We start from the raw sequence: 144,179 nt of genomic DNA on the forward strand, positions 1-144,179 counted from the left end.
CTTTTTAAGACCGTCTACACCGAGTATACAAAACATTAGGAACACCTGCTCAGGTGACCAGGGGAAGCTATGATCCCTTAATGATGTCACTTGTTAAATCCACTTTAATCAGTGTAGATGAAGGGGACTAGACGGGTTAAAGAAGGATTGTTTAAGCCTTGAGACAATTGAGACATGGACTGTGTACATGTGCCATTCAGAGGGGCTGAATGGGCAAGACAAAATATTAATTAAGTGCCTTTGAACGGGGTATGGTAGTAGGTGCCAGGCGCACTGGTTTGCGTCAAGAACGGCAACGCTGCTGGGCTTTTCACTCTCAACAGTTTATCTTGTGTATCAATACTAGTCCACCACCCAAAGGACATCCAGCCAACTGTGGGAAGTATTAGAGTCAACATAGGCCAGCATCCCTGTGGAAGGCTTCCGACACCTTGTAGAGTCCATGCGCCGATGAATTGAGGTTGTTCTGAGCGTAAATGGGGGGGGGGGGGGGGGTGCAACTCAATATTAGGAAGGTGTTCATTCTGCAGAACAAATCACCCAGAAAAAGTTGAATGGTAATGTAAAAGGTACTTACAGAGTGAAGAGAGGAGTTTGGTAGGAGACCTTATACTGGCTGTGTGAAACAGAAGAGTGTGAGTTCTGTGGTTGACACCAACCAGATGTACTGAGGGTCTAAGATGTTGATGCACAGCTGGCTTCCTGTACCCATGATGCCTTTTCCTGACAACCAACACGCCACTGAAGTGCTTATAAACAACATGTGAGCATCTTTTTGGAGAACATGTACTATACTGGAAGAAAATATCCCCATTAAAGTCCTTTAAAATAAATGCAACAACATAATTGGACCGTACCAATAGGCCTGTGGTTTCTCTGCACTTCTGTAGGTCTCACCAGCTACACTAAAACATGTTGTTTCCAGTGGACTGGACTACAGCGCTCTCTACTGGCATCTCAACAACACAACAGCCATCAATGTTTCTCAAAAACAGTCTATTTTGCAACAGACAGGCACTTCCTGGTTTCTGTGGTGGATGCCTGTGTAGTGAACATCATCCTGCTCGCCTGTGTAGTGAAAATCATCCTGCTCGCCTGTGTAGTGAACATCATCCTGCTCGCCTGTGTAGTGAACATCATCCTGCTCGCCTGTGTAGTGAACATCATCCTGTTCACCTGTGTAGTGAACATCATCCTGCTCGCCTGTGTAGTGAACATCATCCTGCTCGCCTGTTTAGTGAACATCATCCTGCTCGCCTGTGTAGTGAACATCATCCTGCTCGCCTGTTTAGTGAACATCATCCTGCTCGCCTGTGTAGTGAACATCATCCTGCTCGCCTGTTTAGTGAACATCATCCTGCTCGCCTGTGTCCACTCTCTTTGCTGCAGTAGGGGTCATGGCCTGAGTTCAAGTTAAACGAAGTGAGGAAGAACAGATATCACTAAGGTTCTGTCTAGCAACAGGGATGCATTGGCTGTTCGGTTGTGGAGGAGGAGACTCAGCCAAGGAGAAAGAGTTAAATATCAGTACTTGTGTGAGATTTTTGGGGGGTCTGAATTACAGCTGTATTGACCCTTTGGGAAGAATTAAACTTGGTTAAGCTTCTCTAGTGTCGGTGAGTTATTTACTCTGAAAAATTAGAACATAACAGTAAAATCAAATCAAATCAAATCAAATTTTATTTGTCACATACACATGGTTAGCAGATGTTAATGCGAGTGTAGCGAAATGCTTGTGCTTCTAGTTCCGACAATGCAGTAATAACAAGTAATCTAACTAACAATTCCAAAACTACTGTCTTGTACACAGTGTAAGGGGATAAAGAATATGTACATAAGGATATATGAATGAGTGATGGTACAGAGCAGCATAGGCAAGATACAGTAGATGGTATCGAGTGCAGTATGTACAAATGAGATGAGTATGTAAACAAAGTGGCATAGTATAAAGTGGCTAGTGATACATGTATTACATAAGGATACCGTCGATGATATAGAGTACAGTATATACGTATGCATATGAGATGAATAATGTAGGGTAAGTAACATTTATATAAGGTAGCATTGTTTAAAGTGGCTAGTGATATATTTACATAATTTCCCATCAATTCCCATTATTAAAGTGGCTGGAGTTGAGTCAGTGTCAGTGTGTTGGCAGCAGCCACTCAGTGTTAGTGGTGGCTGTTTAACAGTCTGATGGCCTTGAGATAGAAGCTGTTTTTCAGTCTCTCGGTCCCAGCTTTGATGCACCTGTACTGACCTCGCCTTCTGGATGATAGCGGGGTGAACAGGCAGTGGCTCGGGTGGTTGATGTCCTTGATGATCTTTATGGCCTTCCTGTGACATCGGGTGGTGTAGGTGTCCTGGAGGGCAGGTAGTTTGCCCCCGGTGATGCGTTGTGCAGACCTCACTACCCTCTGGAGAGCCTTACGGTTGAGGGCGGTGCAGTTGCCATACCAGGCGGTGATACAGCCCGCCAGGATGCTCTCGATTGTGCATCTGTAGAAGTTTGTGAGTGCTTTTGGTGACAAGCCGAATTTCTTCAGCCTCCTGAGGTTGAAGAGGCGCTGCTGCGCCTTCTTCACGATGCTGTCTGTGTGAGTGGACCAATTCAGTTTGTCTGTGATGTGTATGCCGAGGAACTTAAAACTTGCTACCCTCTCCACTACTGTTCCATCGATGTGGATAGGGGGGTGTTCCCTCTGCTGTTTCCTGAAGTCCACAATCATCTCCTTAGTTTTGTTGACGTTGAGTGTGAGGTTATTTTCCTGACACCACACTCCGAGGGCCCTCACCTCCTCCCTGTAGGCCGTCTCGTCGTTGTTGGTAATCAAGCCTACCACTGTTGTGTCGTCCGCAAACTTGATGATTGAGTTGGAGGCGTGCGTGGCCACGCAGTCGTGGGTGAACAGGGAGTACAGGAGAGGGCTCAGAACGCACCCTTGTGGGGCCCCAGTGTTGAGGATCAGCGGGGAGGAGATGTTGTTGCCTACCCTCACCACCTGGGGGCGGCCCATCAGGAAGTCCAGTACCCAGTTGCACAGGGCGGGGTCGAGACCCAGGGTCTCGAGCTTGATGACGAGCTTGGAGGGTACTATGGTGTTGAATGCCGAGCTGTAGTCGATGAACAGCATTCTCACATAGGTATTCCTCTTGTCCAGATGGGTTAGGGCAGTGTGCAGTGTGGTTGAGATTGCAGTATATACTGTATTCTATTCCACTGTATTTTAGTCAGTGCCACTACGACATTGCTCGTCCTAATATTTATTTATTATTTAATTCCATTCGTTTACCTTTAGATTTGTGTATTGTTGTGAATTGTTAGATACTACTGCACTGTTGGAGCTAGGAACACAAGCATTTGGCTACACCTGCAATAACATCTGCTAAATATGTGTATGTGACCAATACAACAACATTTGATTTGAGATGGGTAGATAATCTGGATGGGTATCTCATATTTTACATCTGCAACGTATAAGAGTTTGTTTTGTAATATTTAAAATGCCAGATGGTCATGTTATCCTGTTGATACTTTCAGATTGACATGAGGATGTTAGCTTCTTGCTAGCTGAATACCAGGGCTCTCAGAACCACGTTGTGGAGAGATGAGGATCTACTGTTCCATATGGGGTTAGGGTAGCACGTGGACAGCGTGTAAGTTTTCATATTGTAATTGATGACAGAATGGATTTGAGTTTTTTGTTGATGGACATCTTGTACTCAGACATTTGAAACGCTAGAAAGTCCATTCTAACTGTGAACATTGTGGTCTTTGTATTTTATTGTATTTCTGTTGTTGAAAGCAGAGCCACTACTCTTTCTGCAGTTCATTTTGTACTTATTGTTTTATGCACTTTACTAACAGATTTGTTTCACTTGATGGTGATTTAGACTGAACTTTACTTTATGGTGACTTCACCTTACATTATCCTATTTTAAATGTAAGCTTTGACAAAATGAACAAACCCAAATGAGTTTTGTGTCCTGTGCTGGGTTTACTTTCGCCAGGCTACACTGATGTTGTCATTCGACAGTCATTGAGTCCATCTCCACACAGACCACTGTAGCTCTCAGTCAACTGACTCCAACAGACTCACCTGTCCAGGAGACTGGAGACATTCAGGTCCTTCTACTGTTTAGGAGTATCTGCCTGCATCCTCACTGCTGACTGGGTCTTTGAGTTGGTGTACCAGATGTAGGTGGAGTTGTCAGAGTACAGGTGGTGCTACAGGTCACTTTGAGTTGGTGTACCAGATGTACGTGGAGGTGTCAGAGTACAGGTGGTGCTACAGGTCACTTTGAGTTGGTGTACCAGATGTAGGTGGAGGTGTCAGAGTACAGGTGGTGCTACAGGTCAGTGTCAGATTCCTCTGCCCCTTTTTCACTCACTCCCTACATCACAAGGGACTTGCTGTGGGGTCGTACTCTGGTGACCTGGTTCTCATGCTCAGAGCGGTGTATGTGTCACTGTTAGGATCAGGCAGACTCTCTGTTGGAGAGAGAGACACACAGAGTCATGGGTAACTGCATACGTGGACTGTGTCTGGAAGTGGGCGTTCTGAAACAAGTGGGAGGCTCAACATCAGTGGGTGTATTGAATCCTAACCGCTAATTTGGCAGATTGGTTGCAACCAAAGACTGTTTAAAGTAACTGCTTGCTGCTTCCTTGTAGCATTTTAACTAAGCCTAACCCTTTTCCTAACCTGCTAGGTTAGTTATCCTAACCTGACACGTTAATTATCCTAACCTGCCTAACTCAAATCAAATGGTATTTGTCACATCCGCAGAATACAACACCTTACAGTAAAATGCTTACCAACAATGCAATTCAAGAAAGAGTTAAGAAAAGATTTACTAAATAAACTAATGTAAAAAAAAAAGTAACAAGAAAATTAAATAATAAAAACGAGGCTATATACAAGGGACACCGGTACTGAGTCAATATGTGGGGGTACAGGTTAGTTGAGGTCATTTGTAAAGTGACTATGCATAGATAATAAACAGCGAGTAGCAGCAGTGTAAAAACAGGAGGGCGGGGGGTCAATGTAAATAGTCTGGGTGGCCATTTGATTAATTGCTGTAAAACTTTTTGAGGATCTGGGGACCCATGCCAAATCTTTTCAGTGTCGTGAGGGGGAAAAGGTTTTGTCGTGCCCTCTTCACAATTGTCTTGGTGTGTTTGGACCACGATAGTTTGTTGGTGATGTGGACACCAAGGAACTTGAAATTCTCGACCCGCTCCACTTCAGCACTGTCAATGTTAATGGGGGCCTGTTCAGCCCTTCTTTTCCTATAGTCCCAGATCAGCTCCTTCGTCTTTCTCACATTGAGGGAGAGGTTGTTGTCCTGGCACCACACTGCCAGGTCTCTGACCTCCATATAGGCTGTCTCTTCATTGTCGGTGATCAGGCCTACCACTGTTGTATCGTCAGAAAACTTAATGATGATGTTGGAGTCGTGCTTGGCCACACAGTCGTGGGTGAACAGAGTACAGGAGGGGACTAAGCACGCACCCCTGAGGGGCCCCAGTGTTGAGGATCAGCATGGCAGATGTGTTGTTGCCTACCATTACCACATGGGGGCGGCCCGTCAGGATGTCCAGGATCCAGTTGCTGAGAGAGGTGCCCAGTCCCAGGGTGATTAGCTTAGTGATGAGCTTTGTGGGCACTATGATGATGAACGCTGAGCTATAGTCAATGAACAGCATTCTCACATAGGTGTTCATTTTGTCCAGGTGGAAAAGGGCAGTGTGGAATGCGATTGAGATTGCATTATTTGGGGATCTGTTGGGGCGGTATGTGAATTGGAGTGGGTCTAGGGTTTCTGGCATGATGGTGTTGATGTGAGCCATGACTAGCCTTTCAAAGCACTTCATGGCTACCGGCGTGAGTACTACGGGGCGGTAATCATTTAGGCAGGTTACCTTTCTTGGGCACAGGGACTATGCTTGTCTGTTTGAGACATGTAGGTATTACAGACTCGGTCAGGGAGAGATTGAAAATGTCACTGAAGTCACTTGCCAGTTTGTCCGCACACGCTTTGAGTACACATCTTACTAATCCGTCTGGCCCAGCAGCTTTGTGAATGTTGACCTGTTTAAAGGTCTTGCTCAAATCGGCTACGGAGAGCGTGATCACACGGTCATCCGGAACAACATGTGCTCTCATGCATGCTTCAGTGTTGCTTGCCTCAAAGCGAGCATAAAAGGCATTTAGCTCGTCTGGTACGCTCGCGTCACAGGGCAGTTCGCGGCTGGGTTTCCCTTTGTAGTCAGTAATAGTTTTCATGCCCTGCCACATCCGATGAGCATCAGAGCCGGTGTAGTACGATTCGATCTTAGTCCTGTATTGATGCTTTGCCTGTTTGATGGTTCATCAGAGGGCATAGCGTGATTTCTTATAAGCTTCCGGGTTAGAGTCTCACTCCTTGAAAGCGGCAGCTCCACCCTTTTGTTCAGTGCAGATGTTGCCTGTAATCCATGGCTTCTGGATGCAGTTTTTACATAGAGTCGTGGCCAAAGGTTTTGAGAATGACACAAATATTAATTTCCACAAAGTTTGCTGCTTCAGTGTCTTTAGATATTTTTGTCAGATGTTACTATGGAATACTGAAGTATAATTACAAGCATTTCAAACGTGTCAAAGGTTTTTATTGACAGTTACATGAAGTTGATGCAAAGAGTCAATATTTGTAGTGTTGGCCCTTCTTTTTCAGGACCTCTGCAATCCGCCCTGGCATGCTGTCAATTAACTTCTGGGCCACATCCTGACTGATGGCAGCCCATTCTTGCATAATCAATGCTTGGAGTTTGCCAGAATTTGTGGGGTTTTGTTTGTCCACCAGCCTCTTGACGATTGACCACAAGTTCTCAATGGGATTAAGGTCTGGGGAGTTTCCTGGCCATGGACCCAAAATATCGATGTTTTGTTCCCCGAGACACTTTGCCTTAAGGCAAGGTGCTCCAGGATCATGCTGGAAAAGGCATTGTTCGTCACCAAACTGTTCCCTGGATGGTTGGGAGAAGTTGCTCTCGGAGGATGTGTTGGTACCATTTGTAGCTCCCTTCAGTAACCACGAGCACAACCGTTCCTTGATTTTAACTGGCGGCTTTATTCTGTAGTTTTAGTCAGAATTATCACCTTCCGTGAGAACTATAAAGTAAATGAAAAATACAGTTAAGCACACTCTTACAAGCTTAACTTACAAGTGACTTATTAGCTTGGTATAACTCTGAAGTGCTTACATACATAACAGTTTAACCGGCGTTATAACGGGTTCAGATTAAACACATTAATAAAGGAAAAAATACCTCATTGGCTGCTTATTACAGAAGGGAGGAAATCAAACTTCACCCTTATTATTCCTGCCGTGAATTCACACTTCATCCTAACATACACTCTTCAACCTTTATGAACTACACCCGATGACATGAAAACTTAGCTAACGCAGCGCAGGATTGCCTTCCCTCCAAAGGTGTGTTGCTACAATAAGGATCCCCGTTACAACAGTATTAGCTACGTAGTTCCGCTTGTATTATAATTTCCCCCGCACAGCGGACACGTAAACAATTCAAACAAAAGACAGCGACATCCTGTAAGTCTAACTGTCAGTTACACCATTCTTTACTCATGGCTGTGTTCTTAGGCAAAATTGTGAGTGAGTCCACTCCCTTGGCTGAGAAGCAACCCCACACATGAATGGTGTGACCATTGTCCTCATGCAGTGTGTCATCTCCTTCCCATAAGATAAAGGATTTAATGTGTTTTTGTATTGAATACATGTATCGTGGAAATTACTACCAGGAACTCAGTCAAACTTTAATGAATAATTATTTTATATCAGCAAGCTGGAGAGATTGCAACAAACATAATGCACCAGAGTACACATCGGTCAGGAGCTCTTTCGGGGCAGTCCCGTTAGTTCTCTTATATACTGCTTACACAGACAAGTTATATTTGCATGATTTACATTATTCATCATGAATTCATCATTAACATTTGGTTCCTGCATGTGACTGGCGTCATCTATCTTAACTTATACAACCTCTTCTGGTCATTCTGCCAAAAGGTCTGAGGGTTCATGACCATCTCCCCCCTCACATATCTACCCAGCATCTACAGGAACCAATGATTGTATAAGACAAGATGAACAATTTCTCTTCAGACAACATTTCCCCCACACATGAATACACACCTGGTATTGTTGAAATATTATTCTACATAAGTTATTTAATGGATAATAGGAATTAATTAAATAAGATACAGCTCTGAACAACCCCACCCCACCAGACACACACGGCACTCCTACTCCGAGACGCTTGACACATATGGATCCAGAGCTGCATATTATCCACATTATCTACACGTTACCATAACTGACTTAAACAGTTAGAGAATGGGAGTTGGATGACTCTTCACAAGATGTTTTCTATTAAACTTTTAGGGATCTGGAACCGGTGCCAGAGAGGAGGGAGATGAAAGAAAACATGTTTGAGCTTTCTGGTGTTTTTTCAATGACCCTGAATGAGCAAAGCTCTTTCCACATAGACAGGAGTAAGGTTTCTCTCCTGTGTGTGTGAGCTGGTGTGTAGTCAGGCTGGAATCTTGAGAAAAACTCTTCTCACACTGATCACAGCTATAAGGTTTCTCTCCTGTGTGTATGCGTTGGTGTTTAGTCAGGTGTTCTGACGTCCTGAAACTCTTCCCGCACTGATCACAGCTATAAGGCTTCTCTCCAGTGTGTGTGAGATGGTGTTTGGTCAGGGTGAAATCTCGAGCAAAACTCTTTCCACATTGATCACAGCTATAAGGCTTCTCTCCTGTGTGTATGCGCTGGTGTGTAGTCAGGTGTCCTAAATTCCTGAAGCTCTTCCCACACTGATCACAGTTATAAGGCTTCTCACCTGTGTGTATGCGCTGGTGTAAAGTCAGGTATCCTGAACGATTGAAGCTCTTCCCACACTGATCACAGCTATAAGGCTTCTCTCCTGTGTGTATGCGCTGGTGTGTAATCAGGGCTCCTGAATGATTGAAACTCTTCCCACACTGATCACAGCTATAAGGCTTCTCTCCTGTGTGTATGCGCTGGTGTGCAGTCAGGTTTCCTGAACGATTGAAGCTCTTCCCACACTGATCACAGCTGTAAAGCTTCTCGCCTGTGTGTATGCGCTGGTGTGCAGTTAGGTCTCCTGATTGATTGAAACTCTTCCCACACTGATCACAGCTGTAAGGCTTCTCTCCTGTGTGTAAGCGTTGGTGTATAGTCAGGTGTCCTGATTGATTGAAGCTCTTCCCACACTGATCACAGCTATAAGGCTTTTCTCCTGTGTGTGTGCGTTGGTGTTCGCTCAGGGTTCCTGAATGATTAAAGCTCTTCCCACACTGATCACAGCTATAAGGCTTCTCTCCTGTGTGTATGCGATGGTGTGTAGTCAGGTGTCCTGAATGATTGAAGCTTTTCCCACACTGATCACAGCCATAAGGCCTCTCTCCTGTGTGTATACGCTGGTGTGTAATTAGGGATCCTGAAAGAATGAAGCTCTTCCCACACTGATCACAGCTATAAGGCTTCTCTCCTGTGTGTATGCGCTGGTGTGTAATTAGGGATCCTGAATGATTGAAGCTCTTCCCACACTGATCACAGCTATAAGGCTTCTCTCCTGTGTGTATACGCTGGTGTGTAGTCAGGTGTCCTGAACGATTGAAGCTCTTCCCACACTGAACACAGCCATAAGGCCTCTCTCCTGTGTGTATGCGCTGGTGTGTAGTCAGTTGTCCTGAACGATTGAAGTTCTTCCCACACTGATCACAGCTATAAGGCTTCTGTACTGTGTGTATGTGCTGGTGTGCAGTCAGATCTCCTGACATCCTGAAGCTCTTCCCACAATGATAACAGCTATAAGGCTTCTCTCCTGTGTGTATGCGTTGGTGTGTAGTCAGTGCTCCTGATTGATTGAAGCCCTTCCCACACCAATCACAGCTATAAGGCTTCTCTCCTGTGTGTATGCGTTGGTGTGTAGTCAGGTGTCCTGATTGATTGAAGCTCTTCCCACACTGATCACAGCTATAAGGTCTCTCCCCAGTGTGAATCCGCTGGTGAATTATCAATTCTGTCTGTTTAGCAAAACTCTTCCCACAGTCAGAACAGCAGTGGTGAGGTTTCTTCCCTATACGTCTCTGCTGGTGTTTACTGAGATGTTCTGATCTGGAGAGACTCTTCTCTTTCTTGTCAGCATCATGTTGTTGTTGAGGCTCCCCAGATGATAAGCCCCTCCCACTGAGAGAGCAACGGTTAGGGCTGTCCGCTGTGAAACAAAGATAATGAAAAGCAGGTTAACTGATGGGACTTTGATAAATGCAGAAAATTGCGTGCGACCATGTTATTTTTGATTAGCATATTTGATTCTGAAATTCAGACATGAAATTATGTGAAAACTATTTCTAAGATTCATACTTTCAGTTTCCCTAACTCACTGCTGTCATGACTTTCCCTCCTGGTTGATGATCAGAGTGCCCCCCCGAGAGGAAGGGGGGGTTCTAGGACTTTAACGACCGGTCGTAAACTTTCTCTCTCGTGCGCGGCAGTATCGAGAAGTCAAAAATCCTTTGTGTGTAGAGAGAGAATTTGCCGCCAAAACTCCAACATCCAAAAGTGGATAATGAAACAATATTTCTCCCATAAAGAATGTGGGAAATGGTTGGTGGGGATTCAAACAATAATCATGTCAACAGTTGTGTTGCGTATAACTAAATACAGTTGAAGTCTGAAGTTTACATACACCTTACCCAAACACATTTAAACTCAGTTTTTCACAATTCCTGACATTTAATCCAAGTAAAAATTCCCTGTCTTAGATCAGTTAGGATCACCACTTTATTTTAAGAATGTGAAATGTCAGAATAATAGTAGAGAGAATGATTTATTTCAGCTTTAATTTCTTTCATCACATTGCCAGTGGGTCAGAAGTATACATACACTCAATTCGTATTTGGTAGCATTGCCTTTAAATTGTTTAACATTTTGGGTTTTAACATTTTGGGTAGCCTTCCACAAGCTTCCCACAATAAGTTGGGTGAATTCAGATTTGTAGGCCTCCTTGCTCACACATGCTTTTTCCCGTTCTGCCCACAAATGTTCAATAAGATTGAGGTCAGGGCTTTGTGTTGGCCACTCCAATACCTTGACTTTGTTGTCCTTAAGCCATTTTGCCAATACTTTGGAAGTATGCTTGGGGTCATTTGGAAGACCCATTTCCGACCAAGCTTTAACTTAACTGATGTCTTGCTTCAATATATCCACATAATTTTCCTTTCTCATGATGCCATCAATTTTGTGAAGTGCACCAGTCCCTCCTGCAGCAAAGCACCCCACAACATGATGCTGCCACCCCCGAGCTTCACAGTTGGGATGGTGTTCTTTGGCTTGCAAGCCTCCCCCTTTTTACTCCAAACATAAGATGGTCTTTATGGCCAAACAGTTCTATTTTTGTTTCCTCAGACCAGAGGACATTTCTCCAAAAAGTACAACCTTTGTCCCCAGAGTCTGGATTTTTTTATGCGGTTTTGCAGCAGTGGCTTCTTCCTTGCTGAGCGGTTATGTTGATATAGGACTCGTTTTACTGTGGATATAGATACTTTTGACCCTGTTTCCTCCAGCATCTTCACAAGGTCCTTTGCTGTTGTTCTGAGATTGATTTGCACTTTTCGCTCCAAAGTACGTTCACCTCTAGGAGACAGAATGTGTCTCTTTCCTCAGCGGTATGACGGCTGCATGGTTCCATGGTGTTTATACTTACATACTATTGTTTGTACAGATGAACGTGGTACCTTCAGGCATTTGGAAATTGCTCCCAAGGATGAACCAGACTCGTTGAGGTCTACAATTTTCTTTGAGATCTTGACTGATTTCTTTTTTCCCCCCGATGATGTCAAGCAAAGAGGCACTGAATTTGAAAGTAGACCTTGAAATACATCCACAGGTACACCTCCAATTTACTCAAATGATATCAATTAGCCTATTAGAAGCTTCTAAAGCCATGACATCATTTTCTGGAATTTTCCAAGCTGTTTAAAGGCACAGTCAACTTAGTGTATGTAAACCTGTGGCCCATTGGAATTCAAATCAAATCAAATTTTATTTGTCACATACACATGGTTAGCAGATGTTAATGCGAGTGTAGCGAAATGCTTGTGCTTCTAGTTCCGACAATGCAGTAATAACCAACAAGTAATCTAACTAACAATTCCAAAACTACTGTCTTATACACAAGTGTAGGGGGATAAAGAATATGTACATAAAGATATATGAATGAGTGATGGTACAGAGCGGCATAGGCAAGATACAGTAGATGGTATCGAGTACAGTATATACATATGAGATGAGTATGTAAACAAAGTGGCATAGTTAAAGTGGCTAGTGATACATGTATTACATAAAGATGCAGTAGATGATATAGAGTACAGTATATACGTATACATATGAGATGAATAATGTAGGGTATGTAAACATTATATTAGGTAGCATTGTTTAAAGTGGCTAGTGGTATATTTTACATCATTTCCCATCAATTCCCATTATTAAAGTGGCTGGAGTTGAGTCAGTGTGTTGGCAGCAGCCACTCAATGTTAGTGGTGGCTGTTTAACAGTCTGATGGCCTTGAGATAGAAGCTGTTTTTCAGTCTCTCGGTCCCAGCTTTGATGCACCTGTACTGACCTCGCCTTCTGGATGATAGCGGGGTGAACGGGCAGTGGCTAGGGTGGTTGTTGTCCTTGATGATCTTTATGGCCTTCCTGTAACATCGGGTGGTGTAGGTGTCCTGGAGGGCAGGTAGTTTGCCCCGGTGATGCGTTGTGCAGACCTCACTACCCTCTGGAGAGCCTTACAGTTGTGGGCGGAGCAGTTGCCGTACCAGGCGGTGATACAGCCCGCCAGGATGCTCTCGATTGTGCCTCTGTAGAAGTTTGTGAGTGCTTTTGGTGACAAGCCAAATTTCTTCAGCCTCCTGAGGTTGAAGTGGCGCTGCTGCGCCTTCTTCACGATGCTATCTGTTTGGGTGGACCAATTCAGTTTGTCTGTGATGTGTATGCCGAGGAACTTAATACTTGCTACCCTCTCCACTACTGTTCCATCGATGTGGATAGGGGGGTGTTCCCTCTGCTGTTTCCTGAAGTCCACAATCTTCTCCTTAGTTTTGTTGACGTTGAGTGTGAGGTTATTTTCCTGACACCACACTCCGAGGGCCCTCACCTCCTCCCTGTAGGCTGTCTCGTCATTGTTGGTAATCAAGCCTACCACTGTTGTGTCGTCCGCAAACTTGATGATTGAGTTGGAGGCGTGCGTGGCCACGCAGTCGTGGGTGAACAGGGAGTACAGGAGAGGGCTCAGAACGCACCCTTGTGGGGCCCCAGTGTTGAGGATCAGCGGGGTGGAGATGTTGTTGCCTACCCTCACCACCTGGGGGCGGCCCGTCAGGAAGTCCAGTACCCAGTTGCACAGGGCGGGGTCGAGACCCAGGGTCTCGAGCTTGATGACGAGCTTGGAGGGTACTATGGTGTTAAATGCCGAGCTGTAGTCGATGAACAGCATTCTCACATTCTGAATTGTGATACAGTGAATTATAAGTGAAACAATCTGTCTGTAAACAATTGTTGGAAAAATGACTTAGGACATCTACTTTGTGCATGACACAACAGACTTGCCAAAACAATAGATTGTTAACAAGAAATTTGTGGAGTGGTTGAAAAACGAGTTTTAATGACTCCAACCTAAGTGTATGTAAACTTCCGACTTCAACTGTAACTGTATCTTTGAATGTGTACGCATTCAATGGGTCAGGTTTACATCTAAATGTTGTAAAACTTATGATTAAATATTCAACTATTTGTGAGAAGGTGAAATGCAATTTTAGCCTTCTAAATGAGATAATTGTTCCCATATAAACTTTTGCCAAGTCTGTAACCATGCCCACGTGAGCAGACATTGTGGCAACGTGATGGAACCACCCTCCAATGCGAGTGCATAAAGGACTCCTAACAACAGGTACATTAGACCAGAAAATGTAGAGCGGTGAAACACGTTGAAATGGTGGCAATTTAAAGAGACCAAAACATGCCGGGGTTGCTGCCGGTGTGGAAAGTGGTCGTAGCTGTACCCTGAATAATCAACCATTGAGACCAGTATACGGACAGTGTTGAGCTGGACATCACAAATGGTAAGACTCTACAAGACCAGAAAATTGTAACATAAAGACAACGTCGGAACATTCAGTCTGCAGCTGTTTAAGTACTTTAGTCTAGTAAACTCGACCGAGGACCACCGCTATTGAAGGATCCAGTCTATTGAAGCCGAGAGGGGAAGAACATTTCCCTCCCACCACCGTGTGGTACTCTGATGTATCCATTCTAAAACACATTTCCAGAACAAAGAAGCCTACGACTACAACTAAGGACACTGTGACCTCTGGTGTACAACCAGAGACTTCAATCGAACTACTCCCCATATAGACGGACCGTGTGTTTTCAACAGAGAGACGACCAAGACATACAAGTGTAAATATATACATTGCAATTATTTTCGAATGAGCAGTTATTCATGTGCAAAGTATTCATTCTCATGAGCATAGCTTCCACATGTATATACAGTGCCTTGCGAAAGTATTCGGCCCCCTTGAACTTTGCGACCTTTTGCCACATTTCAGGCTTCAAACATAAAGATATAAAACTGTATTTTTTTGTGAAGAATCAACAACAAGTGGGACACAATCATGAAGTGGAACGACATTTATTGGATATTTCAAACTTTTTTAACAAATCAAAAACTGAAAAAGTGGGCGTGCAAAATTATTCAGCCCCTTTACTTTCAGTGCAGCAAACTCTCTCCAGAAGTTCAGTGAGGATCTCTGAATGATCCAATGTTGACCTAAATGACTAATGATGATAAATACAATCCACCTGTGTGTAATCAAGTCTCCGTATAAATACACCTGCACTGTGATAGTCTCAGAGGTCCGTTAAAAGCGCAGAGAGCATCATGAAGAACAAGGAACACACCAGGCAGGTCCGAGATACTGTTGTGAAGAAGTTTAAAGCTCGATTTGGATACAAAAAGATTTCCCAAGCTTTAAACATCACAAGGAGCACTGTGCAAGCGATAATATTGAAATGGAAGGAGTATCAGACCACTGCAAATCTACCAAGACCTGGCCGTCCCTCTAAACTTTCAGCTCATACAAGGAGAAGACTGATCAGAGATGCAGCCAAGAGGCCCATGATCACTCTGGATGAACTGCAGAGATCTACAGCTGAGGTGGGAGACTCTGTCCATAGGACAACAATCAGTCGTATATTGCACAAATCTGGCCTTTATGGAAGAGTGGCAAGAAGAAAGCCATTTCTCAAAGATATCCATAAAAAGTGTTGTTTAAAGTTTGCCACAAGCCACCTGGGAGACACACCAAACATGTGGAAGAAGGTGCTCTGGTCAGATGAAACCAAAATTTAACTTTTTGGCAACAATGCAAAACGTTATGTTTGGCGTAAAAGCAACACAGCTGAACACACCATCCCCACTGTCAAACATGGTGGTGGCAGCATCATGGTTTGGGCCTGCTTTTCTTCAGCAGGGACAGGGAAGATGGTTAAAATTGATGGGAAGATGGATGGAGCCAAATACAGGACCATTCTGGAAGAAAACCTGATGGAGTCTGCAAAAGACCTGAGACTGGGACGGAGATTTGTCTTCCAACAAGACAATGATCCAAAACATAAAGCAAAATCTACAATGGAATGGTTCAAAAATAAACATATCCAGGTGTTAGAATGGTCAAGTCAAAGTCCAGACCTGAATCCAATCGAGAATCTGTGGAAAGAACTGAAAACTGCTGTTCACAAATGCTCTCCATCCAACCTCACTGAGCTCGAGCTGTTTTGCAAGGAGGAATGGGAAAAAATGTCAGTCTCTCGATGTGCAAAACTGATAGAGGCATACCCCAAGCGACTTACAGCTGTAATCGCAGCAAAAGGTGGCGCTACAAAGTATTAACTTAAGGGGGCTGAATAATTTTGCACGCCCAATTTTTCAGTTTTTGATTTGTTAAAAAAGTTTTAAATATCCAATAAATGTCGTTCCACTTCATGATTGTGTCCCACTTGTTGTTGATTCTTCACAAAAAAATACAGTTTTATATCTTTATGTTTGAAGCCTGAAATGTGGCAAAAGGTCGCAAAGTTCAAGGGGGTCGAATACTTTCGCAAGGCACTGTACCAGCCCACACTCTTGGTCTCTCCCGCTCTCTTTATCTTGCCCCTTCCTTATCTTGCCCCTACCAGCCCCTTCATTGTGTGACAAGCCGTCATATCGGGTTAGTCAACTAGAGACTTTTCCTTGCATGATGTTAGTAATCAATTCAACCTATACTGTGTGAGTATGTATTTCTATGTGGTAGTTAGTAAATAAATTAGCCAATTTGTGTATCACTGAATTCAGAATGAAACTGATGAGGTAAGACTTAATAATTGACTGTGATTGAGGTAAGAGATATTTATATCTATAGAGTTTAGTCGGGAGATAGTAACTCGTTAAATAACTTCTCCCGTGGTGCCCCAAGTTACTACTGAGTTAATTGTTACATTATTAATTTAATCACATAATGATTAAACATAGTTAATTGTTTTGATAAAATAGCAGTCAACACATTAGTCATGTCACAACAGTGAACTCGTGCAAAATAATGACACGTGCGCTGCTCGTGCTAGCACATGCACAGATTAAATATTCCTCTATGAATCTGATGAAGGCCTTTACATGTCCTAATGAATTCTCAAGATTGCTCAGAAAATCAGGTGTTTTTAAAGGCGTATGCTTATCTCGATTATGACCTTAAGCCAATTAAGATATTTACACGACTATTGCCACTCGGGCCAACTGCCATAACTAGTTTAATGTCAAATTATGTGTACATGTAAAACGCTCGTTGTAGGAGCACTAGTTATTTTGTTGCTTTGACAAAGTCCTTTTGAAGACTATTATCAATGTGATTAGTGACCCTCATTTTAAGGTCAAACCTGTTACATGAACTGAACTCTCGTTTTAATATGGTGAAACTATTCCTTTAAAAAAGAATAAAGAAAAAAAATAAACACTGAACATCTAATAGTCAAATCAGAGTAAAAGCAGGTGAGCTGGGTCTACTTTTTTTTGTCAATTTACTGCTGTTTTGTGTTGGAGAACTGAGCAAGTCGACCCTTTAACCCAGACATAGACATGCTACCAATGTTTTAACATTTTTAAAAAATTGTGAAGATTGCATTCTCCCTGTTGCACAAAACAACCTTCCATTCTCCATGTCACACGCATTTTTTGGGATCCTTTAAAGCACTATTTTACCCATGTAATCGTCTGGTTTTGTTGTTTTCAGTAGTCCCGTTACGGTCAACCCTGTTACATGCTGACCAAACCAACCCTGTTACATGCTGACCAAACCAGACACGCGTGTATCTGCGCGCGCCGTCACGTGTGCGTTGATTTTGTTCACCCACACCAGAAGCGATCAGGACACGCAGGTTGAAATATGAAAACAAAATTAACCAATTATATTAATTTGGGGACAGGTCATAAAGCATTAAACATGTTTGGCAATTTAGCTAGCTAGCCTGCTTCTGCTAGCTAACGTGTCCTGGTATACAGTAGGGCAAAAAAGTATTGTCAGCCACCAATTGTGCAAGTTCTCCCACTTAAAAAGATGAGAGAGGACTGTAATTTATCATATGTACACTTCAACTATGACAGACAAAATGAGAAAAATCCACAAAATCACATTTTAGGATTTTTAATGAATTTATTTGCAAATTATGGCCTCATCTTTTTAAGTGGGAGAACTTGCACAATTGGTGGCTGACTAAATACTTTTTTGCCCCACTGTATAAACATTGGGTTGTTATTTACCTGAAATGCAACTGACAATTAATCCACAGATAAAATGGTAAACCGAATTAGTTTCTCGTCATCTATCATCCTTCCTTGAGGCTTCTTTTTCTTCTTTGAACTTTATATGGCGGTTGGCAACCAAGTTTACAGCATTACTACAACCTACCGGAGTGTGGACCTAAATTAATCTTTCAATCACCCACGTGGGATATGCTCCTAAAAACCAACGAGGAGATGGGAAATGCCGAACTTGCAGGCAGTTGAGTGTCACAAATTGAACCAATTTCTATTTGACGATCGCTGACGCCCGCGAGTAGCGTGGGTAAAATGATTGAACCACATTTATGTGCATGTGACGCGAGCAGTGTGGTCAGCATGTTACTTTATTTGGCACATAGGCACTTGGTATAGTAATATTTTAATTCAATGTTTTGAAAATGGGAAAAAAATACATGTACAGTGCATTGCAAAAGTATTCGGTCCCCTTGAACTTTGCGACCTTTTGCCACATTTCAGGCTTCAAACAAGGATATAAAACTGTATTTTTTTGTGAAGAATCAACAACAAGTGGGACACAATCATGAAGTGGAACGACATTTATTGGATATTTCAAACTTTAACAAATCAAAAACTGAAAAATTGGGCGTGCAAAATTATTCAGCCCCCTTAAGTTAATACTTTGTAGCGCCACCTTATGCTGCGATTACAGCTGTAAATCGCTTGGGGTATGTCTCTATCAGTTTTGCACATCGAGAGACTGACATTTTTTCCCATTCCTCCTTGCAAAACAGCTCGAGCTCAGTGAGGTTGGATGGAGAGCATTTGTGAACAGCAGTTTTCAGTTCTTTCCACAGATTCTCGATTGGATTCAGGTCTGGACTTTGACTTGGCCATTCTAACACCTGGATATGTTTATTTTTGAACCATTCCATTGTAGATTTTGCTTTATGTTTTGGATCATTGTCTTGTTGGAAGACAAATCTCCGTCCCAGTCTCAGGTCTTTTGCAGACTCCATCAGGTTCTTCCAGAATGGTCCTGTATTTGGCTCCATCCATCTTCCCATCAATTTTAACCATCTTCCCTCTCCCTGCTGAAGAAAAGCAGGCCCAAACCATGATGCTGCCACCACCATGTTTGACAGTGGGGATGGTGTGTTCAGGGTGATGAGGCTGTGTTGCTTTTACGCCAAACATAACATTTTGCATTGTTGCCAAAAAGTTCAATTTTGGTTTCATCTGACCAGAGCACCTTCTTCCACATGTTCGGTGTGTCTCCCAGGTGGCTTGTGGCAAACTTTAAACAACACTTTTTATGGATATCTTTAAGAAATGGCTTTCTTCTTGCCACTTTTCCATAAAGGCCAGATTTGTGCAATATACGACTGATTGTTGTCCTATGGACAGAGTCTCCCACCTCAGCTGTAGATCTCTGCAGTTCATCCAGAGTGATCATGGGCCTCTTGGCTGCATCTCTGATCAGTCTTCTCCTTGTATGAGCTGAAAGTTTAGAGGGACGGCCAGGTCTTGGTAGATTTGCAGTGGTCTGATACTCCTTCCATTTCAATATTATCGCTTGCACAGTGCTCCTTGTGATGTTTAAAGCTTGGGAAATCTTTTTGTATCCAAATCCGGCTTTAAACTTCTTCACAACAGTATCTCGGACCTGCCTGGTGTGTTCCTTGTTCTTCATGATGCTCTCTGCGCTTTTAACGGACCTCTGAGACTATCACAGTGCAGGTGCATTTATACGGAGACTTGATTACACACAGGTGGATTGTGTTTATCATCATTAGTCATTTAGGTCAACATTGGATCATTCAGAGATCCTCACTGAACTTCTGGAGAGAGTTTGCTGCACTGAAAGTAAAGGGGCTGAATAATTTTGCACGCCCAATGTTTCAGTTTTTGATTTGTTAAAAAAGTTTTAAATATCCAATAAATGTCGTTCCACTTCATGATTGTGTCCCACTTGTTGTTGATTCTTCACAAAAAAATACAGTTTTATATCTTTATGTTTGAAGCCTGAAATGTGGCAAAAGGTCGCAAAGTTCAAGGGGGCCGAATACTTTCGCAAGGCACTGTATTTAGATGTACATGACAGAATGTTAAAATTAGGCAAAAAATATTTTTGGACCAAGGTACACTTAAATATCGGTGAAATGACCGATATTTTCATCAATATATAATTATTCAATTAATGACTAAAGTTCATAAAGATGGCAGAATTCTGATATGACGTCATTGTTTTAGCACTATCCACTGAGTTCTGAAACAATGGTGCGCAACATTGTGTTGATTTATTGGAACAATCTATTTTTTTGTTTTTTCAAATTGCTGACATCTTGAAGCTAAAATTGGGATCATGTTTACTGTGCTAATGACCATACCAACAGTAAAGGACAGCAAAGTAGAATACAGTGAACTCAGCAAAAGGAATAATTTGTGGTAAGTAATGCAGGCAGCCATCTTTATGCACCTCCGCTATCGTTTCAGAAGCAGACTGTAGTCTAATCTACACACCATGGTTCTTACTTAATGAAATCAAATCTCCATCTTCCTTCTCTTCTCCTCTCTCAGTTCCATTCTGCCCCGGTGTTTTCCTGCAGTCAACCAGACCCCGCAGTAAAGCAGTCCCGGGAGACGTTTGACCTGGGGACTCCAGGAGTGTAGAGGGGAACGGAATAGCTTTGTCCTGTTGGACACAAGAAATATTAATCATAGTTAATTATTAAACTAAATATTTGATTAATTTAGTCTACAACTCTGATTGACTTGGGTGTATCCCTAGAATAACTCCTTTTCCTCAAATGTTCAATCGTTCACTACTTCCCACTATTCTAATAGTATTGGGTTGGTGGAGGCATAGGCTAGTTTCCACCATATTTATTATACCAGTCATTACCTTTCAAAACAGAGGAAAAGGTGACTTGTGGCTTATTTGACTGACTATACGTTTCATAATGATTAGGTTGTGATGAGTGTACTGATAAAAGGAGGACACGTGACATGCCAGCAACTTTGAGAAAAAACACTGAATGGCTAGGTCGACACTAGTTACCACAGCCACAAAGTCATAAATCACGCCCTTTTCAAAAATCTTAATCCTGATCTTAACAACATTGCTAACCTTATGCATGACCCTAAACTTAAAATCAAAAAAGAACATTTTTGTTTCCATGAATATCTACGATATACATTTGACTGACTGTTAACTGCCTTCCATTTAAAAAAAAAAGTATTTTCAGTCATTGCCATTACATATTAGAAGGCAATCGCTGGGAATTCATTATTGGGTTTAGTTACAGGAACATGGTGTCTCACCCCACAAAAGGGGAGCTACAGAAAAGTTAGGAGAATGAATGTGGACAGAATAAAAGCTTTGGATGGGTGGGTGATAACCGGAAGAGGCAGATGGGATTGTATTGCAGGGACTTTAGCCCCACAGTACCTATCGCTGTGAGTCCACCATGGCTCCTCCCACCTCCAGTAGTTGATTTACACGTGTTGGAGTAAAGAAAGACATGGAGGGGGTTGATACATGACAGTTCTTTAAAAGGTGACTGGAAACTGTAAATCAGTATTATTTTGCCCATAAATACAGATGGATCAAAAGACCCAAGGACAGGTCAGACTGGACCAGTCTTTGTTGAACAGGAAAGTGAGGTGGCTGTCAGGAGACGTATTACAGACCACCTGGCTGTGTACATGGCAGAGCTGATGGCCGTACCGCAGTGGGCGGAAGAAGTAAAACCAGACAGTGTAGTTATATGTTCTGACTCATGTGCTGCGTTTATGAGGGTACAATCATTTAGCTCACATAGCAGACAAGGAGCACTACATGAGGGAATTCAAATTCATGCCCGAGTGAGATAGATGGGTGTCCACATAAGCTTTGCTCGGGTCCCGGCCCATGTGGGGGTGGAAGGGAATGAGGAAGTAGATGTGGTTGCCCTTAAGAGACAGGTGGTTGAGGTGCCAATGAGCAAGGCAGAGGCTAAGGGAATGATATGGGCAGTGGTGGTGCAGAGATGGCAGGAGGAGTGGAACAGTGACACTAAGGGCAGACTTTCCTTACAAGGCTAAGAGTAGGACACAGCCAGCTGAATAAGTGATTAAATGTGATGGGAAATCATTCAACAGGAAGATGTGATTACTGCCAGGAAACAGAGACAGTAGAGAATGTACTGATACAGTGTGGGCAGTATGATAGGGAAAGAGACTGATCTAGTATGAGGGAGAACGGGGTACAGGAATTGAGTTTGATAAGCATACTGAGTAGAACATCATTAGATACAGTCGCAAATATGTATTTTTTAAGAGAAACGGGGCTGGCAGATGCAGATAGGATTTAGTTCCTTTATCCCTGTCGCTGGCCCACACTACAGTAGGTGGCCTAATGCACCATAACGTTGAATGCCAACAGCCGATAAACCCCACAGAAGAAGATGTATTTTCATCGTAGAGTGAGTATCTGGTCATATAATGGATCATCAAACTTTCAAATCAGTGGAGGTGAACAAGTGTACACTTGTTCAGGAGGAAGGAAAGATAATTAAGTAATAGACACAGATTCCTAAACATGATAAAGTTGTAGGTTACTTTGCCGAAGGAAAACAAATTCCAACAAGTTTTACCGTCGTTTTTGTCCACAGATTATGAATACTAGGCCTAGACATTTTATATAGCACATCTGGCCTATACTGTTAAAAGGAAATCAGACTTACCGGATCCATTGTTGAAACTATGCATTTCTTCGCTTGTCTTAAAAAATACGTGTGTTGGCTACAGTAGTACAGTTACTTTGTTTTAAGTGTTCCGGGAGTCGACATTTCCTTCCGCAGGAAGGGCACTCTGAGTCCTTAACGAAACACAAAACATGGTGACAATTTATCTTGCTTCGGATCTGAAACCAGTAGTAAACAAAAACATCAATGCCAGTTCAACTTAAAACACATATGACATTCCTGCGCCACAATAACATCGTCGCCGAGGATTGCTAACTAACGTTAGTGTTTGATTCAGATCATCCGTTTTGTCATAAAACAGCCTAGCTAGGTAGCGAATTGCTAACTAGACTCGGGAGTTCGTGTGGGACATATGTGCTTCAGGAGTCTGTGGGTTTGATATTATTCCACCATGGACAACAACAACTGGCTACTAGTTCGTTTTCTGACATATGTCCAACTCAGAGCCAGTGTATCCACTGACCACCGCATTTGAAAGAACAACAGGCTGGCTAGTTAGTATTCTGGCTCACACTGGCCATGCAGTAGCAAAATACACAGCTATCTCGATTTAAGAGTTCCTAGTAGAGATATTTAAAGAAAGGAGAATATAGGAACCCCATTCGTTAATGAATGGAGGAACGTATATCGCCTCACCCAGCAGACGGTCGACCAATCTTGTTCACGGTGTCATACTGGGTCACAAGGTTGCTAAACGAATCGTCACTCAATCCCTTCTCATAGTCAGGGTATGTATGAGTCGAGAAACCTGCATATTTTCCTCCACCGTAGATAATGTCACGATTCCAAATCTATACGATATTACAGAGAACAAGGAAATTATCTCACATACAGGAACATATTTGTAAAGACGAAATTGTTCCTCTTTTTCTTCTTCAGTTGACTTTATTGATGTGTCAACCAATATTTTGCATTATCGCCCCCAACTGGACTATTGAATAAATCCATTACACTTTAGGGCCGCCTTGTTTACAGTATGGGTCGCGACCCGGATCTGTTAATGGTGGGTCGCGGCGTGTCAGTGTACATTCATAATTGTTTCATTAATTACTGTTATTGATTTGGCCAAGTGCATCTGTGCTTTCTGCTTAATTAAGCAGCGGTCTCTGCTTAGTTTGGCAGCTGCGCGAGTGAGAGATGCCTGTGTGCTTCCGGGTTTACCGGATCTCTTTTTCTGCAGTTTTCTTGAAGATCACTCCGCGACACACACGACGCAGCGCAGTCGTTCAGGCAGTAGATGAAGCGCTGTCAGCCACTGACTTGTCATTCCCACTCGCCATCAAATGGACTCATGCTAGCCATAGGTTCTGACTGAGCTCAGTTGTCATGAAACGCATATACAGCGATACAAATTTATAACAAGGAGCGCCCACAATATGTTTTGTGTGTGGAAGTGCTTAGCAATGAGACTCGCATAACGAACAAATTATTAAAACGACACGTCCTGACCAAACATCCACAGCATGATGGTAAACCCAGGGAGTTCTTTCAGAACAGGGTAGAATGCTTCAGGAACTCTCATCGTAGTAGATGTGAGTTTCTCTTTCAAACAATCCCCTGGCCTTGTACACGTCTAATAGCTAACATTCGCCAAAACAAGATAGCTACTGATAGTGCAACCCTAAGTAACAGTACAGACGAAGATGAAAATTATTTTTGTTTTGTTGAAAACGAGTCTAGGTTGGAACTGTTGCTGTTAAAATACAATAATAATTGTTATTCTTAACTGGAATTAACTGATTGACGCAAGATGCTTTTTGAGGCAAACACTCAGTTCTGGGTTGTTCATGTGCAATAGGAAGCGGTCTCCTGCCTGACTGAGAAAGCAGTAGATGTTCTGGTCCAGTTTGGCACCACATACCTATGTGAGTCAGGGTTCTCAACTCTGACACTTAAAAAATATGTACAGAAACAGTTTCAAGGCTGAGCTTGGGTTGAGTGAAGGCATGAACGGCTTAGAGTCAGCGTTGGGTGTCGTTCTTGATGGTGTATAAATTGTAATAAGTTACACAAAAACAACCTGTGGGAAGACAGAAGTTAAATGCAATTGCATTTAAACGTACTGTGCCAGTGGGCAGGAAGGTTGGTCATTATGAACGAGGGAATTTGTAAAAAAAAAAAAAAGAAATAAACGCGGGACTTTTATTTTTGACATGAGGTAAGCAGCAGTAAAGTGGTCCCGGGAGACGTTTGACCTGGGGACTCCGGGAGTGTAGAGGGGAACGGAATAGCTTTGTCCTGTTGGACACAAAAATATTAATCATAGTTAATTATTAAACTAAATATTTGATTAATTTAGTCTACAACTCTGATTGATTTGGGTGTATCTACGATATACATTTTTGACTTTGACTGTTAACTGCCTTCCATTTATTTTTTTTAAGTATTTGTCATTGCCATTACATATTAGAAGGCAATCGCTGGGAATTCATTATTGGGTTTAGTTACAGGAACGTGGTGTCTCACTCCACAAAAGGGGAGCTACAGAAAAGTTAGGAGAATGAATGTGGACAGAATAAAAGCTTTGGATGGGTGGGTGATAACCAGAGGAGGCAGATGGGATTGTATTGCAGGGACTTTAGCCCCACAGTACCTATCGCTGTGAGTCCACCACGGCTCCTCCCACCTCCAGTAGTTGATTTACACGTGTTGGAGAGAGTAAAGAAAGACAGGGAGGGGGTTGATCCATGACAGTTCTTTAAAAGGCACCTGGAAACTGTAAATCAGTATTTTTTTGCCCATAAATACAGATGGATCAAAAGACCCAAGGACAGGTCAGACTGGACCAGTCTTTGTTGAACAGGAAAGTGAGGTGGCTGTCAAGAGACGTATTACAGACCACCTGGCTGTGTACATGGCAGAGCTGATGACCGTACTACAGTGGGCGGAAGAAGTAAAACCAGACAGTGTAGTTATATGTTCTGACTCATGTGCTGTGTTTATAAGTCTACAATCATTTAGCTCACATAGCAGACAAGGAGCACTACATGAGGGAATTCAAATTCCTGCCCGGGTGAGACAGATGGGTGTCCACATAAGCTTTGCTCGGGTCCCAGCCCATGTGGGGGTGGAAGGGAATGAGGAAGTAGATGTGCTAGCTAAACAGGCCCATAGGAGACAGGAAGTGGAGGTGCCAATGAGCAAGTCAGAGGCTGAGGGAATGATATGGGCAGTGGTGGTGCAGAGATGGCAGGAGCAGTGGAACAGTGACACTAAGGGCAGGGCATTCATTGTTTACATTTTAGTCATTTAGCAGAAACTCTTATCTAGAGCGACTTACAGGGTTAAGTTGCTCAAAGGCACATTGACAGATTTTTCACCTAGTCGGCTCAGGTTACTGGCCCAACTCTCTAAACCACTAGGCTACCTGCCACCTCTATTCCAGGTACAGAGTAAAGTAGGGGAGGATGGTAGGAATGAACAGAAATGAGGAGGCTTTCCTTACAAGGCTAAGAGTAGGACACAGCCAGCTGAATAAGTGATTAAATGTGATGGGAAATCATTCAACAGGAAGATGTGATTACTGCCAGGAAACAGAGACAGTAGAGAATGTACTGATACAGTGTGGGCAGTATGATAGAGAGAGACTGATCCAGGAGAACGGGGTACAGGAATTGAGTTTGATCAGCATACTGAGTAGAACATCATTAGATACAGTTGCAAATATGTATTTTTTAAGAGAAACGGGGCTGGCAGATGCAGATAGGATTTAGTTCCTTGATCCCTGTCGCTGGCCCACACTACAGTAGGTGGCACCATAACGTTGGATGCCAACAGCCGATAAACCCCACAGAAGAAGATGTATTTTCATCGTAGAGTGAGTATCTGGTCATATAATGGATCATCAAACTTTCAAATCAGTGGAGGTGAACAAGTGTACACTTGTTCAGGAGGAAGGAGAGATAATTAAGTAATAGACACAGATTCCTAAACATGATAAAGTTGTAGGTTACTTTGCCGAAGGGAAACAAATTCCAACAAGTTTTACCGTCGTTTTTGTCCATCCATTAACAGTCCACAGGGATGTGGTGGATCACAGATTATGAATACTAGGCCTAGACATTTTATATAAAACATCTGGCCTATACTGTTAAAAGGAAATCAGACTTACCGGATCCATTGTGGAAACTATGCGTATCTTCGCTTGTCTTAGAAAATAAGTGTGTTGGCTACAGTAGTACAGTTACTTTGTTTTAAGTGTTCCGGGAGTCGACATTTCCTTCCGCAGGAAGGGCACTCTGAGTCCTTAACGAAACACAAAACATGGCGACAATTTATCTTGCTTCGGATTTGAAACCAGTAGTAAACAAAAACATCAATGCCAGTTCAACTTAAAACACATCTGACATTCCTGCGCCACAATAATATTGCCGCCGAGGATGGCTTGCTAGATAACGTTAGTGTTTGATTCAGATCATCCGTTTTGTCATAAAACAGCCTAGCTAGGTAGCGAAATGCTAACTAGACTCGAGAGTTCGGGTCGGACATATGTGCTTCAGGAGTCTGTGGGTTTGATATTATTCCACCATGGGCAAAAACGACTGGCTACTAGTTCGTTTTCTGAGTAAATTATCTCACATACAGGAAAATATTTGTAAAGACGAAATTGTTCCGCTTTTTCTTCTTCAGTGAACTTTATTGGTGTGTGTCAACCAATATTTTGCATTATCGCCCCCAACTGGACTTTGGAATAAATTCATTATACTTTAGGGCCGCCTTGTTTACAGTATGGGTCGCGACGTGTGTACATTCATAATTGTTTAATTAATTACTGTTATTGATTTGGCCAAGTACATCTGTGCTCTCTGTTCAGTGCGCTTTCTGCTTAATTAAGCAGCGGTCTCCGCTCAGTTTGGCAGCTGCACAAGTGAGAGATGCCTGTGTGCTTCCGGGTATACCGGATCTCTTTTTCTGCAGTTTTCTTGAAGATCACTCCGCGTCACACAGGACACAGCGCGGTCGTTTAGGCAGCAGATGATGCGCGGTCGTTCAGCCAGCAGATGAATCGCTGTCGTTCAGGCAGCAGATGAATCGCTGTCGTTCAGGCAGAAGATGATGCGCTGTAAACCACTGACTTGTCATTCCCACTCGCCGTCACTCACCGTTGTCATTAAATGTAGGAAAGATTTGTTTCTCTTTTGGTCCATTCAACAACAGAGCGATACGATCCTTGTTTCAGCAGGATGTTGAATCTATTTATGCCATGCCTTATTGGAATGGATTTATTGATAATATCTGTTGGAAAAAAGTTTGGATGTTGCCACACACACACCTACTTGTTAACAAAATTATGGAAATTTCCTTTAAAATTATTCCTAAATATTATCCTGCCAACCACTATATGAAGAAGTTTAAGGAAAACATCAACTCAAATTTCTCTTTTTGTAATGACCACCCAGAAACAGTGTTGCATCTTTTTTGGCATTGTATTCAAGTGTAATGGAAGTGAAACGGCTAGCTTAGCGGTGCGCGCTAAATAGCGTTTCAATCGGTGACGTCACTTGCTCTGAGACCTTGAAGTAGTAGTTCCCCTTGCTCTGCAAGGGCCGCGGCTTTTGTGGAGTGATGGGTAGGTGGGTGACTGTTGTTGATGTGTGCAAAGGGTCCCTGGTTCGCGCCCGGGTATGGGCGAGGGGACGGCCTAAAGTTATACTGTTACATTGGTGCCGTGACCCGGATCACTGGTTGCTGCGGAAAAGGAGGAAGGTCAAAAGGGGGGTGAGTGTAACGGATGTGAAACGGCTAGCTTAGCGGTGCGCGCTAAATACAGTGCCTTGCGAAAGTATTCGGCCCCCTTGAACTTTGAGACCTTTTGCCACATTTCAGGCTTCAAACATAAAGATATAAAACTGTATTTTTTTGTGAAGAATCAACAACAAGTGGGACACAATCATGAAGTGGAACGACATTTATTGGATATTTCAAACTTTTTTAACAAATCAAAAACTGAAAAATTGGGCGTGCAAAATTATTATTATTATTATCATTTTGCCCACATGGGGCCAACCCCCAGAGGACCCGGGCCACACTAGAAGAGATCCAGGACTCCAACCACAATGGATACATTGCTGGCACACAATGTGAGGAACACGGGGGAGAGGGTGCTCCTTTGTCATTGGCAGTCAGGGCATGTCAATATCAGACAGGAGCTGTGTCCAGTGACGGGATGCTCCACCAGTTTTAGCAGGCTGGACCGGCACATGGACTCACACACAGAGCTCAACAGAGCATAGAGGAGACAGTTAGGAGACGGCTGACGATGGAGCCGCTGGTGACGTTGAGGGCTTCGATCCCTGTCATCCTACTGGCGACCGATTTGGATATTGTGAAGGTTGCGATGCAGGACTTTTTAGATTCACCTCCTTTGGCAGAGGAAGAGGAGGACGTGGACTATTCCTGCAACTGCCAAGTGCCGATCCGCATCTAGGGGAACGTCTCGCTCGTTCAACTTCCGCATCTAGTTCAACATACACTCAAGGGCTCCCCCTGGCTGGGCCATCCAGGGGCGCTATGCTGTCAGTCTTGCAAGGACGTCTCCGTGAGGGTCTTGGCTAGTATTCTAGCAAACCATCATCATGGGTTTGGTTAGCTAGCTAACTTGGCTAGCTAGTGTCATCAGCAAAACTTGTACTTAGCTGAGTCGATCTCTCTCAGGTCTGTGATTTTAAGGGTGCAGACATTCTCTTTTTTCCCACCGAACTCAGCCCGACCTGCATACTCTGGCATCGACTATGACCCAGCATATTGGAACAGCAGCAGTGAGTGCCACCCCCCCTGGCTGAGGTTCCATATTGGTATCTTCCGTTGGCAGCTCTACCCCCACCGAGAACCCAACATGGTACCTCTTGCCCAGCAGCTTAGCACTCACTCTATCTTCAGCTCAGGTCTGGCGATGTGTGTGTGTGTTCTGGAGGGGGCTTTGGCTCCTGATTGATGAAGGACTGAAGTGTCAGATGTGGTGGGTAGCACCCTGGAACTTCATGTGGTTCACTGAGCCAATGCTTGTTCTACTGTTACAGTCACCGCTTGAGTTCCAATATTTTCACCTGTAGTGTACACTCCTTCACTACTTCCCACAAATCTAAAAGCATTGGATTGGTGGAGGCATGGATTAGTGGGAGTTTCCACCATATTTCTTATACCTGTAATTTCATTTGTAATCATTGAAGGGAAGTGAACAAGTGTACACTTTTGGAGGAAGGAGAGATAATTGGGACAGACTGTAGTTGTGCTGTTTTGAGTCAGGTGTAGAGAGACCACTAGTGGATTAATAGATTATAGTTGTGGTGTTTTGAGTCAGGTGTAGAGAGACCACTAGTGGATTAATAGATTGTAGTTGTGGTGTTTTGAGTCAGGTGTAGAGAGACCACTAGTGGATTAATAGATTGTAGTTGTGGTGTTTTGAGTCAGGTGTAGGGAGGCCACTAGTAGATTAATAGACTGTAGTTGTGGTGTTTTGAGTCAGGTGTAGGGAGACTACCAGTGGATTAATAGATTGTAGTTGTGGTGTTTTGAGTCAGGTGTAGGGAGACCACTAGTGGATTAATAGATTGTAGTTGTGGTGTTTTGAGTCAGGTGTAGGGAGACCACTAGTGGATTAATAGATTGTAGTTGTGGTGTTTTGAGTCAGGTATAGGGACAACACTAGTGGATTAAAAGAAGTACTGCAGGATGAAAGCAAACCAACCAGATGAGTGACCCAGTGTGAGTCATGTGTGCAAGCACATGTATGTTTGTGTTTGAGGAACTGTGTGTGTAAGGTTAAAGCTATGATGACTCTCACACCGCTTTTTTCAAGTGTTCTGACTGAAAGTTTTGTGATGACAATTTTATTGATAGAGCTTTCGCCCATAGTTTAGGGATCCCCATTGTTCCTGTGGCTGTGCCCTTCCCCATTCACGCATTAGATAGTCGACCGTTAGGGTCAGGGTTGATTAGGGAGGTCACCGCTCCTCTGGGCTTGGTGACAAAGGGGGGTCACAAGAAGAGAATTAGTCTCTTCCTTATTGACTCTCCTGCGTTTCCCGTGGTGCTAGGCCTACCCTGTTTTTGTTTTGTTTTGTTGTTTTTTTCTCCCCAATTTCGTGGTATCCAATTGTTGTAGTAGCTACTATCTTGTCTCATCGCTACAAATCCCGTACGGGCTCGGGAGAGACGAAGGTTGAAAGTCATGCGTCCTCCGATACACAACCCAACCAGCTGCACTGCTTCTTAACACAGCGCGCATCCAACCCGGAAGCCAGCCGCACCAATGTGCCGGAGGAAACACCGTGTACCTGGCAACCTTGGTTAGCGCGCACTGCGCCCGTCCCGCCACAGGAGTCGCTGGTGCGCGATGAGACAAGGACATCCCTACCGACCAAGCCCTCCCTAACCCGGACGACGCTAGGCCAATTGTGCGTCGCCCCACAGACCTCCCGGTCGCGGCCGGTTACGACAGAGCCTGGGCGCGAACCCAGAGTCTCTGATGGCACAGCTGGCGCTGCAGTACAGCGCCCTTACAGCGCCCTTACAGCGCCCTTCTTCACCCAACTCTATCTCAGGAGCGCTTACAACCTGGTGCGTATCCGGGAGGGAGACGAGTGGACTACGGCTTTCAGTACCACCTCAGGGCACTATGAGTACCTCGCCAAGCCTTTGAAGATGAGATTTTCACGGACCTGCACGGGCTGGATGTAGTGGTGTATATTGATGACATTTTGATATACTCCGCTACACGTGTCGAGCATGTGTCCCTGGGGGGCAGGGTGCTTGGTCGCCTGTTGGAGCCTGACCTGTACGTCAAGGCTGAGAAATGCCTGTTCTTCCAACAGTCCATCTCCTTCCTAGGGTATCGCATTTCCACCTCAGGGGTGGAGATGGAGAGTGACCGCATTTCAGCCGTGCGATATTGGCCGACTCCCACCACGGTAAAGGAGGTGCAGCGGTTCTTAGGGTTTACCAACTACTACTGGAGGTTTATCCGGGGTTTTGGTCAGGTAGCGGCTCCCATTTCCTCACTGCTGAAGGGGGGCCCAGTACGCTTGCAGTGGTCAGCTGAGGCGGACAGGGCTTTTAGTCACCTGAGGGCTCTGTTTACCTCGGCTCCGGTGCTGGCCCATCTGAATCCCTCTTTGGTGTTCATAGTAGAGGTTGACGCGTCCAAGGCTGGGTTAGGAGCCGTGCTCTCTCAGCGCTCGGGTACACCACCGAAGCTCCGCCCCTGTGCCTTCTTCTCGAAGAAGCTTAGCCCGGTGGAACGAAACTATGACGTGGGGGACCGGGAGCTGTTGGCTGTCGTCAAGGCCTTGAAGGCGTGGAGACATTGACTTGAGGGGTCTAGACACCCTTTTCTCATCTGGACTGACCACCGTAATCTGGAGTACATCCGGGCGGTGAGGAGACTGAACGCTCGCCAGACAAGGTGGGCCATGTTTTTCACCCGTTTTGTGTTTACCCTTTCCTACAGACCAGTGTCATGACGTTGGCCTCTTTGGGTATAGCAAGCCCACCCCCTCTCCCTGCCTCCCCCTTTCCTCCTTTAACTAGGTTGCTGTGGTCAGAGAAACGTCATAAATTCCTGAGAATCTCCTCATGGACACATAGTAGAGAGAGAGTAGAATTGGAGCACAAAGAAATTTCTTGGAGCACAAAGAAATTTCTTCCACCTCACAGAACTTGAGGTACGAACAAATTTCATGTTCCGGAGAAAATATAAAAGATCGGTGAAGAATCCAGCTACGAACTGGTCCGTTTGTCACAACTTGGGAAGCTCATGGGAGACAGTGTGGCCACATTACCATAACGCTGTTTATATAATAGCCTCAGATATGAGGTTTACATCTAATTGTTGTATAAGATGAATGAGTGAGTATGATACTGTTTGTATAATTGTGTAATATGATTTTGGACTGTTTAATGAAAAAAAATACAATTCCCTTTTGATTTGAACTAAATCAGAGGACCGCCCCTGAGCCCAGTTAGGGGTAGACATCCTGGGACAGCCCTCTTCAGCCCTTCCGAATAAAACCCCCACTCGGGTTTTCGATCAGCAGACCAAGCTTACCTCAATTACTAGATGGCTAAAGGTTGCAGACCATGTTTTTCTCCATTAGGAGGACAAAGGTTGTAGACCATTGCTGAATCTTTTAACCATACCACGTGGTCAAACTCTTAGACTATCAATACCGACAGAATAAGAACAAGTCTTTGATATTGATTACTAGTCTGCAGCTAGGAATTCGGTATCATTGAACGCGAAGAACGGCAACCGCCGAAACATCCATTCTATAACAAATGAATGAATGTCACTTTGAACTATCCCCTCTAACCAAAACAGAGAGAGAGAGAGGGAGAGAGACGGACAATTCCACAAAAGACACAAACCTTTCACCAGCGATCAAGACGACACACTGAGCGTAAATATATATATTGATTGCAATTGTTCCCGAATGAGTGAGTGTTCATGTGTAAAGGATTAGCATTTCAATTGTTATAATCATTAACTGTAGTGACTTCTTAGTCGACCCCCACTTCCCCTTTTATCTAACAAGCCGCCATGTCGGTTTAGCCACTAGGGCACATTCTCCTATCATTACATTTACCTTGTTTGTTTGTTTATGCATTTCTGTGAATTACTTAGTAATAAATACATTATTTAAGACAATCTATGTATGGATGACTCATAGTGAAGACTGGGTTCGTGCAGATAACCAACAATTTGACGAGACTTACGTAAAGTAAATCATTAATTAATTAGACTAATTAGACTAACTAATTGATCAGATAAAATATCTGAAAAGTTATTTTAGGAAATGATAACTTTGTAATCTGAATATTTTTCCTTGGTGCCCCGACTTCCTAGTTAATTAGCTACGTGATTTAATCAGTAAATCGCGTAATAACTAATTACAGAGAATCAGTCTTCAGTTAATGATAGTTCTGACCTTAGTTCCTTTGTTTTGTCTTTGTTTTAGTTGGTCAGGGTGTGAGTTGGGGTGGGCAGTCTGTTTGTTTTTCTATGTTGGTTTTTGAGTTTGGCCTGGTATGGTTCTCAATCAGAGGCAGATGTCGTTAGTTGTCTCTGATTGAGAATCATACTTCTGAGCTGGAGGCAGCGAAAGCCGAGAGGCGGTGGTATGAGAAGGCAGCACGGCGGCGCGGTTGGAAGCCTGAGAGACAGCCCCAAAAATATATTGGGGGTGCGCACACTGGGAGTGTGGCGAAGTCAGGTAGGAGACCTGCGCAAACTTCCCGTGCTTGTGCTTACCGGAGAGAGAGAGGGACCGGGCAGGCACCGTGTTATGCGGTGGAGCGCACGGTGTCCCCAGTACGCGTGCTTAGCCCGGTGGGCTACATCCCAGCTGGGCTAGAGTGGGCATCGAGCCAGGTGCCATGAAGCCGGCTCTGTGCATCTGGTCTCCAGTGCGTCTCCTCGGGCCGGGGTACATGGCACCAGCCCCGGTTCGCCAGCACAGCCCTGTGCAGTCTATTCCAACTCGCCGCACTGGCCTGGCTACGGGGAGAATTCAACCAGGTAAGGTTGGGCAGGCTCGGTGCTCAAGAGCTCCAGTGCGCCTTCACGGTCCGGTCTATCCGGTGCCACCTCCACGCACCAGCCCTTTGGTGGCAGCCCCCCGTACCAGGCTGTCTCTCCGTCTCCTTCCTACAGGTTCTCCCGCCTGTCCAGCGCTGCCAGAGCCTTCCTTCTCTCCAGCGCTGCCAGAGTCTCCCATCTGTCCTGAGCTGCCAGAGTCTCCCGTCTGTCCTGAGCTGCCAGAGTCTCCCGTCTGTCCTGAGCTGCCAGTCTCCCGTCTGTCCTGAGCTGCCAGAGTCTCCCGTCTGTCCTGAGCTGCCAGAGTCTCCCGCCAGTCCTGAGCTGCCAGAGCTGCCCCCAGTCCTGAGCCGCCAGAACTGCCCGCCAGTCAGGAGCTGCCAGAGCCGTCCGCCAGTCAGGAGCTGCCAGAGCCGCCGGTCGGTCAGGAGCTGCCGGAGCCGCCGGTCAGCCAGGAGCTGCCGGAGCCGCCGGTCAGCCAGGAGCTGCCAGAGCCGCCAGTCAGCCAGGAGCTGCCAGAATCGCCCTTCACTGCCAGAGTCTCCCGTCCGTCCGGTGCTGCCGGAATCTCCCCTCCATCTGGTGCTGCCGGAATCTTCCGTCCATTCGGGACCCGTGGCTGTGGTCCCCAGTCCGAGGTCGGCGGCGAGGGTCGCCGCTCTTAAGAGGCCAGGGAGGGGAATTAAGAGGCGGAGAAAAACTGTGGTGAAGTGGGGTCCACGTCCCGCGCCAGAGCCGCCACCGCGGACAGAGGCCCACCCAGACCCTCCCCTATAGGTTCAGGTTTTGCGGCCGGAGTCCGCACCTTTGGGGGGGGGGGGGGGGGGGGGGGGGTACTGTCATGTTCTGACCTTAGTTCCTTTGTTTTGTCTTTGTTTTAGTTGGTCAGGGCGTGAGTTGGGGTGGGCAGTCTGTTTGTTTTTCTGTTGGTTTTTGAGTTTGGCCTGGTATGGTTCTCAATCAGAGGCAGGTGTCGTTAGTTGTCTCTGATTGAGAATCATACTTAGGTAGCCTTTTTCCACCTGGGTTTCATGGGTGTCTATTTTCTGTTTTGTGTGCATTCACTAGACAGGACTGTTTCGTTTGTTCGTTCTTCCTAGTTATTATTTTGTTTAGTGTTCAGTGTTGATTATATTATATTAAAAATCAAACACTTACCATGCTGCACCTTGGTCCTCACCTTCTTCCACCGATGACAGCCATTACAATAGTAAAGACACGACACCAGGCTCCCAGAACGTGAAGGCAGATGCATTGTCTCGGCTGTATGACACAGAGGAGCGGTCCATGGATACCACTCCAATACTCCCCGCCTCCTGCCTGGTGACGCCAGTGGTGTGATGAGCTGGACACGGACATTGAGCAGGCGTTACGTGCAGAGCGCGCTCCCGTCCAGTGTCCCGCTGGGAATCTGTACGTCCAATCTGCTGTTCGTGACCGGTTGATCTATTGGGGCCGGAAGCTGGGTCCGTGGTTTGTGGGGCCAAAATCCCTGCTGCAGTGTGTGCAAACCTGGTCAAGAACTACAGGAAACGTATGATCTCTGTAATTGCAAACAAAGGTTTCTCTACCAAATATTAAGTTCTGCTTTTCTGATGTATCAAATACTTATGTCATGCAATAAAATGCAAATTAATTTCTTAAAAATCATACAATGTGATTTTCTGGATTTTTGTTTTAGATTCCGTCTCTCACAGTTGAAGTGTTCCTATGATAAAAATTACAGACCTCTACATGCTTTGTAAGTAGGAAAACCTGCAAAATCGGCAGTGTATCAAATACTTGTTCTCCCCACTGTAATTACATTTAGAGTTCCTGGCATCATTCATTTGGCTCCTAACTGTTAGAGAGAGGATAGTGTCTGCAGTGTCACAGTAGTTAGGGAATAGGATGCCTTTCCAGACACAGACTATGTGTAGGTTTAGTGTGGTGTATGGATGGGATGTTTAAATCACTGATTTATAGTACATTTACTATAAGATCTCATGAATAACGTTGGTTATATTGTGTTATTTAAACCTGGAATCTTTAATGCTGAAACTGTCTGTTTGAGATATGACAACAACAAAGTTACTGTAAAAAAATGAACCGTTTTTATCCCCTCTGACCATAATAGAACAGTAGAATATGGACTGAACAGTTTGGCCTGTACTTTAATTTAAATAGATAGTTCAAGTCGAAATCAAAGACATTCGAATTGAGGAATTATATAGCAATTTCCAAAAGCATTAAAAAACAAGAATTACATTAAAAGCCACAATGTCTATAACCTATGATTGGATTGAATCCCTCCCAATGTCTATAACCTATGATTGGATTGAATCCCTCCCAATGTCTATAACCTATGATTGGATTGAATCCCTCCCAATGTCTATAACCTATGATTGGATTGAATCCCTCCCAATGTCTATAACCTGTGATTGGATTGAATCCCTCCCAATGTCTATAACCTATGATTGGATTGAATCCCTCCCAATGTCTATAACCTATGATTGGATTGAATCCCTCCCAATGTCTATAACCTATGATTGGATTGAATCCCTCCCAATGTCTATAACCTATGATTGGATTGAATCCCTCCCAATGTCTATAACCTATGATTGGATTGAATCCCTCCCAATGTCTATAACCTGTGATTGGATTGAATCCCTCCCAATGTCTATAACCTATGATTGGATTGAATCCCTCCCAATGTCTATAACCTATGATTGGATTGAATCCCTCCCAATGTCTATAACCTATGATTGGATTGAATCCCTCCCAATGTCTATAACCTATGATTGGATTGAATCCCTCCCAATGTCTATAACCTATGATTGGATTGAATCCCTCCCAATGTCTATAACCTGTGATTGGATTGAATCCCTCCCAATGTCTATAACCTATGATTGGATTGAATCCCTCCCAATGTCTATAACCTATGATTGGATTGAATCCCTCCCAATGTCTATAACCTATGATTGGATTGAATCCCTCCCAATGTCTTTAACCTGTGATTGGATTGAATCCCTCCCAATGTCTATAACCTATGATTGGATTGAATCCCTCCCAATGTCTATAACCTATGATTGGATTGAATCCCTCCCAATGTCTATAACCTATGATTGGATTGAATCCCTCCCAATGTCTATAACCTATGATTGGATTGAATCCCTCCCAATGTCTATAACCTATGATTGGATTGAATCCCTCCCAATGTCTATAACCTATGATTGGATTGAATCCCTCCCAATGTCTATAACCTATGATTGGATTGAATCCCTCCCAATGTCTATAACCTATGATTGGATTGAATCCCTCCCAATGTCTATAACCTATGATTGGATTGAATCCCTCCCAATGTCTATAACCTATGATTGGATTGAATCCCTCCCAATGTCTATAACCTATGATTGGATTGAATCCCTCCCAATGTCTGTAACCTATGATTGGATTGAATCCCTCCCAATGTCTGTAACCTATGATTGGATTGAATCCCTCCCAATGTCTGTAACCTATGATTGGATTGAATCCCTCCCAATGTCTATAACCTATGATTGGATTGAATCCCTCCCAATGTCTATAACCTATGATTGGATTGAATCCCTCCCAATGTCTATAACCTATGATTGGATTGAATCCCTCCCAATGTCTATAACCTATGATTGGATGGAATCCCTCCCAATGTCTATAACCTATGATTGGATTGAATCCCTCCCAATGTCTATAACCTATGATTGGATTGAATCCCTCCCAATGTCTATAACCTATGATTGGATTGAATCCCTCCCAATGTCTATAACCTATGATTGGATTGAATCCCTCCCAATGTCTGTAACCTATGATTGGATTGAATCCCTCCCAATGTCTATAACCTATGATTGGATTGAATCCCTCCCAATGTCTATAACCTATGATTGGATTGAATCCCTCCCAATGTCTATAACCTATGATTGGATTGAATCCCTCCCAATGTCTATAACCTATGATTGGATGGAATCCCTCCCAATGTCTATAACCTATGATTGGATTGAATCCCTCCCAATGTCTATAACCTATGATTGGATTGAATCCCTCCCAATGTTTATAACCTATGATTGGATTGAATCCCTCCCAATGTCTATAACCTATGATTGGATTGAATCCCTCCCAATGTCTATAACCTATGATTGGATTGAATCCCTCCCAATGTCTATAACCTATGATTGGATTGAATCCCTCCCAATGTCTATAACCTATGATTGGATTGAATCCCTCCCAATGTCTATAACCTATGATTGGATGGAATCCCTCCCAATGTCTATAACCTATGATTGGATTGAATCCCTCCCAATGTCTATAACCTATGATTGGATTGAATCCCTCCCAATGTCTGTAACCTATGATTGGATTGAATCCCTCCCAATGTCTATAACCTATGATTGGATTGAATCCCTCCCAATGTCTATAACCTATGATTGGATTGAATCCCTCCCAATGTCTATAACCTATGATTGGATTGAATCCCTCCCAATGTCTATAACCTATGATTGGATGGAATCCCTCCCAATGTCTATAACCTATGATTGGATTGAATCCCTCCCAATGTCTATAACCTATGATTGGATTGAATCCCTCCCAATGTTTATAACCTATGATTGGATTGAATCCCTCCCAATGTCTATAACCTATGATTGGATTGAATCCCTCCCAATGTCTATAACCTATGATTGGATTGAATCCCTCCCAATGTCTATAACCTATGATTGGATTGAATCCCTCCCAATGTCTATAACCTATGATTGGATTGAATCCCTCCCAATGTCTATAACCTATGATTGGATGGAATCCCTCCCAATGTCTATAACCTATGATTGGATTGAATCCCTCCCAATGTCTATAACCTATGATTGGATTGAATCCCTCCCAATGTCTATAACCTATGATTGGATTGAATCCCTCCCAATGTCTATAACCTATGATTGGATTGAATCCCTCCCAATGTCTATAACCTATGATTGGATTGAATCCCTCCCAATGTCTATAACCTATGATTGGATTGAATCCCTCCCAATGTCTATAACCTATGATTGGATTGAATCCCTCCCAATGTCTATAACCTATGATTGGATTGAATCCCTCCCAATGTCTATAACCTATGATTGGATTGAATCCCTCCCAATGTCTATAACCTATGATTGGATTGAATCCCTCCCAATGTCTATAACCTATGATTGGATTGAATCCCTCCCAATGTCTATAACCTATGATTGGATTGAATCCCTCCCAATGTCTATAACCTATGATTGGATTGAATCCCTCCCAATGTCTATAACCTATGATTGGATTGAATCCCTCCCAATGTCTATAACCTATGATTGGATTGAATCCCTCCCAATGTCTATAACCTATGATTGGATTGAATCCCTCCCAATGTCTATAACCTATGATTGGATTGAATCCCTCCCAATGTCTGTAACCTATGATTGGATTGAATCCCTCCCAATGTCTGTAACCTATGATTGGATTGAATCCCTCCCAATGTCTGTAACCTATGATTGGATTGAATCCCTCCCAATGTCTATAACCTATGATTGGATTGAATCCCTCCCAATGTCTATAACCTATGATTGGATTGAATCCCTCCCAATGTCTATAACCTATGATTGGATTGAATCCCTCCCAATGTATATAACCTATGATTGGATTGAATCCCTCCCAATGTCTATAACCTATGATTGGATTGAATCCCTCCCAATGTCTATAACCTATGATTGGATTGAATCCCTCCCAATGTCTGTAACCTATGATTGGATTGAATCCCTCCCAATGTCTATAACCTATGATTGGATTGAATCCCTCCCAATGTCTATAACCTGAGATTGGATTGAATCCCTCCCAATGTCTATAACCTATGATTGGATTGAATCCCTCCCAATGTCTGTAACCTATGATTGGATTGAATCCCTCCCAATGTCTATAACCTATGATTGGATTGAATCCCTCCCAATGTCTATAACCTATGATTGGATTGAATCCCTCCCAATGTCTGTAACCTATGATTGGATTGAATCCCTCCCAATGTCTATAACCTATGATTGGATTGAATCCCTCCCAATGTCTATAACCTATGATTGGATTGAATCCCTCCCAATGTCTATAACCTATGATTGGATTGAATCCCTCCCAATGTCTGTAACCTATGATTGGATTGAATCCCTCCCAATGTCTATAACCTATGATTGGATTGAATCCCTCCCAATGTCTATAACCTATGATTGGATTGAATCCCTCCCAATGTCTGTAACCTATGATTGGATTGAATCCCTCCCAATGTCTATAACCTATGATTGGATTGAATCCCTCCCAATGTCTATAACCTATGATTGGATTGAATCCCTCCCAATGTCTATAACCTATGATTAGATGGAATCCCTCCCAATGTCTGTAACCTATGATTGGATTGAATCCCTCCCAATGTCTATAACCTATGATTGGATTGAATCGCTCCCAATGTCTGTAACCTATGATTGGATTGAATCCCTCCCAATGTCTATAACCTATGATTGGATTGAATCGCTCCCAATGTCTGTAACCTATGATTGGATTGAATCGCTCCCAATGTCTATAACCTATGATTGGATTGAATCCCTCCCAATGTCTATAACCTATGATTGGATGGAATCCCTCCCAATGTCTATAACCTATGATTGGATTGAATCCCTCCCAATGTCTATAACCTATGATTGGATTGAATCCCTCCCAATGTCTATTGAGCAGCACTGGGGCTGTTGAATTTCACAGTAGTGTACTGGAAATCCTCGTCCTGTTTCTGGGGGTGAGACGGTGGGACGGTGGAGTCCAGAGGCACTTCCTGGTTTCTGTGTTGGATGCTGGCGTAGGTAATGTCATCCTGCTCGTCTGTGATCACTCTCTGTGCTGCAATAGGGGCCATGGTCATGCCTGAGATGTTGTCATACACTGGATTAGAGTCTCTCTGATGGGGAGAGAAGACAGACAACATGAGGGGTGAAAGATATTACCACAGTCATTGAGTCCATCTATACACAGATGATTGCAGTTCTCAGTCAACTGACTCCAAAAACATCACCTGTCCGTTCTCTACTGTGTCTCTTCTGTCTCTTGTGTCAGAGGTGGATTTGGAGGCCTTCTTCCTGTTTTGTGAAATAATTAATCAATTAACAGAGCAATATACATATTTTGATCGATTATACCACAGAATGTGAAAAGGGATAAATTCATCTCACTCACCTGAACCACACGAACCCAAAGAGACAGAGTATGAGAATTAGAATAACCACTATGATTCCTACAACTGCATTCTTCAAAGACTTTGGCTCCCCAAAGAACGTAACAGGAGAACGGAGATTCTCGTAGCCTTCAACACTGCAGGAGTAGCTGCCTGCGTCCCCACTACTGATTTGGTCTAAGTAGAGGTAGTTATCTTGGATGTTTGGGTTGGTGAGAAGTTGTCCGTTCTTGTACCAGATGTATGTGAGGTTGTCAGTTAGAGTACAGGTGGTGATACAGGTCAGTGTCACCTTCCCTTCCTCTGTGCCAGGAGTCTCCTTCACCTGCAGGTCTGAAAAGGGGGAAATGAAGACAAAATAACACAATCATCATTATTTCCACCAATCATATAATGACTTAGACTAGATGATATAATACTGTAAGGACAGTATTACCTGTGACAATCAGAGTTATTCCAGGGAAGCTGTTTCCCCATTTTACCTCCGTTGTTGTAAATCTAAACTTATATTCAGCAGAGTCACTCTCTCTCAGGTCTGTGATTCTCAGGGTGGAGCCCTTGTCTGTAGTTGGATGGTACTTCACACGACCTGCATACTCTGGGTCCTGGATTAGATCTGTAGTAACTCCAGTCTCCCATTTGTTGAACCAGGATACTTCTGTGACGTTATGCCAGCTGGGATGTCTATACGTGCAGGTAATGTCCACTGTTGACCCCTTCAAGGCACAGATACTCCTCTTGGTGTAAGTCACATTCAAACAGCTCTGACCATGAACACCTGAAACAAAATGTATCTGATAATTTCCTCAAACGATAATAAGACGATTTCAAGTGTTTAAGATGTATTGGACTGGTTCATTTAAAATGAATAAAATATAAATGTATATAACTCATGAAACATGAGACCAACACTTACATGTTGCGTTTATATTGTTGTTCAGTATATTTTCTTATCAGCTGATTTAGGACTGAACAATACAACTTTAGTAATAATCTAATAAACTTTAAAACTGTAGCTGAATCCAGACTCACACACTGCAGGAGAGAGGAGATCCTCATGGCCTTTTACAGCACAGGAGTAAATGTCTGAAGAGTAAATGTGGATAGGATATTGTTGGGAAATGCGCTTATCTAGACGATGTCCATTCTTGTACCAGATGTAGGTGGGGTTGGGGTTGTCACTCAGAGTACAGGTGTTGCTACAGGTCAGTGTCACCTCCTGTCCCTTCACTACGTTGGTGGGAGGCACCATCACCTGGCTTTGTTGTCCACACCTTGTTGCTGTATTTGCTGAGTTGAGGGTAAATGAAAACCGTAGATTAGCATAACTCAGTGATGTGTGACAGACAGCTGGGTCATTCCACAAAGACTGCCTTTTGCTTCCCTTTGTGTAGCAATATTGCATTTTAAAAGCCTGTTATAGTAAATGAAGTGCCCTTTAATATAGACAACATGAAGAATTCAATAAATCTGATTGCCCCTCTAAGGTCAATGTCCACGCCCCGCGAAAATCTAATTAGCACAATACAAAAATCCCCATAAACATCCATCTATTTAAGATAGAGATATGTTTTTTTGCATTGGATGAGTCTCAATCCACCGTATCTGCCTATTTCGCAAAAAGGTGACCGAGCTAGAGCGGTGTCTTCTCACCAAATCATCTGAAGCGTCCGAACGGTCTAGGAAGTCCAGAGGTCTCACAAGACTCGTCTGAAGGTCCCCCGTGCCAGTTAAACGTGAATGGAAGTATATATGGACACTGATTAGTGCCAAAAATAAGGAGTTAAATACATGTAAAAATATATATATAATAATCCTGATCTCTCAGATATACAGTACCAGTCAAAGGTTTGGACACACCTACTCATTCAAGGATTTTTCTTAATTTGTACTATTTTCTTGTCACACCCTGACCTTAGAGACTTTTTATTTCTCTATTTGGTTAGGTCAGGTGTGATTTGGGTGGGCATTCTAGTTGTTTTATTTCTTTGTTGGCCGGGTATGGTTCCCAATCAGAGGCAGCTGTCTATCGTTGTCTCTGATTGGGAATCATACTTAGGTATCCTTTTTTCCACTTGTTTTTGCATAGTTGCTGTCGAGCCATGCAGAACTTTACGTTCGGTTTTGTATTTTGTTGTTTTGTCAGCCTTCAGTATTAAAAATCATGAACACTTTCCACGCTGCGCTTAGGTCTCATTCATCTAACGTAACAGAAGATCCCACCACAAACGGACCAAGCAGCATGGTCAGGAGGAGAGGACACGACAGAAACCCAAGAGGCAGCCCCAAAAAATTTGGGGGGGAGAACTTGTTTTTGCATAGCTTTTGTATTTTGTTTTGTCGGCGTTCAGTATTAAAAATCATGAACACTTTCCACGCTGCGCTTTGGTCTCATTCAACTAACGACGGAAGTAACATTTCTACATTGTAGAATAATAGTGAAGACATCAAAACTGTGTGCAATGCTGTCATCAAGGCAAAGGGTGGCTACTTTGAAGAATCTGTTACGGTGCGTGAATGAGGACCCAAAAGCGAATTAATGTAAACAGAGCTTCTTTAATAACCAAACAAAGGTAGGCTCAGATGGACCGGCAGATTCCGACAGGACAGGACAAGGTTGCAGCAAACATGACGATAGTCTGGTTCAGGCATGACTGACACAAACAAACAAGAATCCGACAAGGACAGGAGCAGAAACAGAGAGAGATATTGGGACCTAATCAGAGGGAAAAAAGGGAACAGGTGGGGAACGGGGTGAATGGGTAGTTAGAGGAGACAAGGGACAGCTGGGGGAAAGCGGGGGAGAAAAGGTAACCTAACACGACCAGCAGAGGGAGACAGGGTGAAGGGAAAGGACAGAGACAAGACAACATGACAGTACATGACAGTACCCCCCCACTCACCGAGCGCCTCCTGGCGCACTCGAGGAGGAAACCTGGCGGCAACGGAGGAAATCATCAATCAGCGCACGGTCCAGCACGTCCCGAGAGGGAACCCAACTCCTCTCCTCAGGACCGTACCCCTCCCAGTCAACTAGGTACTGATGACCACGGCCCCGAGGACGCATGTCCAAGATTTTACGGACCCTGTAGATAGGTGCGCCCTCGACAAGGATGGGGGGGGGGGGGGAAGACGAGCGGGGGCGCGAAGAACGGGCTTAACACAGGAGACATGGAAGACCGGGTGGACGCGACGAAGATATCGCGGAAGAAGAAGTCGCACTGCGACAGGATTAATGACCTGAGAGATACGGAATGGACCAATGAACCGCGGGGTCAACTTGCGAGAAGCCGTCTTAAGGGGAAGGTTCTGAGTGGAGAGCCAAACTCTCTGACCGCGACAATATCTAGGGCTCTTAGTTCTACGCTTATTAGCAGCTCTCACAGTCTGCGCCCTATAACGGCAAAGTGCAGACCTGACCCTCTTCCAGGTGCGCTCGCAACGTTGGACAAAAGCCTGAGCGGAGGGGACGCTGGACTCGGCGAACTGAGATGAGAACAACGGAGGCTGGTACCCGAGGCTACTCTGAAAAGGAGATAGCCCGGTCGCAGACGAAGGAAGCGAGTTGTGGGCGTATTCTGCCCAGGGGAGCTGTTCTGACCAAGACGCAGGGTTGCGAAAAGAAAGACTGCGTAAGATGCGACCAATAGTCTGATTGGCCCGTTCTGCTTGACCGTTAGACTGGGGGTGAAAGCCGGAAGAGAGACTGACGGAAGCCCCAATCAAACGGCAAAACTCCCTCCAAAATTGAGACGTGAATTGCGGACCTCTGTCCGAAACGACGTCTGACGGAAGGCCATGAATTCTGAAAACATTCTCGATGATGATTTGTGCCGTCTCTTTAGCAGAAGGAAGCTTAGCAAGGGGAATGAAATGAGCCGCCTTAGAGAACCTATCGACAACCGTAAGAATAACAGTCTTCCCCGCTGACGAAGGCAGTCCGGTGACAAAATCTAAGGCGATGTGAGACCACGGTCGAGAGGGAATAGGAAGCGGCCTGAGACGGCCGGCAGGAGGAGAGTTACCGGACTTAGTCTGCGCGCAGACCGAACAAGCAGCCACGAAACGACGCGTGTCATGCTCCCGGGTGGGCCACCAGAAACGCTGGCGAATGGAAGCAAGCGTACCCCGAACGCCAGGGTGGCCGGCTAACTTGGCAGAGTGAGCCCACTGAAGAACGGCCAGACGAGTAGGAACGGGAACGAAAAGAAGGTTCCTAGGACAAGCGCGCGGCGACGGAGTTTGAGTGAGTGCTTGCTTTACCTGCCTCTCAATTCCCCAGACAGTCAACCCGACAACACGCCCCTCAGGGAGAATCCCCTCGGGGTCAGTGGAGGCTACTGAAGAACTGAAGAGACGAGACAAAGCATCAGGCTTGGTGTTCTTAGAGCCCGGACGATAAGAAATCACGAACTCGAAACGAGCGAAAAACAGCGCCCAACGCGCCTGACGCGCATTAAGTCGTTTGGCAGAACGGATGTACTCAAGGTTCCTATGGTCAGTCCAAACGACAAAAGGAACGGTCGCCCCCTCCAACCACTGTCGCCATTCGCCTAGGGCTAACCGGATGGCGAGCAGTTCGCGGTTACCCACATCATAGTTACGTTCCGACGGCGACAGGCGATGAGAAAAATACGCGCATGGGTGGACCTTGTCGTCAGAGAGGGAGCGCTGAGAAAGGATGGCTCCCACTCCCACCTCTGACGCGTCAACCTCGACAACGAACTGTCTAGAGACGTCAGGTGTAACAAGGATAGGAGCGGATGTAAAACGATTCTTGAGGAGATCAAAAGCTCCCTGGGCGGAAACGGACCACTTAAAGCACGTCTTGACAGAAGTAAGGGCTGTGAGAGGAGCTGCCACCTGACCGAAATTACGGATGAAACGACGATAGAAGTTCGCGAAGCCGAGAAAGCGCTGCAGCTCGACGCGTGACTTAGGGACGGGCCAATCAATGACAGCTTGGACCTTAGCGGGATCCATCTTAATGCCTTCAGCGGAAATAACAGAACCGAGAAATGTGACGGAGGAGGCATGAAAAGTGCACTTCTCAGCCTTCACAAAAAGACAATTCTCTAAAAGGCGCTGGAGGACACGTCGAACGTGCTGAACATGAATCTGGAGTGACGGTGAAAAAATCAGGATATCGTCAAGGTAAACGAAAACAAAGATGTTCAGCATGTCTCTCAGGACATCATTGACTAATGCCTGAAAGACAGCTGGAGCGTTAGCGAGGCCGAAAGGAAGAACCCGGTATTCAAAGTGCCCTAACGGAGTGTTAAACGCCGTCTTCCACTCGTCCCCCTCCCTGATGCGCACGAGATGGTAAGCGTTACGAAGGTCCAACTTAGTGAAAAACCTGGCTCCCTGCAGGATCTCGAAGGCTGAAGACATAAGAGGAAGCGGATAACGATTCTTCACTGTTATGTCATTCAGCCCTCGATAATCTATGCAGGGGCGCAGAGACCCGTCCTTCTTCTTGACAAAAAAAAACCCCGCTCCGGCGGGAGAGGAGGAGGGGACTATGGTACCGGCGTCAAGAGCTACAGACAAATAATCTTCGAGAGCCTTACGTTCGGGAGCCGACAGAGAGTATAGTCTACCCCGGGGGGGGGGTGGTTCCCGGAAGGAGATCAATACTACAATCATACGACCGGTGTGGAGGAAGAGAGGTGGCCCTGGACCGACTGAACACCGTGCGCAGATCGTGATATTCCTCCGGCACCCCTGTCAAATCACCAGGCTCCTCCTGTGAAGAAGAGACAGAGGAAACAGGAGGGATAGCAGACATTAAACATTTCACATGACAAGAGACGTTCCAGGAGAGGATAGAATTACTAGACCAATTAATGGAAGGATTATGACAAACTAGCCAGGGATGGCCCAAAACAACAGGTGTAAAAGGTGAACGAAAAATTAAAAAAGAAATGGTTTCACTATGATTACCAGAAACAGTGAGGGTTAAAGGTAGCGTCTCACGCTGAATCCTGGGGAGAGGACTACCATCCAGGGCGAACAAGGCCGTGGGCTCCTTTAACTGTCTGAGAGGAATGTCATGTTCCCGAGCCCAGGTCTCGTCCATAAAACAGCCCTCCGCCCCAGAGTCTATTAAGGCACTGCAGGAAGCTGACGAACCGGTCCAGCGTAGATGGACCGACAAGGTAGTGCAGGATCTTGAAGGAGAGACAGGAGTAGTAGCGCTCACCAGTAGCCCTCCGCTTACTGACGAGCTCTGGCCTTTTACTGGACATGAAGTGACAAAATGACCAGCGGAACCGCAATAGAGACAGAGGCGGTTGGTGATTCTCCGTTCCCTCTCCTCAGTCGAGATGCGGATACCTCCCAGCTGCATGGGCTCAGCACCCGAGCCGGCAGAGGAAGATGGTAGTGATGCGGAGAGGGAGGCGACGGAGAGCGCGAGCTCCTTTCCACGAGCTCGGTGACGAAGATCAACCCGTCGCTCAATGCGAATAGCGAGTTCAATCAAGGAATCCACGCTGGAAGGAACCTCCCGGGAGAGAATCTCATCCTTTACCTCTGCGCGGAAACCCTCCAGAAGACGAGCGAGCAAGGCCGGCTCGTTCCAGCCACTGGAGACAGCAAGAGTGCGAAACTCAATAGAGTAGTCTGTTATGGATCGATTGCCTTGACATAGGGAAGACAGGGCCCTGGAAGCCTCCTCCCCAAAAACAGATCGATCAAAAACCCGTATCATCTCCTCCTTAAAGTCTTGATACTGGTTAGTACACTCAGCCCTTGCCTCCCAGATTGCCGTGCCCCACTCACGAGCCCGTCCAATAAGGAGAGATATGACGTAGGCGACACGAGCAGTGCTCCTGGAGTAAGTGTTGGGCTGGAGAGAAAACACAATATCACACTGGGTGAGGAACGAGCGGCATTCAGTGGGCTCCCCAGAGTAACACGGCGGGTTATTGATTCTGGGCTCCGGAGATTCGAAAGCCCTGGAAGTGGCCGGTGGATCGAGGCGGAGATGGTGAACCTGTTCTGTGAGGTTGGAGACTTGGGTGGCCAGGGTCTCAACGGCATGTCGAGCAGCAGACAATTCCTGCTTGTGTCTGCCTAGCATCGCTCCCTGGATCTCGACGGCTGAGTGGAGAGGATCCGAAGTCGCTGGGTCCATTCTTGGTCGGATTCTTCTGTTACGGTGCGTGAATGAGGACCCAAAAGCGAATTAATGTAAACAGAGCTTCTTTAATAACCAAACAAAGGTAGGCTCAGATGGACCGGCAGATTCCGACAGGACAGGACAAGGTTGCAGCAAACATGACGATAGTCTGGTTCAGGCATGACTGACACAAACAAACAAGAATCCGACAAGGACAGGAGCAGAAACAGAGAGAGATATTGGGACCTAATCAGAGGGAAAAAAGGGAACAGGTGGGGAACGGGGTGAATGGGTAGTTAGAGGAGACAAGGGACAGCTGGGGGAAAGCGGGGGAGAAAAGGTAACCTAACACGACCAGCAGAGGGAGACAGGGTGAAGGGAAAGGACAGAGACAAGACAACATGACAGTACATGACAGAATCTCAAATATAAACTATATTTGTATTTGTTTAACACTTTTTTTGTTACTTCATGATTCCATATGTGTTTTTTCATAGTTTCGATGTCTTCACTATAATTATACTATGTAGAAAATAGAAATAAAGAAAAACCCTTGAATGAGTAGGTGGATCCAAACTTCTGACTGGTGCTGTAGGTCAGATACTTCAGAACAAACTTCCTTTAGATTTGTTTTTGAAAAAATCTGTTCTATGTAGTGAATCTGTTAATCAATGTGATCGTATGGGCTAACACCTGTAAGTGATTTATTTGATTTTGGGGGGGGGGGGGGGGGGGGTGCTTTAAGGAGTCTTAGAATTCAATATCAAGTAGTAAATTGGTCCTTGGTATGACCTTCTTAAAACAATTACATGTAACTTCGTTGAATATCTAATAGTTAAATCGTCTAAAAGCAGGCGAGCTGGTTCTACTCTTTTTACCCATTTTCTGGTGTTTTGGAAAACTGAGCGGGACGAGAATAACACGTCAACCCTGTTAGCCATAGATAGACAGGCTAGAATAACACGTCAACCCTGTTAGCCATAGATAGACAGGCTAGAATAACACGTCAACCCTGTTACCCATAGATAGACAGGCTAGAATAACACATCAACCCTGATACCCATAGATAGACAGGCTAGAATAACATGTCAACCCTGTTACCCATAGATAGACAGGCTAGAATAACACATCAACCCTGTTACCCATAGATAGACAGGCTAGAATAACACATCAACCCTGTTACCCATAGATAGACAGGCTAGAATAACACATCAACCCTGTTACCCATAGATAGACAGGCTAGATATGTTTTAACAATTCAAACATTTTTGTGAAGCTTGCTTTCGAATGCAACTCCCTTTTGCACACAACAACCTTCCATTCTCCTTATCACAAGGGGATTAACGGCGGATTTAAGATGAAATCGTCAACCCTGTTATGTTCAACTCTGTTATGTTCAACCCTGTATCTTTATTTGGAACTTAAGAGGCACTTACTGTAGTCATTTTTTATTGAATCTCTTGAGATGAGAAAACACATTTTATTAAGTTGAACACGTGCTCTTTGACAGAATGTTAAAATTAGGTGAAATCTGAATAATCTTTTGACCAAGATACACTTCTCAGAAGGCACCGAATTGGTGGAACGACCCGGCTTCTGAAGGGAAATGGGAATGCCTAAAAGACCCCTGAACACACCAGAATATTCATATTCATGTTGTCCTGAACTGTCTCATGGCATTTTGTAATTGTCTGTAGATGTAATAGCAACAAGGATAGCTATCATAAGAAGACTATTACAAATCTAAGAACGTGACCATACAGTACCTGCCATTGACAAGAGAAAGACCACAAACACACTTCCTGGTTTTCTCAAGGCCATTGTTGCATCACCCACCCTGCAGTGTTAGAAACATAAACAACAACTCACTCTATACCTGGTGAATAACTACTCCTTCTAAATGAATTAAGAGGTAAACAATTACTTATTGAACAGAGCTGTCTATAGCACTGTATACCCATAATAATAATTTTATTGCTCAAAATCTGTTTTATTCTTACAATCCTATAGCATTGAGACATGAGTCCCTAGTATTATCATTAACCAGAATAATATGGTTAATCACTAAAAACATACTACCAAACACAATTTTATAAGATATATTCAAGTGTACTTACAGAGCAAAGTGGAATGGTTTTGTAAGACAACTCACTGGCAGTATGAAAACAAGAAGTAAGTGAGTGGTTGACACATGATGTAGTCAGGGCACAAGTTCCTGTAATTTCCTTCCTTTTCATGCAAAAAGACAACTACTTTTGGACGGTTTACAGGCAGAACACATTTCAGAAGTTGCATTACGGCTGACAAAAAAAAACGTGTTGCATGGCGGCATTTGCCCCAGCACATTAGATTCTGTTTAATAAAATAGTTAGACGCAAAGGGGACAAACTGCTGTTTTTTAAACCGATTTGCCTCATGATTTTGTAAACTAACACATAAAGATTGCTGCTGCAGGCTCTTTGTATGTCTTGACCAATCAGATTAATTGAAATCGCAAGTCGCGCAGTTTAGGCACAACCCACAAAGGTCAAGGAGCGCACTCCACTGTCCACTGTTTATTTATTTAGTAAGCATGATAACACATCAGTCCAGACAGACAGAAGTACCCGCTTGAGAGAGAAATTTGCAGAAGAATTTGCAAAATGTATAATGATTATTTATTTACTAAATTATGTTCAAATGTTAAACAATTTACTTTCATATGAATTTTGAATTAAAATGTTGATTAACTGTTGTTTATCAGCCCATTGCTAAGCTAGCTAACACTTCGGCCGCAATAGCTAGCTAATGCTAGTAGGCAACCTCGTCCTGCTTATCAGGTGTTTAGAGATCAACAACTCAACTAACAATGCCTAGTTGTAGATTCAGTAATGCATCAGTTGTGAAGACCCGGACAGTTTTAAAATCATTAATTGGGGAACATGCTAGCCAGCTAAATACATTTCCCCCATTTGTTTCCAGGGACTAAAGTGGGCACCTGATCGCGTTTCACTCCATTGCAGTGGTTTGGCAGGAGAAAACAGTCGTGCCCGTCTTGTTTGCAGGTAAGACATGTTAAAAAATAAATGCCATCTGATGAAATAGTGGCAAATGCAGCCAACTATTTTATTAGATCTAGGCTTGCAAGCCAGCCAAGTTATTTGTGCATTCTCTGTTGATGAGTCTGTTTAGCTACTTTGCTAGCTAGCAGCGTCTGATTGGGTTTGGTGTTACCAGTTAAAATGAAAGATTGTTTTTCTACTCTCATTCTAAACTGACCAAGCCTATGAAAAACTGTTAACAAAACTATTGCACATTTAATAAAGGTAGTTGAGGCTTCAGAAACATGAATCAGCACTGAGATTTGGTCAGTGAGGTTAATTTCTCCCCCCTTGTCTCTGCTTGTTCCACCTTGAAGGACACCTGACCCCGTCATCCTGCAGATGTAAGGGACTTGTTGTGAACCTCCCAGCCACCAGGATGATCCCCATATCCAAGGATGTTATTAAGGACTGTGCAATATCACAATGTTAGGAATGGATTCACCAGTTATTGTTTATCATGCAGATTTGTCTGAACATCGTAATTTATGAAACTCATTCTTAAATACAGACATGAATTTCTGTCCCCGGTAATTGCACTATGTGCACATCTTCAATTTAGATCACAATTATTTGAATGAGGTGTGCGTAAAGGGCTGGACCAGAAACGTGTAACTCCTGTCCTGTGGATAAAAAACATCCTGTGGCGGTCATGACAAAATCATGTAGTGAACAATCTTATGAACGTTGGAGGTTAATCTCCCTGGAGATGTCACTCACGTGGGAATTACTTATTTTGTACAATGGACTGTGTATTAAGGACTCGTGCACAGGTACAGAAACAACTATAAAAGTGTAACATTTATTCCAAATTGCAAGTGATGCCTTCATGTGTTTTGGTTTTGAGAAATCAACAGAAGAAAGGCCTCAATATTACCATGCTGTATTCATTTCATTGAATATATATCCTATTTGATAAGCATTTAAATATACTGAACACAAATATAAACACCTCATGCAACAATTTCAACAACTTTACTGAGTTACAGTTCATATAAGGAAATCAGTCAATTGAAAGACAATTATTTTAGCCCTCATCTATGGATTTTACATGACTGGAATTACAAATGTGCATCTGTTGGTCACATATACACTATATATACACACACAAGCATGTGGACACCCCTTCAAATGAGTGGATGTATCCACATCTGTTGCTGAGAGGTATATACAGTGCATTCAGGAAAGTATTCAGACCCCTTGACATTTCCACATTTTGTTACATCCTTGTTCTAAAATGGATTAAATTGCTTTTTTCCCTCATCAATGTACACATAATATCCCATAATTATAAAGCCTCATGGCTTGGTTTTTGCTCTGACATGCACTGTCAACTGTGGGACCTTATATAGACAGGTGTGTGCCTTTCCAAATCTTGTCCAATCAATTGAATTTACCACAGGTGGACTCCAATCAATGGAAACAGGATGAACCTGAGAAAAATGTTCAGTCTCATAGCAAAGGGTCTGAATACCAATGTAAATAAGTTATTTCTGTTTTTATTTTTTAAATTAATTTTCTACTATTTCTAAAGAACTTTTCACCTTCTGATTATGGGGTATTGTAATTAGATGAAGGATTTGTATTATTTTTTAAATTCCATTTTAGAATAATGCTGTAACATAACAAAATATGGAAAAAGTCAAGAGGTCTGAATACCTTCTGAATGCACTGAAGAATTGAGCACACAGCCATGCAATTTCCATAGACAAATATTGGCAGTAGAATTACATTACTGAAGAAATCAGTGACTTTCAATGTGGTACCATCATAGGATGCCACCTTTCAAACAAGTTAATTTGTCAAATTTCTGTCCTGCTAGAGCTGCCCCAGTCAACTGTAAGTGCTGTTATTGTGAAGTGGAAACATCTAAGAGAATCAATGGCTCTGCCAGGAAGTGGTAGGTCACACAAGCTCACAGAACGGGACCGCTGAGTGCTGAAACAAATAGAGCGTAAAAATTGTCTTTCCTCGGTAGCAACACTCACTACCAAGTTCCAAACTGCCCCTGGAAGCAAAGTCAGCACAGGAAATGTTTGTTGGGAGCTTAATGAAATGGGTTTCCATGGCCGACCATCCGAACACAAGTCTAACATCATTATGCGCAATAATAAGTGTTGGCTGGAGTGGTGTAAAGCTCGCCGCCATTGGACTCTGGGGCAGTGGAAATGTGTTCTCTGGAGTGATGAATCACGCTTCACCATCTGGCAGTCCGACAGCCAACTGTAAAGTTCGGTGGAGGAGGAATAATGGTATGGGGCTGTTTCTCATGGTTCCTGCTAGGCCCCATAGAACACAGACTGCGAGCCAGGCCTAATCACCCAACATCAGTGCCCAACGTCACTATTGCTCGTGGCTAAATAGAAGCAAGTCACCGCAGCAATGTTCCAACATCTAGTGGAAAGCCTTCCCAGAAAAATTATAGGCTGTAATAGCAGCAAAGGGGGGACCAGCTCTATATTAATGGCCATGATTTTGGAATGAGATGTTTGACGAGCAGGTGTCCACATACTTTTGGTCATGTAGTGTATGTTAGTGCTGGGCTGGAACAGAAGTCTGCACATCCAGCATACCTTCAGGAGAAGGATTGGCCTGCTACAGTTGTGATACGTTTGTAGCTTACATTGTGTGTGACTTTTAACTTTGTTGTATACAACATTTGTCTAGTTAGAGAAACAGACGCCTCACAAGTCCTCAAGTGGCAGCTTCATTAAATAGTACCCGCAAAACACCAGTCTCAACGTCAACAGTGAAGAGGCGACTCCGGGATGCTCCTCTGTCCAGTGTCTGTGTTCTTTTGCCCATCTTAATCTTTTCTTTTTATTGGCCAGTCTGAGATATGGCTTTTTCTTTGCAACACTGCCTAGAAGTTTTGCGGGTGCTATTTAATGAAGCTGCCAGTTGAGGATTTATGAGGCGTCTGTTTCTCAAACTAGACACTCTAATGTACTTATCCTCTTGCTCAGTTGTGCACCGGGGCCTCCCACTCCTCTTTCTATTCTGGTTAGAGCCAGTTTGCGCTGTTCTGTGAAGGGAGTAGTACACAGCGTTGTACGAGATCTTCAGTTTCTTGGCAATTTCTCACAGTGGAATATCCTTCATTTCTCAGAACAATAATAGGCTGACGAGTTTCAGAAGAAAGTCTTTGTTTCTGGCCATTTTGAGCCTGTAATTGAACCCACAAATGCTGATGCTCCAGATACTCAACTCGTCTAAAGAAGGCCAGTTTTATTGGTTCATTTATCAGGACAACAGTTTTCAGCTGTGCTAACATAATGGCAAAAGGGTTTTCTAATGATCAATTAGCCTTCTAAAATGATAAACTTGGATTAGATAACACAACGTGCCTTTGGAAGAAAGGTGTGATGGTTGCTGATAACAGGCCTCTGTACGCCTATGTAGATATTCCATAAAAAATCAGTTGTTCCCAGCTACAATAGTAATTTACAACATTAACAATGTCTACACTGTATATCTGATGAATTTTATGTTATTTTAATGGTCAAAAACTGTTCTTTTCCTTCTTTCTTTTGAATGGTAGTGTAAATATACAGTAGCAGTCAAAAGTTGACACACCTACTCATTCAAGGGTTTCTTTGTTTTTACTATTTTCTACATTGTAGAGTAATAGTGAAGACATCAAAACTATGATAAAAGACCAAGACTACATGGAATCATGTAGAAACCCAAAAAAGTGTTAAACAAATCAGAACATATTTTATATTTGAGATTCAAAGTAGCCACCCTTTGCCTTTGACAGCTTAGCACACTTGGCGTTCTCTCAACCAGCTTCATGACGTAGTCACCTGAAATGCATTTCAATTAACAGGTGTGCCTTCTTAAAAGTTAATTTGTGAAGTTTTTGAGCCAATCAGTTGTGTTGTGACAAGGTAGGTGTGGTATACAGAAGATAGCCCTATTTGGTAAAAGACCAAGACCATTTTTTGGCAAGAACAGCTCAAATAAGCAAAGAGAAACGACAGTCCATCATTACTTTAAGACATGTCAATACGGAAAATGTGAAAGAGAGTGACGAGGCCCTGACCAAGAGAAGTGAGACCATCCAATTCGGGTAGAGGACCACCTGAAGCCAACCTCTGAGATTGATTTTATACATCTTTTTGATATTTTCAGTGGTGGAAAAAGTACTAAATGTCACACTTTTCTTGTTTTTTTAAATTACAGATAGCCAGGGTCAAACTCTAATTCTCAGACATAATGTTAACACAAAGCATTTTTGTTTCGTGAGTCCGCCAGATCAGAAGCAGTAGGGATGACCAGGGATGTTCTCTTGATAAGTGTGTGAATTGGACCATTTTCCATCCTGCTAAGCATTCAAAATGTAACGAGTACTTTTGGGTGTCAGGGAAAATGTATGGGGGAAAAAGTACGTAATTTTCTTTAGGAATGTAGGGAAGTAAAAGTTGTCAAAAATATAAATAGTAAAGTACAGATACTCCAAAAAATGACATAATTTGTACTTTAAAGAATTATTTCTTAAGTACATTACACCACTGGATATTTGTACCTGTCTATATGGCCTGTATCATGGTTATTATAGGCTAGTATCATCATTAGGCCTGTACCGGTGTATATGGCCTGTATAGTGGTTATTATAGGCTAGTATCATCATTAGGCCTGTACCGGTGTATATGGCCTGTATAGTGGTTATTATAGGCTAGTATCATCATTAGGCCTGTACCGGTGTATATGGCCTGTATCATGGTTATTATAGGCTAGTATCATCATTAGGCCTGTACCGGTGTATATGGCCTGTATCATGGTTATTATAGGCTAGTATCATCATTAGGCCTGTACCGGTGTATAGGGCCTGTATCATGGTTATTATAGGCTAGTATCATCATTAGGCCTGTACCGGTGTATATGGCCTGTATAGTGGTTATTATAGGCTAGTATCATCATTAGGCCTGTACCGGTGTATAGGGCCTGTATCATGGTTATTATAGGCTAGTATCATCATTAGGCCTGTACCGGTGTATATGGCCTGTATAGTGGTTATTATAGGCTAGTATCATCATTAGGCCTGTACCGGTGTATAGGGCCTGTATCATGGTTATTATAGGCTAGTATCATCATTAGGCCTGTACCGGTGTATATGGCCTGTATAGTGGTTATTATAGGCTAGTATCATCATTAGGCCTGTACCGGTGTATATGGCCTGTATAGTGGTTATTATAGGCTAGTATCATCATTAGGCCTGTACCGGTGTATATGGCCTGTATAGTGGTTATTATAGGCTAATATCATCATTAGGCCTGTACCGGTGTATAGGGCCTGTATCATGGTTAATATAGGCTAGTATCATCATTAGGCCTGTACTGGTGTATAGGGCCTGTATAGTGGGTATTATAGGCTAGCATACCGGGAATGGTGATTCTAACTATATCGTGGGTATTATAGGCTAGCGTACTGGGAATGGTGATTCTAACTATATTGTGGGTATTATAGGCTAGCGTACTGGGAATGGTGATTCTAACTATATTGTGGGTATTATAGGCTAGCGTACTGGGAATGGTGATTCTAACTATATTGTGGGTATTATAGGCTAGCGTACTGGGAATGGTGATTCTAACTATATCGTGGGTATTATAGGCTAGCATACCGGGAATGGTGATTCTAACTATATCGTGGTTATTATAGGCTAGCGTACTGGGAATGGTGATTCTAACTATATTGTGGGTATTATAGGCTAGCGTACTGGGAATGGTGATTCTAACTATATCGTGGGTATTATAGGCTAGCGTACTGGGAATGGTTAGGCTAACTCGGATGCAGTTTCTTACACAGTTGCTGAGAGATGTGTGTAAACCACAGGCCTATTTATCTACTCCTACTCTTCTCAAGCCCATTGTTGCATCTCCCTCCCTACAGCCTTACCAACATAAAGAGAGACAACAAACACACTTTATAACTGATGAAAAACTACACCTGATACTTCAATTAAGCAGGAAAAAGTCTATATTATAACAGATGTGTAGCACTGTAAGACACGTGTTTCTCTGTTGTTGTTTTAAACCTGTTTTATTCTCAGGACCAGGACTATATATAAAAAATCCAGAAAATCACATAATAAAATTATAATTAAAATAAATTTAAAAAATGCCAACAGTTTTATCTGAGTGCACAAATCAGTATGCCTACCTACCAAAGTCCAGCACTACTAGCACCCTTGTGAAAGCCACACAGCATACTATATTAAACCCTATAGTAAACTATATTAAACCCTATAGTAAACTATATTAAACCCTATAGTAAACTATATTAAACCCTATAGTATACTATATTAAACCCTATAGTATACTATATTAAACCCTATAGTATACTATATTAAACCCTATAGTATCCTATATTAAACCCTATAGTAGAGCCTATAGTATACTATATTAAACCCTATAGTATACTATATTAAACCCCATAGTATACTATATTAAACCCTATAGGATCCTATATTAAACCCTATAGTAGAGCCTATAGTATACTATATTAAAACCTATAGTATACTATATTAAACCCCATAGTATACTATATTAAACCCTATAGTATACTATATTAAACCCTATAGTATACTATATTAAACCCTGTATTAAACCCTATAGTATACTATATTAAACCCTATAGTAGACCCTATAGTATACTATATTAAACCCTATAGTATACTATATTAAACCCTATAGTATACTATATTAAACCCTATAGTATACTATATTAAACCCTATAGTATACTATATTAAACCCTATAGTAGAGCCTATAGTATACTATATTAAACCCTATATTATACTATATTAAACCCTATAGTAGAGCCTATAGTATACTATATTAAACCCTAGAGTAGACCCTATAGTATACTATATTAAACCCTATAGTATACTATATTAAGCCCTATCGTATACTATATTAAACCCTATAGTAGACCAATATTTATAAAAATAAATACTAAATAATAAAATAATACTAAATAAATAAAAATACAAAAATGAATTAAATATGAAATCAAATCAAAGTTTATTGGTCACACATATTTTGCATTTTTATTGCGGGTGTGTTGGTGTAGTGAAATGCTTGTTGATAGTCTTCTGCCGATAATAAGGCTTTTAAAGACAATTTTCCTGACGTTTGCAGAGATCACACTTGCGCTAAATGCTGCGGATGTTGGTTTAAATGAACTGTAAAATGAAAGTGCAGGATGCTTGTCCATAATTTGCTTGAATCCCAGGCAGAGTCATCTTATGTTCAGGTCGCCTGGTGTTCAGGCTTGCATCCAAAATGGCACCCTATTCCCTACATAGTGCACTAGAGTGAACAAAGTACCATTTGGGATGCAACAAAGATCGTCTTGTGTTCAGGTCTTATTAGTTCTGGGTTTGTTGACTGTTCTATAGAACACAGAGGAGTCCTCCTCAGCTTCCTGTGAGAGAGGTCTGATGAGAAAGAAGATGCAACATGTCATCATCAATCCTCACGTCTGGGGTCTCATTTAAAGTTTCAAGTTTTGTTAGTCGTATGTACAGGATACTCATGGTGCACAGCATCCAACTAAATGCTTACTGGCAGGTTCCTTCTCAATAATGCAACAAGACATAATAAAAGATAACAATACCAACATAAAGAACATGTCTCAGTAGAATAGAATAAACATTGTAGCTTAAGTATAACACAGGAAGACACTTTATAGTCCGATATTTACATGTGTTCTGGGGAAAGGGGGGGGGGGGGGGGGGCAAGATGTGTGTGTGTGTGTGTGTGTGTGTGTGTGTGTGTGTGTTAAGGTGCGAGGAAACAGTGCAGGTGGTCAGTCCAGTTCAAGTGTTAAGCAGTCTGATGGCTTGTAGATAGAAACTGTCTCTGAGTCGGTTGGTATCTGAACTCGTGTTCTGATACCGTCAGCCCGACGGTAAGGGTGTGAAAAGCTCGTGGCTGGGGTGTGTGGGGTCCTTGATGCTGGGGGACTTCCTCAGGCACCATGTAGTCCATATAGATATTAATACATTTAAACTAAACTGCTTTGAAGTCATTGTAAATCTTAATACATTTAAACCAAACAACTGCTGGTTTGCTTAACATACAAGTGTTGTATGCATGTTTAACTGCCAAGTACAAGGACCATCTAATTTTGAAAATATCTGGGATGTTGTAATGGCTTAACTTGCTCACCGGGGGGGCAGCACTGGGGCGGTTGAATTTTACAACAGCGTATTGGACATCCTCATCCTCTTTCTGGGTTTGAGGCAGTTGGACAGTGGAGTACAGAGGCACTTCCTGGTTATTGGAACCAGAGAAGTGGATGCTGGTGTAGTGAACGTCATCCTGGTTGTCTGTGTCTGCTCTCTGTACTGAAGTAGGGGTCATGGCCATGCCCGATATGTTGTCATTCATGGGACTAGAGTTTCCCTGATGGAGAGAGGACAGACAAGATAAGCAGACCTGGGGACTATTACATTGGTTCTGTTGTGCCAGGCAAGATTAATCAAGCAGTGAAAGAACTCTGAAAATAAAACAAGTACGGTTTGACCTGAACTCACCTGTCTATTGTCTACTGTGTCCCTTGTGTCAGCGATGGGTTTGGAGGCCTTCTTCCTGTTTTACATGAATTAATTAATGGATGGACGGATGAATGAATGAATGAACATGATAAAGTGAAAGGAAAATCTTACAAAGATTCTCACCTGAACCACATGAAGCCAGAGAGACAGAGGATGAGAACCAGAACAACAACTATGATTCTTACAGCTGCAGTCATAAGTGAGGTTTGTTTCACTAAACAAAAATGTGGAGGAAATTAGTACATAGATGTTCTAATACTTAAAACAAGAAAAAATAATATTGCCGTAAGCCAATAAATACTATGCTTAAAATGTTTCTCAATGAGCTTTAGATGTAATGACTATGGGCAAATAATGAGCATAAAATATGTATTTTTATGTAAAGGCAGACTATTGAAGATGAAACTTTACCTGTTATAATAATCAGATCTGTAGAGTTCTTAGATGCCATTTTATTCCAGGCCTCACAGTGGTAATGTCCACTGTCTTCAGACCTGAAGTTGGTGATGTTGTAGATCTGTTCGAATCCATTTATTAAAGTCTCATTTTGAAAGTACCAGGTGTATTTGTCCACAGGTGGGTTGGCATCACTGCTGCAGGTCAGAGTCACTGAACTGCCCTCCACTATTTCACCAGAGGGACTGACTGACACTGAGGTGTTCTTTGGAGGATCTGGTGTTGAGGATGAAAGAAGGGTTTTATTTGTCTTATTTTAGCACGGAAGTTGACTGAGAACACATTATCTTGTATAGCAACGACCTGGGGAGTAGTTACAGGGGAGATATATGAGTCAATTGGAAGCTGGAGATTAGGTGGACATGGTATGAGGGCCAGAATGGGAATTTAGACAGGACGCTGGGGTTAACACCCCTACTCTTACAATAAGTGCCATTAGATCTATAATGACCATTTATCTTCCATCTGACAGACACCACCTTACACAGGGCAATGTCCCCAATCCCTGCCCTGGGGCATTGGGATATACTTTTCAGACCAGAGGGAGAAGTCCCTCCTACTGGCACTCCAACACCACTTCCAACTGCATCTGGTCTCCCATCCAGGGACGACCAGGGTGGTATGCTGCTGGTAAAATGGTAAGAAGAGTGTAACCAGCATCACTCTGCTGCTTCCTTCCTCACAAGCTCGCAAGGAGATTAGATCTCAGATTCTCTGTCTTGCAAACACATGTGACATCTCTCTTAAACTATTAACCATCTCCGTCACCAAAAAGTGAGTGTAGCCGATGTGAAACGGCTAGCTAGTTAGCGGTGATGCGCGCTAGTGGCGTTTCAATCGGTGACGTCACTTGCTCTGAGACCTTGAAGTAGTGGTTCCCCTTGCTCTGCAAGGGCCGCGGCTTTTGTGGAGCGATGGGTAACGATGCATCGAGGGTGAATGTTGACGTGTGCAGAGTGTCCCTGGTTCGCGCCCAGGTCGGGGCGAGGGGACGGACGTAAAGTTTACTGTTACACGAGCATGATGCAGTTTGGGGGTATTTCCAGTTCAGAAAGGAGTTTAAAGAGCACACACAGTACAATTGAAGTTTAAACTGTCATTTTTTACAAATACTTACAAATGACAGTCAGAGTCTCTTCAGGAGAGTAGAGATTATTGTGGCCTTTTACAGCACAGGTGTATCTGCCTGCATCTTCACTGCTGACTGGGTCTAGGATCAGGGAGTTATCTAGAGTCTTTGAGTTGGTGAGATGTTGTCCGTTCTTGTACCAGATGTAGGTGGGTTTGGGGTTCTCATTCAGAGTACAGGTGGTGCTACAGGTCAGTGTCAGATTCCCTTTCTCTGTGGCAGGAGTCACCTTCACCTGCAGACCTGAAATTAGGTGTAGATGCATCACTTTGTCAATACTCTGTGCCATAGACCAAGACTCCACATCTTAAACGGTTTGTGTAATATTACCTGTATTAGTAGTTGTACTAGTAAAAGTAGAAGATATTATATATTACCTGTATTTTTAGTTGTAGTAGTAGAAATTCTACACTGCTCAAAAAAATAAAGGGAACACTAAAATAACACATCCTAGATCTGAATGAATGAAATATTTTTATAAAACACTTTTTTCTTTACATACTTGAATGTGCTGACAACAAAATCACACAACTTATCAATGGAAATCAAATTTATCAACCCATGGAGGTCTGGATTTGGAGTCACACTCAAAATTAAAGTGGAAAACCACACTACAGGCTGATCCAACTTTGATGTAATGTCCTTAAAACAAGTCAAAATGAGGCTCAGTAGTGTGTGTGGACTCCACGTGCCTGTATGACCTCCCTACAACGCCTGGGCATGCTCCTGATGAGGTGGCGGATGGTCTCCTGAGGGATCTCCTCCCAGACCTGGACTAAAGCATGCCTCAACTCCTGGACAGTCTGTGGTGCAATGTGGCGTTGGTGGATGGAGCGAGACATGATGTCCCAGATGTGCTCACTTGGATTCAGGTCTGGGGAACAGGTGGGCCAGTCCATAGCATCAATGCCTTCCTCTTGCAGGAACTGCAGACACACTCCAGCCACATGAGGTCTAGCATTGTCTTGCATTAGGAGGAACCCAGCGCCAACCGCCCCAGCATATGGTCTCACAAGGGGTCTGAGGATCTCATCTGACAAGGGGTCTGAGGATCTCATTGCCTAATGGCAGTCAGGCTACCTCTGGCGAGCACATGGAGGGCTGTGCGCCCCCCCAAAGAAATGCCACCCCACACCATGACTGACCCACCGCCAAACCGGTCATGCTGGAGGATGTTGCAGGCAGCAGAACGTTCTCCACGGAGTCTCCAGACTGTCACGTCTGTCACATGTGCTCAGTGTGAACCTGCTTTCATCTGTGAAGAGCACAGGGCGCCAGTGGCGAATTTGCCAATCTTGGTGTTCTCTGGCAAATGCCAAACGTCCTGCACAGTGTTGGGCTGTAAGCACAACCCCCACCTGTGGACGTCGGCCCCTCATACCACCCTCATGGAGTCTGTTTCTGACCGTTTGAGCAGACACATGCACATTTGTGGCCTGCTGGAGGTCATTTTGCAGGGCTCTGGCAGTGCTCCTCCTGCTCCTCCTTGCACAAAGGCGGAGGTAGCGGTCCTGCTGCTGGGTTGTTGCCCTCCTACGGCCTCCTCCACGTCTCCTGATTTACTGGCCTGTCTCCTGGTACCGCCTCCATGCTCTGGACACTACGCTGACAGACACAGCAAACCTTCTTGCCACAGCTCGCATTGATGTGCCATCCTGGATGAGCTGCACTCCCTGAGCCACTTGTGTGGGTTGTAGACTCTGTCTCATTGTACCACTAGAGTGAAAACACCACCAGCATTCAAAAGTGACCAAAATATCATCCAGGAAGCATAGGAACTGAGAAGTGGTCTGTGGTCACCACCTGCAGAACCACTCCTTTATTGGGGGTGTCTTGCTAATTGCCTATAATTTCCACCTGTTGTCTATTCCATTTGCACAACAGCATGTGAAATGTATTGTCAATCAGTGTTGCTTCCTAAGTGGACAGTTTGATTTCACAGAAGTGTGATTGACTTGGAGTTACATTGTGTTGTTTAAGTGTTCCCTTTATTTTTTTGAGCAGTGTATATTACCTGTGTTAGTAGTTGAAATAATACATTACCTGTGACAGTCAGAGTTGTTCCAGGGAAGCTGTACCCCCATTCTGCATACTGTGTTTTAAATCTGAACTTGTACTCAGCAGAATCTCTCTCTCTCAGGTCTGTTATTTTCAGGGTGCAGTCTTTTTCTTGAATTGCAAGGTATTTTGGGGGGGTCTTAAGGTACTCAGCACGATCTGCGTGCTCTGGGTCCAAGATCAGGACTTTTATCATTTCATCAAGTTTCTCTTGGATATACCAGTTTGCTTTTAAAACGTCATGACTATTTGGGCGTCTATATGTGCAGGGCAGTTCCACTGTTGAGCCCTTCAAAGCACAGATACTCTGATGGGTGTAAGTCACGTTGAAACAGTTCTGACCGAAAACACCTAAAACAATTGGAGGTCCATCAATTGGATACAATAGTTTCATGGTACTGTAAATAAGCACTGACTAAGGTTATCTGTCGTGGTATCCTTGCATTGGGGAATCTTAGATTTAAAAAATGTACTGTAGTTGAATCCACACTCACACACTGCAGGAGAGAGGAGATCCTCAAAGCCTTTTACAGCACAGGAGTAACTGGTTGAATGATAACTGGTAGATGACAATGTGGACTTGGATGACGATGATAGACGTTGTCCGTTCATGTACCAAATGTAGGTGTGGTTATCAGTCAGAGTACAGGTGGTGTTACAGGTTACTGTCACCTTCTGTCCCCACACTGCATTGGTGGGAGACACCATCACTTGGATTTTCTGTCCACGCTGTGTTGCCGTAGTTGCTGAGTTGAGTGTGAATGGAAACCATAGAGAAGTGTCAGAGAGGTGTGAGAGACAACTACTAAAGTGACATGGAGACGCCTAACAGACAATTCCACTGAACACACCAGAATAACATGAAGTAGCATCTTGGATTGTATGTTGATTGAACAATAAAGAAAGAGGGTAAGAAATGAATGAGCCCATACCTGCCACGGACAAGAGAAGGAGCACCAACACACTTCCTGCTGTTCTCAAGGCCATTGTTGCATCACCCTCCCTGCAGTTTTAGAAACATAAAGGACCCACCAGCTGCACTAAAACCTGGTGTTTCCAGTATACTGTACCACAGCACTCTACTGGCAATGTACTGTACCACAGCACTCTACTGGCAATGTACTGTACCACAGCACTCTACTGGCAATGTACTGTACCACAGCACTCTACTAGCAATGTACTGTACCACAGCACTCTACTGGCAATGTCCTGTACCACAGCACTCTACTGGCATCTCAGCACAACAGCCATCAATGTGACTCAAACCATCTCTCATCCTGCAATCTTTGCAACATAACTAACTATAGCTGGTGAATAAATACTCCTTATACATCAAATGAGAGGTGAAAGGAATTCTATAAAATATGTACATTATAGGAACACCTGTAATTACAAAAGTACAATGGTTCATGTTTTGCTTTAGCTTGAGATTTAGAATCAGTGCTAGAGACTTTAAGTGTATGAAGAGATCAACTGTACAGAAGTCAGATGTCTGTGTGTTTAAACTATACTTTCAGTGCCTGTTGATACAATGTTCCAGTCTTACTTCTGCTGGCACCTGATAGCAATAGGAGGAAGAAGGATTGGTAACTAACTGCAAATAACAAGAAGCTGAACTCCGCCTAGCAGAGACATCTTTGTATTAGCAACTATTAATTATGAGCTTATGGTATTAAAGTGAAGGGACATCACCCTGGGCGGTGTGATCCTCAGTAGGGGATACAAAGGGAAAACACCATCTTTTGTACTGAGTGTGTTACTTGCAAATTACTGTAAGTGTATACTCCGTCTTGCAATCCTTAATGAACAAACTAATATCTGATCAAATAGGTTTCCTGTGGTCTCTTGTATAACATAGGGCAAAATTCCCTTACAGAGGTGAACAATTCCTTATTGCAGTGTTTCCCAACCCTGGTCCTCCAGTTCCCACAACATACATTTGAATTGTAACTGGTCAAGCACACCTGATTCAACTTGCCAACTAATCGTCAAGTCCTCAATGAGTTGAGTGAGGTGTTTGTCCAGGGCTATAATTAACATGTGTACTGTTGGGGGTGTTGGAGGACCAGGGTGAGGTGTTTGTCCAGGGCTATAATTAACATGTCTACTGTTGGGGGCGTTGGAGGACCAGGGTGAGGTGTTTGTCCAGGGCTATAATTAACATGTCTACTGTTGGGGGTGTTGGAGGACCAGGGTGAGGTGTTTGTCCAAGGCTATAATTAACATGTCTACTGTTGGGGGTGTTGGAGGACCAGGGTGAGGTGTTTGTCCAGGGCTATAATTAACATGTGTACTGTTGGGGGTGTTGGAGGACCAGGGTGAGGTGTTTGTCCAGGGCTATAATTAACATGTCTACTGTTGGGGGTGTTGGAGGACCAGGGTGAGGTGTTTGTCCAGGGCTATAATTAACATGTCTACTGTTGGGGGTGTTGGAGGACCAGGGTGAGGTGTTTGTCCAGGGCTATAATTAACATGTGTACTGTTGGGGGTGTTGGAGGACCAGGGTGAGGTGTTTGTCCAGGGCTATAATTAACATGTCTACTGTTGGGGGTGTTGGAGGACCAGGGTGAGGTGTTTGTCCAGGGCTTTAATTAACATGTGTACTGTTGGGGGTGTTGGAGGACCAGGGTGAGGAAACACTGACTTATTGAATAGATCTGTCAGTAGCTCTGTTTACACTGTATACATGATTAATTTATAGCTTCAGATGTGTAATATTCTCATAATCCTGACTATAGTACTAATACCTGGGGCCCTATCATTATCAGAAGAGATGGTGTATCACTAAATCTATCAAACACAACACTACAAGATATACAAGTCAAGTGTACTTAGAGTGAAGAGAAGGGGGGGGGGGGGGTCAACTTATTGGCAGTTTATAGAAACAGGAAGTGCGAGTTCTGTGGTTGACATATATTTGAAATAGTCAGGACAAAAGTGGCTGATACAGAACTTCCTCTATAAGTCATTAGCCTGCATGACACAGTCTACTTATTACTATTATAATAAGACATGGAATTTACAGAGTGCTTTTCAAAGACCTAAAGACACATGCAACATGACTAATGATGTCACATGGGCCTACAGATCTGTGCCCCAGTTAACAGAGTAGATGACTATATATTGAACAGAGAGGAGAAAGATGGTCATTATTATTATTATGTAGATTACACCTATGTCAAGTTATGCTATCGTTTGAATAAAGACAACCTATTTAATTACTGATAATGCTAATTACTGAATGCAATTAAGTGGTATCAGGCATTTCATTAATTGGCTCCATTTTAGGACCACTATCGTTTTCACTATATATTTTACCTCTTGGTGATGTCATTCGGAAACATAATGTTAAACTTTTACTGCTATGCGGACGACACACAGCTGTACATGTCGATGAAACATGGTGAAGCCCCAGAATTGCCTGTGAAACACAGGAAGCCTGTGTTTCAGACATAAGGAAGTGGATGGCGGCATATTTTCTATTTTCAAATTCAGACAAAACAGAGATGCTAGTTCTAGGTCCTAAGCAACAAAGATATCTGCTGTTTGACCTGACAATTAATCTGAATGGTTGTACATTAGTTTTAAAACTGAAGGACACCTGAAGGACAACAAAAAGATGGCGCCGATAGAGATGGTCGCCTCGCTTCAGGTCCTTAGAAAACTATGCAGTCATTTTTTAAAATGTATTATTTCTTACATTGTTAGCCCAGAAAATCTCAAGTGTTATTAGATACAGCCGGGAACAAACCACCAAGAACAAGTAGAATGGTAATGTAACAAGTACTTACAGAGTGAAGAGAGGAGTTTGGTAGGAGACCTTATACTGGCTGTGTGAAACAGAAGAGTGTGAGTTCTGTGGTTGACACCAACCAGATGTACTGAGGGGCTTCCTGTCCTCACAAAGCTTCTTCCTGACAACCAACACATCCGTAAATGGCTTATAAACAATATGTGAACATCTTTTTGGAGCACACTTATTAGAAAAGGAGGAATGTTGGAAAATAACCCTATTAAAATTATTTTAAATGTTAACATAATTTGATCATACTAATAAGGCTGTAGTTCTGTGTGTCCAACCAGCTACACTAAAACCTGGTGTTTCCAGTGTACTGTACCACAGGGCTCTCTACTGGCAGCTCAACAAAACAACCATCAATCTGACTGAAAGACAGTCTATTGAGTAGCACTGTGTCACAGCTGTTGAAGGAGGAGGACCAAGGTGCAGCGTGGTAAGCGTACATATTCCCTTTTTATTCAGGATGACGCCGACAAAAACAATAACCAATCCAAATCCAAGCTTAAGGCAATAGTGCCAACAAACAAAGACAACTTCCCACACAGAAAGGAGGGAAATGGCTACCTAAGTATGGTTCCCAATCAGAGACACCGATAGACAGCTGTCCCTGATTGAGAACCATACCCGGCCAAAACATAGAAATACAAAATCATAGATAACAAAACATAGAATGCCCACCCCAAATCACACCCTGACCAAACCAAATAGAGACATTAAAAGGCTCTCTAAGGTCAGGGCGCGACACACTGGGGAGGTTGAATTTCACAGCAGCGTACTGGACATCCTGGTCCTGTTTCTGGGGCTGACGCAGCTGCTTCCTTCAAATATAATTGTTCCCCAACAGACAATACAGGAGTGTGGAGATTATTGTAGCCTTCTACGGTACATGAGACAAAACTGACATATTGGTTTCTCATCTATAAATAACTACTAACTACTAATAATTTGAAATAAAATTGTATTTCTACATATTTTAGGATGATTTTGTTAGCAGTTATTCTTCAATAACACAGACCCCAAAGCAAATCCGTGGGAGAAAGATATATGTATTCAAAGAGAAGAAATCATAGTTGTTATGCTGGGAAGTAGATGGTAGATGTTTATTCTTCCCTGTCCTCAGTGTTTTCTCCACTGAACAAAGAGACAGGATGTAGTTATACCCAAGCCTAGCCTGTGGTTGACCAAATAGAATTCCTTGCAGTAAAATTGGGCCTATGGCCAAATACCAATATCCTGTTTCAGGCCCAATGTATAGACACGATCCGGCTGTTTGGTCACACATATGACTTTCTGGGGTCTGAAAAAAAAAAAAAGAAAAAAAAAAAGCATCCTATGGGCCAGATGCGGTCCAAATGTTGAAGATATTTGCCTGGTTAAAATGTTATTTTACAGGGAACAGTGGGATAAGTGGCTTGTTCAGGGGCAGAATAACAGATTTTAACCTTGTCAGCTCGGGGATTTCATCCAGCAACCTTTTGATTACTGGCCCAATGCTCTAACCACTAGGCTACCTGCCGCTCCAAAAGTTGTGGATGGTTTGTCCTCTGAGAAATCAATGGTAAGTTTCGGTGTTCCTCAAAGTTCAGTTTTAGGACCACTAATGTGTTCACTATATATTCTACCTCTTGGTTATGTCATTCGGAAACACAATGTCAGCTTTCAATGCTTTGCAGACGACACACTGTTGTACGTTTCAATGAAACCGAAGCCCCAAAATTGCCTACCCTGGAGTCTGTGTTTCAGACATAAGGAAGTGGATGGCAGCAAATGTTTTGGTTTTAAATTCAGACAAAACAGAGATGCTAGTTCTAGATCCTAAGAAACAAAGATATCTGCTGTTTGACCTGACAATTCATCTCAATGGTTATACATTAATTTCTAATAAAGCTGAAGGATCACTTTTGACAAAACATTTTCAAGAGCAGTTTTTTCCATCTTGGTAACATCTAAAATATCTGAAACCTTTTCTCCAAAAATGATGCAGAAAAGCTTATCCATGCTTTTGCACATCAAGATTAGACTTCTGCAATGCTCTACTCTCCAGCTACTCGGATAAATAACTAAATAAACTTCAGCTAGGGATAAATACGGCTACTAGAATCTTGACTAGAACCATAAAATGTTGCTCCAGTGCTAGCCTCTCTACACTGGCTTCCTGTTAAGGTTTTACTGCTAACCTACAAAGCATTACATGTACTTGCTCCTACCTATCCCTCTGATATGGTCCTGCCGTATATACCTGCATGTACGCAACAGTCACAACATGCAGATCGCCTTACTTTTCCTAGAATTTCTAACCTGGAGGCAGGGCTTTCTCCTACAGAGAAACATTTTCATGGAATGGTCTGTCAATCCATGTGATAGACGCAGACTTGGCATCAACCTGTAGCCTTTTCCTGCAGTCAAATGACCTAGTGGCCTCATGGGTGGAATGATATTAATATTTTTCATAATTTCATAATTAATAGACATATTTTTTGTAATGTAATGTATATAAAGTGTAATATTGGGATGGAAACTCAAAATGGAATCAATTTAAACTCTGTAGCTGACATGGTACAGGTGTCTTCTTTTTTGTAAGCCCATAACCATGTGTTTGAGGTGAATACTTTTGTTTCAAAGTAGATTTGTTTGGCTACCAAGAAACACTCTGTGTGACCCTGATTTAGCCCACTGCAGTAACAGGTTAAGTCTTTACTGAAGACTCATCTCTTCAATTGGTCCGATGATTGAGTGTCCCAGGGGTGCGAAGGTGAACGGCAAGGCACTGGAGTGACGAACCACCCTTGCTGTCTCTGTCTGGCTCCCCCCTCTCCATTTGGGATTCTCTGCCTCTGACCCTATTGCGGGGGCTGAATCACTGGCTTGCAAGTGCTCTCCCATGCCTTCCCTAGGAGAGGTGCATCACACCGTGCCAGGCTTTTTTCGCTATGCTCTAATTGAGTGAGTTGAGTCACTGACATGATCTTTCTGTCCGGTTCTGCTGTATTTGGGCTTGTGCAGTGGAGGAGATCTTCATGGGCTATACTCCACCTTGTTTAGTTGTATTTAGTCATTTATTGAGGACCTCACCTCATTAAACAAGGTGGCATAGCAGCTACAACCTTCAACCTGTTGAACTGGTATCATTTGTTTGGCCCTTAACAGTTAAAGAGGAAATCTGTGTCTGAAATGTCACCTGACAGTAGTTAGGGAATAGGATGCCTTTCCAGACACAGACTATGTGTAGGTTTAGTGTGGTGTATGGATGGGATGTTTAAATCACTGATTGATAGTACATTTACTATAAGATCTCATGAATAACGTTGGTTATATTGTGTTATTTAAACCTGGAATCTTTAATGCTGAAACTGTCTGTTTGAGATATGACAACAACAAAGTTACTGTAAAAAAAAAATGTATCTTCCCCCCCCCCTCTCTTTTGAGCAGCACTGGGGCTGTTGAATTTCACAGTAGTGTACTGGAAATCCTCGTCCTGTTTCTAGAGGTGAGACGGTGGGACGGTGGAGTCCAGAGGCACTTCCTGGTTTCTGTGTTGGATGCTGGGGTAGGTAACGTCATCCTGCTCGTCTGTGATCGCTCTCTGTGCTGCAATAGGGGCCAAGTTCATGCCTGAGATGTTGTCATACACTGGATTAGAGTCTCTCTGATGGGGAGAGAAGACAGACAACATGAGGGGTGAAAGATATTACCACAGTCATTGAGTCCATCTAAATACAGATCACTGTAGCTCTTAGTCAACTGATTCCAGAAGACTCACCTGTCCGTTCTCTGCTGTGTCTCTTCTGTCTCTTGTGTCAGAGGTGAAATTGGAGGCCTTCTTCCTGTTTTGTGAATGAATGAATCAATTAATACATCAATCAACAATCAATCAAGCAATATAAATGATTTTGATCATTATAAAATATAATTTGAAAAAGGATCAATTCATCTCACTCACCTGAACCCAAAGAGACAGAGTATTAGAATCAGAACAACAACTATGATTCCTACAACATCATTCTTCAAAGACTAACGTAACAGGCAATTCTCGTAGCCTTCAACAGCACAGGAGTAGCTGCCTGTATCCTCACTGCTGACTGGGTCTAGGATCAGGAAGTTATCTTGGGTGTTTGGGTTGGTGAGAAGTTGTCCGTTCTTGTACCAGATGTAGGTGAGGTTGTCAGTTAGAGTACAGGTGGTGCTACAGGTCAGTGTCACCTTCCCTTCCTCTGTGCCAGGAGTCTCCTTCACCTGCAGGTCTGAAAATGGGTAAATGAAGACAAAATAACACAATCATCATTATTTCCACCAATCATATAATGACTTAGACTAGATTATATAATACTGTAAGGACAGTATTACCTGTGACAATCAGAGTTGTTCCAGGGAAGCTGTATCACTCTCTCTCAGGTCTGTGATTCTCAGGGTGGAGCCCTTGTCTGTAGTTGGTTGGTACTTCACACGACCTGCATACTCTGGGTCCTGGCTTAGGTCTGTAGTAACTCCAGACTCCCATTTGTTGAACCAGGATACTTCTGTGACGTTATGCCAGCTGGGATGTCTATACGTGCAGGTAATGTCCACTGTTGACCCCTTCAAGGCACAGATACTCCTCTTGGTGTAAGTCACATTCAAACAGCTCTGACCATGAACACCAGAAACTAAATGTATCTGGTCAATTCCTCAAACGATAATGAGACTATTTTCAAGTGTTTTAGACGTATAGGACTGGTTCATTTAAAATGAATTAAATATATAGACACACACAGTGCATTCAGAAAGTATTCAGAACCCTTGACTTTTTTATTTTGTTACGTTACAGTCTTATTCTAAAACTAATTCCAAAATTATAATTCTAAAACGATATAACAAGATAACATACCATCAGCCATTTTCTACCTTTTCTATTATACTGTATAGTTCCTACTAGTGTTACTATCCAAGAGTGCACAGATTTGTCTGTTTTCCCCACATGTTCTACTATTGGTCCACAGGCCTTAATGATTGATACTTAAGATGATTATTATAGGTGAGTTCAGACTCACACAATGTAGGAGCGAGAAAATCCTCATGGCCTTTTACAGCACAGGAGTAACTGTCTGTAGAGTAACACCAGACCACTAGAGTATTACAGGAGTATTGTTGGGAAGTAGGGTCATGGAGATGTTGTCCGTTCTTGTACCAGATGTAGGTGGGGTTGTCAGTCAGAAGACAGGTGGTGCTACAGGTCAATGTTCTCTTCTTTTCCTCTGTGGAGGAAGACACCTTCACCTGCAGCTCTGAATGATTCTAATGAATTATTAGAATTAGATATTATATATTACCTGTGACAGTCAGAGTTATTCCAGGGAAGCTGTACCCCCATTCTGCATACTGTGTTTTAAATCTGAACTTGTACTCAGCTGAATCTCTCTCTCTCAGGTCTGTGATTCTCAGGGTGAGTCTTTCTCTTTAGTTCCAAGGAACTCAGCACGACCTGCATACTCTGGCACCGAGCTCAGGATTTTAGGCTCCTCATTATATTTATCTTGAATAAACCAGTTTGGTTCTGAGACTACATGATAACTTGGATGTTGATATATGCAGGGCAGTTCCACTGTTGAGCCCTTCACAGCACAGATACTCTGACAGGTTTAAGTCACGTTGACAGTTCTGACCCACAACACCTAAAACAGTAGTAGGCCCATTCATTATTCAATTAGTTAGTTCTATAATTATATCACTCAACAAAACATACATTTGTACGATTTTACTGAGTTACAGTTCATATAAAGAAATCAGTCAATTGTTATAAATGAATTAGACCCTAATCTATGGATTTCACATGACTGGGAATACAGATACAATTAAAGTCAGAAGTTTACATACACTTAGGTTGGAGTCATTAAAACTTGTTTTTCAACCACTCCACAAATTTCTTGTCAACAAACTATAGTTTTGGCAAGTCGGTTAGAACATTTACCTTGTGCATGACACAAGTCATTTTTCCAACAATTGTTTACAGACAGATTATGTCACTTATAATTCACTATATCACAATTCCAGTGGGTCAGAAGTTAACATACACTAAGTTGACTGTCTTTAAACAGCTTGGTGTCACGTTCCTCGTAAGAACATTCGGACCAAAGCGTATTGTGATATGGGTTCCACATGTTTATTAAATGAAACGCACAAAAACAATAAAGAACGAACGGAACGTGAAGTAGATGAATTGCTGACGCAACTACACATAAACAAGATCCCACAATACACAGTGGGGAAATGGCTGCCGAACCAAAATAGAGAATAAAAAGGCTCTCTCCCGGACTGGGCACCGGCGCAGAGGAAGGCTCCTGCCATGGAGCTGGACTGGACGCCGTGCCTGGACTGGGCACCGGCGCAGAGGAAGGCTCCTGCCTTGGAGCTGGACTGGACGCCGTGCCTGGACTGGGCACCGGCGCAGAGGAAGGCTCCTGCCATGGAGCGGGACTGGACGCCGTGCCTGGACTGGGCACCGGCGCAGAGGAAGGCTCCTGCCATGGAGCTGGACTGGACGCCGTGCCTGGACTGGGCACCGGCGCAGAGGAAGGCTCCTGCCATGGAGCGGGACTGGACGCCGTGCCTGGACTGGGCACCGGCGCAGAGGAAGGCTCCTGCCATGGAGCTGGACTGGACGCCGTGCCTGGACTGGGCACCGGCACAGAGGAAGGCTTCTGCCATGGAGCGGGACTGGTTCCGGACTGTTGACCGTCGCTGGAGGTTCCAGACTGTTGACCGTCGCTGGAGGTTCCAGACTGTTGACCGTCGCTGGAGGTTCCAGACTGTTGACCGTCGCTGGAGGTTCCAGACCGTTGACTGTCGCAGGAGGTTCCGGACTGTGAACCGTCACAGGAAGCTCTGGACTGTGAACCGTCACAGGAAGCTCTGGACTGGGAACCGTCGCCGGAAGCTTTGGACTGTGAACCGTCACAGGAAGCTCTGGACTGTGAACCGTCACAGGAAGCTCTGGACTGGGAACCGTCACAGGAAGCTCTGGACTGGGAACCGTCACAGGAAGCTCTGGACTGGGAACCGTCACAGGAAGCTCTGGACTGGGAACCGTCGCCGGAAGCTCTGGACTGGGAACCGTCACAGGAAGCTCTGGACTGGGAACCGTCGCCGGATGCTCTGGACTACCAAATACTAATTGAGTGTATCTAAACTTCTGACCCACTGGGTATGTGATGAAAGATATATAAGCTGAAATAAATCACACTCTACTATTATTCTGACATTTCACATTCTTAAAATAAAGTGGTGATCCTAACTGACCTAAAACAGGGAATTTTTACTAGGATTAAATGTCATGATTTGTGAAAAACTGAGTTTAAATGTATTCGGCTAAGGTGTATGTAAACTTCCGACTTCAACTGTATGCATCTGTTGGTCACAGATACCTTAAAAAAAACGGTAGTCAGTATCTGGTATGACCACCATTTGCCTCATGCAGTGCGGCATAAGATAAAGGATTTAATGTGTTTTTGTATTGAATACATGTGTCGTGGAAATTACTACCAAGGACTCAGTCAAACTTAAATTAATAATTATTTATTATCAGCCAGCTGGAGAGATTCCAACAAACTTAATGCACCATAGTACACATCGGTCAGGAGCTCTTTCGGGGCAGTCCCGTTAGTCCTCTTATATACTGCTTACACAGACAAGTTATATTTGCATGATTTACATTATTCATCATTAACATATGGTTCCTGCATGTAACTTATAGAACATATTCTGAGCGTTCTGCCAAAAGGTCTGAGGGGGTCATGACCGTCTCCCCTCATATCTCTACCTACAGGAATTAATGACAGTATGAGACAAGTACAATTCAAGGCTCTCTCTTCAGATAACATTTCCCCCACACATGAATATACACCTACCATTGGTGAAACATTTTATTATACATTATTTAATGGATAATATGAGATCATAAATTAAAAGATAGCTCTGAACACCTCCTCCCCCACCCCACCACACACAGCACTTCTACTCCAAGACGCTTGTAACATACGGATCCAGAGCTGCATATTATGCTACACATGTTACCATGGCAATTAGACTTACTAAAGTGTTAGAGAATGGGAGATGGATGACTGTTTACAAGATGTTTTCTATGTAAACTTTATTTAGGGATCTGGAACCGGTGCCAGAGAGAAGGGAGATGAAAGACGACATGTTTGTGCTTTCTGGTGTTTTATCAGTGACCCTGAACGAGCAAAGCTCTTTCCACACTGATCACAGCTATAAGGCTTCTCTCCTGTGTGTATTCATTGGTGTATAGTCAGGTCTCCTGATCGACTGAAGCTCTTCCCACACTGAACACAGCTATATGGCTTCTCTCCTGTGTGTATGCGTTGGTGTGCAGTCAGGTGTCCTGATTGATTGAAGTTCTTCCCACATTGATCACAGCTATAAGGCTTCTCTCCTGTGTGTATGAGTTGGTGTGCAGTCAGGGTTCCTGATTGATTGAAGCTCTTCCCACACTGATCACAGCTATAAGGCTTCGCTCCTGTGTGTATGAGTTGGTGTGTAGTCAGGTCTCCTGATCGACTGAAGCTCGTCCCACACTGAACACAGCTATATGGCTTCTCTCCTGTGTGTATGCGTTGGTGTGCAGTCAGGTGTCCTGATTGATTGAAGTTCTTCCCACATTGATCACAGCTATAAGGCTTCGCTCCTGTGTGTATGCGTTGGTGTAGAGTCAGGTCTCCTGATCAACTGAAGCTCTTTCCACAATGATCACAGCTATAAGGCTTCGCTCCTGTGTGTATGAGTTGGTGTCTAGTCAGAGATTCTGATCGACTGAAGCTCTTCCCACACTGATCACAGCTATAATGCTTCTCTCCTGTGTGCATGCGTTGGTGTTTGATCAGGTCTCCTGATCGACAGAAGCTCTTTCCACAATGATCACAGCTATAAGGCTTCTCTCCTGTGTGTATGCGTTGATGTAGAGTCAGGTCTCCTGATCGACTGAAGCTCTTTCCACAATGATCACAGCTATAAGGCTTCGCTCCTGTGTGTATGAGTTGGTGTCTAGTCAGGGATTCTGATCGACTGAAGCTCTTCCCACACTGATCACAGCTATAAGGCTTCTCTCCTGTGTGCATGCGTTGGTGTTTGATCAGGTCTCCTGATCGACTGAAGCTCTTTCCACAATGATCACAGCTATAAGGCTGCTCTCCTGTGTGTATGCGTTGGTGTAGAGTCAGGTCTCCTGATCGACTGAAGCTCTTTCCACAATGATCACAGCTATAAGGCTTCGCTCCTGTGTGTATGCGTTGGTGTGCAGTCAGGTGTCCTGATTGATTGAAGTTCTTCCCACATTGATCACAGCTATAAGGCTTCTCTCCTGTGTGTATGCGTTGGTGTAGAGTCAGGTCTCCTGATCGACTGAAGCTCTTTCCACAATGATCACAGCTATAAGGCTTCGCTCCTGTGTGTATGCGTTGGTGTGCAGTCAGGTGTCCTGATTGACTGAAGTTCTTCCCACATTGATCGCAGCTATAAGGCTTCTCTCCTGTGTGTATGCGTTGGTGTGCAGTCAGGGTTCCTGATTGATTGAAGCTCTTCCCACACTGATCACAGCTATAAGGCTTCGCTCCTGTGTGTATGAGTTGGTGTGTAGTCAGGTCTCCTGATCGACTGAAGCTCTTCCCACACTGAACACAGCTATATGGCTTCTCTCCTGTGTGTATGCGTTGGTGTGCAGTCAGGTGTCCTGATTGATTGAAGTTCTTCCCACATTGATCACAGCTATAAGGCTTCTCTCCTGTGTGTATGCGTTGGTGTGCAGTCAGGGTTCCTGATTGATTGAAGCTCTTCCCACACTGATCACAGCTATAAGGCTTCGCTCCTGTGTGTATGAGTTGGTGTGTAGTCAGGTCTCCTGATCGACTGAAGCTCTTCCCACACTGAACACAGCTATATGGCTTCTCTCCTGTGTGTATGCGTTGGTGTTCAGTCAGGGTTCCTGATTGATTGAAGCTCTTCCCACACTGATCACAGCTATAAGGCTTCGCTCCTGTGTGTATGAGTTGGTGTCTAGTCAGGGATCCTGATCGACTGAAGCTCTTCCCACACTTATCACAGCTATAAGGCTTCTCTCCTGTGTGCATGCGTTGGTGTTTGATCAGGACTCCTGATCGACTGAAGCTCTTTCCACAATGATCACAGCTATAAGGCTTCTCTCCTGTGTGTATGCGTTGGTGTAGAGTCAGGTCTCCTGATCGACTGAAGCTCTTTCCACAATGATCACAGCTATAAGGCTTCTCTCCTGTGTGTATGCGTTGGTGTAGAGTCAGGTCTCCTGATCGACTGAAGCTCTTTCCACAATGATCACAGCTATAAGGCTTCTCTCCTGTGTGTATGCGTTGGTGTGCAGTCAGGTCTCCTGATTGATTGAAGTTCTTCCCACATTGATCACAGCTATAAGGCTTCACTCCTGTGTGTATGCGTTGGTGTAGAGTCAGGTCTCCTGATCGACTGAAGCTCTTTCCACACTGATCACAGCTATAAGGCTTCGCTCCTGTGTGTATGAGTTGGTGTGTAGTCAGGGATCCTGATCGACTGAAGCTCTTCCCACACTGATCACAGCTATAAGGCTTCTCTCCTGTGTGTATGCGTTGGTGTGCAGTCAGGTGTCCTGATTGATTGAAGTTCTTCCCACATTGATCACAGCTATAAGGCTTCGCTCCTGTGTGTATGAGTTGGTGTTTGATCAGGTCTCCTGATCGACTGAAGCTCTTCCCACACTGAACACAGCTATATGGCTTCTCTCCTGTGTGTATGCGTTGGTGTTTTCTGAGGGTTCCTAATTGACTGAAGCTCTTCCCACACGGAACACAGCTATAAGGCTTCTCTCCTGTGTGTTTGTGTTTGTGTTTAGTCTGGGCTCCTGACTGGTTTAAGTATTTCCCACAATCCAAGCAAGTATAAGGTCCCTCCCCTGAATTAATTCTCTGGTGAGATTTTAAGGTATTAGATGCATGCTCTAGAGTGTGAATTTGCTCATGATTTGTCAAGTCCTGTTTAGCCAAACTCTTCCCACAGTCAGAGCAGCAGTGTTGAGGTTTCTTCCCTGTACCTCTATGCTGGTGCTTCTTGAGGTGTTCTGATCTGGAGAGACTCTTCTCTTTCTTGTCAGCATCATGATGTTGTTGAGGCTCCCCAGATAAGCCCCTCCCTCTAAGAGAGGAACGATTAGGGATGTCCCCTGTGAAACAAAGGCATTGAATAGTTAGGTTTTGCAAATATGAGTCCGTAAACAGATGGGTCCTTCCATGAAATTAAGGCCTTTTGGGTCCCTTTCATATTTTCCAGCAGAAATTGTACATCAGTATTATATTTTAAATCATTGACATGCTTTGAAAGAACAATCTCTCTAATAAACCTGTTTACATGGACACATCTGAAATCAGGCTGATGGGACTTTGATAAACGCAGAAAATGGCTAATCAAAATAAACTTTCTACCACAGCCACTTATTTTTTATGAAGCAATAGGGAAAAATAAGGTTTGTATATGCAAACTATTTCTAAGCTGCATATTTTCAGTTTTTCCTGAACTCACTGCATTCGGTCAAAATAATTTTTTGTGCTGCTTGTGTTAGCACACACACAGATGAAATACACCTCTGTAACTCTGATTAAAGTGTTTACATGTCCTAATCATTCTAAAGAATTCTCAGAAAACCAGGTGTTTTTAACCAGGTGTTCTTACTTCGGTTATGACATTACACCAATTAAGATCAGCAGTGTAAGGTGTTTAATGGCAAATTATGAGTGTGCATGTAAAGCCCTAGTTATTTGGTTACTTTGACAGTCATTTCTGAACATTATTTATTTCATTTAATTAGTGATTCATTTACGTCTGTCCCTCATTTTAAGGCCATGTTGTAATATGGTGAAACTGTTCCTTACATTTTTGGGGCAAAAGAAACATTGGACATTAAACAGTCAAATCATAGAGCAAAGGCAGGTAAGCTGGTTCTAGTCTTTTTATCAATTCTCTGGTGTTTGTTGTAGAAAACCGAGCAAGTGAACCATTTACCCATGAATTGATATGGTAGAATTGAAGCTTGTATTCAATGTTCAATCCCGGTGGAACAAAAGTAGCTTCCATTGACCCTGTCATAAGCACATTTGTGCCCGATTTAAAAGGACTATTTTACCAATGTAAACTAGTGGTTTTGTTGTTTTCAGTTGTCCCCTGTTACTTTATTTAGCACATTGGCACTTACTACAGTATGTATTTTCATATAACCTCTTGGGAAAACATGTTTTTATGAAGTTGAACATGTGCTCTTCATGAAAGAATGTTAAAATTAGGTTCTCTTCTCAAAATTAGGTGAAATCTGAAAGTGTTTTGGGGGGAGCTTCTCAAAATTAGGTGGAACGACCAGATATTTTCATCAGTACATAATTAACCAATTAATTGTTACAGAAGCAGAATGTAATCTAATCGACATGGTTCTTACTTAATGAAATCACATCTCCATGTTCCTCTTCTCCTCTCTCAGTTCCACTCTGCCCCGGTGTTTTCCTGCAGTCGACCAGAACCAGCAGTAAAGTACGGAGAGGCGGTTGACCTGGGGACTCCTGGAGGGTGGAGGGGGACGGGCTAGCTTTGTCCTGTTGGCCGCAAGAAGTTTTACAGTTGACCATTAAACCAAATATTGTATTAATTCAGTCTAACCCTCTGATTTGGGTGCATCCCTCGAATATCTAATTTTTACCTGAAATGTTCAATCGTTCACTATAAGCCACAAATCTAAGAGCGTTGGATTGGTGGGTATGGGCTAGTTTCCATCATATTTCTTTATAGCAGTCATTTCCTATCAAACAGCGCGGAAGAGGAGAAGCAAGAGGGATAACTGGGCCCAAAATCTGGCTTCTGGCTTATTTGATCATATATACATTTTCGAAACGAGTAGGTTGTTAGGAGTGTATTGGTAAAAAAAAAAGGCCACGTCACATCCAGGCAACTTTGAGAAAAAAAAAAACTGAGGGAATGGAGACTAAAACAATTGCAAACTCTTTAGGCGAAATAGGGATCTTGTCAAGTGATAAGGATAGGATATTATTTCTGAACTAATATTCTAAAAACAAAGATGAATTGTTATACAATTTGTGCTGATTATTACAGATATAATATATGTGTGGAGAGAAATGATGCTTCTAAATGAAGGTTAATGACTAGAAAACCTGCTGATGAAAAGCAGAGTTTCACTGGAACTTCGTCAATAGCAAACCAACATGAAGTTAAGGCCACCAAAAGTAGAAAAGGCATGATGAGGAATAAAGTTTCACATAGAAGTAGGTCTTCTTAGGAAGTGTTTTATCAAATTGATCTTAAAAGTATTATTTAAGGTAGGAATGTCCAGAAAATTCAGCCCACCATACTGATAAGTGTTCATTACAACAGTTTCCTAATGTGACGGGTTCGGTTTCTCCACAGAAAGTTAAAAAGCATCTGGTCTGTTGAAAGGGTTCTACATGGAACCCTAAAGAGTTCTACCTGGAACCAAAGAGGTTCTAACTGAAACACAAAAGGGTTCTTCAAAGGGTTCTCCTATGGGGACAGCCGAAGAACCCTTTCAGGTTCTAGATAGCACCTTTTTTTCTTAGAGTGTAGTACTGCTACACCCACTCCTCTACAACACTTCAACCGACCAAATAAATGATGTCATGGAGCATCACCATGGCGATGATGATTTGTGAGACGTCATTGGGTCGACAATCCACAATAGCGACTTAATGACATTTGGAGTTCCTGACATCATTTGTTTTGGCTTCTAACTGTTAGAGAGGATGGCTGCATCTGAAATGTCACCTGACAGTATATAGGTAATAGGATGCCATTTCAGACAGACTCTGTGTAGGTCTGTTCTAGTCTGGTGGATGGATGGATGGTGTAATAGATTGGTCCTGAGTGGAGTAGCGTTCTAAGGTACAGCATCTCAGTGCAAGAGTCGTCACTGATGGAAGACAAGACTAAATGAAAAGTGGATCGGCGATGGCTAGAAGGTCGGTGACGTCGAACGCCAAACGCCGCCCGAACAAGAGGGGACCAACGTCGGCGGAAGTTGTGACACACGAGTGCTTTCTGGTGTTTTATCATTGACTCTTTCCACTGTGGTGGACATTTTAATATTTTATTTTTATATTATTCTACTATACTGTTAAATTAGACATACTATACTGTTAAATTAGACATACTATACTGTTAAATTAGACATACTATACTGTTAAATTAGACATACTATACTGTTAAATTAGACATACTATACTGTTAAATTAGACATACTATACTGTTAAATTAGACATACTATACTGTTAAATTAGACATACTATACTGTTTTTACTTAGAGAATTGTCTATTGTTATATGCTAATATATTACTGAGAGAATTGTCTATTGTTATATGCTACTATATTACTGAGGGAATTGTCTATTGTTATATGCTAATATTCTTTGCTGATACAGGCTTGTCTTGTGCGACTTCGTCATAACTCTGAGTGTACAGATGTATGAGCTGTTTAGGTGCTACCACAGTATGTGACCTCCGCTGTTTACAATCAGCAGGAATGTAGCTATGTGGGAAGTGCAAGAAGGAACAGTGAGTGGTGGTGATATCAGCCATCATGATCTACACAGACCAGCTAAATTACTTCATACAAATCTGTTTCCAGTGCCTGTTTCTGCACATCTGCTAACTGTCAAAGATAAAAAAGGATGTACTTTCAATAAAAGGCAAAAGACAGCTCTGTTCATTGAGCTTTCAACACGGACTATTCTTAGTGATGGTTGATTGCTTCATTTTTGCATATCTTACAATAAATATATTGTTTGAAAAGTCTCTCTTCCTATAGCATTTCTCTGACACCACAAAGACAGGAGTGAGGATTCTCTCCAGCGTGTGCAAGCAGGAATTGAGTTTAATAAGAAGAACATTGTTAGATACAGTCGTAAATATTGATACGTTTAAGAGAACAGGGCTGGGAGATAGGATTTAGTTGCTGGCCCACACTCCAGTACAGTAGGTGGTGTAATGTACCATAAAGTTGATAGGATTTAGTTGCTGGCCCACACTCCAGTACAGTAGGTGGTGTAATGTACCATAAAGTTGATAGGATTTAGTTGCTGGCCCACACTCCAGTACAGTAGGTGGTGTAATGTACCATAAAGTTGATAGGATTTAGTTGCTGACCCACACTCCAGTACAGTAGGTGGTGTAATGTACCATAAAGTTGATAGGATTTAGTTGCTGGCCCACACTCCAGTACAGTAGGTGGTGTAATGTACCATAAAGTTGATAGGATTTAGTTGCTGGCCCACACTCCAGTACAGTAGGTGGTGTAATGTACCATAAAGTTGATAGGATTTAGTTGCTGACCCACACTCCAGTACAGTAGGTGGTGTAATGTACCATAAAGTTGATAGGATTTAGTTGCTGGCCCACACTCCAGTACAGTAGGTGGTGTAATGTACCATAAAGTTGATAGGATTTAGTTGCTGACCCACACTCCAGTACAGTAGGTGGTGTAATGTACCATAAAGTTGATAGGATTTAGTTGCTGGCCCACACTCCAGTACAGTAGGTGGTGTAATGTACCATAAAGTTGATAGGATTTAGTTGCTGACCCACACTCCAGTACAGTAGGTGGTGTAATGTACCATAAAGTTGATAGGATTTAGTTGCTGACCCACACTCCAGTACAGTAGGTGGTGTAATGTACCATAAAGTTGATAGGATTTAGTTGCTGGCCCACACTCCAGTACAGTAGGTGGTGTAATGTACCATAAAGTTGATAGGATTTAGTTGCTGACCCACACTCCAGTACAGTAGGTGGTGTAATGTACCATCAAGTTGCTAGGATTTAGTTGCTGACCCACACTCCAGTACAGTAGGTGGTGTAATGTACCATAAAGTTGATAGGATTTAGTTGCTGACCCACACTCCAGTACAGTAGGTGGTGTAATGTACCATAAAGTTGATAGGATTTAGTTGCTGGCCCACACTCCAGTACAGTAGGTGGTGTAATGTACCATAAAGTTGATAGGATTTAGTTGCTGGCCCACACTCCAGTACAGTAGGTGGTGTAATGTACCATAAAGTTGATAGGATTTAGTTGCTGACCCACACTCCAGTACAGTAGGTGGTGTAATGTACCATAAAGTTGATAGGATTTAGTTGCTGACCCACACTCCAGTACAGTAGGTGGTGTAATGTACCATAAAGTTGATAGGATTTAGTTGCTGGCCCACACTCCAGTACAGTAGGTGGTGTAATGTACCATAAAGTTGATAGGATTTAGTTGCTGGCCCACACTCCAGTACAGTAGGTGGTGTAATGTACCATAAAGTTGATAGGATTTAGTTGCTGGCCCACACTCCAGTACAGTAGGTGGTGTAATGTACCATAAAGTTGATAGGATTTAGTTGCTGACCCACACTCCAGTACAGTAGGTGGTGTAATGTACCATAAAGTTGATAGGATTTAGTTGCTGGCCCACACTCCAGTACAGTAGGTGGTGTAATGTACCATAAAGTTGATAGGATTTAGTTGCTGGCCCACACTCCAGTACAGTAGGTGGTGTAATGTACCATAAAGTTGATAGGATTTAGTTGCTGACCCACACTCCAGTACAGTAGGTGGTGTAATGTACCATTAAGTTGATAGGATTTAGTTGCTGACCCACACTCCAGTACAGTAGGTGGTGTAATGTACCATCAAGTTGATAGGATTTAGTTGCTGACCCACACTCCAGTACAGTAGGTGGTGTAATGTACCATAAAGTTGATAGGATTTAGTTGCTGGCCCACACTCCAGTACAGTAGGTGGTGTAATGTACCATAAAGTTGATAGGATTTAGTTGCTGGCCCACACTCCAGTACAGTAGGTGGTGTAATGTACCATAAAGTTGATAGGATTTAGTTGCTGACCCACACTCCAGTACAGTAGGTGGTGTAATGTACCATAAAGTTGATAGGATTTAGTTGCTGACCCACACTCCAGTACAGTAGGTGGTGTAATGTACCATAAAGTTGATAGGATTTAGTTGCTGGCCCACACTCCAGTACAGTAGGTGGTGTAATGTACCATAAAGTTGATAGGATTTAGTTGCTGGCCCACACTCCAGTACAGTAGGTGGTGTAATGTACCATAAAGTTGATAGGATTTAGTTGCTGGCCCACACTCCAGTACAGTAGGTGGTGTAATGTACCATAAAGTTGATAGGATTTAGTTGCTGACCCACACTCCAGTACAGTAGGTGGTGTAATGTACCATAAAGTTGATAGGATTTAGTTGCTGGCCCACACTCCAGTACAGTAGGTGGTGTAATGTACCATAAAGTTGATAGGATTTAGTTGCTGGCCCACACTCCAGTACAGTAGGTGGTGTAATGTACCATAAAGTTGATAGGATTTAGTTGCTGACCCACACTCCAGTACAGTAGGTGGTGTAATGTACCATTAAGTTGATAGGATTTAGTTGCTGACCCACACTCCAGTACAGTAGGTGGTGTAATGTACCATCAAGTTGATAGAATTTAGTTGCTGGCCCACACTCCAGTACAGTAGGTGGTGTAATGTACCATAAAGTTGGATGCCAACCACCGATAAACCCCAAAGAAGAATATGTATTTTCATTGTCAGAGTGAGTATCTGGTCATATAATGGATAATCTGACTTTCAAATCAGTGGAGGTGAACAAGTGCACATTTTGGGAGGAAGTAGAGATATATTAGGTAATATGACAGATTTCCAAACATGATATAGCTGTAGATTAACGTTACTTTGCTGAGGGAAAAAATATCCTAACAAGTTTTACAATCATGTTTATTTTTGTCCAGCAGTTTAAACCGAACACAGGAATGTAGAGGATTAAAGGTGATGAAAACTAGTCCTAGACATTTTATACAACACAGCGGGCATATGTTAAAACCAGATTTACCTGATCCATTGAGGAAGCTATTGTTTCTTTGTATGGCATGAAATGTTGTAGGGTACAGTTTGACAACTTTGTTGTAGTGTTCGGATAATGACAGCTAGTAATGAGTTGCTGAGAGAAAATTCGATTCTCAAGACTGCAACAGATGCGCCCCTAGACCAGAGCAATCAAACATCTATTTAAATATCCAAACGTAAGTCAGAACAAATAAACGTCTCATGTAGCCTAGTATTACTTCAGAAAGTTCCTGGATAACATTTTACGTGATCAATAAAAGTCGAGTAAAGTCAAGAAAATGTTCAACAACACCCCTTTCACTAAGAATCCTGTTGTCTGCTATCGTCTACTTTTACCTGGCAGCCACTTGGAACAGATGCACAAAGAGGGAGGATCTCAACAGGCCTCTCTCTCGTGAGGGAGTGTCGGAATGAAATGTTCCGTCTTTCGCTGCTGATACAATGGCACCTGCTGTTCACTACCAGCACAGATAGGAAAAAAAGAGCTATTTATGCAAGTCTTTGCAATGGGTGCATCAAACCTAATTCACAAGTAATTCTCCGGTCAAAAATAAGTCCAGTGGTGAACAACTGACCCAATTGTCATACCTGAGTAAAGTGAAGATACCATAATAGAAAATGACTCAAGTAAAAGTCACACAGTTAAATCTACTTGAGTAAAAGTATTTGGTTTTAAATATACTTAAGTATCAAAGGTAAATGTAATTGTTCAAGTATAAGTATGAGTAATTCAAATGTCTTTATACAAAGCAAACCGGAAGGCACAAATGTATTGTTTTTTAAATTATTTACGGATAGGCAGGGGCACACTCCAACACTCAGACATAATTTACAAAAAAGTATTTGTATTTAGTGAGTCCGCTAGATCAGAGGCAGTAGGGAGGACCAGGGATGTTATCTTGATAAGTGTGTGAATTGAACCATTTTCCGGTCCTGCTAAGCATTCAAAATGTAACGAGTACATTTAAGGAGTAAAAAGTACATCATTTTCTACAGGAATGTAGTAAAGTAAACATTTTCAAATATATAAATAGTAAAGTACAGATACCCAAAAAAACTAATTATGTAGTACTTTAAAATATTGTTTATTTAAGTACTTCACACCACTGTGTAAGTCTTTCTTCTTAACTAAACTACAGTCAAATATACTGTATTTATAACTAACACCCTTCTGTCTATGTATATAACTGGTATACAATAAATACACAAAAGCAAAGCACAGCACAGCAGGCCTATACTGTTAAAAGTAAACCAGACTTACCGGATCCATCGTGGAAGCTATTGTTTTCTTCAGTGTTTCTTACTAAGACAAGAAATGGGTAGGCTACATACAGTACAGTTACTTTGTTCTCACAGAGTTCAGATAAGGATTAGGGGGTTGCAGGGGGAGAATTCCTGTCTCAAGTCTGCAACTGATGCACCCCTAGACCAGAGCAATCAAACATCTATTGAAATATCCAAGCTTGATTACGTTATGACAGCATAACGTCTCACATCTTTATTTAACTAGGCAAGTCAGATAAGAACACATTTTTATTTACAATGACGGCAGAGGAACAGTGGGATAACTGCCTTGTTCAAGGGCAGAACTAAAGTTGTTTACCTTGTCGGCTCGGGGATTCGATTTAGCAACCTTTCGGTTACTGGCCCAACGGTCTAACCACTAGGCTACCTGCTGCCCCAGGCTAATCTTACTTCAGAAAGTTCCTCGATAAGATTTTACCAAAACTATACAGATTGAGTAAAGTCAAGAAAATGTTCAACAACACCCCTTTCCAAAAGTATCCTGTTGTCTACTATCGTCTACTTTTACCTGACAGCAACTTGGAACAGAGTTCTATTTGAGTCCAGATGTTCTCAAGGCTGTTGTTGCATCTCCCTCCCTGCAGCCTAGAAACATAAAGAGAGACAACAAACACACTTTATAACTGATGAAAAACTACACCTGATACTTCAATTAAGCAGGAAAAAGTCTCTAAATAACAGATGTGTAGCACTGTAAGACACGTGTTTCTCTGTTGTTGTTTTAAACCTGTTTTATTCTCAGGACCAGGACTATAACACTGAGTATTGGGACCCAGGCTAACAACATATCCTGGTCTCTATTCTCAGGACCAGGACTACAACACTGAGTATTGGGGCCCAGGCCAACAACATATCCTGGTCTCTATTCTCAGGACCAGGACTATAACACTGAGTATTGGGGCCCAGGCCAACAACATATCCTGGTCTCTATTCTCATGACCAGGACTATAACACTGAGTATTGGGGCCCAGGACAACAATATATCCTGGTCTCTATTCTCAGGACCAGGACTATAACACTGAGTATTGGGACCCAGGCCAACAACATATCCTGGTCTCTATTCTCAGGACCATGACTATAACACTGAGTATTGGGACCCAGGCCAACAACATATCCTGGTCTCTATTCTCAGGACCAGGACTATAACACTGAGTATTGGGACCCAGGCCAACAACATATCCTGGTCTCTATTCTCAGGACCAGGACTATAACACTGAGTATTGGGACCCAGGACAACAACATATCCTGGTCTCTATTCTCAGGACCAGGACTATAACACTGAGTATTGGGGCCCAGGCCAACAACATATCCTGGTCTCTATTCTCAGGACCAGGACTACAACATTGAGTATTGGGACACAGGGTAACAACATATCCTGGTCTCTATTCTCAGGACCAGGACTATAACACTGAGTATTGGGACACAGGGTAACAACATATCCTGGTCTCTATTCTCAGGACCAGGACTATAACACTGAGTATTGGGACACAGGGTAACAACATATCCTGGTCTCTATTCTCAGGACCAGGACTATAACACTGAGTATTGGGACACAGGGTAACAACATATCCTGGTCTCTATTCTCAGGACCAGGACTATAACACTGAGTATTGGTGCCCAGGACAACAACATATCCTGGTCTCTATTCTCAGGACCAGGACTATAACACTGAGTATTGGGACACAGGGTAACAACATATCCTGGTCTCTATTCTCAGGACCAGGACTACAACACTGAGTATTGGGACCCAGGACAACAACATATCCTGGTCTCTATTCTCAGGACCAGGACTATAACACTGAGTATTGGGGCCCAGGCCAACAACATATCCTGGTCTCTATTCTCAGGACCAGGACTACAACATTGAGTATTGGGACACAGGGTAACAACATATCCTGGTCTCTATTCTCAGGACCAGGACTATAACACTGAGTATTGGGACACAGGGTAACAACATATCCTGGTCTCTATTCTCAGGACCAGGACTATAACACTGAGTATTGGGACACAGGGTAACAACATATCCTGGTCTCTATTCTCAGGACCAGGACTATAACACTGAGTATTGGGACACAGGGTAACAACATATCCTGGTCTCTATTCTCAGGACCAGGACTATAACACTGAGTATTGGGACCCAGGCCAACAACATATCCTGGTCTCTATTCTCAGGACCAGGACTATAACACTGAGTATTGGGACACAGGGTAACAACATATCCTGGTCTCTATTCTCAGGACCAGGACTATAACATTGAGTATTGGTGCCCAGGACAACAACATATCCTGGTCTTTTCTACAGAATTCAACTAAACTTTGAAAAAAATATATATTTAAAAAAAAATGTATATCCAATCAGCAACGTAAAAGAAAACATGAAACCACATTCGTATGTATGTTTTACAATGACATTTACATGCAAGCATTCGTTCCACATAACAAATCACCAATAAAAAGTTGAATGGTGAGGTATAAGATATTATCAAGTGTATTTCCAGTGTGAAGAGAGAGAGGTTTGGTAGGAGAACTTACTGGCTGTGAGGAAACAGAAGAGTGTGAGGTCTGTGTTTGACATGACCTACAGGTACTGATGGGCAGAGCTGACTTCCTGCCCCCATGATGCCTCTTCCTAACAACCAACACATCATTCGATTCACAATCAAATGTGTGAACATCTCTCTGGAGCACACTTAATACACAATAAGGAAAGTTCAAAGATATCACAAATTAAATCCTTTAAAATAAATTCAACAACTTAATTTGACGACACTAATAGTCCTATGTCTTCTGTACTTCTATGTGTCCCATCAGCTACACTAAAACCTGGTGAAAGGTTTTAAAATAAATATGTGAACATCTTTTAGGAGCAAACTAATTATACAAGAGGACTATGGTCCTTTTAAAAATTGATTATTAGATTTTTAAAAACATATAATCAATGTCATAAGCAGACGTTATTGAGCAGATAATGGAATGTATTTATTGATCTATTGAATACATGAATACACACCTTGTATTGTTGAAACAATTCATTAATAGATAATAGGAGTTATTGAAGTAAGATACAGCTCTGAACCCCCCACCCCACCACACACACACACCACTCCTACTCCAAGAAGATTGATACATGGTTCCAGAGCTGCATATTATCAACACAGGTTACCATGGTAATCAGACTTAGAGAATGGGAGATAATAACTCTTTACAATATGTTTTCTGTTCAAACTTTATTTAGATATCTTGAACTGGTGCCTAAGAGGAGGGATGAAAGAAAACATGTTTGTGCTTTCTGGTGTTTTTTCAGTGACCCCGATTGAGCAAAGCTCTTTCCACATACACCTTACTCCTGTCTCTCTCCAGTGTGTAGGCGTTGGTGTGTGCTCAGGGCTGCTGATTGATTGAAGCTCTTCCCACACTGATTACAGCTATAAGGCCTCTCTCCTGTGTGTATAAGTCGGTGTTTGGTCACGGTGAAATCTCAAGCAAAACTCTTCCCACACTTATCACAACTATAAGGCTTCCCTCTAGCATGAATCCGCTGGTAAATGACCAATTTTCTCTGTTTAGCAAAAACTCTTCCCACAGTCAGAGCAGCGGTGGTGAGGTTTCTTCCTATAAGTCTTTGCTGGTGTTCATTGAGACGTTCTGATCTGGAGAGACTCTTCTGGAGAGACGACTTGTCAGCATCATGTTGTTGTTGAGGCTTCCCCTTATGATAAGCCCCTCCCACTGAGAGAGCTACGGGTAGAGTTGACCGCTGTGAAACAAAGCTAATGAATAGCAGGTTAACTGATGGGACATTGATAAATGCATACATTTGCCTATCAAAATAAACATACTACCACAGCGTCCATGTTATTTTTGATTACCATATTTGAATCCGATTTTGGACATATTAAGTTTGTATGTGAAAACTATTTCTAAGATGCATACTTTCAGTTTCCCTGAACTTACTGCACTCGAGCAATAGGAGGAAGCTTGCACTGCTTGTGCTAGAACATGTGCAGATTAAATATGCCTCTATGAATCTGAAGGCCTTTACGTGTCCTAATATATTTAAAAAATTGCTCAGAAAACCAGGTGTTTTTAACAGCGTCACTTCGATTGTCAACTTAAGCCAATTAAGATAAGCAGAGTAAGGTGTTTAGGTGACCATACTGCCATACTCGGCCAAATGCCACAACTAGTTTCATGTCAAATGATAAGTGTGCATGTAAACACACTCATTGTAGGAGCACTAGTGTATGCACTACCTGGGTTTGAGCCACAAGGAGAGGGCGGTGGAGCACCCTACTGGGTGCCTGTTTTGTGTGGTGTTCTCAGAACGCCTACGCCTGGCGCGATTGGAGGCCATGCACGGGTGCGTCGGCCAGGCTCGGGCTCAGGCTGGGGACGAGCTCCCTCAGGAGTGGTGTGCCAGCGAGCTGTTAGTCCCTCTACTGGGTCCAGTAACCCTCCCAGGAAGTGTGGCCGGAGCCACCGCAGGCAGTGCCCATCTGCTGCCAAGCCTGGATGGGGGCAGGAGTCGGACCACTGGGGCCACCTTGAACAGAGGGTGCATGCCCTGCCTTCAGCAGGGCTTCATCACGAAGCCTATTCACTCAGGTAGCCACTGCACTGGACATCAAACTGGTGGCCAGTGATGACTTTCCATCTGTCCCCATCTCTGCTGAGTTCCGCGAGGCCTTGCAGGAGAGCGGGGTCTCTCCAGGGGGCTCTCTGACTCACAGCAGAGACTGGACCATGGAGTTGTTGCAGGCGTACTGTCCCTCTGCCTCTGGGAGTACCACACAATGATAGCTGCCATGGTCCTCCCGGACCAGGAGATTATAGAGCGGAACCCGCGACTGATGCCGGGACCCCCAGGATCTTTGATGCGGACTTGTAAGCCACATATGGGTACCTCTGCTCTCTTGACCGCCTTACCAATGCGACTATGTTACTGAGATCACGCGGGGTGCAGTATGTCCTCCAATACTTGCAGCCTCGCTTGGATGAGGGCTTAGCAGCCTCTACACTGAGAGGGTATTTGGCCTCTATATCTGCCTGCCATGTGTGGTGGATAGACAGGCCAGTGGGGCGCCATCCCTTGGTCTCCAGGTTTATGAAGGGGGTTCGTCGCCTGCGTCCAGCTAGGACGCGCTCAATGGCGAGCTGGGATCTGGATGTGGTCTTGGCAGCTTTGGCAAAGCCGCCTTTCGAACCGTTGGAGTCTGCCTCCCTGAAACACATCTCTACGAAGGTGGCTTTCGTGGTAGCAATAACTTCCATGAAGAGGGTGGGTGAGCTCCATGCTCTTTCAGTATGTTCTGAGTGCTACCGGATGGACCCCGGTAGGAGGAGTATATCTCTTCGCCCCAACTCTTCATTCCTCTGTCTGTCAGACAGTTATGTCAACATCCCTTTTATCCTGTCTGCTTACGACCCCCCGGGAGCGGCGGAAGAGCCTGGCGCTCCCTCCGGCATGCTGTGCCCTGCACGGGCTCTGGCTGTCTATGTGGAGCGGACACGGGCAGTGAGAACAACAGACCAGCTCTTTTTCTGCTATGGTGAGAGTCCTGGGGACTGGGTTATCAAAGCAGAGGCTCTCTCACTGGATCGTGGACACGATTACGACAGCATACCGCCTGGCTGGAAGGCCAGTGCTGGGATCTGTGGTGGCATATTCAATAAGAGGTGTGGCTGCATCCTGGGCTCTACTGAGAGGAGGGCCGCTCGCTGATATCGTTGCTGCAGCCAGCTGGGCTTCCTCTTGCACCTTTGCTAGGTACTATCGGGTAAATGTGGCACCGCTCTCTGCAGTTGGTTCAGTGGTCCTGGGCATCGCATCCCCTTCCGGGGACTGTGCCGGAACCCACCTTCCACATTGACGGCCCCTGCGTCTCGTTCCCGCGCTGGGACTTCGCCGTTGGCTGGCAGGGTCCCTCTAGCACCGACTAAATCTGGTACGGGTATACCAGTATATTGGAGTGATCCAATATAGTGAAACATAATGAAGGTAACGTATGTAACCGCGGTCATGGGAGCTATATGGATCACGCCATTCCTCTACGGTGCTAGAGGCTCCTCAAAAATTATGTAGAGAACGTGTGTCGCGGCCATGGGTTCTATATATTGGGGCGGACCCCAGTCATGACACAGGTGTACAGGGGAGTGAATCTGTAAGTCCTCACCTTTGATGTATCCCTCCGCCGCGGAGTGATACCAATATATTGGACATATCCATATAGCGTACATAACCATGGTAACATACGTAACCTTTGTTTTGTTGTTTTTAGTAGTCCCCTGTTACTGTCAACCCTGTTACTTTATTTGGCACATAGTATAGGAATATTTTAATTCAATGTCTTAATAAAAAACATGTTTTCTTAAGTTGACAGAATGTTAAAATTAGGTGAAAAATATTTTTGGACCAAGTTACACTTTTAAAAATGAGTGGAATGAAACATTTAAAATATATCTAACGGTCGCCACCAGCGTGAGTTTTATGCACGTGATGTCAGAATGCACTCACTGTTACAAAATGTGATTATTACGCAACAGGACAGTTAACACGCGCTGCCTGCTAATTATCTATAGGGTGTAATACTTAGTCCAACATTTGCCAACAATTTCAGGTATGTTCATCCCAATTTATTTTCGTTTGCGTCTGTTCAAGAAACATTTTAACAGAATTGGCGGAACGAACACATCCCTGATGACGCGTAGACACAGGAGAGCAATGTAGAATACAGCGAACTCAGCAAAAGGAGTAATTTGTGGTAAGTAATGCAGGCCGCCATCTTTATGCACCTCCGCTATCGTTTCAGAAGCAGACTGTAGTCTAATCTACACACCATGGTTCTAAATGAAATCAAATCTCCATCTTCCTTATCTTCTTCTCCTCTCTCAGTTCCACTCTGCCCCAGTGTTTTCCTGCAGTCGACCAGAACCAGCAGTAAGCGGAACCAGGAGATGTTTGACCTGGGGACTACGGGAGAGTAGAGGGGAACGGGCTAGATTTGTCCTGTTGGCGGCAAGAAATATTAAACATAGTCTATTTAGTCTATTTGGGAATCCCTAGAATCTCTTTTTTCCTCAAATGTTCAATTGTTAACTACTTCCCACTAATCTAATAGTATTGGGTTGGTGGAGGAATGGGCTAGTTTCCACCAGATTTATTATACCAGTCATTACCTTTCAAAACAGAGGAAGAGGCGACTTGTGACGCAAATGATTGAATATACATTTCGTAATTATTAGGTTGTTACGTGTGTACTGATAAAAGTAGGACGCGTGACATGCCAGCAACTTGGAGAAAAAAACAACAGTATTGCCAGGTTGACATTAGTTACCACAGCCACAAAGTCATGAACCACGACTATTTCAAAAATGTATCTACTTAAAATGTCATCTTAAACCTAACCACACTGTTAACCTTATGACTCACCCTAACCTTAAAATAAAAAAGCGAATGTTTGTTTCCATGAACTTCCACGACATACATTTTTGACTTTGTGGCTGTGGTAACGACTGCCTTAACATTTAAGAAATGCATTTTCATTGCCATTACATATTAGAAGGCAATCGCTGGGAATTAATTATTGGGCTAATTTATAGGAACATGATATGTCTCACCCCACAAGAGATGCTACAGAAAAGTTAGGAGAATGAACGTGGACAGAATAATAGCTTTGGGTGAGAACCAGGCGAGGCAGATGGGATTGTATGGCAGGGACTTAAGCCCCACGGTACCTATAGCTGTGAGTCCACCATGGCTACTGCCACCTCCAGTAGTTGATTTACACGTGTTGGAGAGAGTACAGAAAGACAGGGAGGGGATTTATCCATGACAGTTCTTTAAAAGGCAACTAGAAACTGTAAATCAGTATTTTTTGCCCATAAATACAGATGAAAGACCCAAGGACAGGTCAGACTGGACCAGCCTTTGTTGAACAGGAAAGTGAGGTGGCTGTCAGGAGACGTATTACAGACCACCTGGCTGAGCTGATGGTCGTACTGTTGGCCTTGCAGTGGTTGGAGGAAGTCAAGCATAGTTATATGTTCTGACTCATGTGCTGTGTTGATGAGTCTGCAATCATTTAGCTCACATAGCAGACAAGGCCTGCTATATGAAGGAATTCAAATTCATGCCCGAGTGAGACAGATAGGTGTCCTCATAAGCTTTTCTTGGGTCCCGGCCCATGTGGGGGTGGAAGGGAATGAGGAAGTAGATGTGCTAGCTAAACAGGCCCTTAGGAGACAGGAAGTGGAGGTGCCAATGAGCAAAGCAGAGGCTAAGGGAATGATATGGGCAGTGGTGGTTGCAGAGTTAGCAGGAGCAGTGGAACAGTGACAATAAGGGAAGGCATCGATTCATTAATTACATTTTAGTCATTTAGCAGAAACTCTTATCTAGAGCGTCTTACAGGAGCAATTCGGGTTAAGTTGCTCAAAGGTACATTGACAGATTTTTCACCTAGTCGGCTCAGGTTACTGGCCCAATGCTCTAAACCACTAGGCTACCTGCCACCCGTATTCCAGGTACAGAGTAAAGTAGGGGAGGATGGTAGTAATGGACAGAATAGAGGAGGCTTTCCTTACAAGGCTGAGTAGGACACAGACAGCTGAATAAGTGATTACATGTGATAGGAAATCATTAAACAGGAAGATGTGATTACTGTCAGGAAACAGAGACAGTGGAGAATGTACTGATACAGTGTGGGCAGTATGATAGGGAAACAGAGACAGTGGAGAATGTACTGATACAGTGTGGGCAGTATGATAGGGAAACAGAGACAGTGGAGAATGTACTGATACAGTGTGGGCAGTATGATAGGGAAACAGAGACAGTAGAGAATGTACTGATACAGTGTGGGCAGTATGATAGGGAAACAGAGACAGTGGAGAATGTACTGATACAGTGTGGGCAGTATGGTAGGGAAACAGAGACAGTGGAGAATGTACTGATACAGTGTGGGCAGTATGATAGGGAAACAGAGACAGTGGAGAATGTACTGATACAGTGTGGGCAGTATGATAGGGAAACAGAGACAGTGGAGAATGTACTGATATAGTGTGGGCAGTATGATAGGGAAACAGAGACAGTGGAGAATGTACTGATACAGTGTGGGCAGTATGATAGGGAAACAGAGACAGTGGAGAATGTACTGATACAGTGTGGGCAGTATGATAGGGAAACAGAGACAGTGGAGAATGTACTGATACAGTGTGGGCAGTATGATAGGGAAACAGAGACAGTGGAGAATGTACTGATACAGTGTGGGCAGTATGATAGGGAAACAGAGACAGTGGAGAATGTACTGATACAGTGTGGGCAGTATGATAGGGAAACAGAGACAGTGGAGAATGTACTGATACAGTGTGGGCAGTATGATAGGGAAACAGAGACAGTAGAGAATGTACTGATACAGTGTGGGCAGTATGATAGGGAAACAGAGACAGTGGAGAATGTACTGATACAGTGTGGGCAGTATGATAGGGAAACAGAGACAGTGGAGAATGTACTGATACAGTGTGGGCAGTATGATAGGGAAACAGAGACTGATCCAGTATGAGGGAGAAAGGGGTACAGGAATTGAGTTTGATCAGCATACTGAGTAGAACATTGTTAGATACAGTGTGGGCAGTATGATAGGGAAAGAGAGACTGATCCAGTATGAGGGAGAAAGGGGTACAGGAATTGAGTTTGATCAGCATACTGAGTAGAACATTGTTAGATACAGTGTGGGCAGTATGATAGGGAAAGAGAGACTGATCCAGTATGAGGGAGAAAGGGGTACAGGAATTGAGTTTGATCAGCATACTGAGTAGAACATTGTTAGATACAGTGTGGGCAGTATGATAGGGAAAGAGAGACTGATCCAGTATGAGGGAGAAAGGGGTACAGGAATTGAGTTTGATCAGCATACTGAGTAGAACATTGTTAGATACAGTCACAAATATTTTTATTTTTTAAGAGAAACAGGGCAGATAGGATTTAGTTCCTCAATCCCTGTCGCTGGCCCACACTCCAGCACAGGAGATGGCTTAATGCACCATAATGTTGGTTTGCCTACCGCTGATAAACCTGACAGAAGACGTATTTTCATCGTTAGTGTCTGGTCATGTAATGGATAATCTGACTTTCAAATCAGTGGAGGTGAATAAGTACACACTTTACGAGGAATGAGAGATAATTAAGTAAGAGACACAGATTCCTACACTTAATAAAGTAGTGAGTTACTTTGCGGTTGGAAGAAAAATCCCAACCAGTTTAACCGTCATGTTTTCTTTGTCCAGCCATTAACAGGGATGTGGTGGATCAAAGACTATGAAAACTAGTTGGAACCGGTTCTGTACCGGTACCGTTCTGCATTGTGTTCTTGTAAGGTGTAGGTGGAAGACAAGGCTCTGGACACAATTCTGCCGGTTGTCTCTCTTTTAATGACTGCATGGAATAGATACAAATACAAGACTAAGGTTGGTGCTGCTGTCTGGACTCCCATACAAGTATATTTGCCTCTCCTCATCACGCTCTGAGCAAACTCATTAGTAAAAGCATAAACAAAAAAATATATTGAAAATATGAACTTGTACAAAAGACTCACATTTCATTTGATAAATGTTGTACACCAATACAATAATAATTTGCTAATAAGTGATACATATTTCTTAGTGTACTATTGTACCATTATACTTGAGGCATACAAATGAAGCAACAATGCCATTTTTGACATGACCGGACAGGTAGCAAAATGAACGACAGCTAACTAGGCACATTAAACATGAAATACAATATCGTCCCATTTCACAACATACCTGCATGGAACAGATACAAGGCTAAAGTTAATGCTACCGTCTGGACTCCCATACAACTATATTTGCCTGATAAAAGACAGTGCAGAATGCCAGTGAGAAAAGTATTTTTGTATCTCAGCTGCCGTCCACCTATCAGCTGTTTTGAACTTGAAAACTGAAGAAAGAGAAGGATCTGGGCAGTGTTTCACAAACATCATCTCGTTACCTCTCGGCTGAAGTACTCGATGTGCCGACCCTGCCTCCTCAAACACTCCTCGGCCACATCTATTGCCTTGTTCAACCGGATCCAGTACTCCATGACGTTTTCTCCTAGTACTGGCAAAGTGTTATAAAAAGAAAATCGGCAAGAGGCATGGTTGAATATGTCGACTCACTGAAAAGTTATTTCAGTATATCTATCACTTTGGGGTTCTCGTGAGGTTTCAGAGATGTATTGCTGCGGAGTTTTATCTTTACAATGTCTCTACCTCTCCGCAGAAGCTTGGTCATGATCTCCTGTGACTGTTCTATGACCGACACGCCCCTCTTTCTCAGGTAAGCGTCCATAAGCTCCTCCCATTCATGTACTGAGTACTTGTCAGACCCCTCCCCTCTGAAACATGGAGTCTCTCTCACGTCAGACTGCACGAACTTCATACCAGATACATGAAGGGAGGGTGTGTCAGTGAATGTCTGTCCTGCACTGGAGCTCTGTGAATGTGTGCCTCTATCCTCCTTCCTCTCACCTTCCTTCCTAATTTGAGCTGATATAGACTGTCCTATCTGATGGGCAAGTTGTGTGGTAAGATTTCCCAAGTCAGGGCTGGCCACCTCTGAACTATCTGAGTGTCACTAAGCATAATGAAAGGAGCCGAGGGTGTGTCGTTAGGCACCCGAGTAGAGCAAAAATGTGGTGAATCGACATAGTTCTAGCTATAGTTCTAGCTGGGGTCTGAGGCAACTACCTGAAAAACATCCCTCTCCCAAGACCCAGTTGAAGCTCATCACTGAAAACACGGTCTCCTTTTTCAACAATATACAGTTGAAGTCGGAAGTTTACATACACCTTAGCAAAATACATTTAAACTCAAGTTTCACATTTCCTGACATTTAATCCTAGTAAAAAAATCCCTGTCTTTGGTCAGTTAGGATCACCACTTTATTTTAAGAATGTGAAATGTCAGAATAATGGTAGAGAATTATTTATTTCAGCTTTTTTCTTTCATCACATTTCCAGTGTGTCAGAAGTTCACGTACACTCAATTAGTATTTGGTAGAATTGCCTTTAAATTGTTTAACTTGGGCCAAACATTTTGGGTAGCCTTCCACAAGCTTCCCACAATAAGTTGGATGAATTTTGGCCCAATCCTCCTGACAGAGCTGGTGTAACTGAGTCAGGTTTGTAGGCCTCCTTGCTCACACATGCTTTTTCAGTTCTGCCCACACATTTTCTATAGGATTGAGGTCAAGGCTTTGTGATGGCCACTCCCAATACCTTGACTTTGTTGTCCTTAAGCCATTTTGCCACAACTTTGGAAGTATACTTGGGGTCATTGTCCATTTGGAAGACCCATTTGAAAACCAAGCTTTAACATCCTGACTGATGTCTTGAGATGTTGCTTCAATATATACACATAAGTTTCCTCATCATGATGCCATCTATTTTGAGAAGTGCACCAGTCCCTCCTGCAGCAAAGCAGCCCCACAACATGATGCTGCCAGCCTTGTGCTTCACGGTTGGGATGGTGTTCTTCGGCTTGCAAGCCTCCCCCCTTTTCCCCCAAACATAATGATGGTCATTATGGCCAAACAGTTGTTTTTGTTTCATTAGACCAGAGGACATTTCTCCAAAAAGTACGATCTTTGTCCCCATGTGCAGTTGCAACCCGTTTTTTAATGGCGGTTTTGGAGCAGTGGCTTCTTCTTTGCTGAGCGGCCTTTCAGGTTATGTCGATATAGGACTCGTTTTACTGTGGATATAGATACTTTTGTACCTGTTTCCTCCAGCATCTTCACAAGGTCCTTTGCTGTTGTTCTGGGATTGATTTGCACTTTTCGCACCAAAGTACGTTCATCTCTAGGAGACAGAACGAGTCTCCTTCCTGAGCGGTATGACGGCTGTGTAGTCCCATGGTGTTTATACTTGAATACTATTGTTTGTACAGATGAACGTGGTACCTTAAGGCATTCGGAAATCGCTCCCAATGATGAACCAGACTGGTGGAGGTCTACAATTTTTTTTCTGAGGTCTTGGCTGATTTCTTTTGATTTCCCCATAATGTCAAGGAAAGAGGCACTGAGTTTGAAGGTAGGCCTTGAAATACATCCACATGTACACCTCCAATTGACTCAAATGATGTCAATTAGCCTAACAGAATCTTCTAAAGCCATGACATCATTTTCTGGAACTTTCCAAACTGTTTAAAGGCAGTAAACTTAGTGTGCATAAACTTCTGACCCACTGGAATTGTGACACAGTGAAATAATATGTCTATACAATTGTTGGAAAAATGACTTGTCATGCACAAAGTAGATGTCCTAACAGACTTGCCAAAACTATAGTTTGTTAACAAGAAATTTGTGGAGTGGTTGAAAGACGAGTTTTAATGACTCCAACCTAAGTGTACGTAAACTTCCGACTTCAACTTGAAGTCATATTCACTATCAAAATACACAAATAAAATGGAATATATGTAACAACAATTTCAAATGTATCAGTTAATCTAAGAGATATACCAAACAAACCATTAGCTATTTTTTGGTGTGTTTAAGAGATTTCACTTCCAACCTATTTATAGCATAGCAACTCCCGGTGACCAAGCTGGTGTTGATCAACGGCGATTCATAATGATCCACGTTGATCTGGATCACGGCACCAATGTAACCGGCTCGGCACCGGTACCGTTCTGCATTGTGTTCTTGTAAGGTGTAGGTGGGAGACAAGGCTCTGGACACAATTCTGCCGGTTGTCTCTAGTAATGACTGCATGGAATGGATACAAATACAAGGCAAACGTTAATGCTGCCGTCTGGACTCCCATACAAGTAAGTATATTTGCCTCTCCTCATCACGCTCTGAGCAAACTCATTAGTAAAAGCATCAACAGAAAAATATTTCGTTTTAAAAATGTTGTACACCCATACAATAATAATTTGCTAATAAGTGCTAAATATTTCTTAGAGAGAGTACTATTGTACCATTATACCTGAGGCATACTAATGAAGCAACAAAGCTTTTTTTACATAACCGGACAGCAAAAAAAAAATTTGCGACAGCTAACTAGGCACATTAAACATGAAATACAAAATCGTCACATTTCACAACATACCTGCAAGGAATGGATGCAAATACAAGGCCAATGTTAATGCTGCCGTCTGGACTCCCATACAAGTATATTTGCCTGATAAAAGACAAAAGACAGTGCAGAATGCCCGTGAGAAAATCACCAGAAAACTCAAGATGTCTGCACCTGAAAGAGACCCTCTCCCGCAACAAAGCTAACGGTAGCTGGGCTAGCCTTGCAAAGTTGCACTCGGAACATGATCCCCATTCACATGAATATATATTCATATAAACAGCAATGCAACAGTAAATCAGTGACGATGTCACTTTTGCTTGTCTCTTCTTGTGCATTTGTGAAAAGACCGGAGCATACATAACACATACATACATACATACCTCTCCTCATCAGGCTCTGAGAAAACTGAGGAGTAAAATAATGGCTCCCGTTGATGACATCACAGCATTAACACAATTTAGAAAATAATGACAATAAAATAGTTCACTCATGAAAGTAATGTAATATATCCCAAAATAACCTTAAAATAAATATGAGGGATTTTCGGTGAAATACATAACGTATATTTTACACCTGTTACATAGGCCTATACATTTTATATTGCAACAGCAGGCCTATACTGTTAAAAGAACCAGACTTACCGGATCCATTGTGGAAACTACGCGTTTCTTCGCTTGTCTTAGAAAATAAGAGTGTTGGCTACAGTAGTACAGTTACTTTGTTTTAAGTGTTCCGGGAGTCGACATTTCCTTCCGCAGGAAGGGCACTCTGAGTCCTTAACGAAACACAAAACATAACGGGCAATTGATCTTACTTCGAATCTGAAACCTAATAGTAAGCATCAACTTCAATGACAGTTAACATAAAGTTAAAACACAAATATGACATTCCTGCGCCACAATAACATTGTCGCCGAGGATGGCTAACTAACGTTAGTGTTTGATTCAGATCAACCGTTTTTTCATAAAACAGGGACATATGTGCTTCAGGAGTCTGTGGGTTTGATATTATTCCACCATGGGCAACAACAACTGGCTACTAGTTGGTTTTCTGACATATGTAATCCAATATCTTGCATTACTGCATCAATACTATAGTATACATCCATGTATAATTTAGAGACAGGCAGAAATGTATGCAATTACTGCATTTCACGGAGGAAAACGGGGGAGGGTCATGCTATTTCAATTTCAGTCGGGGAGGATTTTGTGTTTTTTAAAGTTTAGTCCAGGGCAGGGTCATTTAATTTGTAATTGATTAAATGTCAGTATTTGTCATCATTTTGGAATGTACGTATTGAATTCCCATCTAACCTCAGTGTACAACCCTGCTCTCTCTCTCTTTTCTTCCCCTCTCTCTTTCTCTCTCAATTTCAATTTAAGGTGCTTTATTGGCATGAAAAACACATGTTTACGAGTGAAATGGTTAATAAACAAAGTGAAATAAACAATACAAAAATGAACAGTCAATTTTACACTCAAGAAAGTTCAAAATGAATGAAGACAATTCAAATGTCATATTATGTCTATATACAGTTTTGTAATGATGTGCAAATAGTTATTGCACAAAAGGGAAAATAAATAAACATTAATATAGGTTGTATTTACAATGGTGTTTGTTCTTCACTGGTTGCCCTTTTCTTGTGGTCACAAATCTTACTGCTGGGATTGCACAACTGTGGTATTTCACCTAATAGATACAGTGCCTTGCGAAAGTATTCGGCCCCCTTGAACTTTGCGACCTTTTGCCACATTTCAGGCTTCAAACATAAAGATATAAAACTGTATTTTTTTGTGAAGAATCAACAACAAGTGGGACACAATCATGAAGTGGAACGACATTTATTGGATATTTCAAACTTTTTTAACAAATCAAAAACTGAAAAATTGGGCGTGCAAAATTATTCAGCCCCCTTAAGTTACTACTTTGTAGCGCCACCTTTTGCTGCGATTACAGCTGTAAGTCGCTTGGGGTATGTCTCTATCAGTTTTGCACATCGAGAGACTGACATTTTTTCCCATTCCTCCTTGCAAAACAGCTCGAGCTCAGTGAGGTTGGAAGGAGAGCATTTGTGAACAGCAGTTTTCAGTTCTTTCCACAGATTCTCGATTGGATTCAGGTCTGGACTTTGACTTGGCCATTCTAACACCTGGATATGATTATTTTTGAACCATTCCATTGTAGATTTTGCTTTATGTTTTGGATCATAGTCTTGTTAGAAGACAAATCTCTGTCCCAGTCTCAGGTCTTTTGCAGACTCCATCAGGTTTTCTTCCAGAATGGTCCTGTATTTGGCTCCATCCATCTTCCCATCAATTTTAACCATCTTCCCTGTCCCTGCTGAAGAAAAGCAGGCCCAAACCATGATGCTGCCACCACCATGTTTGACAGTGGGGATGGTGTGTTCAGCTGTGTTGCTTTTACGCCAAACATAACATTTTGCATTGTTGCCAAAAAGTTCAATTTTGGTTTCATCTGACCAGAGCACCTTCTTCCACATGTTTGGTGTGTCTCCCAGGTGGCTTGTGGCAAACTTTAAACAACACTTTTTATGGATATCTTTAAGAAATTCTGTTGCTTTCTTCTTGCCACTCTTCCATAAAGGCCAGATTTGTGCAATATACGACTGATTGTTGTCCTATGGACAGAGTCTCCCACCTCAGCTGTAGATCTCTGCAGTTCATCCAGAGTGATCATGGGCCTCTTGGCTGCATCTCTGATCAGTCTTCTCCTTGTATGAGCTGAAAGTTTAGAGGGACGGCCAGGTCTTGGTAGATTTGCAGTGGTCTGATACTCCTTCCATTTCAAGATTATCGCTTGCACAGTGCTCCTTGGGATGTTTAAAGCTTGGGAAATCTTTTTGTATCCAAATCCGGCTTTAAACTTCTTCACAACAGTATCTCGGACCTGCCTGGTGTGTTCCTTGTTCTTCATGATGCTCTCTGCGCATTTAACGGACCTCTGAGACTATCACAGTGCAGGTGCATTTATACAGAGACTTGATTACACACAGGTGGATTGTATTTATCATCATTAGTCATTTAGGTCAACATTGGATCATTCAGAGATCCTCACTGAACTTCTGGAGAGAGTTTGCTGCACGGAAAGTAAAGGGGATGAATAATTTTGCACGCCCAATTTTTCAGTTTTTGATTTGTTAAAAAAGTTTGGAATATCCAATAAATGTCGTTCCACTTCATGATTGTGTCCCACTTGTTGTTGATTCTTCACAAAAAAATACAGTTTTATATCTTTATGTTTGAAGCCTGAAATGTGGCAAAAGGTTGCAAAGTTCAAGGGGGCCGAATACTTTCGCAAGGCACTGTATGTGAGTATATCAAAATTGTATTTGCTTTCAAATTCTTTGTGGGTTTATTTAATCTGAGGGAAATATGCGTCTCTAATATGGTCATACATTTGGCAGGATGTTAATTAAGAAGTTAGGAAGTGCAGCTCAGTTTCCACCTCATTTTGTGGGCAGTGTGCACTTGGCCTGTCTTCTCTTCTCTATGCTCACTGAGTCTGTACATAGTCTAAGATTTCCTTCATTCTGGGTCAGTCTCAGAGGTCAGGTATTCTGCCACCGTGTCCTCTCTGTTTAGGGCCTAATAACTTCTAGTTTGCTCTCTTTTTCCTTCTTCATCCCCTGAAGATTTCTCCAGCAGTTCACTTCATCCTGGCTCATCAACCCCATTACTCCTCAAAACTAATAACAATCGCTCCCTTTCCCTCACATATTTCTGGCAATGATCACACTTCCCAGTCAGATGTCTCCCAACCAATTTCAATGTACTATTGAGCCTTGTGTTTCTCAGCCTTGTGACAACACTTTCCTCCCTTCTCTCTCGGCCTAAGGACCTCCCTGCCCCCTCCTTTTCCTGGATCTCATACAGGTGTCTTCCCTTTCTCTCCTTGTTCCTGGATCTCATACAGGTGTCTTCCCCTTCTCTCCTTGTTCCTGGATCTCATACAGGTGTCTTCCCTTTCTCTCCCTGTTCCTGGATCTCATACAAGTGTTTTCCCTTTCTCTCCTTGTTCCACAACTCTTGCCATTTGTTTTTAACCACTGTTCTTATTAACCCTTTGGCTTCTGCTTTAAGGATTGACAATTCCATCTCAACATTACACACATGCTGATTGCCTAGTCACTTTTACCCCTACCTACATGTACATACTACCACAATTACCTAAACGACCTTGTACTCCTTCACATTGACTTGGTACCGGTAGTCCTTCACATTGACTTGGTACCGGTACTCCTTCACATTGACTTGGTACCGGTACTCCTTCACATTGACTTGGTACCGGTACTCCTTGTATATAGCTTCGTTATTATTATTTAGTGTTACTATTTTCCAAAGCATTTAAAAAACAACTTTTTAACTCTGCATTGTTGAGAAAGGGCTCGGCAGTTACCTGTATTTGCTTGTGATAAAATGTAAACTTAATCCACAGTTATTTTTTGAAACTATTGATCCTCTGTGGCTAAATGATGCTCTCTGGTGTATTTAGAAAATTGAGAGTGAGCTCCTGTGGTTGGATACAAAAATAAAAAAACAGAAAAACCTTTGTTATTATATTGTCATGAGCCTCGATCCATTTCAACTTTTGTGCACGTCTATGGCACCGACAGCAGGGGGAGGCTTGGAGAACATCCATAACACTGACATGACGCTACCCACTGGTTGAGGTGCAACCTATGGCACCGACAGCAGGGGGAGGCTTGGAGAACATCCATAACACTGACATGACGCTACCCACTGGTTGAGGTGCAACCTATGGCACCGACAGCAGGGGGAGGCTTGGAGAACATCCATAACACTGACATGACGCTACCCACTGGTTGAGGTGCCAACCTATGAATAAGCAACATGTGTTTTACATGTGTCTATTTTCCCTGCTCTCAGACTCTGTGTTTCTCTGTCTGTCTGCCTTGGACTTCCAGATGTGGCTGGAGGAGTGGTGGCCACTGGAAGGCAACTTTAATACTGGAGAAAATGGAAGAGCTCATCATCATAAAATGTGCATATATATATAACAGCTGGTACAAATATTCTATATGTATTGGTACTACTACAGTGGTAGCAGGTGAGCCCTCATTTATTAAGCATATTTCATGAATGTACAGGGTCCATTTTGACACAAGACAACAATCCAGACTAAGAATTTACTAAAGGTCAGATACTAATGAATACAAGTGTTTATATGGACAGAGTCGACCTGATCCCAGATCAGCACTCCTACTCTGATGGCGAATTCTCTCTCCCTGATCATCCTTTCCATCATTTCACAACGTCATCAGGTGGGGAGGTGTAACCAGGGTGTAGTGATGTAGTAAGTTAATGTCACCAGGTGTGGAGGTGTAACCAGGGTGTAGTGATGTAGTATATTAATGTCACCAGGTGTGGAGGTGTAACCAGGGTGTAGTGATGTAGTAAATTAATGTCACCAGGTGTGGAGGTGTAACCAGGGTGTAGTGATGTAGTATATTAATGTCACCAGGTGTGGAGGTGTAACCAGGGTGTAGTGATGTAGTAAATTAATGTCACCAGGTGTGGAGGTGTAACCAGGGTGTAGTGATGTAGTATATTAATGTCACCAGGTGTGGAAGTGTAACCAGGGTGTAGTGATGTAGTAAATTAATGTCACCAGGTGTGGAGGTGTAACCAGGGTGTAGTGATGTCACCAGGTGTGGAGGTGTAACCAGGGTGTAGTGATGTAGTAAATTAATGTCACCAGGTGTGGAGGTGTAACCAGGGTGTAGTGATGTAGTATATTAATGTCACCAGGTGTGGAGGTGTAACCAGGGTGTAGTGATGTCACCAGGTGTGGAGGTGTAACTAGGGTGTAGTGATGTAGTATATGAATGTCACCAGGTGTGGAGGTGTAACCAGGGTGTAGTGATGTCACCAGGTGTGGAGGTGTAACCAGGGTGTAGTGATGTAGTATATGAATGTCACCAGGTGTGGAGGTGTAACCAGGGTGTAGTGATGTCACCAGGTGTGGAGGTGTAACCAGGGTGTAGTGATGTCACCAGGTGTGGAGGTGTAACCAGGGTGTAGTGATGTAGTATATGAATGTCACCAGGTGTGGAGGTGTAACCAGGGTGTAGTGATGTCACCAGGTGTGGAGGTGTAACCAGGGTGTAGTGATGTAGTATATGAATGTCACCAGGTGTGGAGGTGTAACCAGGGTGTAGTGATGTCACCAGGTGTGGAGGTGTAACCAGGGTGTAGTGATGTCACCAGGTGTGGAGGTGTAACCAGGGTGTAGTGATGTAGTAAATTAATGTCACCAGGTGTGGAGGTGTAACCAGGGTGTAGTGATGTAGTAAGTTAATGTCACCAGGTGTGGAGGTGTAATCAGGGTGTAGTGATGTCACCAGGTGTGGAGGTGTAACCAGAGTGTAGTGATGTCACCAGGTGTGGAGGTGTAACCAGGGTGTAGTGATGTCACCAGGTGTGGAGGTGTAACCAGGGTGTAGTGATGTAGTATATGAATGTCACCAGGTGTGGAGGTGTAACCAGGGTGTAGTGATGTCACCAGGTGTGGAGGTGTAACCAGGGTGTAGTGATGTAGTATATGAATGTCACCAGGTGTGGAGGTGTAACCAGGGTGTAGTGATGTCACCAGGTGTGGAGGTGTAACCAGGGTGTAGTGATGTCACCAGGTGTGGAGGTGTAACCAGGGTGTAGTGATGTAGTAAATTAATGTCACCAGGTGTGGAGGTGTAACCAGGGTGTAGTGATGTAGTAAGTTAATGTCACCAGGTGTGGAGGTGTAATCAGGGTGTAGTGATGTCACCAGGTGTGGAGGTGTAACCAGGGTGTAGTGATGTCACCAGGTGTGGAGGTGTAACCAGGGTGTAGTGATGTAGTAAGTTAATGTCACCAGGTGTGGAGGTGTAATCAGGGTGTAGTGATGTCACCAGGTGTGGAGGTGTAACCAGGGTGTAGTGATGTCACCAGGTGTGGAGGTGTAACCAGGGTGTAGTGATGTCACCAGGTGTGGAGGTGTAATCAGGGTGTAGTGATTTCACCAGGTGTGGAGGTGTAACCAGGGTGTAGTGATGTAGTAAATTAATGTCACCAGGTGTGGAGGTGTAACCAGGGTGTAGTGATGTCACCAGGTGTGGAGGTGTAACCAGGGTGTAGTGATGTAGTATATTAATGTCACCAGGTGTGGAGGTGTAACCAGGGTGTAGTGATGTAGTATATTAATGTCACCAGGTGTGGAGGTGTAACCAGGGTGTAGTGATGTAGTATATTAATGTCACCAGGTGTGGAGGTGTAACCAGGGTGTAGTGATGTAGTAAATTAATGTCACCAGGTGTGGAGGTGTAACCAGGGTGTAGTGATGTCACCAGGTGTGGAGGTGTAACCAGGGTGTAGTGATGTAGTAAATTAATGTCACCAGGTGTGGAGGTGTAACCAGGGTGTAGTGATGTAGTAAATTAATGTCACCAGGTGTGGAGGTGTAACCAGGGTGTAGTGATGTAGTATATTAATGTCACCAGGTGTGGAGGTGTAACCAGGGTGTAGTGATGTCACCAGGTGTGGAAGTGTAACCAGGGTGTAGTGATGTAGTATATTAATGTCACCAGGTGTGGAGGTGTAACCAGGGTGTAGTGATGTCACCAGGTGTGGAGGTGTAACCAGGGTGTAGTGATGTAGTATATTAATGTCACCAGGTGTGGAGGTGTAACCAGGGTGTAGTGATGTCACCAGGTGTGGAGGTGTAACCAGGGTGTAGTGATGTCACCAGGTGTGGAGGTGTAACCAGGGTGTAGTGATGTCACCAGGTGTGGAGGTGTAACCAGGGTGTAGTGATGTCACCAGGTGTGGCGGTGTAACCAGGGTGTAGTGATGTCACCAGGTGTGGAGGTGTAACCAGGGTGTAGTGATGTAGTATATTAATGTCACCAGGTGTGGAGGTGTAACCAGAGTGTAGTGATGTCACCAGGTGTGGAGGTGTAACCAGGGTGTAGTGATGTCACCAGGTGTGGAGGTGTAACCAGGGTGTAGTGATGTAGTAAGTTAATGTCACCAGGTGTGGAGGTGTAACCAGGGTGTAGTGATGTAGTAAGTTAATGTCACCAGGTGTGGAGGTGTAACCAGGGTGTAGTGATGTAGTATATTAATGTCACCAGGTGTGGAGGTGTAACCAGGGTGTAGTGATGTCACCAGGTGTGGAGGTGTAACCAGGGTGTAGTGATGTAGTATATTAATGTCACCAGGTGTGGAGGTGTAACCAGGGTGTAGTGATGTCACCAGGTGTGGAGGTGTAACCAGGGTGTAGTGATGTAGTATATTAATGTCACCAGGTGTGGAGGTGTAACCAGGGTGTAGTGCTGCTGGAGCTTTAATTAATAAAATACTTTGTGATCTTAACTCACCTGTCGGCCGTCTGCTGTGTCTCTTATGTCAGAGTTGGATTTGGAGGCCTTCTTTCTGTTTTATACGTGAATGAATAAAGAATCAAGTTATTAAATCAAAATGATAACGTGAAGTGAAAGTCTTAGATTCTCACCTGAATCACATGAATCCAGAGAGATGGAGTATGAGAATCTGTGATTCCTACAGCTGAACACTTCTACACTTCACATAACTGAGGTCTGTTTCCCTAAAGGTTCAACAACAAGGTGGAGGATATGAATACATGTTATTATATAGAGCATCTTGAAATGAAATAGCACCATTCTCAGGTTTCACACCAGACCATCTATAGGACCATGATGCTTTTATGACTGTATGACCTCTGGGATATGTGTAAGTGCAGGATAGATCCACTGTTGACCCCTTCACGGTAAAGATACTCTGAGTAGTCACACTCCAGCCATCCTGACCCAGTACCACCGAAACACAATCGCTCAAAATAAGGACATTAAATTAAGCACAAACCTGTTGGCTCATACTGACAGTAGAGTTTGTCCACACTTGTTTACCATAGTTGCAGAGTTGAGTGTGAATAGCAACCGCAGACAAGCATCCCTCTGATCCCTCTGACTCAGTTAGTTTCACAGTTGCTCAGAGAGTTATGGAAACCACTAGTGCATCTGTGAAGAACAGCTCCTAAATATGAACAATGCATGCCAGAAAAACATTGAGAAACAACTTTCCTTTATTAAAAAATGTCTATAGATTGAATTGCAAAGCATAGGAGAAAAATGGTTACTGAAATATTATGAATGGGGCCAAACCTGTCACAGAACAGAGAAAGACCAACACACTTCCTGCTGTTCTCGAGGCCGTTGTTGCATCTCCCACCCTGCAGTCTTAGAAACATGAAGATGAACAACTAAAACATACTTTATAACTGGTAAATAACTAATACTGATACTTCAATTGAAAAAACACTTATTATAACAGATGTGTAGCACTGTAAGACACGTGTTTCTCTGTTGTTGTTTTAAACCTGTTTTATTCTCAGGACCAGGACTATAACACTGAGTATTGGGGCCCAGGACAACAACATATCCTGGTCTCTATTCTCAGGACCAGGACTATAACACTGAGTATTGGGGCCCAGGCCAACAACATATCCTGGTCTCTATTCTCAGAACCAGGACTATAACACTGAGTATTGGGGCCCAGGACAACAACATATCCTGGTCTCTATTCTCAGGACCAGGACTATAACACTGAGTATTGGGACCCAGGCCAACAACATATCCTGGTCTCTATTCTCAGAACCAGGACTATAACACTGAGTATTGGGGCCCAGGCCAACAACATATCCTGGTCTCTATTCTCAGGACCAGGACTATAACACTGAGTATTGGGGCCCAGGACAACAACATATCCTGGTCTCTCTATTCTCAGGACCAGGACTATAACACTGAGTATTGGGACCCAGGCCAACAACATATCCTGGTCTCTATTCTCAGAACCAGGACTATAACACTGAGTATTGGGGCCCAGGCCAACAACATATCCTGGTCTCTATTCTCAGGACCAGGACTATAACACTGAGTATTGGGGCCCAGGACAACAACATATCCTGGTCTCTCTATTCTCAGGACCAGGACTATAACACTGAGTATTGGGGCCCAGGCCAACAACATATCCTGGTCTCTATTCTCAGGACCAGGACTACAACACTGAGTATTGGGACCCAGGCGAACAACATATCCTGGTCTCTATTCTCACGACTATAACACTGAGTATTGGGACCCTTGCCAACAACATATCCTGGTCTCTATTCTCAGGACTATAACACTGAGTATTGGGACCCAGGCCAACAACATATCCTGGTCTCTATTCTCAGGACTATAACACTGAGTATTGGGACCCAGGCCAACAACATATCCTGGTCTCTATTCTCAGGACCAGGACTACAACACTGAGTATTGGGACCCAGGCCAACAACATATCCTGGTCTCCTCTACATACTCAAATAGTCTTTCTTTTAAACAGTATTTATTAAAACATTTATGTGGAATCAGCATGAAATCAGCATGAAAATATATGAATATTGGTCTCTCCATGTTCACCAAACATTAGTATGTCCAGATGTAACAAATGAAGTTATGGGTCTTTGCTAATGTAGTCCTGTACATTAGCTAATGTAATTAATTGGCAAGAGTTTTGCTCAGAAACAGCAAATGCACTAGGTGACATCATTTCTGCATTAGCCAAATGTAATTATTGGCCTGATCTCTTCTCAGAAATGGCAAATGTAATTAGTGACATCTAATTATCTCCCACACACTCTCCTTGGGCCATCTAGTGTTGGGAATGACATACACATGAACATACAGTGTAACCAAAGTATAATACTAGAATTAAATTACAGTGAGATTATATATATGTATAGTACTTACATGTGACAGTGAGTCTCTTCAGCAGAGGGGAGATCCTCATGGCCGTTTACGGCACAGGAGTATCTGTCTGTATCCTCACTGCTGACTGGGTCTAGGTAGATATTTTGGTATTTGGGTTGGTGAGACGTCCGTTCTTGTACCAGATGTAGGTGGGGTTGTCAGTCAGAGTACAGGTGGTGCTACAGGTCAGTGTCAGTCTGTCCCTCTGTCACTATAGTTGGAACATTTGCCTTCAGGCCTGGGATTAGAAATAAACATTATAACCTTTTCAATTTATCCAACAACCATTGTAATCAAATGACACAAGACATTCATATTACATACAGACTATCATTCCTAATGTACTGTATATGTATATGTATATGTATATGTCAAATTAAAACAGATTTCCAAAGGCTTTAATGTAACTGATAAGCATGACAAAATAGTGTACCTGTGACAGACAGCCTGACTCCAGGACTGCCAGAATATCTGTCACTTGTCACACTTTGAAAGACATGACCTTGAATGATCTGAGTCTTGAATGTGAACCAGTCCTCAGCTGAGTCTCTCTCTCTCAGGTCTGTGATTCTCAGGGTGCAGCTACTCACTATGTCCCCATAGTACTCCACACGATAATCATTCTGAGGTTTCACACCAGACCATCTATAGAACCATGATGTCTCTGTGACTGTATGACCTCTGGGATATGTGTAAGAGCAGGACAGATCCACTGTTGACCTCTTCAAGGCACAAATACTCTGAGGGGTGTAAGTCACACTCCAACCATCCTGCCCCAGTATCACTGCAACACAATCACACATCAAAAGGATATTAAATTAGGCACAGACCTATTAGCTCACACAGACAGTTTGTCAACACTTTGTTGCCATAGTTGCTGCGTTCAGTGTGAATAACAACCATGGAGAAGCATCACAAGATGTGTTGTTGTCTCTACCTTCTTGCCCTTTGTGCTTTTGTCTGTGCCCAATAATGTTTGTACCATGTTGTGTTGCTACCATGTTGTTGTCATGTTGTGTTGCTACCATGCTGTGTTGTCTTGTGTTGCTGCCTTGCTATGTTGTTGTCTTAGGTCTCTCTTTATGTAGTGTTGTCTCTCTTGTCGTGATGTGTGTTGTAGTGGTTGGATGGTTGGAGTGTGATATATATATATATATATAAATCCCAGCCCCAGTCCCCGCAAGAGGCCTTTTGGAAGCCCGTCATTGACTTTCCTAGTTAAATAAAGGTTCAATAAATGTTAAAAATCCCTCTGAAGCAGTTTGTTACACAGTTGCTGAGAGATGTGTGTAAACCACAGGCCTGTGTATCTATTCCTGCTTTTCTCAAGCCAGTTGTTACGTCTCCCTCCCTTCAGCCATAGAAACATCAAGACAACAAACACACTTTATAACTGGTGAATAACTACACCTGACAGTCTAATTAAGCAGGAAAAATAACTTCTCATAACATGTGTAGCACTGTAAGTAACGTGTTTCTCTGTCGATTGTTTTGAACCTGTTTTATTCTCATGACTATAACGCTGATGGTACTTCACAACACCAGACCACTAGAGTATTACAGGAGTATTGTTGGGAAGTAGGGTCATGGAGATGTTGTCCGTTCTTGTACCAGATGTAGGTGGGGTTGTCAGTCAGAAGACAGGTGGTGCTACAGGTCAGTGTTCTCTTCTATTCCTCTGTGGAGGAAGACATCTTCACCTGCAGCTCTGAATGATTCTAATGAATTATTAGAATTGGATATTATATATATTACCTGTGTCAGTCAGAGTTGTTCCAGGGAAGCTGTACCCCCATTCTGTGTTTTAAATCTGAACATGTACTCAGCTGAATCACTTTCAGGTCTGTGATTCTCAGGGTGCAGTCTTTCTCTTTAGTCCCAAGGTACTCAGCACAACCTGCATACTCTGGACCGAGCTCAGGAATTTAGGCACCTCATTATATTTCTCTTGAAAGAGTTCTGACCCAGAACACCTAAAACAGTAGGAGGCCCATTCATTTAGATTCTTCAATTATTATTATCAACAAAAATATAAAGAACCATTTCTAAGATTTTACTGAGTTACAGTTCGTACAAAAATATCTGTCAATTGTTATGAATTAATTAGGCCCTAATCCATGACTGGGAATACAGATATGACTCTGTTGGTCACAGACACTTTTTAAAAAGGTAGTCAGTATCTGGTGTGACCACCATTTGCCTCATGCAGTGCGACATCTCCTTCATGTAAGACAATGGATTTAATGTATTGAATACGTGTCGTGGAAATTAACACCAGGGACTCAAAGTAAAACTTAAATGAATAATGATTTATTATCAGGAAGCTGGAGAGGTTTCAACAAACTTAAAACACCAGAGTACACATCGGTCTGGAGCTCTTTCGGGGCAGTCCCGTTAGTTCTCTTATATACTGTTTACACAGACAAGTTATATTTGCATGATTTACATTAATCATAAATTTATTCATCATTGACGTTTGGTTCCTGCATGTGACTGGCACCGTCTCCTATCTTAACTTATTGAACATATTCTGCCAAAAGGTCTGAGGGGTCATGACCGTTTCCCCCTCACATTTCTACCCAGCATCAACAGGAACCAATAATTGTATGAGACAAGATGTACAATTCAAGGCTCTTTCTTCAGACAACAACATTTCCCTCACACATTAATATGAACCTACAATTGTTGAAACATTATTCTACGGACAATAGGAGTTAATGAAATAAGATACCGAACTCCAAGACGCTTGATACATATGGATCCAGAGCTGCATATCATGCTACACAGGTTACCTTGGTAATCAGACTTAGTAAACTGTTAGCGAATGGGAGATAGATGACTCTTTACAATATGTTTTCTATTGAAACTTCATTTAGAGATCTGAAACTGGTGCCGGAGAGGAGGGAGATAAAAAAAGAACATATTTGTGCATCCTGGTGTTTTTTCAGTGACCCTGAATGAGCAAAGCTCTTTCCACATAGACAGGAATAAGGCTTCTCTCCTGTGTGTATGCGTTGGTGTGTAGTCAGGGTGAAATCTAGAGCAAAACTCTTTCCACACTGATCACAGCTATAAGGCTTCTCTCCTGTGTGTATGCGTTGGTGTTTAGTCAGGTTTCCTGATTCATTGAAGCTCTTCCCACACTGATCACAGCTATAAGGCTTCTCTCCTGTGTGTATGCGTTGGTGTTCAGTCAGGTGTCCTGATTGAATGAAGCTTTTCCCACACTGATCACAGCTATAAGGCTTCTCTCCTGTGTGTATGCGTTGATGTGTAGTCAGGTCTCCAGTTCGACTGAAGCTCTTCCCACACTGATCACAGCTATAAGGCTTCTCTCCTGTGTGTATGCGTTGGTGTTCAGTCAGGTCTCCTGATCGACTGAAGCTCTTTCCACACTGATCACAGCTATAAGGCTTCTCTCCTGTGTGTATGCGTTGGTGTTTAGTCAGATTTCCTGATTCATTGAAGCTCTTCCCACACTGATCACAGCTATAAGGCTTCTCTCCTGTGTGTATGCGTTGGTGTTTAGTCAGGTTTCCTGATTCATTGAAGCTCTTCCCACACTGATCACAGCTATAAGGCTTCTCTCCTGTGTGTATGCGTTGGTGTCTAGTCAGCTCTACTGACTGATTGAAGCTCTTCCCACACTGATTACAGCTATAAGGCTTCTCTCCTGTGTGTATGCGTTGGTGTTTAGTCAGGTTTCCTGAGTGATTGAAGCTCTTCCCACACTGATCACAGCTATAAGGCATCTCTCCTGTGTGTATACGTTGGTGTTTGCTCAGGGTACCTGAATGATTGAAGCTCTTCCCACACTGATCACAGCTATAAGGCTTGTCTCCTGTGTGTATGCGTTGGTGTCTAGTCAGGCCTCCTGATTGATTGAATCTATTCCCACACTGATCACAGCTATAAGGCTGTCCTGTGTGTTTTTGTGTAGTCTGGGATGCTGATTGTTTGAAGCATTTCTCACAATCAAAGTAGGGGGAAGGCCTCTCCCCTGTATGAATTCTCTGATGAGATTTTAAAGTTTTAGATGCAGTGAAACTCTTCCCGCACCGAGAGCAGTGGAACGGTTTCTCTCCGGTGTGAATTTGCTCATGAATAGTCAAGTCTTGTTTTGCAAAACTCTTCCCACAGACAGAGCAGTGGTGAGGTTTCTTCCCTATACCTCTATGCTGGTGTTTGAGGTGTTCTGATCTGGAGAGACTATTCTTTTTCTTGTCAGCATCATGATGTTGTTGAGGCTCCCCAGATGATAAGCCCCTCCCTCTAAGAGAGCAACGATTAGGGATGTCCCCTGTGAAACAAAGGCATTGAATAGTTAGGTTTTGCAAATATGGGTCCATAAACAGATGTGTCCTTCCATGAAATTAAGGCCTTTTGGGTCCCTTTCATATTTTCCAGCAGAAATTGTACATCAGTATTATATTTTAACAAGTTCCTCCATCAACCCTGTGTCACATCAACCCTGTGTCACATCAACCCTGTGTAACTTCTAGAAAGATTTTAACCCAACTAATACAATAATTACTCCAAGTTTTACCATCGTTGAGTAAAGTTACAAGTCCAGAATAATACGATTATTGTGAAGTCAATTAGTATAAGAGTTTGATTTAAACGTTGACATGCTTTGAATGAACAATTTCCCTAATAATCCTGTTTACATGGACACATCTAAAAAAACTGACAATCAAAATAAACATTCACTGCACTCGGTCAAAATAAGTTAGCTGGCGCTGCTTGTGTTAGCACATACACAGATTAAATACACCTCTATAACTCTGATTAAAGTGTTTACATGTCCTAATCATTCTAAAGAATTCTCAGAAAACCAGGTGTTTTTAAAGGTGTATCCTTACTTCGGTTATGACCTTACACCAATTAAGGTCAGCAGTGAAAGGTGTTTAATGGCAAATTATGAGTGTGCATGTAAAGCCCTAGTTATTTGGTTACTTTGACAGTCATTTCTGAACATTATTTCATTTAATTAGTGATTCATTTACATCTGTCCCTCATTTTAAGGTCAACCCATGTTGTAATATGGTGAAACTGTTCCTTACATTTTTGGGCAAAAGAAACATCGAACATCAAATTGTCAAATTATAGAGCAAAGGCAGGTAAGCTGGTTCTAGTATTTTTATCAGTTATCTGGTGTTTGTTGTAGAAAACTGAGCAAGTGAACCATTATACCCATAAATTGATATGGTAGAATATATTTTTGTGTGATTTGTGGCTGATTTAAAAGGACTATTCTACCTATGTAAACTAGTGGTTTTGTTGTTTTCAGTTGTCCCTGTTACTTTATTTAGCACATTGGCACTTACTACAGTATGTATTTTCATATAACCTCTTGGGAAAACATGTTTTTATGAAGTTGAACATGTGCTCTTCATGAAAGAACGTTAAAATGGAGGTGAAATCAAACGTTTGGGGGAGCAAGTTCCACCTAATTTTGAGAAGTGTAACGACCAGATATTTTCATCAGTACATAATGAACCAATTCATTGTTACAGAAGCAGACCGTAATCTAATCCACATGGTTCTTACTTAATGAAATCATATCTCCATGTTCCTCTTCTAGTCTCTCAGTTCCACTCTGCCCCGGTGTTTTCCTGCAGTCGACCAGAACCAGCAGTAAAGTACGGAGAGGCGGTTGACCTGGGGACTCCTGGAGGGTGGAGGGGGACAGGCTAGTCTTTTGCTGTTCGACAAGACGTATTACAGTTGATCATTAAACCAAATATTATATTAATTCAGTCTAAACCTCTGATTTGGGTGCATCCCTCAAATATCTCCTTTTACCTGAAATGTTAAATCGTTCACTGCAACCCACAAATATAAGAGCGTTGGATTGGTGGAGGCATGGGCTAGTTTCCACCGTATTTCTTATACCAGTCATTTCCTATCGAACAGCACGGAAGAGGAGAAACCAGAGGGATAACTGTGCCCAAAATCTGGCTTATTTGATCATATATACATTTTCGCAACGAGTAGGTTGTTAGGAGTGTATTGGTAAAAGTAGGCCACGTCACATCCAGGCAACTTTGAGAAAAAAAAACACTTTGTATGGAAGTAGTGCCTGGTCATCACTAGTTACCACAACCCACGCCCAGTTAGTTATACAACTGGTCTTTTTAAACGTGATTTTAACCCTAACCTAGCAAACATTAACTTTATGCATAACCCTAAATGAATAAAAATACGTTATAGGCGTTTGACTCTGTGGCTGTGTAACTAGTGGAAACACGCATATCTGCCCTCTCATTGTCTATAATGGTCCCATCTGATCTTGCATCTTCCTGATTGCCTTCCAGCTACATTTCAAATTCAACAGCCCTCGGCTCTAAACCCTCAGCCCTTGAATGACGTTTTACATCCGAGTGTACCTTAAAAATGTCCATTGCCCAAGCGAGGGAGAGTGAATATGGGAGAGGCAACGTCCTTGGTGGAAATCTTGAAGTTTAACTTAAAAACAATCAACCTAAAGCGATTAATGAACCTAGTACGCTAACGTGTCTAGCTAGCACTCCTGTCCGGTAGCTAGCTACAGTTACCCATAGTTTGGTCATTTATTCCAATACATTTCTGAATTGCACTCATCACTACGAAACTGAGCCAATTTTCCAAAGCTAAAATCAATAGATTTTTTTAGACAGCTCGATTCATATTCCTGAGATGCTGAAAGTGCAGGTTGTTGATTAAATTTGACACTTCGCGGCCACCAGAGTTTGACATGTGACTACAGTTTGCATTGAATTGTGGGTCATATCATCCCCGCAAGCGACCAAAGTTGTTCACTCGCTCCTTCAAGCAAAATCGCGGGCCAATTTAAGGGAATTAGACCTCCCTTAAAATGGCAATCAAACTGCATCCGGTTTCGACGGGGATACCACGAGGGAAAAACAACGTGTTTGGAACTGCAGCCATTTATTTTCTTTGTTAGAACGGCCACTTGAATATCTGGTCAAATAATGGCTCATGTGTAAGAAATCAGTGAAGGCATGTGAACATGTGCACACTGGGCGGAAGGAGAGAATTAGGTCATAGTCACAGATTCCTAAACATGATTGTATGAATTGTCTTAATTTTGCTGGACCCCAGGAAGAGTATCCATAATAAATACAAATGATATAGTTGTAGGCTATTTAAAAAAACATATAATAACTAGGCAAGTCAGTTGAGAACACATTCTTATTTCCAATGACTGACCATCAACAGTGGGTCAACTGCCTTGTTCAGGAACAGAACGACAGATGTTTACCTTGTCAGCTCGGTGATTCGGTTACTGACCCAACGCTCTAACCACTAGTCTACCTGCCGCTCCAAACAGAACACAGCAATGTGGAGGTTCAAATATGATGAAAACTAGGCCTAGACATTTTATACAACACGGCGGGAATATAATGTTAAAACCAGACTTACCCGATCCATTGTGGAAGCTACTGTTCCTTTGTATGATATGAACTGTTCGACCCAAGCTGTTCTCGTCAACAATTTCCTGTTGTCTTGTTCTTCTTTAAGGTTTTATGGCAGACTACACCTATTGCCGTATTGCTGCCACCTACTGTACGGCGAGTGAATGAATAATAAAAATGTCAATCCAAATGATTTCTATCGTCGGTAAAGAATGAATGTAATACGTCTCTCCATAATAGTGTCAAATCTAAATGCAGATTTTCCATTATAAATCTACTGATGTCTTGCCAAAATTCTTTACATTAATACCATTCAAAAAAAGATGCAAAACTGTTGCAAAAGGTACAATTTGAATGTATCGATTTTTAAATCTTCATTTAGTGGTTGGCAGGGTAATATTAATGAATTATTTTATAATAACCTTCCTTAATTGTGTTAGAAAGTACGTATGTATGAGACAACAGATATTATCAATAAAACGATTCCAATAAGGAATTACATAAGGTGTATAGACAGATACAAAATCCTGTTGATACAAGGCAAGTATCACTCTGTTGTTGAATGGACTAAAACAAACAAAAACAAATCTTTACTACTATTGAGTCAACAGGGGTAATCGAAGGTAGGTTCTGAGGGTCTTAACATGTTCCTGAATAATGGGGCGGCAGGTAGCCTAGTGGTTAAAGCATTGGACTAGTAACCGGAAGGTTGCGAGATTGAGTCCCCGACCTGACAAGGTAGAAGAAGTCTGTTGTTCTGCCCCTGAACAAAGCCGTTTTTAACCCGCTGTCATTGAAAATAAGAATTTGTTCTAAACTGACTTGCCTAGTTAAATAAGTAAATAAAAAATAAAGCAACACTTGAGGGAATGGAGACTAAAATAATTGTAAACTCTTTAGGCCTTACAGGAATCTTGTAAAGTGATAAGAATGAGTTCTGAGGGTCTTAACATGCTCCTGAATAATGGGGCGGCAGGTAGCATGAAGTAAAATACTCTGCATTTACAGGTTGTCTCACCAATAGGATATTATTTCTGAACCAATATTTTAAAAACAAAGATTTATTGTTATTCAATATGTGCTGATTATTCCAGATATAATATATGTGTGGGGAGAAATTATGCTTCTAAATGAAGGACCATGACTAGAAAACCTGTTGATGAAAAGCAGAGTTTCACTGGAACTTTGTCAATAGCAAACAAACATGAAGTTAAGGCCACCAAAGTAGAAAAGGCATGATGAGGAATGCAGTTTCTACTCCGCTAGCCAGCACATCGTCTTAATAGGTGTGCGTTTATTTTTCTTCTAGATCGTTCTGTTACCCAGTAAACAGCACCCTACCGATAAAAAAGCTCTTAAACGATGCCGAATGATAATTATTTTCCTGACACTGGTCATAGACCCATACAAGATTACTTTGAATATAGCCAAAGGGAGCGTGATAATATCATTATTTCGGAGTCCCTTTTTGACATGCCGGGAGGTAATTCTGACCTCTCGAAAGAACTGTTACATTTATCTAAGCGCCAGACGAGAACGCATCTACATATAGTCACTCTTAGTGATTATGTGCGTCGAGGCATTATTCCACGGGGACTCAGGTGGCAAAAATAACCATCATTGGGACAGCGCACAGATGATTACTGTGAACGCTGGTGTGCCATCCTGAATAAATGCTCTATTGATTTAATGACATTAATTGTTGACCAGTTAAAAAGGGATTTTATTGAAATGGATTACACGATTAAAGACAAACGCACAGCTCTACAAACAGCTGTTAATGATGATGGCATATTCAATGAATTGATGAAAACTAACCAAGCGCTCCAGGACAAGTTGTCTACAGAAATAAAGGAACTTAAAATCAAGAAATTCAAAAAGACAAAAAAGACAAGGCCGATTGTAAAGTCTACTTCTGGAGAAACCCTGACAAAAGAGGTCCTGCTCCCCCTCTCCATGACAGACGCAGGAGGGACGCCGCTAACTTCTATCCACCCTTGTCTGATCAACGCTCTACAACCAGCGCCTCATCGGCTTCCAGCGGAATTTTTTATTCAACGAGAGACTGGACGGACGGAAGGGCGGAGGAGGCCGCAGGCACGCGCATCGACGAGATGTCGCACCCGACGGGGTAAGAAGAAACGAATATCAGAGGCAGAGGAGACCGTTCACACGGTCCCAGAACCCACGGGACTGAGTGTCTTTAATTTATCAAGCAAGATATTGAGCCCTGCCCATGTCTCTTTGCTTAATAAAGGGTTATCTTTTGTGCCTACAACTCAGTGCAACGATTTTGATGTTAAGGTAGACATGTTTAAGTTTTTCAGAAACATCCGTTTAAGGGAATACTTTAGCTCCCCTAATTCTGACACTTCTATTGAACCAGTAGGTTGCTCTCCTGCACATACTCCGACTCCCTAGAAGCAAGAGTTATTTTATACCTCCAGCCAATCGCAATCACTCTATCGAGACATATTGCAGACTTGTGGAAAATGATGTTGGACTTCTCCTTAAGAATAAACAGGGGTCCAAATCTTTCCATAATTTACCCAAGAATGAAAAACAAGTTTTGCTTGATTTACAATCTGATACGTCAGTACTTATTCGTCCTGCTGATAAGGGTGGGTCGGTTGTACTCATGGATAGGACAGCTTATGTACATGAGTGTCATAGACAGCTGCTTGACAACACCTTTTACAAGAAACTCAGAAGTGACCCCACTTCCCAATTTCAGAATACTATCTTGTCTGTCCTAGATGGGTATTTAAGTTCTGGTCAGATAACCAAAAAATAACATGCTTTTTTGGCTATTCAACACCCTAAAATTGCCACTTTCTATACTTTGCCGAAATTACACAAGAATGTTACACAACCTCCAGGGCGCCCTATTGTAGCGGGCATTGATGCAGTAACGGCCCCTCTATCTACTTTTGTTTACTTTTTTATTAGACCACTCGCAGAACAGCTCCCCTCCTTTGTAAAGGACACCAGCAGTATGATCTCTATCATTGAATCTCTTGATCCGCTCCCTGAGAAGACCTTGTTAGTTACTTTTGATGTTGAGTCATTATACACTAATATTCCACACGAGGGCGGTATTGAAGCTATGGAACATTTTCTTCTGCAACGTGACCCTAACGTACTCACGCATAACTTTTTCATGTTTCTAAATTATTTCTTTATTCAGACTAAAGGGACTGCTATGGGATCCCCCATGGCTCCTAACTATGCTAATTTGTATGTGGGTTGCATGGAGAAAAAGTCTATTTTCAATCCTCTCAAAAATGTTTTCTTGCCTCACATCATTATTTGGAAACGGTATATTGATGATATTTTTGTTCTATGGAGGGGTGATGCAAAACAGCTCCAGGCCTTCCATGCTTTTCTTAACTCCTGTTCTGAGCATCTGAGATTTACTATGCAATCTGACACACGTCTAATCAGTTTTCTTGATCTTCTGATCTTGTGTGAAGATAATGTTCTATACACTGATCTTTACAGGAAACCTACTGATCGTAACAGTTTGTCGAGGGCTGATAGTTGTCACCCACTTCCCTTAAAAAATAGTTTGCCCTAACAGCCAATTCTGTCGAATCAAAAGAATTCGCAAAATACAGTCCGATTTCGACAGAAATATGGCTGAGACGGAAAGAAAGTTCAAGGAGAGGGGCTACAAGAATGATCAGATTAATATTGCCATTGAGAAAATTCGAAACAAAACGAGACATGACCTTTTTCAAGGTCAGTCTCGCAAAAAGACGCATTATTGCGTTCTAACTACCCGCTATTCAAAGTGCTCTGAACAAATTAAGGGAATTGTTCACAAACATTGGCACATTCTAAAATCCGATGATAGTCTCGGTAATGTGTTTTCGGACCTTCCCTTGGTCGTATTCTCGCGGGGCAGAAATCTCAGAGACCAATTGGTAAACTCTGATTTACCACCCCAAGATATTCCTGAACAACGTCTATTTGCACCCCTAATGGATGGAAATTACAAATGTAATGGCTGTGCGCAATGCAATGGCACTTATAAATGTGGATCCTTCAAACACCCACAAACAGGGAAATCGATCCCAATAAAAGGTGTTATTACGTGCTCCACTAAGGCAGTTATTTATCTTATAACTTGTCCTTGTGGTAAAAATGATGTAGGTAAAACAAAGCGCGAATTAAAAGTACGTATCTCAGAGCATCGTAGCACCATTAGGTGTAAAAACTTTACTTATCCAGTTGCGGCCCACTTCTTGGAGGCAGGCCACTCGATTTCGTCTCTGCGTTATATTGGCATCGAACATGTCACCCTCCCTAGGAGAGGGGGTGACCTTGATAATTTATTGTTAAAACGAGAGGCTGCCTGGATCTTTAATTTAAAGACCCTTGCGCCCTTCGGTCTCAACGTAGACTTTGATCTGAAGCCATTCTTGTGATTATTGTGACTTTGCCATTGTAATTGTGTGTAAACTTGTATAGTCAAATTAATCTATGGTCGTATGCTATCCATTTGTTTGTATGCTGTTCTTTGTATGACATTTTAATATTTGATTATTAACCAATGATATTAGGCCACTCCTGGCCATGATTACAGACACCTGTGTCTTTTGACACTATATAAACGAGTCATCCCGCAGTGTTTGTGATTATACCCTGATGAAGACAGCTTGGCTGTCGAAACGTTGGTATTAAAATTTTTGCATCTGAGCTCCAAGAGTGTGCCGCTCTCTTTTATTTTCGAGGAATGCAGTTCCACATAGAAGTGGGTCTTCTTAGTCAGTGTTTTATCAAACTGATCTTAAAAGTATTATTTAAGGTAGGAATGTCCAGAAAATTCAGCCCACCATACTCATAAGTGTCAATGCAACAGTTTCCTAATGTGACGGGTAGCACCTGGTCTGTAGAAAGAGTTCTACATGGAACCCTAAAGAGTTCTAGCTGGAACCAAAGAGGTTCTACCTGAAACTCAAAAGGGTTCTCCTATGGAGACAGCTAAAGAACTCTTTAAGGTTCTAGATAGCACCTTTTTTCCAAAGAGTGTAGTGTTATGCCCACTCCTCGACAACACTTCAACCATCCAAATAAATGTCATGGAATATCACCATGGCGATGATGATTTGTGAGACGTCATTGCATCGACAATCCACAATAGTGACTTAATGACATTTGGAGTCCCTGACGTTTGTTTGGCTTCTAACTGTTAGAGAGGATGGCTACATCTGAAATGTCACCTGACAGTATATAGGTAATAGGATGCCATTTCAGACACAGACTCTGTGTAGGTCTGTTCTAGTCTGATGGATGGATGGATGGATGGATGGATGGATGGATGGATGGATGGATGGATGGATGGATGGATGGATGGATGGATGGGTGGATGGATGGATGGATGGATGGGTGGATGGATGGATGGATGGATGGTGTAATAGATTGGTCCTGAGTGGAGTAGCGGTCTCAGGTACAGCATCTCAGTGCAAGAGTCGTCACTGTCGTCCCTGGTTTGAATCCAGGCTGCATCACATCCGGCTGAGTCCCATAGAGTGGCACACAATTGGCCCAGCATCGTCCAGGTTTTGACTTGCCTAGTTAAATAAAGGTTAAAAAAAAAATATTTGAGCATGGTAATCTGCCTAGATACAATTATCGCTTACCTGATTGGTTGTTACCCTTTCTATTAGCTTATAATATAAACAGTGAAGTTGTAAGAAAAATAAATGTTAATTAAGGAAAAAAATAAAAATAATGAAGGAGTAGCAGTAAAATAGCATTAGTGAGGGTATATACAGGGGGTACCGGTACAGAGAATCAATGTGCGGGGGCACTGGTTAGTCGAGGTAATATGTACATGTAGGTAGAGGTAAAGTGACTATGCATAGATAATAAACAGAGTAGCAGCAGCGTAAAGGGGGTCAATAGTCTGGGTAGCCATTTGATTAGCTGTTCAGGAGTCTTATGGCTTGGGGGTAGAAGCTGTTAAAAAGCCTTTTGGACCTAGACTTGGCGCTCCGGTACCGCTTGCCGTGCGGTAGCAGAGAAAACAGTCTAAGACTAGGGTAGCTGGAGTCTTTGACCATGTTTAGGGCCTTCCTCTGACACCGCCTGGTATAGAGGTCCTGGATGGCAGGAAGCTTGGACCCAGTGATGTACTGGACTGTACGCACTACCCTCTGTAGGGCCTTGAGGTCGGAGGCCGATGGTGCAGCTATAGAACATTTTGAGGTTCAGAGGACCCATGCCGAATATTTTCAGTCTGCTGAGGGGGAATAAGATTTAAAGATGTTTGAAGTGTATACAGTTTACACAACTTCCAATGGGAAAAAGGGCGTTACAATGAATGTGACATTGGCTGGAAAGGATTTGGACATGCAATTAGACACAGAGGACGCTGTTTCTCTGGTCTCGGAAATGTGTTACCATGATGCTCTGAATCACCTGCCATTAAGGACAACGCAGTGAGAAAATTCCTTTGCTAGGTGAGACGATTCCTTTGCGAGGTAAGTAAGAACATTCCTTTGTGAGGTGAGAACATTCCGTTGTGAGGTGAGAACATTCCGTTGTGAGGTGAGAACGTTCCGTTGTGAGGTGAGAACATTCCGTTGTGAGGTGAGAACATTCCGTTGTGAGGTGAGAACATTCCGTTGTGAGGTGAGAACGTTCCGTTGTGAGGTGAGAACGTTCCGTTGTGAGGTGAGAACATTCCGTTGTGAGGTGAGAACATTCCGTTGTGAGGTGAGAACATTCCGTTGTGAGGTGAGAACATTCCGTTGTGAGGTGAGAACATTCCGTTGTGAGGTGAGAACATTCCGTTGTGAGGTGAGAACATTCCGTTGTGAGGTAAGAACATTCCGTTGTGAGGTGAGAACATTCCGTTGTGAGTTGAGAACATTCCGTTGTGAGGTGAGAACGTTCCGTTGTGAGGTGAGAACGTTCCGTTGTGAGGTAAGTAAGAACATTTCGTTGTGAGGTGAGAACATTCCTTTGTGAGGTGAGAACCTTCCTTTGTGAGGTGAGAACCTTCCTTTGTGAGGTGAGGACATTCCTTTGTTAGGTAAGGACATTCCTTTGTGAGGTGAGAACATTAATTTACGAGGTGATAATCGACAGCCATTCAAAGTGTTTGGAAGTTTTTCACATAACTTCCATGACATCAACGAACTTCATCAAAAACCTACGAAGGCTGTTTGCAGTCTATGGATTGTGCAAATAAATTGTCTCTGATAATGGACTCCAGTTGGTCTCTTCTGATTTCAAACAATTCCTACAAAACAACAGAATCAAACAGACCCTTGTTCCTGCTTACCATCCTGACTCGAATGCGCAGCAGAAAGGTCAGTCCAGATACTCAAGCGAGCTCTGAAAAAAAACGTTTGAGGACAACAGACAATCTACTGTCTTTCTCAAGCATCGCTGAGCCAATGTTCTGCAGGACCCCCCACAGAGTCACATGTCGGACCCCTGCTGAGCTCTTCCTGAAGCGCCAGATCTGAACACGCTTCAACCTACTCCGACCTGACTTAGCTAAAACAGTGGAAGAAAAACATGCCAAACAAAATAAACACCATGACCATGGTAGACTACACCTTTGAGTTTTCCAGGAGGAAGAACAAGTGTGACAGGGAAATGGATTCAGGCGACAGTAATCTGGAGACTGGGACCTGTGACTTACCTCATTCAGGACGGAAAGAGAAAACGTTTAAATCACTGTGTAGATTTATTGTTAGGGCTCATTAAATAAAGCTGATTATATTGTGTTATTTAATACATGGAGCGTACTAAGTGATATCAAGTCCAGCAAATACTTTTGTTTTAAAAGGGATGATTTAACTCAATCTCTCATGATAAATGATATTGATTTTACTAAAAACTACAACAATTACAATGTTAATTGCATGATGTGTATGAAGGGCCCGATTCAGACTTGAGATATGTTGACGTAACATGGAGTTAAGTCAATAAAACGTGGACATTTGGCAATATTTTGGGACTTAAGTCGATGTTAAGTTCTCAAGTCTGAATAGGGTCCAAAGTGTGGGTGTATAGTCTTGTGCATTAATGAAGTTACAGAAATTATTTCCCAGTTTGTTGTGCCATGACCCATGACACTTTACAACATTATGGGCAGCAGTTTCCTCTCGCTAAAATACACACACAGAGCTAAAACAAAACCTGTGTAATGACGAGTTTGGTATTTTATCTTGTCCCCTTTCAGATATACCAAGCAAAGCTTTTAGCCACAGCTCAGTCTCAAGCCATGAGCCTGCGACCCATGACGAAATTGTCCAAGACCTTTATTATATATACTATATATATTATATCAAACCCTATAGTCGACTCTATAGTATATTATATTAAACCCTATAGTATACTATATTAAACCCTACAGTAGACCCTATAGTATACTATATTAAACCCTATAGTATACTATATTAAACCCTACAGTAGACCCTATAGTATATTATATTAAACCCTATAGTATACTATATTAAACCCTACAGTAGACCCTATAGTATATTATATTAAACTCTATAGTATACTATATTAAACCCTATAGTATACTATATTAAACCCTACAGTAGACCCTATAGTATATTATATTAAACTCTATAGTATACTATATTAAACCCTATAGTATACTATATTAAACCCTACAGTAGACCCTATAGTATATTATATTAAACCCTATAGTATACTATATTAAACCCTACAGTAGACCCTATAGTATACTATATTAAACCCTACAGTAGACCCTATAGTATACTATATTAAACCCTATAGTATACTATATTAAACCCTATAGTATACTATATTAAACCCTACAGTAGACCCTATAGTATATTATATTAAACCCTATAGTATACTATACCTACAGTAGACCCTATAGTATACTATATTAAACCCTACAGTATACTATATTAAACCCTACAGTAGACCCTATAGTATATTATATTAAACCCTACAGTAGACCCTATAGTATACTATATTAAACCCTACAGTAGACTCTATAGTATATTATATTAAACCCTATAGTATACTATATTAAACCCTACAGTAGACTCTATAGTATATTATATTAAACCCTATAGTATACTATATTAAACCCTACAGTAGACCCTATAGTATATTATATTAAACCCTATAGTATACTATATTAAACCCTACAGTAGACCCTATAGTATACTATATTAAACCCTACAGTAGACCCTATAGTATATTATATTAAACCCTACAGTATACTATATTAAACCCTACAGTAGACCCTATAGTATACTATATTAAACCCTACAGTAGACCCTATAGTATACTATATTAAACCCTACAGTAGACCCTATAGTATACTATATTAAACCCTATATTATACTATATTAAACCCTACAGTAGACTCTATAGTATATTATATTAAACCCTATAGTATACTATATTAAACCCTACAGTAGACTCTATAGTATATTATATTAAACCCTATAGTATACTATATTAAACCCTACAGTAGACCCTATAGTATACTATATTAAACCCTACAGTAGACTCTATAGTATATTATATTAAACCCTATAGTATACTATATTAAACCCTACAGTAGACCCTATAGTATATTATATTAAACCCTATAGTATACTATATTAAACCCTATAGTATACTATATTAAACCCTACAGTAGACCCTATAGTATACTATATTAAACCCTACAGTAGACCCTATAGTATACTATATTAAACCCTACAGTAGACTCTATAGTATATTATATTAAACCCTATAGTATACTATATTAAACCCTACAGTAGACTCTATAGTATACTATATTAAACCCTATAGTATACTATATTAAACCCTATAGTCGACTCTATAGTATACTATATTAAACCCTATAGTATACTATATTAAACCCTATAGTATACTATATTAAACCCTATAGTAGACCCTATAGTATACTATATTAAACCCTACAGTAGGCCCTATAGTATATTATATTAAACCCTATAGTATACTATATTAAACCCTACAGTAGACTCTATAGTATACTATATTAAACCCTACAGTATACTATATTAAACCCTACAGTAGACCCTATAGTATACTATATTAAACCCTACAGTAGACCCTATAGTATACTATATTAAACCCTACAGTAGACCCTATAGTATACTATATTAAACCCTATATTATACTATATTAAACCCTACAGTAGACTCTATAGTATATTATATTAAACCCTATAGTATACTATATTAAACCCTACAGTAGACTCTATAGTATATTATTTTAAACCCTATAGTATACTATATTAAACCCTACAGTAGACCCTATAGTATACTATATTAAACCCTACAGTAGACTCTATAGTATATTATATTAAACCCTATAGTATACTATATTAAACCCTACAGTAGACCCTATAGTATATTATATTAAACCCTATAGTATACTATATTAAACCCTATAGTATACTATATTAAACCCTACAGTAGACCCTATAGTATACTATATTAAACCCTACAGTAGACCCTATAGTATACTATATTAAACCCTACAGTAGACTCTATAGTATATTATATTAAACCCTATAGTATACTATATTAAACCCTACAGTAGACTCTATAGTATACTATATTAAACCCTATAGTATACTATATTAAACCCTATAGTCGACTCTATAGTATACTATATTAAACCCTATAGTATACTATATTAAACCCTATAGTATACTATATTAAACCCTATAGTAGACCCTATAGTATACTATATTAAACCCTACAGTAGACCCTATAGTATATTATATTAAACCCTATAGTATACTATATTAAACCCTATAGTATACTATATTAAACCCTACAGTAGACCCTATAGTATACTATATTAAACCCTACAGTAGACCCTATAGTATACTATATTAAACCCTACAGTAGACTCTATAGTATATTATATTAAACCCTATAGTATACTATATTAAACCCTACAGTAGACCCTATAGTATACTATATTAAACCCTATAGTATACTATATTAAACCCTACAGTAGACCCTATAGTATATTATATTAAACCCTATAGTATACTATATTAAACCCTACAGTAGACCCTATAGTATACTATATTAAACCCTATAGTCGACTCTATAGTATACTATATTAAACCCTATAGTATACTATATTAAACCCTACAGTAGACCCTATAGTATATTATATTAAACCCTATAGTATACTATATTAAACCCTACAGTAGACCCTATAGTATACTATATTAAACCCTACAGTAGACCCTATAGTATACTATATTAAACCCTATAGTATACTATATTAAACCCTATAGTATACTATATTAAACCCTACAGTAGACCCTATAGTATATTATATTAAACCCTACAGTAGACCCTATAGTATACTATATTAAACCCTACAGTAGACCCTATAGTATATTATATTAAACCCTACAGTAGACCCTATAGTATACTATATTAAACCCTACAGTAGACTCTATAGTATATTAAACCCTATAGTATACTATATTAAACCCTACAGTAGACCCTATAGTATACTATATTAAACCCTACAGTAGACCCTATAGTATATTATATTAAACCCTATAGTATACTATATTAAACCCTATAGTATACTATATTAAACCCTACAGTAGACCCTATAGTATACTATATTAAACCCTACAGTAGACTATATTAAACCCTATAGTATACTATATTAAACCCTATAGTATACTATATTAAACCCTACAGTAGACCCTATAGTATACTATATTAAACCCTACAGTAGACTCTATAGTATATTATATTAAACCCTATAGTATACTATATTAAACCCTACAGTAGACTCTATAGTATACTATATTAAACCCTATAGTATACTATATTAAACCCTACAGTAGACCCTATAGTATACTATATTAAACCCTATAGTATATTATATTAAACCCTATAGTATACTATATTAAACCCTATAGTATATTATATTAAACCCTATAGTATACTATATTAAACCCTATAGTATATTATATTAAACCCTATAGTATACTATATTAAACCCTATAGTATACTATATTAAACCCTATAGTATATTATATTAAACCCTATAGTAGACCCTATAGTATACTATATTAAACCCTACAGTAGACCCTATAGTATACTATATTAAACCCTATAGTATACTATATTAAACCCTATAGTATACTATATTAAACCCTACAGTAGATCCTATAGTATACTATATTAAACCCTACAGTAGACTATATTAAACCCTATAGTATACTATATTAAACCCTATAGTATACTATATTAAACCCTATAGTATACTATATTAAACCCTATAGTATACTATATTAAACCCTATAGTATACTATATTAAACCCTACAGTAGACCCTATAGTATACTATATTAAACCCTACAGTAGACTATATTAAACCCTATAGTATACTATATTAAACCCTACAGTAGACCCTATAGTATACTATATTAAACCCTACAGTAGACTATATTAAACCCTATAGTATACTATATTAAACCCTATAGTATACTATATTAAACCCTATAGTATATGCCATGGAGGTTGGCTTAAGTGTTATTACCTTTAAAATGTGAGTGCAGTATGCCTGTCTATAATGCAACTTTGACTGAATCTTTTTGTGTTCAGAGTGCATCCAAAATGGCACCTATTCCCTACATCGTGCACTAGAGGGAACAAGGTACCATTTGGAACATTTCTACATCTGGTGAAATGTCTAATTGTTCTGTTGTAGTATCACAGAACAATGAGACAGATATTTCACCGGATGTAGAAATGTGAAGCATCCGCTTGGCGTTTCCAAATATGGTAGTGAGAGGAAGCCCATCCTGAATTTAGGTCTTGTTGTGTTCAGGTCTGTTGATTGTGGTCTTTTTGGTTCTGGGTTTGTTGACTGTGGTATATAGTACAGAGGGGTCCTCCCAAGCTTCTTGTGCCGGAGGTCTGTTATTTATTTTTATTGAACCTTTATTTAACTAGGCAAGTCAGTTAAGAACAAATTATTATTTACAATGACGGCCTACCCCGGACAACACTGGGCCAATTGTGCGCCGCTCTGTGGGACTCCCAATGACGGCCGGATGTGATAGCCTGGAAGAAAGGAGATGCAACAAGTCATCATCAATCTTCACTTCTGGGGTCTCATTTTAAGTAATCATGTAGATGTTAATACATTTAAACAAACAACTGCTTGTCTGCATAACATAGAAGTGTTGTATGCATTCCTACCTGTCAAGCAAAAGTACCATCTAATTAAAAGATGATCTGAGATGTAATGGATTGACTTGTTCACCAGGTGGCAGCACTGGGGCGGTTGATTTCACATCATACTGGACATTGTCATCCTCTTTCTTGGTTGGTGCAGTTGGACAGGGGAGTAGAGGCACTTCCTGGTTATTAAGAGAGGTGGACATTGGTGTAGTGAACGTCATCCTGCTCATCTGTGCTGCAGTAGGGGCCATGGCCATGCCTGAGACGTTGTCATAAACTGAACTGAGTCTCCCTGGAGGAGAAAAGACAGATCAACATACCTTGGGACTATTCCATTGGTTCCAATGTGCCAGGCAAGATTAATCAAGCACTGATAAAAAGATCTGAAAGAAAACAAATACTTTTTGACCTCAACTCACCTGTCCATTCCCTGCTATGCCCCATGTCAGATTGAGGCTTTCTTCATGTTTTTTACACAAATGAATGAATCAGTCACTGAATAACAATCAACATGATAAAGTGAAAGATAAGTCTTTAGAAAAATGGTCACCTGAACCACATGAACCAGAGAGACAGAGGATGAGAACAACATTTCCTATAGCTGCATTCTTCTGTATGGTCCATCAGCTGCACTAAAGCCTGTTAAATGGTTTTACAATAAATGTCTAGATCTTTTTGGAGCAAAATATTCTAGAAGAGACCTCTGGTCCATATAAAAAAAACACAAAAAAATGAAGTGAAAAGCAGATGTTGTTGAGCAGATAATGGATTTAATATATTGATCTACTGAATACACACCTAGTATTGTTGAAACATTATTAAATATTACACAATTATTTAATGGATAATATGAGTTATTTAAATAAGATACACATCTGAACACCCCAACCCACCTCAACATCCCCCTCTACACACAAACGGTTCACTATGACATTGTCCATGATGACATTAAGCCATTTAGATCAAAATGAGAATACATGGACAGGGGACCTGATCCTAGATCAGCACTCCTACTCCAACACACTTGATACATATGGATCCAGAGCTGCATATTATACTATACATGTTACCATGGTATTCAGACTTAGTAACTGTTAGAGAATGGGAGTTGGATGATTCTTTACAAGATGTTTTCTATGTAAAGTTTATTTAGGGATATGGAACCGGTGCCAGAGAGGAGGGAGATGAAAGACAACATGTTTGTGCTTTGTGGTGGTTTTTCAGTGATGCTGAATGAGCAAAGCTCTTTCCACATAGACAGGAGTAAGGTTTCTCTCCAGTGTGTATTCGCTGGTGTGTTGCCAGATTGAAATCTAGAGCAAAACTCTTTCCACACTGATCACAGCTATAAGGCTTCTCTCCTGTGTGTATTCGTTGGTGTCTAGTCAGGTGTACTGATTGATTGAAGCTCTTCCCACACTGATCACAGCTATAAGGCTTCTCTCCTGTGTGTATGCGTTGGTGTGAAGTCAGGTCTCCTGACTGATTGAAGCTCTTCCCACACTGATCACAGCTATAAGGCTTCTCTCCTGTGTGTATGCGTTGGTGTTTAGTCAGGCCTCCTGAATGACTGAAGCACTTCCCACACTGATCACAGCTATAAGGCTTCTCTCCCGTGTGTATGCGTTGGTGTGTAGTCAGGTGGTCTGATTTCCTGAAGCGCATCCCACATTGATCACAGCTATAAGACTTCTCTCGAGTGTGTATGCATTGGTGTGTAGTCTGGGCTCCTAATTGATTGAAGTATTTCCCACAATCAAAGCAGGGATAAGGGCTCTCCCCTGTATGAATTATCTGATGAGATTTTAAGGTTTTAGATGCAGCGAAACTCTTCCCACGCTGAGAGCAGTGGTACGGTTTCTCTCCGGTGTGAATCCGCTGGTGAAATATCAATTCCTTCTGTTTAGCAAAACTCTTCCCACAGTCAGAGCAGCAGTGGTGAGGTTTCTTCCCTATACCTCTATGCTGGTGCTTCTTGAGGTGTTCTGGTCTGGAGAGACTCTTCTCTTTCTTGTCAGCATCATGATGTTGAGGCTCCCCAGATGATAAGCCCCTCTCACTGAGAGAGCAACGATTAGAGATGTCACCTGTGAAACAAAGACATTGAATAGTTAGGTTTTGTAAATATGGGTCCATTAACAGATGAGTCGTTCCATGAAATGAATGCCCTTTGCATCTCTTTGATTTTTTTCAGTAGAAATTGTGCACCAATATTGATTTTTAAATCTCTGTTATATTAAATAGAGCCCTTTAATACTGAACACATGAAGAATTCGACTAATCAGATTTTTATTATGAATAAAGACTTTCTAAAGTGACAAGTTTCTGCATTTTGACAAGTTCCTCCATCAACCCTGTGTCACATCCACCCTGTGTCACATCCACCCTGTGTCACATCAACCCTGTGTCACATCAACCCTATTTAACTTCTAGAAAGATTTTAACCCAACTAATACAATCATTTCTCCAAGTTTTACCATCATTGAGTAAAGTTACAAGTGCAGAATAATACGATTATTGTGAAGTCAATTAGTATAAGAGTTTGATTTAAACGTTAACATGCTTTGAATGAACAATTTCCCTAATAAACCTGTTTACATGGACACATCTGAAATCAGGCTGCTCTGAGGGGACTTTGCTGAAAATGGCCAATCAGAATAAACGTTCTATCACAGCATGTTCTTTTTTTTAAGCATATTTAATTCTGAGTTATGACAAATTCAGTTTGTATGTGAAAACTATGTCTAAGATGCATACTTTGTTTTTCCTGAACTCACTGCACTCGGTCAAAAGAAGTTAGCTGGCGCTGCTTGTGTTAGCACATACACAGATTAAATACACCTCTATAACTCTGATTAAAGTGTTTACATGTCCTAATCATTCTAAAGAATTCTCAGAAAACCAGGTGTTTTTAAAGGCGTATCCTTACTTCGGTTATGACCTTACACCAATTAAGATCAGCAGTGAAAGGTGTTTACATGACTAATGTCATACTCGGTCTACTGCCATAATCAGTTTAATAGGAAATGATTAGTGTGCATGTAAAGCCCTAGTTATTTGGTTACTTTAACAGTCATTTCTGAACATGATTTATTTCATGTGATTAGTGAGTCTGTCCCTCATTTTAAGGTCTACCCTGTTACATGAACTGAACTCTTGTTTTAATATGGTGAAACTGTTCCTACATTTTTGTAGTTAAATGCTTTATGAAGTTGAACATGTGCTCTTTATGACAGAATGTTAAAATTAGTTCATTAAAAAAAATCCTCAAAATTGGGTGGAACGACCATACTTTAATCAATATATAATTAATTGTTACAGAAGCAGACTGTAGTCTAATCCACATGGTTCTTACTTAATGAAATCACATCTCCATGTTCCTCTTCTCCTCTCTCAGTTCCACTCTGCCCCGGTGTTTTCCTGCAGTCGACCAGAACCAGCAGTAAAGTACGGAGAGGCGATTGACCTGGGGACTCCTGGAAGGTGGAGGGGGACGGGCTAGCTTTGTCCTGTTGGACACAAGAAATATTTAACATAATTTATCAATAAACCAAATGTTGTATTAATTCAGTCTGAACCTCTGATTGATTTGGGTGCATCCCTAGAATATATCCTTTTTCCTCACATTTCCAATCGTTCACAACTTCCCACTAATCTAATAGTATTGGGTTGGTGGAGGAATGGGCTAGTTTCCACCATATATCTCATACCAGTCATTTCTTATCAAATAGCAAGGAAAAGGCAAAGAGAGAGGGGTAACTGGGCCCAAAATCTGGCTTCTGCCTTATTTGATGTAATTTAAATTTCTTAACGATTAGGTTGTTAGGAGTGTATTAATAAAAGTAAGACACTTTATATGGGAGTAGCGCCCGGTCGTCACTAGTAACCGCAAACAGTCAAACCACGCCCATTTCTACCATTGATCTTATTAACAACACTTCTAACTTTATGCCTAATTATGGTCCCACCTGATCTTATTGTGAATTTTCCAGTACTTATGTGGTAAAGATTTATTTCAGAAGGAGCCAGCAAAACTAGTGCACTCTATATGCACTCTGGGTCATTAGACATGCACCTGTCTGGGGGTTTGACACAGCTGGTTATTCCTGTAACTGTGTTATGGCCAACTATGTACTGTTGCTATGGTTAAACCTCTTGGGTATTTTCCAGAATAGGGGTGTCCCTTTCAGAGGAGTTAGCAGGGTGACATGTATGGTTATTCCTGTAGAGTGCCAAGGTCTGTTACTATGGTCCTACATGCATGAACCTGGCTTAAGGTGAGTGAAGGTCTATTTTTGTCTATTTCTGTGGCTCTACGTGTTCCACGCCCTAATATGAAGGCTATATGATAACGGTGGCTAAATGCCAGAGGGGATGAGCCATTAAGAGGAGTTACCTGAGGACAAATGTATAAAACGTATGTGCCAAGACTGGAAGGCAGTTGAATTCATGAACCAACTCGGCTTTTATTATGAAGTAATTAGAAGTCTATTTGAACTCACATGCTCCGGTATTTGTAAAATATGATTGACCGAATATTTCCACGACTATCTTGCCTCTCTTTCGATTGCCTTCCATATTTGAAGACTTTCTTTTCTTTGTTAGAGCAGTCACTTGAGTATCTGGTCAAATAATGGATAATGTGTTCGAAATCAGCGAAGGAATGTGAACATGTGCACACTGGGAGGAAGGATAAATAATTCGGTCATAGTCACAGATTCCTAAACATTATATAGCAAAAGTCTACTTGGTTGAAGAAAAAACAAATCCCAACAAGTTTTACCGTCATGTTTTTTTTTGTCCAGCAGTTTAAACCAAACACAGGAATGTGGAGTATCAAACATGATGAAAACTAGGCCTAGACATTTTATACAACACAGCAGGCATATAATGTTAAAACCAGACTTACCCGATCCATCGTGGAAGCTATTGTTTCTTTGTATGATATGAAATGTTGTAGGCTACAGTTCAGTTAGACTATTTTGTTGTAGTGTTCAGATAACGACCAAGGAGTTTCCGAGAGAAAATTCGATTCTCAAGGCTGCAAGTTATGCGCCCCTGGACCAGAGCAATCAAACATCTATTTAAATATCGTAATTAAGTTAATAAAAATAAACGTCTCACGTAGCCTAATATGACTTCAGAAAGTTATTATAAAAGTCAAGTAATGTCATGAAAACGTCAAACAACACCCCCTTTCACTAAGAATCCTGTTGTCTGCTATCGTTTACTTTTTACCTGACAGCTACTTGAAACACATGCGCAAAGAGGGAGTATCTCAACAGGCCTCTCCCTCGTAAGGGAGTGTCTTGGAATGACCGATTCCGGTCTTTCGCTGCTGCTGTAATGGCAGCTGCTGTACACTACCAGCACTGATAGGACAAGGAGCAGTGTATGCAAGTCTTTGCAATGGGTGCATCAAACCTAATTCACAAGTAATTCTCCGGTCAAAAATAAACGTAAGTCCAGTGGTGGAAAAAGTACCCAAGTGTAAAACTTGAGTAAAGTAAAGATACCATAATAGAAAATTAAGTGAAAGTCACCCAATAAAATTCTACTTGATCTAAAAGTATTTGGTTTTAAATATACTTAAGTAACAAAAGTAAACATAATTGCTCAAATATACTTAAGAATTAAAAGTAAAAGTATGAATAATTAAAATGTCTTTAAACAAAGCAAACCAGGCGGCACACTTTTCTAGTTTTTTTAATTTAAGGATAGCCAGAGGAACACTCAGACATCATTTACAAACAAAGCATTTGTGTTTAGTGAGTCCGCTAGATCAGAGGCAGTAGGGATGTCCAGGGATGTTCTCTTGATAAATATGTGAATTGAACCATTTTCGGTCCTACTAAGCATTCAACTTCTAACAAGTACTTTTGTGATTCAGGGAAAATGTATGGAGTAAAAAGTACATCATTTTCTTTAGGAATTTAGTGAAGTAAAAGTAAAAGTTGTCAAATATAGTCAGCACTCGAATGCAAGCTAACGAACGGTCTGTGTGCTGACTACAGGTTTAACTAACGTTAGTTGATTGTAACATTGACACTGTGTGCTGACTACAGGTTTAACTAACGTTAGTTGATTGTAACATTGACACTGTCTGTGTGCTGACTACAGGTTTAACTAACGTTAGTTGATTGTAACATTGACACTGTCTGTGTGCTGATTACAGGTTTTTGTCCATTTGCTTGCTAACAACATGTTATGGGATTTTCATGAATAATGACTAAATTATGTATACATTTAGCTTAGAATTATAACTAAACAGAGTACTACTCTGTTAATGTATGAATGTATGAATCTTATTATAATCATAATACTGAATATAATGTGTGTAGTTTTAGGCAAGAATTAGAACAAGGACTTTCTGTTCCTTGTTAGAAACGAGCAGAGCTATCGTCAGACCGGCTGGAATACTGTGTTCCTTACAGGACATTCTGTCCCTACCCAGGGAGGGGAGAGACCTTGGGCTTGTAGTAGATTGTCTGCCACCTTTTAAACAATGTGAGAAGGCTTGTGAACTATATTGCCATTGTATCTGAGAGGAGGAGGGACATTTATGATGAAATGTGAGGTATATAAACCAATGTACATGGTATTGTGACCAGAGCTCTCGGGAATAAACGCTACTGATTAATTTTGAGGCTGATCTTTGTCTATTTTATGCAAATAAGAACCTTACAAATTCTTATAAACGGACAAAGTGGTTTGCTTTGTTACAATTGAATTGGTTAATGAACATATAGGAATTCAATTCCTCCAACACAACAAGAAACCCAGACGAGGGAAACGTGAAATCCAGGCAGCAGCGATGAGCTTGTCATTAGTTCTCCAACGTTAGCTTTATTGTAGCGATAAAGCATTGTGTTTATTGTTATTTATTTGATTGTATACAAGTTACATACATAGACAGAAGGGAGTTAGTTATAAATACAGTATATTTGACTGTAGTTTAGTTTAGAAGAAAGACTTACGCAGGGGTGTAAAATACTTAAGCAGTACTTTAAAGTATTTTTACTTACGGCGTTTTTTGGTGGGAATCTGTACTTTACTTAAGTATTTAAATATTTGACAACTTTTACTTCACTACATTCCCAAAGAAAATGATATACCTTTTACTCCATACATTTCCCCTGACACTCAAAAGTACTCGTTACATTTTGAATGCTTAGCAGGACCGAAAATGGTTCAATTCACACACTTATCAAGAGAACATGCCTGGTCATCCCTACTTCCTCTAATCTGGCAGACTCACTAAACACAAATGTGTTGTTTCTAAATTAAGTCTGAGGGTTGGAGTGTGCCCCTGCCTCACCGTTAAATTAAGTCTGAGGGTTGGAGTGTGCCCCTGCCTCACCGTTAAATTAAGTCTGAGGGTTGGAGTGTGCCCCTGCCTCACCGTTAAATTAAGTCTGAGGGTTGGAGTGTGCCCCTGCCTCACCGTTAAATTAAGTCTGAGGGTTGGAGTGTGCCCCTGCCTCACCGTTAAATTAAGTCTGAGGGTTGGAGTGTGCCCCTGCCTCACCGTTAAATTAAGTCTGAGGGTTGGAGTGTGCCCCTGCCTCACCGTTAAATTAAGTCTGAGGGTTGGAGTGTGCCCCTGCCTCACCGTTAAATAAAAAGAAAAAAAGAAAATTGTGCCGTCTGATTTGCTAAGTATAAGGACATTTTAATTATTCATACTTTTACTTTTAATACTTAAGTATATTTGAGCAATTACATTTATTTTGATACATAAGTATATTTAAAACCAAATACTTTTAGACTTTTACTCAAGCAGAATTTTACCAGGTGACTATCACTTGGACTTGTCATTTTCTATTATGGTATCTTTACTTTGACTCAAGTATGACAATTGGGTACTTTTTCCACCACCAGACTTACGTTTATTTTTGACCAGAGCATTACATGTGAATTAGGTTTGAGGCACCCATTGCAAAGACTTGCAAAAACAGCTCTTTGTCCTGTCTGTACTGGTAGTGTACAGCAGCTGCCATTATATCAGCAGCCAAAGACCGGAAATAGTCATTCTCAGACACACCCTCACGAGATGCCTATTCAGATACTCCCTCTTTGCTCATGTGTTCCAAGTTACTGCCAGGCAAGGGTAGACGATAACAAACAACAAGATTCTTAACGTTTTCTTGACTTTACTCGACTTTTATAGATCACCTATAATGTTATCCAGGAACTTTCTGAAGAAATATTAGGATACATGAGACGTTTATTTGTTTGAACTTAATTCCGTGTTGATATTGAAGTAGATGTTTGATTGCTCTGGTCTAGGGACGCATCATTTGCAGCCTTGGGAAGCTAATTTTCTCTCCGCAACTCCCTAGTTATTATCTCTACACTACAACAAAGTAGTCGAACTGTACTGTAGCCAACAATATTTCATTCCATACAAATAAATAATAGCTTCCACAATGGATCGGGTAAGTCTGGCTTTAACAGTATAGGCCTGCTGTGTTGTCCAAAATGTCTCGTCCTAGTTTTAATCGTCTTTGATCCTCCACATTCCTGCGTTGGGTTTAAACGTTTCGACCAAAAAAGCATGACGGTAAAACTTGTTGGGATTTTTTTTCTTCTTCAAAGTAGCCTGCCAATATCATGTTTAGGAATCTGTGATTATGACCTAATAATCTCTCCTTCCTCCCAAAGTGTTCACATTCATTCACTGATTTCGAACACATTGTCCATTATTTGACCAGATAATCAAGTGACCGTTCTAACAAAGAAAATAAATGTCTTCAACAATGGAAGAGAAAAGAGAGGCAAGATCAGGTGGGAACATTATAGCCAATGAGAGGGCAGATATGAGTGTTTCCACTAGTTTCCACAGCCACAAATGTCTATATCGCATTTTTATTTATTTAAGGTTAGACATAAAGCTAGAAGTGGTGTTAAGGTTAGGGTTAAAAAAATAATATTTTTAAATAATTGCCACATAAGTACTGGAAAATTCACAATAAGATCAGGTGGGACCATTATTAGGCATAAAGTTAGAAGTGTTGTTAATAAGATCAATGGTAGAAATGGGCGTGGTTTATGGCTTTGTTTGCGGTAACGAGTGACGACGACAAGTCACTACTACCATATAAAGTTTCCTATTTTTTATCAATACACTCCTAACAACCTAATCGTTACGAAATGTATATTCGATCCAATAAGGCAGAAGCCAGATTTTGGGCCCAGTTATCCCTCTTGCTTCACCTCTTCATCGGTGGTTGAAAGGAAATGACTGGTATGAGATATATGGTGGAAACTAGCCCATTCCTCCACCAATCTAATGCTCTTAGATTTGTGGGAAGTAGTGTACAATTGAACATTTGAGGAAAAAGGAGATGTTCGAGGGATGCACCCAAATCAGAGGTTTAGACTAAATTAATACAATATTTGGTTTAATGTTAATCTATGTTGAATACTTCCAACAGGACAAATCTAGGCCGTCCCCCTCCACCCTCCCAGAGTCCCCAGGTCGATCGCCTCCCTGTACTTTACTGCTGGGTCTGGTCGACTGCAGGAAAACACCGGGGCAGAGTGGAACTGAGAGAGGAGAAGAGGAACATGGAGATGTGATTTCATTAAGTAAGAACCATGTGGATTAGATTACAGTCTGCTTCTGTAACAATTAATGAATTAATTAAATATTGATGAAAATATCTGGTCGTTCCACCCAATTTTAAGAAGTGTACCAAAAAAAAGTTTGATTTCACATAATTTTAACATTCTGTCATAAATAAGCACATGTTCAACATATTAATACATGTTTTCCCATCTCAAGAGGTTTAATGAAATATAAATACTATAGTAAGAGCCAAATAAAGTAACAGGGTTGACTGTAACAGGGGACGACTGAAAACAGAACCACCAGATTACATGGGTAAAACGGTCCTTTAAATCAGCCATGAATCTGCTTGTGACGGGGGGAATGGAAGCTAGTATTGTGCAACAGGAAGTAGTAATTGAATGCAGTCTTAACATAAAAAGTTATTGTTAAAACATCTCTATCATGTCTGTGTCTGGATAGAGGGGTTGAGATGCTCACTTTCCCACCACAAAACAGAATTTACAAAAATAGTAGAACCATCATCTGCTTTTACTCTATGATATGACTATTAGATTTTCTTATGCAAAAAAATATATATTTTCAAAAAATATATTTTTTAAAGAATAGTTTCACCATATTAAAACAAGAGTTCAGTTCATGTAACAGGGTTGACCTTAAAATGAGGGACAGGCGTAAATGAATTACTAATCACACAAAATAAATATGTTCAGAAATGACTGTTAAAGTAACCAAATAACTAGGGCTTTACATGCACACTAATCATTTCCTATTAAACTGATTATGGCAGTAGGCTGATTATGTCATTAGTCATGTAAACATCTTACTCTGCTGATCTTAATTGGTGTAAGGTCATAACCGAAGTAAGGATACACCTTTAAAAACACCTGGTTTTCTGAGAATTCTTTAGAATGATTAGGACATGTAAACACTTAAATCAGAGTTATAGAGGTGTATGTGCTAACACAAGCAGCGCCAGCTAACATCTTTTGACCGAGTGCAGTGAGTTCAGGAAAAACTAAAAGTATGCAGCTTAGAAATAGTTTTCACATACAAACTACATTTGTAATAACTCAGAATTAAATATGCTTCAAAAAAATAACATGATCGCTTTTACAGAACCTTTATTTTGATAGCAATGTTTATTTATTTATCAAAGTCCCATCAGAGCAGCCTGATTTCAGATGTGACCATGTTAACAGGTTGATGAGGGAAATTGTTCTACTTTCCAAGCATGTCAACATTTAAATCAAACTCCTATACTAATTGACTTCACAATAGTCATATTATTCTGGACTTGTAACTTTACTCAACGATGGTAAAACTTGGAGTAATTATTGTATTAGATGGGTTAAAATCTTTCTAGAAGTTACACAGGGTTGACGGAGGGACCTGTCAAAATGCTGATTTGTGTCACTTTAGTTTTTCCCCCCCAAAAAATCATATTAATTGAATTCTCCATGTGTTCTGTATTAAATGGCACTTTATTGAATATTAGTTTTAAAATGCAATATTAGCATGCAATTATTGAAGGAAAAATGTCAAAGGGACCCAAAAGGCAGTCTTTCATAGAACGACATCTGTTTATGCATCCATATTTGCAAAACGTTATTCAATGTCTTTGTTTCACAGGGGACAGCCCTAATTGTTGCTCTCTCAGTGGGAGGGGCTTATCATCTGTGGAGCCTCGGCAACATCATGATGCTGACAAGAAAGAGAAGAGTCTCTCCAGATCAGAACACCTCAAGAAACACCAGCATAGAGGTATAGGGAAGAAACCTCACCACTGCTGCTCTGACTGTGGGAAGAGTTTTGCTAAACAGAAGGAATTGATGATTCATGAGCGGATTCACAATGGAGAGAAACCATACCACTGCTCTCAGAGTGGCAAGAGTTTTGCTGCATTTAAAATCTTAAAATCTAATCAGAGAATTCATACAAGGGACAGGACTTACACCTGCTTTGATTGTGGGAAATACTTCAGTCGATCAGGAGACCTGACTGCACACCAACGCATACACACAGGAGAGAAGCCTTATAGCTGTGATCAGTGTGGGAAGAGCTTCAATCATTCAGGATCCCTGACTAAACACCAACGCATACACACAGGAGAGAAGCCTTATAGCTGTGATCAGTGTGGGAAGAGCTTCAATCAATCAGGAT

The 144,179-nt window shown here is 42.0% G+C and overlaps 6 protein-coding genes, 3 long non-coding RNA genes and 2 pseudogenes across 21 annotated transcripts in view; 3 read left to right on the forward strand and 8 right to left on the reverse strand.

Annotated features, from left to right (window-relative positions):
* Positions 1 to 1,236: 1,236 nt before the first annotated feature.
* Positions 1,237 to 7,048, forward strand: LOC149978751 (uncharacterized). The gene is made up of 3 exons (XR_016485719.1): positions 1,237 to 1,616; positions 3,542 to 3,657; positions 6,718 to 7,048. It is a non-coding gene; the product is annotated as an uncharacterized LOC149978751 (long non-coding RNA).
* Positions 7,049 to 7,819: 771 nt separating this feature from the next.
* Positions 7,820 to 26,998, reverse strand: LOC110512923 (uncharacterized). Of its 7 annotated transcripts, none has more exons than XM_090195445.1 (4): positions 23,504 to 23,600; positions 22,651 to 22,784; positions 20,447 to 20,618; positions 7,820 to 10,306 (listed from the first exon to the last, which is right to left on the reverse strand). In XM_090195445.1, the coding sequence occupies exons 2-4, from the start codon at positions 22,657 to 22,659 to the stop codon at positions 8,442 to 8,444; spliced, it is 2,046 nt and encodes a 681-aa protein (XP_090051571.1). In that variant the 5' UTR covers positions 22,660 to 22,784; positions 23,504 to 23,600; the 3' UTR covers positions 7,820 to 8,441. The 7 variants fall into 7 exon arrangements, with proteins under 7 accessions (XP_090051571.1, XP_090051570.1, XP_090051574.1 ...); XM_090195444.1 differs by having other exon boundaries at positions 22,651 to 22,829; positions 23,504 to 23,598; XM_090195448.1 differs by having other exon boundaries at positions 20,459 to 20,618; positions 22,651 to 22,829; positions 23,504 to 23,595.
* Positions 26,999 to 40,110: 13,112 nt separating this feature from the next.
* On the reverse strand, positions 40,111 to 67,720 carry LOC118938191 (uncharacterized). Its single transcript, XM_090194316.1, has 16 exons — positions 67,635 to 67,720; positions 64,776 to 64,846; positions 64,338 to 64,589; positions 63,829 to 64,194; positions 61,774 to 62,028; positions 60,612 to 60,872; positions 60,324 to 60,414; positions 60,180 to 60,234; positions 59,812 to 60,048; positions 50,676 to 50,728; positions 50,325 to 50,395; positions 42,465 to 42,722; positions 41,869 to 42,210; positions 41,435 to 41,765; positions 41,274 to 41,337; positions 40,111 to 41,159 (listed from the first exon to the last, which is right to left on the reverse strand). The coding sequence occupies exons 2-16, from the start codon at positions 64,828 to 64,830 to the stop codon at positions 40,932 to 40,934; spliced, it is 2,919 nt and encodes a 972-aa protein (XP_090050442.1). The 5' UTR covers positions 64,831 to 64,846; positions 67,635 to 67,720; the 3' UTR covers positions 40,111 to 40,931.
* LOC149978752 (uncharacterized) lies at positions 51,106 to 52,611 on the forward strand. Its single transcript, XR_016485715.1, has 3 exons — positions 51,106 to 51,202; positions 51,520 to 51,602; positions 51,956 to 52,611. It is a non-coding gene; the product is annotated as an uncharacterized LOC149978752 (long non-coding RNA).
* A 3,403-nt stretch (positions 67,721 to 71,123) lies between the features above and the next one.
* On the reverse strand, positions 71,124 to 72,516 carry LOC118938526 (uncharacterized; annotated as a pseudogene). The gene is made up of 5 exons (XR_016485456.1): positions 72,507 to 72,516; positions 71,987 to 72,306; positions 71,664 to 71,883; positions 71,403 to 71,466; positions 71,124 to 71,288 (listed from the first exon to the last, which is right to left on the reverse strand). The product of XR_016485456.1 is annotated as an uncharacterized LOC118938526 (transcript).
* A 66-nt stretch (positions 72,517 to 72,582) lies between these two features.
* LOC149978753 (sialoadhesin-like) lies at positions 72,583 to 73,741 on the reverse strand (annotated as a pseudogene). The gene is made up of 3 exons (XR_016485457.1): positions 73,725 to 73,741; positions 72,949 to 73,276; positions 72,583 to 72,903 (listed from the first exon to the last, which is right to left on the reverse strand). The product of XR_016485457.1 is annotated as a sialoadhesin-like (transcript).
* Positions 73,742 to 75,174: 1,433 nt separating this feature from the next.
* LOC110494901 (uncharacterized) lies at positions 75,175 to 87,011 on the reverse strand. Of its 2 annotated transcripts, none has more exons than XM_090195420.1 (3): positions 86,873 to 87,011; positions 80,118 to 80,271; positions 75,175 to 78,854 (listed from the first exon to the last, which is right to left on the reverse strand). In XM_090195420.1, exons 1-3 carry the CDS (start codon positions 86,879 to 86,881, stop codon positions 76,357 to 76,359), a joined length of 2,661 nt encoding a protein of 886 aa, XP_090051546.1. In that variant the 5' UTR covers positions 86,882 to 87,011; the 3' UTR covers positions 75,175 to 76,356. The 2 variants fall into 2 exon arrangements, with proteins under 2 accessions (XP_090051546.1, XP_036805007.2); XM_036949112.2 differs by lacking the exon at positions 86,873 to 87,011 and adding an exon at positions 85,598 to 85,735.
* A 10,309-nt stretch (positions 87,012 to 97,320) lies between these two features.
* LOC118940340 (uncharacterized) lies at positions 97,321 to 101,760 on the reverse strand. Of its 2 annotated transcripts, none has more exons than XR_005036857.2 (3): positions 101,634 to 101,760; positions 101,023 to 101,094; positions 97,321 to 100,676 (listed from the first exon to the last, which is right to left on the reverse strand). It is a non-coding gene; the product is annotated as an uncharacterized LOC118940340 (long non-coding RNA). The 2 variants fall into 2 exon arrangements; XR_016485708.1 differs by lacking the exon at positions 101,634 to 101,760 and adding an exon at positions 101,373 to 101,427.
* A 12,342-nt stretch (positions 101,761 to 114,102) lies between these two features.
* On the reverse strand, positions 114,103 to 119,339 carry LOC110508387 (uncharacterized). 3 transcript variants are annotated; one of them, XM_036949127.2, is made up of 3 exons: positions 119,240 to 119,339; positions 117,365 to 117,485; positions 114,103 to 116,114 (listed from the first exon to the last, which is right to left on the reverse strand). In XM_036949127.2, exons 1-3 carry the CDS (start codon positions 119,246 to 119,248, stop codon positions 114,658 to 114,660), a joined length of 1,587 nt encoding a protein of 528 aa, XP_036805022.1. In that variant the 5' UTR covers positions 119,249 to 119,339; the 3' UTR covers positions 114,103 to 114,657. The 3 variants fall into 3 exon arrangements, with proteins under 3 accessions (XP_036805022.1, XP_036805019.1, XP_036805020.1); XM_036949124.2 differs by having other exon boundaries at positions 117,365 to 117,518; positions 119,240 to 119,312; XM_036949125.2 differs by lacking the exon at positions 119,240 to 119,339 and adding an exon at positions 118,204 to 118,558.
* A 13,856-nt stretch (positions 119,340 to 133,195) lies between these two features.
* Positions 133,196 to 137,793, reverse strand: LOC149978754 (uncharacterized). Its single transcript, XM_036949131.2, has 3 exons — positions 137,355 to 137,793; positions 135,801 to 135,954; positions 133,196 to 134,532 (listed from the first exon to the last, which is right to left on the reverse strand). The coding sequence occupies exons 1-3, from the start codon at positions 137,361 to 137,363 to the stop codon at positions 133,595 to 133,597; spliced, it is 1,101 nt and encodes a 366-aa protein (XP_036805026.1). The 5' UTR covers positions 137,364 to 137,793; the 3' UTR covers positions 133,196 to 133,594.
* Positions 137,794 to 140,508: 2,715 nt separating this feature from the next.
* The window catches only part of LOC110494907 (uncharacterized), a 4,787-nt gene continuing 1,116 nt past the window's right edge, over positions 140,509 to 144,179 (forward strand). Inside the window, exons 1-3 of the mRNA XM_090195481.1 lie at positions 140,509 to 140,883; positions 141,883 to 142,036; positions 143,649 to 144,179. The exon at positions 143,649 to 144,179 is cut by the window's right edge and continues 1,116 nt beyond it. Coding sequence (XP_090051607.1) covers positions 140,875 to 140,883; positions 141,883 to 142,036; positions 143,649 to 144,179 — 694 coding nt within the window. The 5' untranslated portion in view covers positions 140,509 to 140,874. The remainder of the gene's footprint in view (positions 140,884 to 141,882; positions 142,037 to 143,648) is intronic.

Source organism: Oncorhynchus mykiss, chromosome 13 (genome assembly GCF_057628025.1).
Source record: "Oncorhynchus mykiss isolate SJ-2025 chromosome 13, ASM5762802v1, whole genome shotgun sequence".
Taxonomy (NCBI): Eukaryota; Metazoa; Chordata; class Actinopteri; order Salmoniformes; family Salmonidae; genus Oncorhynchus; species Oncorhynchus mykiss.

Excerpts from the sequence above, each read along its gene's own strand:
- LOC110512923 (XM_090195446.1), bottom strand. Across the intron at positions 10,307-20,446 it reads TTCATTAAGTAAGAACCATG|CGGACAGCCCTAACCGTTGC; the intron begins GTGTGTAGATTA and ends TTTGTTTCACAG.
- LOC118938191 (XM_090194316.1), bottom strand. The coding sequence starts at position 64,830 with ATGGCCTTGAGAACAGCAGGAAGTGTGTTGGTGCTCCTTCTCTTGTCC. Across the intron at positions 62,029-63,828 it reads AACAACTCTGACTGTCACAG|GTCTGCAGGTGAAGGTGACT; the intron begins GTAATGTATTAT and ends ACCTAATTTCAG. Across the intron at positions 41,338-41,434 it reads TTTGGGTTCGTGTGGTTCAG|GAAGAAGGCCTCCAAATCCA; the intron begins GTGAGTGAGATG and ends TTCACAAAACAG.
- LOC110494901 (XM_036949112.2), bottom strand. The coding sequence starts at position 85,636 with ATGCCATACAAAGAAACAATAGCTTCCTCAATGGATCAG. Across the intron at positions 80,272-85,597 it reads TAGCTTCCTCAATGGATCAG|GACAAAGCTAGCCCGTCCCC; the intron begins GTAAATCTGGTT and ends TGCGGCCAACAG. Across the intron at positions 78,855-80,117 it reads TGGAGATGTGATTTCATTAA|GGGACATCCCTAATCGTTCC; the intron begins GTAAGAACCATG and ends TTTGTTTCACAG.
- LOC110508387 (XM_036949124.2), bottom strand. Across the intron at positions 116,115-117,364 it reads TGGAGATATGATTTCATTAA|GGGACATCCCTAATCGTTGC; the intron begins GTAAGAACCATG and ends TTTGTTTCACAG.
- LOC149978754 (XM_036949131.2), bottom strand. Across the intron at positions 134,533-135,800 it reads TGGAGATGTGATTTCATTAA|GTGACATCTCTAATCGTTGC; the intron begins GTAAGAACCATG and ends TTTGTTTCACAG.